At 41.3% G+C, this 144,179-nt stretch overlaps 3 protein-coding genes across 12 annotated transcripts; 2 read left to right on the forward strand and 1 right to left on the reverse strand.

Moving 5' to 3' along the window:
* Positions 1-3,650: 3,650 nt before the first annotated feature.
* PUM2 (pumilio RNA binding family member 2) lies at positions 3,651-70,460 on the reverse strand. Of its 10 annotated transcripts, none has more exons than XM_066179989.1 (21): positions 70,250-70,460; positions 48,150-48,218; positions 42,176-42,281; positions 41,713-41,900; positions 40,907-41,079; positions 37,623-37,893; positions 37,215-37,308; positions 35,189-35,296; positions 33,879-34,018; positions 32,038-32,176; positions 26,646-26,789; positions 25,331-25,612; positions 20,398-20,634; positions 13,925-14,192; positions 13,251-13,380; positions 11,541-11,675; positions 11,151-11,288; positions 9,362-9,487; positions 8,709-8,830; positions 7,302-7,494; positions 3,651-6,589 (listed from the first exon to the last, which is right to left on the reverse strand). In XM_066179989.1, exons 2-21 carry the CDS (start codon positions 48,198-48,200, stop codon positions 6,458-6,460), a joined length of 3,177 nt encoding a protein of 1,058 aa, XP_066036086.1. In that variant the 5' UTR covers positions 48,201-48,218; positions 70,250-70,460; the 3' UTR covers positions 3,651-6,457. The 10 variants fall into 10 exon arrangements, with proteins under 10 accessions (XP_066036086.1, XP_066036083.1, XP_066036080.1 ...); XM_066179986.1 differs by having other exon boundaries at positions 35,189-35,311; XM_066179983.1 differs by having other exon boundaries at positions 35,189-35,314.
* Positions 70,461-78,558: 8,098 nt separating this feature from the next.
* LOC136287868 (b(0,+)-type amino acid transporter 1-like) lies at positions 78,559-94,334 on the forward strand. Its single transcript, XM_066180564.1, has 10 exons — positions 78,559-78,760; positions 79,693-79,771; positions 81,146-81,325; positions 81,901-81,996; positions 84,698-85,497; positions 87,165-87,298; positions 90,054-90,183; positions 92,384-92,508; positions 92,936-93,023; positions 94,101-94,334. The coding sequence occupies exons 4-10, from the start codon at positions 81,969-81,971 to the stop codon at positions 94,332-94,334; spliced, it is 1,539 nt and encodes a 512-aa protein (XP_066036661.1). The 5' UTR covers positions 78,559-78,760; positions 79,693-79,771; positions 81,146-81,325; positions 81,901-81,968.
* A 27,023-nt stretch (positions 94,335-121,357) lies between these two features.
* Positions 121,358-123,725, forward strand: RHOB (ras homolog family member B). Its single transcript, XM_066179993.1, has one exon. It carries the CDS (start codon positions 121,652-121,654, stop codon positions 122,240-122,242), a length of 591 nt encoding a protein of 196 aa, XP_066036090.1. The 5' UTR covers positions 121,358-121,651; the 3' UTR covers positions 122,243-123,725.
* Positions 123,726-144,179: the final 20,454 nt, after the last annotated feature.

Below are 144,179 nucleotides of genomic sequence, written 5' to 3' on the forward strand. Positions count from 1 at the left end.
AAACCCATAGTTCTCATGAGACACATGATGTTTCACGGAAACAGGAGACATCATGTGAATTTTGGAGTACTTAAGTTGGTGAGTTTTCATACAAAAAGGCTTTTTAAGAATTAAATGGCCCACTTGAAAGAGATCAGTGTATAGCCTAGGCCTCTGACAGGGTTGAACTCTGCTCCATTCATCCCATCCCTCCATGCAAGGGGCTGGAATTGACTCTGTGATTTCCACTGTTTGCCCATCCTCAGCTCCTAAGCCCAGCTTCAGCCCTCTGATTCTTGCTTGTGGAGTGATTGCTTTGATTGTTGTACCAGCCAGTGGATCCAGTTCACAAACAGGTGTGGAGCAAGGAAGAGGCACACCCACCAAAACTGAGCCCAGGCATTGCGGCTGAATCCTTCTCCAAGATCCAGCCTGTATGAAGAGATGGCCTCCCAAAACCTCTCCTCCTGAATTGATTCTGTGTGGGAAGGAATGAAAATATTTTCTGGTGCTGCATTTTAGCTCTCTTAGAGAAAGGGAGATAAGAATTATACAGAGGAGGAAAGAGACATCTTCATTCCCACCAGGGAACCTCTGCTTTTTGATGCTCCAGGTTAGACAAGGAATGGGATGTGTATATTTGGGAGAAGAGAATATAGCTGTGAAATGCGCTGTCATCATCTCCCTGCTAGCCAGGCTGGCTAGTTCTTTCTGCCACCACCTGTGTGTGTTCCCTTGCCATAACACTTCCCTTCTTAGTTTCCATTAGCCCTGAGTAAGCAGTTGTATGTCTTTGGGGATCTTTACTTTGGGACCTGACACCTGCAACTGTTTTGCTTCCCCACGGCTGAGGAAAGCCCTTTGACAGGAGCAGACAGTGGCCTTGCAGCCTGAGAAGGCACAGCCAACATCACGTGTAAGGAGAGGGACCTCAGAAGGCTTGGCCAGTTCCTCCCCAGTCCCCCGCAGTGACATTCCTCTGTAGCAGTCAGGTACTGGGGCAGCTCTGTGGGTACAATCCACAGCCAGTACTCAGAGTGAGCGTTTGTGAAACTGAAGCGTGTGAACCTGTCCTGTGATCAGCAGACAAGCAGGCAGCCTTCCCCACAGCCTGCACCACCTGAGCACTGCTGTGCTGGGGAAGGGCTGCCTCTCTCCCCGAGGCTGGGCTGGGAAAAGATCCAGCAGCCAGGCTGAGGGAGGGCTGCGGTGCTGTGCGGCTGCCAGGAAATCTGAACCCTCCAGGCAGGTTTGAAGCTCAAACGAAGCTCATTAGGGCTCAACTCTGTAAGGGGTTTGTGCCTGTCCTATGTACACCAGCTGTGTCACCTGCAATGTGCCCTGGCTCTTGTTTGCAGATCTGGGAAGTTTAGGGTTGGGAAGGCACTGTGCAAGCAGAAGAGGAAGAGACAGAAGGCATCCTGTGCCCAGAGTACTGATGCTGGTGAGGTGAACATTTTATTCCAATATTTGTTCTTATTAATGAAAGGAAGAGGGTCTTTAGAATAGGTCTTCCTGCATTTCAGCTGCTTTTTATAAAGCCTCTGGAAAGGCCTCAGCCTCTATAAAGTCTGATAATGATGGGGGAATGCTGCTCCCAAGATATATTTTGCATTAAGTGAGTCTGGGAGAATCGAGGTGGAGACAAGGATCTCAGGTGCAGAACCTACTAACTCCCACCTGCGTGCTTTAGGAGTCAAGCTCCATCTTGTGCTCTTTGTGATGCAATGAATGGTTAAAGCTGTGCTAAAAGCCCAGCCCAAATTCAGGAGTAGAAAGTAAACCCGCCCAGCTCCTTGTGGTTAGGAAAATGCCTGTGAAGTGAGGAAGGTGGGTTCAAAACCCTGAGGCTGGTAATGGAAACTAATACAAGCATCTCGTTTGCTGGGCAAGTTTCCTAACCACAGAGTGAGCCTGCAGAGGGAGCAGGCTCCGTCCAGCAGAGCTGCTTGTGCACCACCTCACTGAGGAGCACCAGCAGCTCAGTTAAATCCCGAAGTTTGGAATTCCCTACCTCTCCCTGCTTCGATGCAGTGTGGTCACTTCCCCATCCCACAGCCTCTGCGTTGTGGCACCAAACGTGTGATGTTGGGATCTGGTTCATTCTCCTGGCTAAAGCAGTTATCTCTTTTCCTGCACCAGCTCAGGAAAGCCCAGTATTGGCAGTGCTATCAACACTGGACGGACAGACATCCTTCCATCCTTTCCATGTGTGACACTTTCTGTGACAACAGTGCTGGTTTTTAACTCCTGATGATGATGGAGCTGGGGAGGCCTGCGCTGCTCTGCGGCAGGAGAGCAAACACCGCAGGCTCACTCTGCAACATCTCTCAGATTGTCTCTTCCTGGGTGGCAGGATCTACACTTGCCAAGTTCTCCCACACCTCCCTAGCCCAACATCAGGAACCAAGCAGAGCCCCAAGAGGGATATATCCCTGACAGGAACCAAGCTTCCTCATTCCAAAGCCAAGAGGTGCTTGAATCAGCATCCTTTGGGCACAGATAGTGCCTTTGTGTCTCAAGATGTTTGGGCTGAGTAAAGCACTGCCTGTAGCTCATCACATCAGCGCTGCCCACAGACTAATGAGACTTGAGGTGGTACCGGCAGCTTGGTACGATGTGAACTGCTGTCTTAACAAACCACAGTCACTCCTGCCCCGCCGTGGGCTGCGACAGCTCAGATCACACAGCTCATGGTGTTGTTCCCCTTTCCCTCCTCAAGCAGCAGCAGAGAACTGTGTTGCCAGGAGAGCAGGATCTGCCGCTCGCAGAATTCCGCACCGGAGTGCTCCGTCCACCCTGACTGCAGGGGCAAAGTGCTGCCGAGTCTTCCCCCCAGGAGCACGACTTACATGCAATCTGCAGTTTCAATGACCAGTTGCTAGATATTAAAATGCTTTTGCTTTCTCTCAGCTTTACTTCCCCGAATGACATGGTGGGAGTTGCTGTCACCCCACTGTTAACCCACTTCCCGAGTTACTGGAATGCTGAGCATCAAACATTCTCGTGGGGCCCAACCCCACTGCTGTGCTGCTATGCTGTGGTGAGCCATAAGCATGTCTTCAAATGCATGTTCCTTGGTGAAGGGAGAACAGTGATTAAACTGGTTTCTAAATTTGCACCAGCACTTTAAAACATCTTAGCATTATGACCCTAAAACCTCAATTTTCTCCGTGCTCTGATGGAAAAGTCAGGGAAGGAGGGATGGGCATTATGACTGTTCTGTCCACAGGGACCCCTTAGGTGAGTTATTTCCCACCAGGCTCATTTCCTGTGCTGTTAGTCCACTTCACTCCACACTTTGAGCTAAAAATGGTCTTTTGAAAAACCTCCTGGGCCGTAACAGAAATGAGTGTGGATCCAGGGATGCCAGAGAGCTAACCCTCTAAAATGCTCCAGAACTCATACTGGATCCAGGGATGTAGGAAGAAACTGTCAGGAGGCTGTAAGCCTTTACTAGTTGTCAATAAAGATGTATAAAACAGGAAGGTTTAGCTGCTCAAAACTGCCCTCTGAAAATTTAATCATCTAATCCAGGGTTCTTCAATAATCGCCCAATTCCCATCAGAAGAAGTGAGCGAGCACCTTCCCAAAGCTGAACTCCACAGACACAGGTAAGTCACAGAACTGAGAATATGGCTGGTTTCCTACAGGAAAAACGCAAGACCAGATATATTTCACACAGTGTTATTCACACATTTTCATTTTGATTTTTACAGTATATACACGTGAACATTACATTATTCAATACGAGCCACCTGGAGTCAAACCTAATCAAACTGGTCCGTAAACAATCTATATCAAAAAGCAATACTTGAGCAAAAAGTCTAGTGGTTCTACCCAAACCCTAAAATAGTTGAAAGAAAATCCAGTGATTTTCATGTTCCTGGATAGAATTTGTGCACAAATGATCTCAGGAGAGCAAGTGGAAGATTATACTCAAGATGCTGAAAGCACCAAGGATGACAGTTACAGGACTGTTTAAATTCAACCATGGCATGAGTGCTGCAAGGACTAAGTACAGGGACATTATCAGTTTCTGCCTGGACATCCCCAAAAGCCTGACATACTGTCTTACATTTTGAAGGAATGTTGGCTCTGTGGATTAAAACACACGGCACAGGTACACAGGGTAAAGATAGTCACTGAGGAGAATTCACGTGTCCAAGGAAGTGGCTCAGAAGTCATCCTTTGGGTGACTATGGGAAAGCTCTGGCTCCAATGACAGGGCTGGTACCTCTGGGGAGGAATTTTGTGAACTGCCATGCAAAAACTACTTGGCAATTAGAATTGTGCTTACTCAAAATAACAAGGCCTACTACTTCACTTCATGCAGGCACTGGAAGTAGGCCAGAAGAAACTTTCCCATTTGCCTATTAAGAAGTTATCACTACCATTAGAAATGCAGCGCCTCAGATGTCTGCTTTAGTAACAGTTATATAACCCTGGTATCAACAGTAACATGACAGAATTCCTCATACGAGTTTACACCACTACTGTTTTCTTTCTCATGAACACACCCCTACCAAACAGCCTTTTATTTGATCAATGCTCAAGATGTTGTTTCCAAACTACCACGTTGATCAAAACTTTAGGTTAAGCCATCCAAATGAACATTTTACACAAAATACTTACTTCAACAACATACAAAGCACTTTCTTTATCTTTCAGAAACTGAATATACAAAGTAAGCTTTTTCCAAAATATTTCCATAGGCAAAGGATTAAAAAGGATTTTAATTATACACATATGGTCACAATTCTGCCTTAAAAAGATCATTGGGAAATGTACATAAGGCCGCTTGTATATGTACATCATCTTTATGTTACTGTTACAATGTCATATGTCCAGAGAAAAAAATCGACAGTATCATACATATTTGCTTTACGCTGCGAGAAGGCTATTCAAAAATACAGTACTCTTCTGTACAAAAAATTCATGCCACATTTATTAAGATGGAAGAAGCATTGGTTTCTGTGATAACCAAATATTTCAGTCCACTTCTTACTATGCTTATTTATCCTGATTTAAAATTTGAACAGATTGATTTCCCAAAGTGTCCATATGAACAGATTCAACAGCTATGTTACAAACAAAACATAATGTTTCTCACAATAGATAAAAAGAAAGACGGTTCATATTTTCGAAACCATATAAAGATAGAATTTTAAAAAAATCACTCTTGATTTGCTGAAATAAATTTACATTATACAACACTATATGCCAGGGGGAAAGAAGGGAATGGGGATATGAATATACACTAAAATGCAAATTTTTGTCTCAAAAAGGAGTAAAACAAATTACATTTACAGCATGAAGGTTTACAAATGTACATCTGTACAACCAAGGTAAGCATCACTACTAAATTAGCAAGGCTTTGTAATAAACATCGAAACGAGAGATTTGTTTTCAAACTGTAAACTTACACCTATTAACTACACGTATACAATGCATATATTTATAGGAAGCAAAAAGCTATCTGAATATTTAATCAATCATGCTTAAATGTTGAGCTATCAAGTTTACTTTTCAGTGGCCCCTTCTCCTTATCATTACCTATTTTTCGCATCTACAGTGAGAAAGCAGAATAAATGCTCAACACTTTCAAATCCTTACAATTCTATATGCAAAATAAAAAAATACATATCTCTACTCTTCCTGCGTTGTAAAACTGACTGTGAAGTTAATACAGGGTTCACTCCTTTTCCAACAGAGTACTTTGCTGAATGGAAGTACCACCATAATTTTAATCCCTCTACCTTGTACAACAATTAAATATATAAGTATATACAGCACTTTATTTTTAATACATCGCTAGAGAAAACCTTAGGGCATGATTTAAAAAAACCTGTATCCACAGCAAGTGCCAAAAACTAGTCTTTTAAAGTTTCCACTGTTTTGTTCTTCCCTACTTTAATTTGCTGTGCCCTGTTTGTTATTGGGATAGGATGTTGTGAACCACCAAAATACAACTTAACTTTTCAACATGTTAAATAATGTTTATGCAGCTGATCAATTTTAATCTGGTATAAAAGACTTCACACAAAAGGGAAAAATAAGGATTAATTCTATATACAACTCTATAAACCTGTTGTGCTATGATGCTGGGTAGACCTACCAGATTGCAAGCCAGTGTATTAAAAGAATACTGTACTTTTTCCCTTTAAAAACTATTTCAGTGACTTTACAAGGTAAAAATTTACAAAATATGTGACAGCTATTTTGATACAATTACATCATATACAGGCATTCTGTGCTTTGCCAGCCATCCAATCTGATAGGTCTCCGGATCAGGGCTGGAGATATTTTTTTCTTTTTTTTTTAACAATTCACTCCTCAAAAATATACACAAGAATAAAAATTTTACAAATGGATGAACAAAGTCAATAAATAGATTTAAAAAAATCAGAACATTTAGAGTTAAGTTGTAGGTTTTGATAATTCACAATTTAATTTTTCTTCCATTTCTCTTTGTCTTTTACAGCATCCCATTTGGTGGTCCACCAATTGGCCCCAGATCAGCACTGTTCTTCAGGTAATACTTTTCCAGCTTGGCCAGAATGTGTTTGCCATAGGTGTATTTACGCAGAGTTGTGATGTGGGGTCGAATCTGTAATAAGAAACATGTTTCGTTTTTTTCAACATCCACACTTCTAAGAAGAGGTGACTAGACTTTGAAAAAATTACACAAAAAGATGCCAAAAGGCTGTATTTCAAAGTGCTGGAAGTTTCTAGAAAGATGTAAAACTGGTGATTTTGACTGACAAATAACTGATGTTCCTGTTGCAGGAAAGGGAGGCAGTACTTTTGGGAGAGCCCTGTTGGTGACCAGAGGAAGAAGAGCTCCTGCAGGAATATCCTGGGCCCTGTGTTAAACAGCCTCGGGCCATTATGGGAACAGCACATTTCTCCATGTCTGGATATTCTTAAGCAGAAACGTGCTTTGTATGCTAGGAAATGTAGGAATCTCTTTTGGGGGAACTGCAGAGTGGATTTATACCCACAACCAGGAAATAAAGAGAGAAACTTGTATTTCTTCTGTTATATTAATAGTGATGACAGATACTATGTTTAACAGGAAAATAGTTTCACATAAAAGCTGGCACAAAGACAGGAGATGAAATCCAGCTACTGAAACCTTCCTTTTTTAACTCAGTGCTCAGAAACCTGAATGTTTTCTGCTTTACCCAGCTCCACTGAATGTTGTGGTTATACATCAAGTTCTAGATTACAGAAGCATTGGGTTTTACATCCGCAGGGAAAGGTGCTCTGGCAGAAAAGCCGGCACAGACACGTTTTTGACTCACTATGCCCACACGTACCTTGTGCATTATGATCTTCCTCTGGGCGGGCTCGGCCATGTCGATCATCTTCTGCACGACATAGTTGGCGTACTGGTCCTTCATCATGGTGTATAAGGCACTGTGCGGGCCGTCGTTTTGGCAGCACACCTCATCGATCAGCAGCGCCCGCTCCGCGCGCGACGCATGCGTCACGCACTTCTCTACCACGTTGCTGAAAAAAGAAGGCGAGCCGGTGATGGGACTGGAGGTGTAGCATTCTTTCAGCTAACAATTATCAATTTATCTGGAAGTCTGTCAGTTCTTCAGGGTTCTTAATGCCAGTGAAAAGCATACTGGAAACGCATCAGTTCCCCATTTCCTAATCACCAGTCTAATGACTGAGGAAGTTACAGGATTATATATCCCTATTATTTCACCCATGTGAAAAGGTTATTTTCTGGTTATTTTGTAGGAGACTTTTCCACTGAACCTACACAGGCATACTGGACGTCAGGCCACAGATGTGTTGTAGCACATGTATTTTGGTTATGAGCCCTCTGAAGACACAACAGAGAAAGCCAGATATGAGGATTCTTGCTCTTTGAATAAATGCCTTTTCCAGGAGGAGCACGTGTACATCAGAGATTCCATCAAATATTCTTTTGTAGAGCAAGTCTCTGACTTTCCATTTTATTTCAGAAGCTGGAAAGGCCATCAAAGCTTGTAACATAGCAAAATGATCCCGGTCCTAAATTTGTGCTTTAGAAATTAAGCAAGTTAGAGGGTTATGAAGAATTCTATTCAGGCAAAGAAAAATAAAATCCAAATAAACTAGTTTGCTAGCAATTTTTAGAACAAATGCCCCCGTAATGTCACAGTGCATTTCTACTACATTCTGATGATAAGTGTCACTAAATCACCTAGAATGAATTCTGAGGTGTATTTTTCCTTTGCAAAAGGCACATAATCCATATTTCAGCCAAAAGCACAAAAGGAGAGGTTTTAGGTTCCAATTTCAGAATAGTCCAGGCCTCCTACAGCAGTCTTTCAGACTTTCTAAGGCAGAAAATACTTGTCAGACTGAACTACCACTTTTTAAAGCTAGCCTTACATCACCCAAGTTCCAGCAGGGCTTTCCACCTGGCTCTGGGCATCCTCATATTAAAACTTAGAACCTGTTCCCTGCACTTGCAAAAAGTGAACAAAAGCCATCCCATTAACCCACAAAACCACTTTTGTTTAGCTACAGAACATTTTCCTCTTCCCTTCCCCAAACCTAGTATAAAAATATCACTACCATTCATCTCTATAAAAATATGAAATTTCAGGAGGCAAGATAAACAAACAAAAAAAATTATCATATCCCTTTTGTAACACAAGAAATAAATCCAATATTACAACTTTACAAGGTTAATGAATCTTTAATATATGAAAGTTGTGCAATACCTGGCAAATTTGTGCTGACTCAGAGCTAGAACTTTTCCTCTTATTTCTGAAACGATTTTGCTTTTGTCTTCAGGACGACCATGCTCCAGTACATGTTGAATAACGTAATTTCCATATTGATCCTGAAAATAAGATTACGTCAATTTTCTTTTGTGTTCATACCAAGTAATAAATACTGACAGCTTTTGTACATGAGCATAAAGTATGGAATTATTATTTGCATGGATATAAGGAAAATACAATAATGTCAACATTACAGAAGCAAAGTGATGCAAGAAATATTTCATCAAGAATTACTTAACAGACCACAAATTTTACATGAAAAATGTAAATAATCTGTAAAACCAGTGTTTTGCTAGAGTATTTTTTATCCTCTTAAAGAAGTCCTCAAATTTAAGATCATGCTTTTTTAACAGCTGTAATATTCCCCTAAACACCAAGCTACAGTCAAAAGTGTAAGAAAAACGCTTTTTATATCTTTGCCTTCCAACTTCCAAATTCATTTTCATTAAAACTATGGAAGGAAAGAAAAACAAAAAAAACAATGTCTACAAAACTAAAAAGAGGTAAGTGCATTTCAACTAGGATACAGGAGTAAATGATGATAACAAAACCCTCTAAAGTGCATTAAAAATGAGCATACATGCACTAACCTGCACTAGCTGTTCTGTGTGTTGATGCAATTCTTCTAAGATTGGCAAAGTCTGCTCAGCAGTGCAGTGCTCCAGAATACGCTGGATTACTCTACAACCATATGGATGAGTTGAAAGTACAAATACCTTGAAAACAGGATTGCAAACTGAAGTTAAACCAACTGAAGCTCACATCTTTTGCAATATTAATGCATTCAAAATGGAACTGAACATACCAACTATTATTAAAAAAACCATTTTGCCTGCCAAGACCAGAATTCCATTTCCAGCAAAAGTCAGAAAAAGATGAAAAAGCAAGTTTTCATGTGTCAAGGACTCCAGAAAACACACAACTAAGAACCCAAGTGTTCATTACAATGTTTCTAGCCTATACAGCTGCAATGAAAAGCCTGGAAGTATGACTCTTAGTTAAGTGCTGTACAACTTCCAAGCTTTCCTTTTTACTTTATTTTCAAATTTTAAGACTTTGACACTTATAAAAAGGAATTCAATAACGGTGGCTGATTTTCACCAATTTCATGTTCCAGCATACACAACAGACTCCCAGTTACAGATACATAACTTGTAAATAACTACTCAAAACATACAGTCAAATCTTGCTTATTCCTTCTGGTTTCTTCTCCAGAAGCTACATTTTTGGTTTGGGGACTAATTCCAAAAATTTCAGTGTTGGTCAGGACCGAACACAATCTTGTATGATCAGGCATCAACTGAAATGATGCAGGCAGGAGAAAACGGTAAATAATATCACGTAAGTGTCATTTCTCATTTGCCATTTTATGTTAGCTACTATTTTCTATACATAATTACTTGGTGCTTAGGATGAATGTTCAGTAAATAAAAAAACTCACACTTCAGTCAAGGGGCTCTATTTACAGTTTAAAAAATGCATCTCATGTACCTCATACACACTTTTTGGTGTAGAAAGACCAAACCCTAGAAACCTTGGCATGCAATTTAGTACTATGTACAACAATAATTCAGGTATTGCTGCTGTGTAAAATGAGAAAGATATTGTAGGTTTTATTAGGAAATACATTTGGCCATCCATTAAAGTAGAATTTAGTTATATAGCCATGTTAGTAAGATTTTTACAGTTCTTCTCACGACTATAAAAGTACACGCTTGTCTCAGAGGATTAAAATGTTATTTAGCTGCAGCACATTCACTAGCCTGCGGCACAATATCCATCTTACAGTAATAATGTTTTTTAGAAACAAAACAAAAACCCCAATCTGAAGTAAACAAATACAACACCCCTTCACCCTAGTCCATATGTAGGAAAGAGATTAGTGAATTTCATCACTGCGGTTCCTTAAGGACTGACATTCACTGGGAAACACTGAAAGACACATGTGCAACACAAGCAACAGGAGAGGAAAATGTAATTTTTAATGAAAAATATATACTAGAGAGCACAAATGTTATTATTATATCAAAAATGGTCCTGCTAAGAGTTGTGAAGGAAATGTGAAATGGTGTTATCACATAACACAAACACAAAGCAGTACCTAGTATGTATTTATATTACAGCATTTATTATTATTTATAATACATCTAAACATGTCTTTCTTAGACCCTCCTCTCCAACAAAATCATCTTTTTACAGCACGTTAACTGTCTCTCCAACATCTTTTCCATGTCATCATCCCCTTTTTCATTCTAAAAATAAGCCGAGTGCAAAGTGGCAAACACTATCTTGTACATGCAAATGATGGGCAAAGACCTGCAGATCTTTTTCTGTGTCATCCAAGCAACCAGCAAAGAGGAAATGAACCACTGACACTACCTGTCCTTTGAATGCATCAATGATGAACTGAAGCGACTGGGGCTGAACACACTCAATGCATTTTTGTACAACGTGGTTTCCATTTTGATCCTTCACACATTTCAGAACATGGCCATCCAGCTCTTTCACCATTTCATTCTGGAAAAACAAAGATTATCCTCGTCTTTATGATGGTATTCCCCACCTCCCTTAAATGGGGGAAAATTTCATTTCATCCTGACTCCAACCTTCATATTCACTGCTATTAACTGTGTACCTCAGTAGTTTAATTTTAACTGTTTTAGCCCCTAGGGCATTTCATGATAAAGGGAATAATCAACAATTTAATCAAGTAAAAAGGGGGATACAATAAAAATAAATAAAATTTTAAAAAGCTTTGCTCTAACTTACAATTACCTGCTGGTCAGGTGAGATTGACTCGAGTGCTTTCTGGATGACACGACAGCCATACATCTGGAGGGCCAATGGCAGAACATGACCACGGATGCGTGTTGCTAGGGCTAACTTTTGATCCAGGCTTCCAAACTAAAAGAAAATAAGTATGTTGTTAACAAAACGACATATTGCAGACATATGCTGGAATTTACATGTCAGATTGAGTATTTTCAAGATGTACATCACTGCAATATTTGAATCCTTTTTCACTTCGTATTTTGGTGGGGATATTTACCAGCAGCTTTTCTTTTCTAAATGCAACATTTTGTAATATTCCACATCCAGTTCACATACCTGCTATCAAATGCATGACCTTGAAAGACAACAGAAGAAATCAATATAGTTTATGTCTGTCTGTAGGAATGTTTAAGTGCAATAAATAACTTTTTCACGTAAGTTATACCAGCAAAACAATCACAGGTCACTATTAGGTATGAAACCAAATCAGATTTTCTATCTCAAAAGTCAGTGTATCTCACATCTTGTAAGGGAGGACACAGAAGTGACCACCTGGACAATCAGCTGGTGGCACAGCAATATACCTGCAGCATTGCTGAGAACTGTCAAACTCCACACCCGTAGTCAGCTCTGAAGAAAGCCTGACCAACAACTTCACCTGCCTACCTATCCAGTATAGCTGAGGTCCCCTACTGCATGTAAGGCTATGTGCATCTTTTTCTTGAGAAGTGTTCTGCAGAATTAAGATGAAAACACTTAGCTAACAATGATTAACTGTGTATTCATTCAACTTAACATTATGGAAAAAATAGAAAATGATGACCCTTAAGCAAAATCAAGATCTTGTATATCACATGTCAGTGACACTTTACAGAAGATATTTTGATTGGTAAAAAAAAAAAAAAGAAGTAAAAAAAGTGAGCACATTGTTTTATAGATTACTAAAAATTACATTCTTGTTTACAGCAAGTATCTTATTTCGTACTGGACGTCTTCCAGCATCACTTTCTCTCCACCACTCTTTGATATGACCCTTAATTTGAAGTACACTATACTAGATACCTTTCTTACATATAACTTTTCCCAGGACACAGTTATTACTTTTTTCTTCTCTCTGCAAGCCAAATCTTGTAATTCTTTGATAAAGTAATTTTTTTTTTTTACCACATAGTTTTTAAGAGAAAACAGATCTGTTTTAAATACTAGTTGTAGTAATATTGGATGTATCTTATGATAGACACCCGTTACTCAAAATTCTTCTGCCTCAATACATTTTATGGGTGTTTCCTCATACCCAGCACTGGATGAAGTTCACACAGCTATTTGAGCACAAGGGTGTTTTCCAGACCCATTCTGTACCATGATGGAGTAACCAATAAAAAGCACCTTTGAAATATTTATGTTCCCTTTCATCTGCTGAAAGTCTAAGTTCTGCTAAGAGGTTTTTGAAGCCCCAGTGTGCAGCCTGTGCATTCACTAGTATTCACCAACACATGCACCACCAGTGTAAGCAGAAACTGTGTCCATTATGGCAAAAACCCCTGATACAGAACAGAAAACACCTACACAGAGTTACACATTTGGGTTCTGTGGAAGTCATGTTGCGTTTTAAGTTCTGCTATGATGTTAAGGAAAATACCAGTTAAATTTATCAGATTTACAACACTCCATTTGCATGTCCATCCATACACTTAGTGCTACGCTTACCTCAAAGAACTTCTGTATTACATAGTTTCCAAACACATCAGTCATCAATTGATAGGCTGCTTGCAGGATCTCATTAAATACCATCTGGCGTTCAGCTGGAGTAGCTCGCTCCAGCTTTTGTTGTATAAACCTAAGTGCAAAAAAAGGTACATTATGCTTTGCATCAACAACAGGAAAACCTCTCAAACACTGTTTCAATGAGACACCTCAACACTCTAAAGAAAGCAGTCAACATTAATAAAATTTATTAAAATGAAAGTAGTTCCTTTGCATATAAAAGGATGCATTTTAGTAAAATTAAGGCTTGAAAATTTTCATTTGAAAAACATTAAAAATGAAAATAATAACAGTAACTAAGTACCCGATGATGTACTGACAAAAAGGTTTTACATTCCAGATGCCACATATTTCGTTTTCTTAATCAACGCCTTTTTGATACCTTAATACTAGAATTTACAAGTCTAGTTATGATACTACTTCTACACTGAGAACTTCTACAGGCAGCTAAATTAAAACCACTTTTACAATGAAATTTCTTGGAGAAGCTCAGCCTGAGTATGTGCTCCAATTACACATGCTTTGAATTAAGATGACAAGCACCTCATTCAAAATTCGACATTAATAAAACAATATTAAAGCACTAAAATATTATGAACTATTCTTATAATAATTACCTAGAACCATGCTGGTCTTGGGAAAATTCAACAATATGTCCAACAAGGTCCCTTAGTTGAAGATTAGGGAAACGATTGTTTCTGAAATCTTCCAGCAGTCGGCTGCGTCCGGAAGGCATGATGTCGGACCTGCTGTAGCGGAGGCGCGAAGGAGGGAAGAGCTGGCTGGTGGAGCTAAAGAGACTGGAGGTACTCGCCGCACTGCGATACTTGGCCTCGGCCCCGGGGGCTGCAGAAATATACCGACCACTACCATTTGTCAGTCCTCCTACAAGGAAGCAGCTCTGTCAGTAACAGCCGTGGGGAAAACAAGCAACAGCAAAACAGCAAGTGAAACTAAAACTATGGTTACACCCTGGAGCCAGAGAAAACAACAATGTTGTCTTGTTATTTATTGTTATCCTCATTATGGTTGGAGGAGTTAGATAGCTTTATCTTGCAATAAATAAAACCATTGTCCTCCTCATTTTTAATTTATGTGAAGGGCACCAGGAAAAGAAATGTCATAAGAAGAATATATCAAGGCAGGTAAAGTGAGCACCCACTCAGCCTTATAGAAACTTTAGAACTGGGTGGGCCTTCAGTTTAGTGGGCATATTTCCACTTCACGAGTCATACTGGCTTATACCCTTGTTAGTAGTCTTGATGTTAGCCAATTGTGACAAAATAGACCATGAAATCTGAACTACCCTTCAGTCCCTACTCAGATAACCTTTCCACCATGTTAAGGGCACTTTTGGGGAGGCACATGCGGTGCCTCTAGTCAAGCTGTACCTGTCCTGCAGGTTATTTGATGACTTCAGCACCCCAGGCTCTCAATCTGGTACCTCTTATCAGCACTAAATATGTCAAATTTCAAACCAGGTAACTAAGAATGCTCTACTTAATTACCAAACAACCACAGATATATCAAACTGAAGCTCCTTTTAGAAACATGAAGTCCTTTCCTTGCTGCACACTCATCACTCTCACTTCATGCTGCCTTACTTTCTAAGAACTGAATTACCTTCCTGTGTCTAGGTCCTAATCCTTTTTGCTAGTGATTCCACCTACAGCTCATCACTCTACAGTCCTGTGCATTTCTCCTCACACTCTGCTCTCTGATCAGTTCGTGCCACTCTGAACTCCTCCAGCAGGTCTCTACCCTCCACTTTACAACAGGCAGTAATTATCATTAAAAGCATCCAAAGCCTCGTTCCCAACTGCTGTATGATTTTTTAGAGGAATACTCTTACTATACAAGCAGAAATACTCTAAGACAATTCCCAATAGAAACCTCAATTCTACCACTAAAACCAAACTAAGGAAAGAAAAAAACCAAACACTCCCTAAAAGTATTGACTAAAAATTGGAAAAGGAAAGCATTTTTTCTCCTTGTCTAGGAAGTGATATTATAATTAAAGCCCTTTCAAAGTCAACAGAATAAATATCCACATTTGAATTTAAACCAAATTGCAGTATGTGCTGTTTGAATGGTGCTCTATTACAAACTTAATTAAAAAAAAAAAAAAAAAAAAAAAAAGAAAGAAAGAAAGAAAAAAACACCAGCTGATGGTGCCCCAGCCAAGCCTTCTTTTGGTTCCAAGTATTTAAAAGGCTAGGCAACAACAGTGTTACAGTGGACTGGCAATGTATTAATGGTAAAGTTATCTTTCTCAAAAGGTCAAATTCTAGTACCAGAATCTGAGATGTTAGTGCTCTGGAAGACACATGAAGCATCACATTTATTGCAGGGTATAGCATAATGCCCTAAAATAGAAATAATTAGTATTTATTTTATAATTAGTCTTCAGAATTCTGTGATAAATATCAATAAATACTTTATGCCCCACAATACCTTTTAAAAACCACTAGATTTTCTTTTAAATTAAAGCCTCTACAGCCAGGAAAATCAAAGTTTGGAACTATCATTTTTAGTTTCCATTGACAAACACTATGGTACTAACAAATCAAAGAAAAAAACCCCCAACATTCTGCAGGTGAAGCAGTGTGCAGACTGATGCTCTGCCATAATTTCTCCTCTAGAAATGGCGTTCTAAAGAACAAAAAAAGTTCTGCAGCTGAAATGATGGTTTCTCATCTGGACTATGTAAATACATCAGTGCAATCCTGGCGTCCCTGTACATGCTGTGGAGTAATACTATTTAATATCACGAGAGGGCACCAGAGCCCATCTGAAAGGAAATTATAGGCTACTTTCCTGTTGCAGCATCTCCATCACTCCACTGATCACATACTCAATTCTGTGCCAGAAACTAATAGGGCAGTTTAGGTCATATGCTCACAGTCAACATACACAGTCATAGAATTGCATGTGTGAATCAGGAATGGTTTCAGCTTGTTTTTTTTTTTTTTAAACTGAGCCTTCATCTCTATAAATTAAATGCAACAATTCATCCAGCAACTAAAACAGAAATTAAGAAACTTGGTAGCTTCTAACAAATATGCTATAAATGTGTGATATACATTTCCTGCTCAGAATTATTAAGCCTTTTTCCAGTCCAATTTGGGAACCACCACTTTTTTAGACTTGTAAGACAGCTATGCTGCAGCTGGGAGGCTCCTGTCTAGCTTGTTAGACTATTTCAGACAATCACATTAAGCAGGACAATAGTACAGGAAGGCTGTATTAAGAAAGCACATCCATTGTGCCTAGAAGAATCTGTAGTACTCAGAAAGCAGAATCTCGTAAAACACTGGACACAATTATAAAAATGAGTAATTTAATTAGTAATTAGCTTTTATTTTCACATAACCTTTAACTACAGCAATGTTACGGCTCAGTGGCAACTCTCTAGATCTGGAAAACAGTAAAACTCCCAAAATAAAGGCACATTGTCTTAGGTACTTATTACATGCAGATATAGTTGTGAGTACAATGGCCTTCTTTCTACCAACCTAGGAAAGTAACAGACGATGTCTTGTAAGTTATTTGGGGAACATACCCTATTGAACAAAGCACTGAAAAATTAAAATGCTTATTAGACATCAGTATAGCCAAACAATTCCAAACTCTTGGGGAATGAAGTGTGCAGTTCATTCTTCAGATAATCAATCAGCTATCACTTCTGATCTCATAAAACAAAGACCTCCAAAGCACTGAGTAATATTATGTTGTTTTACAGTTTAATTGAACCTAAACCCCCATGGATAATCCATAGGGAGGAAAAGGCAGAGAGATATAAATGGGATATGGATCATCTAAATCAGAGCCCAAGTTTCAAGGACACAAATCATGTTAAATTGTTGACTCCTTAACATATTTAATGTTAAGGAGAACATGAAAAAACGTTAAAAACTAGATCCAGGCACATTTATTTTGACAGCATTAGTCTGTTAGTATTTATCAAAGCATTTTTTCAATTATTTCTAATAAAGACAGAAAACATATCTACTGAAAAGTAACTTATTTACATGTGTCAGCAGTATTTCCTAGTAACACACAAACATGTATATAAATGCTTTAAACTTAGTTTCTATAAAGTATTTCTTCATTTTTTAGAAAGTAGCTTCATCTCATCCTAAGCCAGAAGTTTCATCTTCATATGGAAAACAGAATTACACATATTTATGTACATTTTAGGAATCAATGCATGTGTTTATTATGCCTGGTTTACTGCAGCCTTCCAGAGGAGGGACACAGCAGAGGCAATGCCAAGCTCCCCACACTGCCTTGCCATGGGGCCTTTACTCTTACCCAGAATGACCATCTCTGAAGGTGAAACATCAGTCCCTACTGCTAACAAGCTTGGCTTCCAACACACAGGAAATAATTACCTCCAAAAGCCCAGATTTTAGAAATCCTGTCCTACAACAAAACTCTACTCTTAAAAAGCTGCAATGTACCATCATTGGTAAGGACTACCAATCTAAAAGGATTTTTTTATGATAACGGAAAAACACTTCCTCTTGCAGTTCCTTGTACTTGGGAGTGAAAGGGTAGTTCAAATTCATGACCTTACTGCTCCAACTGATTACAGTAAAGAAGCAGTTACAGACAAATGACAAATCCTTTCAAATACAGGAAAACTGACACTAGCACAAAGTCATTAGCACATTCCTATTTTAGGATGTCGGATAAAAGTAGGTGAGAAGAGATAAAAACAGTAAAATATCACAAATTTCTTGTAAAAGGGAAATTGTTCTTTTAAGCTACAAATTGCAGCAGTGTCTGACAAAGGGGTTATAAAACCATGCACCCTTTCCCAGTGTTGTGCTCTAGATTCTGGTGGCTGAAACAGGAGCAACCGAGTTTGATGCCCATTTTAAAACAAGAGTTAAACTTAGCTGAACCTGTTGATACAAGCAGGCAGGACAAGTTTGGAAGGTGGAGGGAGAGCTGTATTTGACAGGCATTATCAGAATACCAAAGGAAACTGCATGCAGACATGAACTTACAGTGTTGTTCTACTCTGAAAAGTGACTACATGATAACCACATCCATCTTAAAATACACTCCTTGTTTGATTTCAGGTATAACTTCTCACTTGGTGAGAAAGCTTTGATTTTTTTATATTTTTGGTATGTGAAAACAAGACATGCTTCCAAGAGTGGTTGATGAACACACCATAATAAATATAACAAGACAGACAATTCACTGCAGAAATAGTCTCATACTCTGAGATGGTGCATTTTGAATGCAACTGTGCAAAAATATGGCACAGGGCAGAAAGGCTAAAAAAAATTACTGCATTTTCCTGCATTTTTTGTGAAAGCAAATATCCAAAATACCTCCATTTCCAAATTTCAGGCTGACTTTGTAATATAGCAAAAAGTTTATCAGTAATCAAGGTCCGCTTCACTTGGAGGATGAAGAGGACACATGGAAGCCAACAAGGTTGTGTCAATTTTCAGAGTACAACTGTATATTCTGGCAGTTACACACTGATCTAGTACATGATTTTAACAAGCTATTAGGCTTAGCTCACACTGCCAAATAGATCAGAATGGGTCAAAGTCAGTATTTAACAATTTCTGCTGATAGAGACAATCCTCTAATACTGATCACAGCCTATTTTCTCAGAACTGAAAAAAAGTCTTTTAATATTTATCAAATGTGAAACAAACAAAACTTTGAATGTTTTAAATTTTAGATAATGCCTTCCAAAATTTGGTTCAAGTATAGTTTTCAGCAATATGAAAACTATGGTGAGAGTACTTTGAAAAGAAAGAAAGAAACAGATTTCCATGATAACCCCATTGTCAGATGTTCAGAACTTTCTCAAAAGCCTCCATTTGGGCTGAAACTTTCCATGCTTGGTCTCAGCCCAAAGGTGCACTTTGTAGACCTGAAAAAGGAAAAAAGGTAAGTAAAAAAAAATAAAACGTGCTGAAACATCCCCATGCCCAGTTTTATTTTGGGTATTCAGCACTTAACCTTGAAGGGGATACTGTACTGCAAATGTAATATATTTTAATTATTTAACCTTGTAATACAAATCACTCACACATTTCTCACTTAAGATGTATTCTGGTAGGCATTTAAATTTTTTTTTTTCATGTTTTATTTGCACTACTAAGTATAGGGGATTATGCTGCTTTTTGCAAGCACAGAACTGTGCACTGAACACTTACTGGAGCAACTGGCAACTCGGTCTTGAATTAAATCCAGTTTCACTGAATGATTTTAGCATCCAAATTAAATTACTGCAAATATTTGCAGCAGAAAAGCAAAACTGTATTAGGTAACCTCAGGTTAGAGGCATTATCTTCTAAATGTACTTTATACTGTGGTGGGGTTTCTTTAGATCTTTTAGTTTAGTTTTTTTTTTTTTTAAAGAAAGGCTGAGCTCCCATGTCATCTTACTAGGCAAAAAAAAATTTGAGAAATTATTTTCAGCATTCCATAAAAAATACATTCGATAACAGAGAGCCACTACTAACAATGCCTTTGCTACTTCTTTGACAAATGCCTTTTTTTTTTTTTTTTGTCTCCTTCCATCAGCCTGGTGATTAACTACTGTCTTCCTGGCAAAGTATCTTGGCCATGAGGTTGACTGATTCAAAAACCACCTTTCAATACATTTTACATTGAGAGAGAGCACTGCTCACTTATCATGGCAAGGGGCATTAATGAAAGGCTCTTCACTGTTCAACACATCATCTAAAATGTCCTTGAAGTGGTAACACAGTGGAGGAGAACCAAAAATAATGCACCTTTGCTTGTCATACTGTGGAAACATAATAGAATAAGGACCAATAATTCTTACTGGGCTCTCTACTGGGCTTCTGCAAGGCAAGAAAAATCAGTTGTTGGCCTGATACTGCCAAAAGCTGAGTGTCCTCCACTGTCAACTCAATGAGCATCTGAACATGCTCTTCACCTTTCAGGAATGGCCCCTCTTCATTACAAAACTGATTAACAGCAAAGGTAATGTGACATCTCTTATGCAACATATATTTTACACATAGAAATACATACACACATACAAACAAAAAGTGTTTTTTTGGTTTTTTGTTTTTGTTTTTTTTACCTAAATGCAAACTGGATGAGGATCCATGTGATGAAAGTGATGGCGGTGGCGTAAGTGAATGTCCTGGCGTTTGGCTTGGCAGAGGCATGCCTATTGGACTTGGAGAGGAGGAAAATCCCAGACTATTGTAAAATGGCTGCCCTATGGGTGCTAGGCTGCTACTAGATCTTTTGTACAAGTCAGAGCTAGTAGATAGAGAATCTCTCCTTGTGGCACTACTACTTGCAGAACTGCCAACTGAAGAAGAAATAAAAAGACCCTAATTACACAGTGTCAACTGAATAAAACCTATCCCCAACTACAGCTGGGCAACAACAGATGCGATCACAATAATTACAGCAATCGTTATGACAAAGACAATTACTGTGATAACCACACATGCTTTTAAGTAAATCTAAGTGGGTATAAACATACCACTGGCAAGTAATTTCACCAACATCCATGTCTTTCAACATTTCACACTAGACTTCTCACAGTAATATTGCAGTACTCTGTTTTAAACGCCTAACTTCAGGCTTTGGAACAAATATGGAATGTTTAGGATCAGATTACACTGTCACTTTATAGGATAAATTACTCTAAAAATATTGCCGCTATATCATTTGATAATTTTTTTTCCCACCATAAATTATTAGTTATACAGTGACACTCATTTCAGGAAAAAGTCTAGAGGAAATTAGTTGTTGTTTAAGGGTTCAAAAAATAATTTATATTGCTGTTCAGCTGTTTCTGAACTTTCTTGTTTGTGAACCCCTCATCTGCAGGAAAAAAATTACTACTTTAAATTACCTAGGAGAACTATGGCTCTCAAAGAAATGTTTAGAAAAGATATTATAAAGAGGGAATGGGCCAAGAAAGAAGATGGGAAGCACAGCAGAGATAAGAAAATTAGGTGAGAAATTAAAAACGTGATTTTTCTCCTATCATTGTTTCTGAAAGTCAAATTAGACTAGGGGCTTTGGATAACTGTGTTAGTGAAGGACTGGTTATCCTGCACAGCATCATTCAGCAGGGCGATGAGCAGTCTAGGACAAATTAGGAGAACAATAAAAAGATTTTAGAAATGTTAAATTCTAGTATCTGCTGCATACTAGTGAAGTATTAAACTAGAATGCCTGTTTTAAACACTCAACATTATTATACTCATGAACCAAACCAAGATTATGGATATTTTAATAACAAATATCTTTCTTAAGCCGAATTTGGAAAATAGATTATTACTATTGACTAATTCAACTTAAAAAGGAAAGGTCAGAATTTTTACTTCCATAACCTTTAACCTTTTCAAGTACCTTCCTATGAAAGCTGGCAGCATGGCATAACATAAAGGTCACCTGAAACTTCCCATTTTAAGACACTAATTTGTTTTCTTGAAACATTAACAACTTGACTAATATTTTTCCTGGCAGGAACTTGCTTGGACAAAATATTTAACAGAACATTTCAGAAATACTGGCAAAGAAAGGTGCAAAATAATCTAGCTACCTCTCTGAGAAGCTGATGCTTTCATGTATTTAGACCAAATATGCCAGCAGCAGGAGACCTTTATTTTCACATTCTCAGATTGAACTAAAATTCTTTGCAAAATCACAGTTCATCCAAGTTCAGCACAGACCTGCTACAGAATCATGGCTGAAAACTTAAACTCGTGACCATACCCAGCACACCTGAGATGCTTGATTAAGGTTGTGCCTGCAATAGAACTTAAGTGTGCCATGTCAAAAGCAGACTTTGAAACTGCTGTCCAAGACTCCACCTTGTGTTGGAAAGGCCCATGAGACAATGCAGAGAAGAAGTTTTCTATTTCCAGTGCAGGGGAGACAAAAGCCAAACACAAGAAGTAGACCAGGGAGAGGGGAAAGAGAAAAAAGGAAATCAGGAGGAAGAGAGAAAGGTAAGACAAAGGAGCCAACAAAGAGACTGCAAGAAAAAACTGGCAAGCAGTTTCAGTGGGACTGAGGATGAGAAGAAAGCAGATCTGAAGAAAAGTTAGGCTGTAGAAGGTGTACGTGACTGTGGGGCAAAAAGACTGGAATAGTAAGCTGATGATGGGAACATCACACAGTACAAGTAGAAACAGAAACATACTTAGGAGGGGGAGGGAAGCAGGAGATAAATGTTGCCTGGAAACTTGGAAGGAAGACATACTAGAGGAGAAACCAGAAGGAAAAGATACTGGACTAACTAGGCAAGGAGATTGAGAATAAGAACCCAGAAAAGCAAATTAAGGCAACAGTTGAAAGAAATCTCGAGCTTTGAGACCAGCTCTACAGGCTCTGGCTCAGTGAACCATATAAATGTTAATATAATGCTACACAATGGATTGTTATTTTTCCATCTTTCAGGGTTTCTTACTCAGCTAAATTACTGCAGCCTAACAAGTTACCACGAACCAGCTGAGCTGCATTTTCACACACACAAGCAAAGCTCACAACACTCAGAAGATAATTTGCATTAGCTTACTCCTCCTTCCCCCCTCTCTAAACTGATCCAATTCCCTTACAGTTGTTACAGGTCAGAAGGCAGCATCTGGAAAGCTGCCACAATTGATATAATTCTTGGCTACCTGTTAAGCTGCAGTAACTTATCATCATGTACCTAAACCTTTAAAATGGAGTATGAATAACTTTATTATAAAGGAACAGAGACTGTAAGTACATACAGTCATTTATATGGTATGTTTGCCGCTTTCAGTTGTTACTTTGTTCAGCCATTCAAACTAGAACATGCTCACCTTTGCATTTTGTGCAGCTATTTTTGCCCCCTGCAAAAACTGAAAACATAAGGGCAAAATGTGTTCTGTCATTTATTATTCTGCATGGCTATATTTTAACTGAAATTCAATCTTTTCAACACACCGTCGGGAGTTACAAAGAAGCTGAAACCTTGGCACATAAAAAATTAAACTTGTTTTCAATTTGCCTCAATATGCATGAATACTACTTAAGTGTTCATTTGTGTAATTCAATTCATATATACACACAGGTCAGAACTCTAAAAAAATAAATAAATAACCAGGAAGCATTTTTAAGTGGCTATTAGGGCAAGTACAATTTATACTAGGCAGAAGGGCACTTAGAATATACTTTTATTATAATAACACTACTAAAAATATTTCACGTTTAGATAGCACCTTTCATCAGCACTTCTCAAACTGCAAAAGCATAGGGTTCCTGCTCCCCTGTGCAAACTACCATGCTAATTAAATCATCCTGGATACTGCTGCAAGATTTCAGCATGTGCTCTCTGTGCTGAGGGCTTTGGACAAAGCTCTGGAACTGACCTTTGCTACAAGAAAAAGGCTTAATCTCCTGTGCCAGAAAAAGCTATGCTGATTTTCTTGAATAGATACACAACTAAAATTTGTGTTCTATGGAGGTTCTTCAGATAATGCAGGATAAACCTGTTACGACTTAAATCTATTCTATCTAAAGGCCTTGAATAGTTGCACAGTAATACAAACATGTATTTGTTATCACTATCTACCACTGTAATGAAACTGTACCTTGAGTGAAACACAGCTGCTAAGGACTAAGGATTCACTGAAACCCTAAAATAGTTTAGGACAAGTGATATTACATAATATACACTTGGATAGCACAATTTTATAAATAAAGTTTACTTGCTGTGGCATTAAGGAAAACTAAGAAAACCCACACTACTGAGTAACTTCAATTTTTCTCTTTTTTTTAATTGAACATGGGATATTTTCAGTCTCCTCTTTAAAATCAAAGACTGGACAGGTTCAGTGTAAAAACCTGATTTTGGATTTCCTAACATTAATTTTGTTCAAGTAAATAATTTTTCTGATTATTTTATGAAAAACAACACTGAGAAAAACTCTTGTGTTGGTATGTAGTATATCTGATGTCACCAGTCACACTTAGTTACCAAATAACAACTACCATGTCTTAACAATGAAGGGTGTGCTTTTCCTTCTGTTTTTTCTCCCCCATATTTTAAGTCATTTTGTAATAATTTTTTTACAATTTCTTTAGCGCCAATTTTCCTTAATTTTGAAAAGAATACTGTTAGAATACATACAATTCCCCCAATTTCTACCCATCTGCAAGATTAAACATGCTCCCCTGATTTCATTAAAATAGTATTAGCAGTAAGAAGCAATTCAGTGCTGTAAACTTAGAGATTAATAGCAAAAGGAAATATTCTTTTAAAAAAATGTTTCTCTTGCCTTCCTAAAACTGAACCTGGAATATGAGAAAACCTACCTTGCATGTTTAAAAATAGTGTGAATATGAAATTTCTGCTTTAGAGCAGAAATGTGACAGAATGATTTTATTTTTTTTTTAAGTACAAACAGGTTGGTAACATTTAGGAGTATCTATTGAAGTAATTAAAGGCCCCAAATGCGCACAGAACTATTTAGGCTTAACTATATCTAAGATTAAACCTGCTAGAGTTAACAAGGACTATTCTTGTGTATTAAGTATTTTTGTTTTATAAATCCTTTAAAAATGTTATGGAAACAAGCACTTCAATATTAGATCAAATTTAGAAAGCCATATGCTGTTTAATTTTTTCAAAAAAATTATGTATTTTTCTGATATGAAAATTAAAACAAAATAATGCATATCTTCACTATTTTTACTTTAACCACAGAATGAAGACTTCCTTGAAAACAAAAGCAGCTTACTAAAAAACAGTAACAAACTTCTGGGGCAGAGTACAGTAATCAGTATGAAAAACTGTTTTGACCCGTGACTAATAATACTGTTCAAAAATGCATCTTGTACACAGAACCCAAGTGAATTTAAAAAACCTTTTTTATTCCACTGTAATTAGTTGTAAACTTGAATAACCTATTTTTGCATTATTTTTAGAAATGTATGTATATATATGACGCCTAATACAGATACATTTTTTTGCTTAGCACAAAGTCTCACAGAATGTCCTCACTATATTAACAACCTACCTGATGAGCCAAATCCACCAAGTGCAGAGCCGATAGCTGCTCCTAAAGAGCTGCTACTTCCAAAGCCAAGAGATGTGCTTCCTGGTTGGCCAGGACCATGTGAAAAAAGGGAACTGCTCTGGGAGTTATTGGTCAAAGAGTTACTGCCATAAAATGAATTGGATTGTAGGCTACTATTTGTTTGCTGTTGCTGTTGTTGTGGCTGGGCACCAAGTGGCCGAAATAGACCGTTCGTGGCTCCCGCGAGATTGTTTGCTGTTCCTCCAGCTGAAGCAGCTGCAGCTGTAAAACACATGTTTTCAATCATAATTACTCTCTCGAACATTTCTGACTGAAAATGGATTATTCAGAACTAAATTGTATTTTCTTGGAGCCCTCTTAAAACAAGCAGTAATTCACATATTAAAGGACTAAGAGACTTAATAGTATTACACAATCTTAATTACTCAAGGAAAAAAGGTGAATACAGCACATGTTTTAGGCTAAATCAAGGCTGCAGAATTGATTGAATTAATGTAATTGAGGGAATTTTCAGTGTAAACATATAAGACACTACTGTTTACTGAACTTTTCATATCCAAAGTTGCAGTAGCAGAGTTGCAGCTAAGAGTCATTCAAAGACATCTTCAGCTACTGTCAGAAGCAAGTTCTGCATAGAGAAAGAAGCTGATAAGATTAAGTTGAAATCTAATTTTCTGAACAGATTAAGTTAACTAATCCAGGGTTAATATTCTGGATTTTAATTTAACAAATGCAGTAAGTGAAGTAATACTAGATCTTAAAACTGGTAAAAAAGAAGGAAACTAGAGACTTTTGATACAACTAATTCTCCTCTTTTGATTTCCATTCTATACGTAGCTTTCTCCTTGCCACATTTTTCAGGAGAAAATAAGTTTCATGAGAAAAGCACAGCAAGGCTCCAGAGCAGTCCATCTTCTGCCAGGCCGAAGAAATGAAATGATACTTCCTAGAGGACACCATTTAAGGGACTGATGAGAAGTGCATGTTATAATGCATGGGGAGAGGAAGGAGAAAATGTTCCTATCTGACAAGTAACATTTGCAGAAACATGCCTGTGTATGTATGGGAAGAGGTCTGTAAATTCCAATTAAAAATGGAAAACCCCATCTGTGAGAAAGAACAGTCTCAGAGAACAGGAGGAGACAGAATAATAAAGCAAGCATGCACACTATATCCTTCACAATAGAAAACTTCACAGATGCCTAGAAAACAATGATGTCAAATACTAATCAACATTACTGTTAAGATTCAGTAGAGAAGTAGAAGAAACCTCTGTGCAGGATTAAATATTTACCTGCTTGTGCTGCTGCAGAACTGATTAGAACAGGAGTTGAGGCCACCAATCTGACCGGTGCGCCAAGCCCAGTTCTCGCTCCAGGGCCTACCACTAAGGCACCAGTCTGATCGTAATAGGCAGTGGGAGCCAGCACTTGGTAGCCTACACAACACAGGAGACAAGGATTAGTGGTACAGATAGTCTCACACAGTCAGCATTTCCTCTCTCCTTGAAATATTCTAACCACAAACTACACACCAGCATTTCCACCACACTGTCTTTGAACATCAATTCGAGGTCAAAGAAAAAGCAGTAAACATCACAGGACAGAATCAGATTTAGAAATGCTTCAAGTAATTTTTTACAACCTAAAAGCAGCTAAAATTTTTGTCTAAAGTTGAACTTATTGCCAAGGTTAAATTTTATAACACCATCGTGAGAAGGTACAGGTACAACACAACTGGCAGTATTTGGATCATTATCAAACCAATTTCTTTCAGCAGTTTAAAATACTCTACATTTCTCTTGCACTCCTTTGTACATGGAGAAGCTATTGAGACCTGCACAATTAAAGGGCTGAGATAAATGCAAGTCTGGCAATTCCACACATTACTGAGCCACACTTAAAAGTCCATCTGCAAAAACACATTAGGAAAGGAATGCTGTGTGTGCAGGAGTGCCTTGGATCAGTCAGTTTCACTGGAGTAAAAAAGACTGCAATCCAATCATAACACTTCATTCAGCTGACAGTTAAGAATTGGAATTGATGAAGGGAGGAGTTGAAAAAGGAGAAAAGCAAGTAGTAGGAAGGAATACAGGATACAATACATGAACGAATAAAAGCAAAAGAGACAAAAGAAAGACAAGCAAAAAACCCTTTTATTTAGAACAAGAGCAAAAGAATTAATTTTAAAGCTCAACACTTTATAGACACTGTATAGATTAAATGGAATAAGAATCCCTAAAAAATGGAAGACAAGCTACGATAATCTAAGAAACTGTGCTGATATTTAAAATATAATAATTTCTAATTGTTAGCTTGACTATTCTTATGAAGCAATAAAACAAAACCCAATGGAATTTCAGTACTCCTCCCATGTTCAAATATACACTAACACTATCAAGAAAAAAGACAAGATTGCAAAAGTCACATATCTATTTTTGCACATGTAAGAAAAGATTTTGCATTCTATTTTAAGTCAGTTGTTCCCATCAGTTGCCTTGTATGTTCAGAACTAGGTCTAGCAGAGTTCTTTCTGAAATACATATGGACCTGAACATAAACGGACCTCTGATTTAAGGTAAGTACCACAATCACCAGCCTTCCAAGTCATATTTTCTCCTCCTCAATTTCTAAAACATCTCTGTTCCTCTCAAAATTAACAATTATCAAAGCTCACTTCAGTGCCTTCACATTCAAGTTCACTGTGGTGTTCCCATGGAGTTAGAAAATGAAAACATACTGTTTCCTAATCAGTTCCTAATCACACCTTTTTATTTTAGAGTTCAATTCCTCTATCTACACTTACTGTCTCCATATCAGCAGGGAAAGTGAAAATAAACAATCTAGTTTATCAATATGGTGTTTTGCTGAAATGATTTCTGAATGTCTCCAGAAACCACAGACTCCGAAGAACTTTCTGATTCTTATCACACAAACCTAAAGAAAGAGAGGAAATGAAATCTGTTCTCTTGGCTGATGCACCTCATCCTTAGTATTGCATTTATCCATCCAGTAATGCAACTTCCCTCAGTGATGATATCCAAATGTATGCCAGTTTGCCAACTTCTCTCTACACAACTTAACAGATGTGACACTCCTTGCTGCCAACCCAATTATCTGCCCCTTTTAAAAATGCCATCCTCTCCCCTCCCCAACTCTCTTCCTCCAAAAACCTGAACCCCTAAAACATTTTGGTTGTTCTGACAAAGACATGCTCAGCCTTATCTCTGTACGTCCTCTCACTAATAAAATTCAGAGCTTACTATTCCGCCAGTAACCATTTATACTTTCTATGGCCACTGTAACTTTGCCTATATCTGTCTGCCGTTAGGAAATTTGACTTCTACTTCATACTACCCACTGCAATGTCAAACTTCAAACTCCTCTAGGTAATAAAACCAAAAAATGCTATGCCAATGGATAGAAATTGTTGATTTTAATGCTATATACATGGGTGTTTTTTCCAGTCCACTCACTTTAAATGTCCACCTGCAAGCCAAATGCACCATGACAGCTTTACTGTGTGAGCTCCACAAAACTAAGCTGTATCTTACCTAGGCAGTGCAGTCAATGGAGCCTCTGGTGGGATTTGGCTGACCTGCTGTTATAGACATCTATTTTAGGGTAAACTAAAATAGAGCTCTGCAGACTCTTTACAGCAACTGCACAAGGGAGATTTCCACTGAGCAGAGTGACTCCTTAGACAGCTGAAGTCTCAAGTAGACTCCTGACTTTGGATGATTACGCCAAGTTCAGAAGTTGCCTGTGATGAGGACTGGTTTTATTCATAAGCAGAATGTATGCTGATGGTCCTATGAAATTGGGAATACCCTCTGACACTCTCATTCAGACACATATATTCAGGCAGAAGGCACTCTGTCTTTTAAGAATTTTTGTTACTGAATGACTGGCTCAATTAGGATAGGAAGAATTTAAAATGGAATTGTGGAACTCCAATGCAAAATGCATTTCACATTTAGCGGTTTTAAAAAAGAACCCAAAGTTCTACCTTTTATCAGCCTTCCAGTACCCACAGGGACCTACAGGAAGGCTGGAGACCTTTTACAAGACCATGAAGTGATAGAACAACAGTAAATGGCTTCCAAGTGAAAGAGTGTAGCTTTGCATTGGATATTAGGAACAAATTCTTTACTGTGAGGGTGGTGTAGCACTGGAACAGGTTGCCCAGAGAGGCTGTTGCCACCTCACCCCTGGAAGTGTTCAAGACCAGGGTGGATGGGGCTCTGAGAAACCTGGTCTAGTGGAAGGTTCCCTGTCCATGGCAAGGGGTTAGAATGACATGATCTGTATGTAAGGCCCCTTCCAACGCAAACCATTGTATCATTCTATGATTTCCTGAAGGGAGACTGAACAGTGACATTATGTGAAAAGCAATCTGGATTTCAGGCACTCTCTCTCTGCATGTAGAATGAGATAGGTATCTTAAGCAACACAGGAATATACCTTCCTAAACAGTTAACAAAGAAACACCTGAAATACCAAATTTCAAAATAAAGCCGTCAGATAGTTGGGATAACATGAATATCATCCCACACAAAGACTGTGACAAGGAGAAAGCAGCTCCTTGAAATAAATAACTTCAGGACAGCAGCATGGACAAGCTGAAAATACTCTCACTTGCTAGCTCACAGTGAATCAAAACTAAAAATATTCTCTCTGTAAGGAGTATCTAGAACCTTGAAACTCAATTTGGACCTTCACTTTTTTGTAAAACATCTTAGTCCATTGAAACACGAATTCCACACTTCTTAATCTTGTTTATTACATTACATGTGTTGCTCACTGGTTGCTGTCTGGGATTCATTGCATTGCACTTTGGTATCTAGATACTATTTAATCATCTTGACTCAATTTTATAGTAAGGGAATAGAAAAAGGCATCTCTGGAGCCAACCTCACTTTATCCTAAATCAGGAAACTAAAATAGAGGCAGACAAACCAGGAGTGTAAGTTCCTCTTTCTTTTTAATTGCTATAAATGGAGCCCAAGCACCTCTCTCAAATACAGACACCAAACCAAGTGTAACAAGATACCCACATATAAAGGAGTGTATTCATTTCCTCACCCTATATTCTTCTTAACCTAAAAAGAGGAATCACCAGCACTACCTATGACTCACTATGAACCCATCTGATAATGAATGAAAAAATAAATGCCTTTTTTTTTTTATATTGAGCCCTATTCTCTGTAACAGTGTGGTTGGTAAGGCTGAAGTCAGTTGCACACAACTCCTATTATAGAACAGTCTGAAATATATTCACAAGAACAAAGTTCTTCTCTGGCCATCCAGGCTTGCAGCATCAGATGGGATATAAAGCAGGAACCTACAATGGAAACTGAATAAAAAGGCTCCTGCCCCCACAGAAAACCTTTCGGGGCTTGTGGAAGAGGAAAAAATATCTTCTAGTACCTTCTTCAAAGGACAGGCTCTTGCACTACTGAGGTTATGTATTTGACCACTCAGTATTACTTTCAATCATCCACCTGGAGAGGGGGTGGGGTTTATGGGTTTTAAGAGCTAGTCTTAAGACAGCTACCACTCCAGATCCAAATTCAGAACTAGTAAGTGACCATAAACAAACATACACCACAGCCCCTCTCAAAAAAAAAAGCTACAGCTAAGCCTTTGAGGTAACATCTCTCACATGCCTCATTGTTTGTAGGCCTTATCCACTGCTTTGGTGAGGTGCAGAAGTACCACCTGGCAGATGCCAGAACAGCACTTTGCTGATTCTTCATTTTAGGAGAAAGATGCTAAAAGTTGAAGATAACTACTGCAGGAGAAGAAATAGAAACTGCAGCTACAAAAGAGAACAGACAGAAAAACACAACAGCTAGTCAGCTCTGCGGCTAGAATCAATAATGTGCTCATGAGAGGCTGAGTGTACAGTGCAGCCCCAAAGCATGCAGCAAACAACTCTGACTCCAGGCTGCAGGGCATCTCACAGTGGGGTTGATCAAGGAGAAAACTTGTACAGGTCAAAGGAATGCATCAACATTAGCCAACTTAACTATGTAAAAACCTTAATTTTCATAGTGCAGAATGGCCAAGTACACTGAAATTGCTCTTGCTCAGGTAACTGTACAAACCCTTAGAAGTCATGTTGAACTTCAAGCTAACCACTTCCCAAGACATGAACCATTCCTCAAGAAGTCTGAAGCCATGCACACTAAAAAAATCTGAGGCTCCAACCTTTGGAATGCTTCCAAGCATATTGTGATCTTCAGATCTGATCAAGCAGTAATTTTCTTTTGAATTTCTTAATTTTGGATTCTGAATTTTAGATATTATTATGCCCCAAATAAGTTATTCTAGCAAAACTTAATACTTCCTGTTGCAGAGGAACCAGAGAACACGACTTTCTAAGACAGCATGTAGTTGCTTCATTATATATGAAATTATCTTGCAAAAATCTGTGATATTCCTTGTGCACGCATTTGTAACAGCAAATACAGAGAAAATACTCCAAATAACAAATGCCAGAAGAGTTTCTTGTCCTCTAAAAATACTCTGCCAGTATTTTAAACCAACTGAATAACATAAAACTATTAAACTCAATTCTAAGCAGTTTATCATAAACGTAACAGGACTTTGTTAATCTGTCACCTAATAACACCAATATTGTTACTTTCCATGAGTCTCTTAATCCACTGATAACATACATACCTGGCATGCCTGTAGCAAGACCCTGACCAAAAGCCAAAGCTGGATTTGCTGCTGCAGCTGCTGCAAGTGACTCTGCCTGCTGCCCTTGCTGCCCCTGGTTGGGAGTGAGCGGGCGCTGAGTTGCTCCAGCTCGCAGGACCTGGAAAGGGCAGACACAACACCCATTCCTCAAACGGTAAGGAAGGCAATCTATTATGTGCTAACAAAGGTCCAGAACAGTTGCTTTGAGCATTTGATGCCTCTCAGCCCTGATTTTCACTTTGGGAATATTGCACCTCGTTGGTTTCCAGAATATACACATACAAGGAATAAAAGGTAGACACCATTTTGCTGACAAATGTGACCATAAAATATCTGCCTTGCTTTGGACAGCAGAACTCAGGTATGTTCCATCAATGGTAACAAATATAAAGGAAGAAAGAAAATCTGTAAGAGCGATACATTTTATGACCTACATTATTAATTAACTGAACACCTGACCTTCCTTGATAAACACATTTGTTTACATTACTTCCAGGCAACTGAATGATGTAAATCTGAGTATTTCAGTACTTATAGTAACTTATCTAAATAATTAACACTCCACTGCCAACAGTGCTGTAAATAATGCACCCACTAAGTTTTAAACATTCACATAACACTCCATCACCATGCAATGCAGCCTTATTTTATTATGTTCTGGGAGCAAATCTCTGGGAATCTGATTGAAAAGCAATTGAAATTCTTGCAACTACTCTATTTCTCTTGGTTAAAATCAACTTTTTCAGGTATGAAATAAGGGAAAAATACAACTCATAAGACAGTCCCACAAAGAACTGTGTATGTTATTTGCATAATTTGGATACTAACTTTACAGAGAAAACAAAAAGACACTGCAGAGATGAAATACATTCAGTTATCAACGCAGGTCACTGATAAAAACAATTAGTAGAAAGAAATATCCACCTGAATATAAAACCAGTGATGAAACCCCTGGAATTACATGGTATCTCAGACTTCTTATATTACATTTCTAAGAATGGCACTGAAATTAACCATATCGCTGGTAAAAAACTTGAAATGCTTACATTTGTTCAAGTGTAAAGTTATTGGAAAATCTGGGGTTTTCCTTTGCCAAATTGCCATTCATTTACACTGAAAGCTCACACAATAGTTCAAAAATGTATCCAGACTAACAACAGAAAATTAGCATTTTTTAAAAAAGTAACTTAAAGAAATGGAATTTTCAACAACTTCTTGTAACAATTGCTCACTCTTGCTTCACCAAGGCAAAAACACCATATGGCACATGGTGATGCTGCAATACAATTAATGTCACAGAAAAATACGCTGGCCAATCCTTCCTACCTCTGGAGCAACAAAACTACTGGTAACACCTTTATTTTCCTACTTTTTCCCCTACTTTTCGAAGCGACAGAAAAATGTGTAACATTTCATCTTCCAGCTGATTTATGAACACACAGATCCATTTTTTCCCAAACTTAAAAGAAACAATTTCCTCCTAAAATTGCCTGAATTTATCTTTTTATCCCTTTATGTCAGCTTTCTAGAATTAACTTTACAGTAATTTACTACACAGGAAGAATTACCTACACACATAATAGCACAGCAACATGAAGAAAGGACCCATTTTTAATGCTTATTGGTCTTAAGAAACAAGACTGGAAAGTAACTTTAACATGGTGCTAGAGAGTGGCAATCAGTAAGAAAATGGAGAGTTTTTAACATTCATTTATTATACAATAAAATGCAACATCTGAATTATGTAAGATTTTCTAGCAGCTGACCCTTACACACTGGAATGTTAAGTAAGGCACCTCTGCTTTTGAAGCTGGACATACCGGTTGCTGTCCCTGCTGTGCCTGGGAAGCCGCTTGCTGATTTGCTGTGGTATTTGCTGCTGCAGCTTGCTGCTGGAATAAATTGGCTGGATACACCCCCCACGGAACACCATAATACTGAGGTGGAACCACAGCAGGACCTAAAACCAGAAAGCATGATTATTCCATCTAGTGCAGCTGCTTAAAATATTGTTTGTAGCATCCCTCAGTGGTCCATCTTCCCAGTGTGAGAAGAGAAATCGGTATTAAAAAGAAAGAATTCCCATATTAGATGAAATGACACATGACTACAAATGGGTTAATTTAAAAAATTCACACCAAGTCATGTCTTCTCTATGAAAAAATGAATACCCTTGTGAGACTCAGATGACAAAGGAAAAACCTTAAAGCATTCAGAGGCTGTGTACCAAAGAACATTCAAAAGCAGTTTTCATGGTTGGAAGAAATGATAATTTCAGAACATCACAGAATGAACAAAATTTATCCTCCTGATAGTGATGTACTGAGATTTTGATCATGTGTGATGCCTCCTTTCTGAATAATGCCCTTGCTTACAAACACAACTATTGCCTGTGCCTCCCCTGCATATACATGATGCTCTACAAAGTGGGCACACTTAAGTCTTCCAGTCTATTGATGAAGAACCTGTAGAAGAATAATCTCTCTGTATCACGGCATCGTACATACAAACCATTATGAATACATGCCTTTTAGTTTTTTCTACTGCCTTCCCTGTGAAACACCGTGTGGAAACAAAGGAATTTATTTTAAATGTTATGCTCAAGTCTGAGCACTACTGGGACTTGAATACTCAGCCATATTGTTTCACAGCGATATCTAGTAACTTTTTAAAGAGATTTTCCTGGGTTTCTCTGTTGTCTGGGCCTTTTAGCATGCTGGACATCATCTTTACTCTCATGCCCACTGAGAATGAGAAAAGCTGGAATTAGAAAATTAATGCACTGAGTAAAAACACAGAAGGAAAGGTTAACTGTCTCATCACTTGAAAATAATACATACTGTCAATGTTAGATGCACCTTATTAAGGATAAACACTATTTGAATAGGAAAAAAAGCCCTAAAGTTTGTATATGAAAGTCCACTGGCAAGAGAAATTTGGAATCCATATATAACAGACTGAAATCCTTTCTATTTTAGTAAAAAATTTGAAAATGGCAGTATTCATTTTCCTACAAGTCTCTCCTTCCTAGAACTACATTTGCAGGGAATAAACAGGACAGATTTCACTTTTTTTTTCTCTTTTTGTTCAGCTGAATTATCAAGACAGACACTATCCAGTGTTCAGTTACCTGCTAGGGTAGCTGCTGCAGCTAATCCAGCTGCAGTGTATGGGTCAGTCCCAGGAGGAGCAGCGCTGATAATATACGGGTTTGGCACAAAAGCAGCTGGGGCCAAGCCTGCAGAGAAGACGCCTGCTGCAGTAACAAACACAATTCCATTACAGCCAACATTCTTAGCAAGCATCATCATATTCACACCACCCAAATCACACAGCCTATCTGCTAAAATCAGAACTGCTTGTACTTTGGAAGCTCTTAAGAGCAGGTACATAATTACAGAAATCAACACTTCTATGTCTTCTCATCAGTCCTTTCTTACTAATCCCAAGGCCTAACATCTTTGTTTTGTTGGATCTACAGACTCCAACGAGATTTATCTCATATGTGTCTATCCATCCTTACACAGAAGGCATTATTCAAAGTGGAATTTATCTTGCTCAACTTTAACTATCTGAAAGTTCAACTAGTTTTGCAAGGAAATCTGTAGTAGACAATCATCTAGTGTCTGAAGTGAATCAGCCAGATGAAATGAACCACCAGCTAGAGACAAAAATCTCTCTTCACTGACAATTAAGAAAAAATTTAACCAGATACCTAAGTCTAAGTCAGATACCTAAGTCAAAGTCAGATACCTAGTTTTTAAACAGCCAGTTATGAGATGCTAATCTTACTTCCCAAGAATCCTAATGTGATATAGGAATTGTAATGGAAGGAGACAACTGCAGAAACTCCAGCATACAAAGCATCACTACCCAGAGTTTCCCATCAGTAGGGTTCCCAGACTTTATCCAACACCGAGTCAGCAACTCCTGCAGCAAGCAAGGCACATCAAACTATGTCTATCTCTCCAAATATTTCTTGATAAATTTCTGTTAATATGCACATGACAAGAGGCTGCATTTTAAAGAGAAAAATTTCAGCAGACTACTCAGTCAGCACTTCATTCGAAGTAGAGGTTTCTCCAAAGTTTAGAAGTCAAAGAAAAAAGCTGTGGATTCACACAAACATCTCAATCTACCATGCTTCCAGCTCTCAGCCTGTATTTGTCAGCTACATAACAGTGAAGAGCTGCCACTTTTCAATCCCAGCTATAGGCTGCTGATCCCTGTCTGAGCACACCTCACAACCTACTTAAACAAGCTGGTGGGAAAACTTATTTGCAGCAGAGCATGGACACAAGTCATTGGAGATGCTTCCTACTTCTGCCTGCCCTTCTGATCCTGAGAATCTTTTTTTCCCCAAAGAGGAAAGACATTTGTGCACACACCTCAACAGCTGAGTGGAACTGGAGAGGGTGGAAATCTTTAAACCCCCACTATCTCCCTTCCTTAAACAAGAAATTGCTTCCATGTGTGTTCCAACCTCCCTCCCCTAAACACCAACAGCTTCCCCAGACTGAGAGATAAAACTGTTGTCACTGAAATAAAGGCTCCTTGTTGAGTTGCAGCACACGAAGAACTTTATGCATTTAACTAACTCATTGAACTAAAGGCACTGAAAAAATGCCTGCTAAAGAATTAGCTCTTTCACAAGGGTACCTGAAAAAAGAAAGAGCGGTTTAAATGGTGCCATTAACAAGGAAAAATTAAAACTTAATCAACAGAACAGTATGATTTCAAAATTCTACTCTACAATGGTTTTTAACTGGATTATTAAAAATACTGAACTGCAATAGAATCTTAGAATTGCACAGTTGAAAAAGCTGGTGTTTCTATTATTGCTTATAGCAGTAATTATTTTTAACTTTTACTCCTATCAACATTCAACTACTATGTTACTTGCTAGAAGCAAATATAAGTTTTATTTCTTTGTATACAATTTCCCAAAGGGGAAAATTTACAACAGAAAATCTCCACTAAGGACAGACAGTACAGTCACAGGCAGTCATTCTGAGCAGTTTTCATGAGAACCACTGCAATGGGCCAAGTGATCAGTATCTATTTCAATGAGAAGACTGGATAAATTGAAAGGATTCTATCAAAGCAACACACCCACTTTTGCCAGGGACACTTGCTGTACTGTACAGAAACCTCACCTATATGTGGCTGCTGAGCTGCAGCCAGTGCATATTGCTGCTGCTGGGCTGCTGTCAACTGCTGAACAGTCAGAGCATTAGTCCTCTGGAAAAGCTATTGGAAAAAAAGAAAAAAAAAAAGAAAGATGCCTTTCAGTTTTCAAAAGTCAGGGCTATTATATACTTGGATTTGCTTATCAAAAAAAAAAAAAAAAAAAAAGAAAAAAAAGTCAAACCAAGCTTCTGTAACATCAAGTCACTAAACTAGAAAATTATGAAACAATATTCTTCTAGATTAATTACACAATTATTTGCCCTTGACTAAATCACAGACAAAATGATATTCAATGCATTGCATGTTGAAATGACTGAGTATCAAGAGGATAAACAACGACTTAAAGGATCAATTTGCCACAGTCCATTACTAACCTGTTGCTGAGAATTGTAGTCAAAAAGTCCTACAGTAGCTCCTGAAGAGTCCATTTGTACCTGATTGCCAGGATAGTCAAACTGTAGAGAATCAAGACCAACTTGTTCCATGGCATCTAGATTCTGATTTTCTGGATTTGAAAATTCTTCTACCAGAGGCTTGTGGGCTGTAGGATTGGGAAGTGGACCTAATCCTTCTGTGGTGCTTGGATTGGGGCCCAGGCGTTCAGCTACTTCTGTTGGGGAGGCTTGTCGACTTCCAGGGGTACGACTGTTCAGAAGAAATTTAAGACAGACTCTTCAGTCTTCAAAAAAGCTGTCCATGGACAGAGTACAATATTTCTACTTTCAAAGCAGCTCTGAACTCAAAAGACTTTAAAAAGGAAGTGCCAGACTCATTTTAACATTTTCAACCAGCATGCATTGATGGCTCAAGATAAAGAATGCATTAACCCTAGCGCATAATTTTATTTAGTTTTTTTAAATTTGACTACAGAGCTCTTCAAATCACTTATGAGAAAAACAAACTGATCTGTGAGGCTGTTGTGAGTCAAATGCAGTGAATTGTGGTCACCTGTGAATTTTGGGATGTCTATTGTATTTTGGTAGTGACATGAAATGTACTGAAGAGAAATTAAAAAAAGAGAAATGGCTAAGGGCATTTCAAGCCAAAGAAAAGAACGAAAGTAGAATTTCAATTGGAGAAGAAACATACGATATAGTAACCATTTTTCACATGTGAAAAGCAAGCAATTTTACCTTGAGTAAAATGAACAAAAAACCACTTCATTTAGCATGTGACTAAAACATTTAATTTCCTACGCAACTCATTTAATAGACTATACTACACTGATGATTTGTGGGGAAAAAGTGTTCCTAATATAACCCTGAATAGAATATACAATATCATAGATACAGTATTATATATAAAAGTTGAATTGCTTTCTCATCTGACTGGCAGTATTAATCACATTCCCACTGACTACAGGGGAGATAATCACATTCCCACTGACTACAGGGGAGACTTTTAGTACACCTATAAACACCTACAGGCAAACAGATGAAGTGAGATGTCAAGAGAGCAACATCCTAAAGAGATTCCCAACAGTATTTGGTAAGATTTAGGATGCCCACCTTCTGTGGGAGGCCATATTGTTTAAGCTATCAATTTTTACTGGCAAAAATCTAAGTTAACTACTAGTAAAGAGTTGTGTGAGAAAATCTATGATTCTCTAACATTATTGCATTGGCAGAACTTTATGGTTACATATTGTTTCTCAGGAAATGTAAAACTTCTAGTTAAGTTTGCTTTACTTGTGAAAACTGGGTTCAAATACCAAATGCCACTTTGCAGGAAGAACCTATGTTTATTCCAGCAGTACAGTGCCAGACCAGTCTGCTGTACTGCTAATTCTAGGTCAGACATACAGCCTCAGTACTACCTGTCCTGCTTCTTCTTCAGGGCTCCAAAGCCAAAGTATCTGTTCCTCACTGAAGCACATGACAAATGTGAAGAAATCTACTAGTCTTATGTAATGGCTGATAACAACACTTAAGTCTGTACAGCTAGAAATCAGCCTTTTATGGAGTTTATTGCAGCAACACTATGATTTATTACTCTGAACAAAATATGACAAAGGAGGAGTTTTTTGACTAGAGGTTTTTTAATGTAACAAGCAACCTCATGATGATTGTATATAACATGCTGGCTTACCATCTAAGTATCCTAGCAAGCAACCATGTCCCGCTCAAAACTTGAGTTTAAAGCCATTTATTATTCCCTATTTTTCCCAAGTGAAATACAGCATCAACAAAGTGAAGAACAAAAGGAAAAAAGGCAGTTATTTCAGTACATACTTAGTTTAAAAATGTTTCGATACAATAAAAATACAAGGAGGAGGACAGGATGAAGTTTCTTTCTTAATACTTATGGTTAGCTAATATAGGTTGCTCCTTATATTGGTGCTGTTCTATTGCTATAGTTAAAGTTGTGTCAATACTTCAATTATAAACCTCTGTCTGGAGGGCTCTATACCACCACTTTATATGGCCCATTTCATTTAGGAGGCCTTTTTTTTTTTTTTTTTTTTTTGAGAGGTTTACTGGCTTTGGATGCTTTTTTGCATTTGTGTACTTTTTAATAACTTCTCTCCTTAAATAATACAGAAGCTACTTTACAAACACCTGTTTCAAAATTGAAATAGATACTGGTAAGGAAAAGCAGGACACAAGTTATTCTGTGTTTGTGATGGGTAACAATGAAGGTAACTAGGTAACTTTGTTTATTGGGCGTATTGCAGCACGCATAGGAAAGGAGCCAACGTGAGCTCTCTCCTATGCTTGGTATTGTATTATCTTCAATGATACATCCTGAAAAACAGACTTGAAGAATCCCTCCTTAGCCTCAAGTAAATACATTTTTAAAGGGTGGGAAATACTTATGAATGGGATTCAAACATGCCTTCTAATATACTTGCTCAGTAATGAACTAAAGAAACCACAACTATCTGGTCATGTTCATCACATTAATACAAATTTATGAACAGCACTCTAGTTCTCTATCTTTTTAATTCTTCTGTATGACACTTACAAATGCACCACAGTCATTCAAGAAAGAAGGATCAGCCCTTAAAAAATACCCAATTTAAAATGCAGTTTAGTATTAGAAAAAAAAACCAGATTGGCTGTGCTGTCATATAGAGTTCACTGTCAAAAGCTTGAGCTTGGTCCAATCTACTTTTCCCTACAAAAACAAGCAAACCACACCACCATTCCTTAGGTGACATTTAATTATATGAATAGAAAAATACATTGCTCCACCTTAGTCAAAGATATGGTTTCTATAAAGACTTATGGGGAAATGATTAGTAGTGTTAAGCTGTGGTATCCACTAGCAAAATCAGAAAGAAAGTTAAAATTCTGTAGGACTTACTCTCTACAAGAACACTCAGATGCAAAAGAGCATTAAGAAGAAGCAGAGAGAGAAAGAAATTTAGTTTGACATTAAAAGGGTTAAAGTTTTCATCCCTCTTTAATTCACCACATTCAGAAGGTACCCATTAACTTTTAATAGTTACTATGTTAAGATGAATTTGTCTCATGAGAAGTGACACACACATTAATGACATCCTAAGAAACATGTGGCACAGTGGGGAAAGGGAAGACTTGAGAGGGGAAGACTCAGTCTGCAGCTGGGTAATGTTTAAAGCTGACACACAAACCAGAACTGTAAAAATGCCCTTAAGAGACATGCTCGTCTTCTCAAGAAACAGTTAAAAGCTTACTTAAAATCTTTGCAATCGGCATCCATTCCATTTGGCAAACCTCTGCCATTTATTTTAGTAACATCCTCATCATCTCCTTGTTTAAGATCTCTGTTTTTGTCCTCCTCAAATGGAGAAGCCTTGCCTTTCTGATCTCCTTTCTCAGGTCCATCTGTTTCAGCATCTCTAGTGCCCTGAGGAAAAAGAATCTGTTTGATTCTGAATATTGAACAGAACACAATAGGAGCACCACAAGGTGACCTAATTCTACACTACAGTGCACGTAAACAATACAAACAGTTTGTTGTCAATGAAATTGCATTTGGTGGGTAACTTGGTCATCAAGTTTCAACCACATGCAATTAATAACTGCCAAAATGTGAAAAGGAATGCCAAGATTTATAATGGAAGAGCTAACTCAACCTTAACTATAGCGATGCTGTTAAAGCAGTAACACTTTGATTTAGATAAAAGTTTATTTTATACAATTAAAACATCCAGTTACAAAACAAACCCGCATGAAAACACAGAACAGGAAGATCTAGAATAAAGCTCATCACACATTTTCAGTTAAGCTATTTGCAGTCTTTTCCGTTTAAATAAAGTTTTTAGGAAAGCACTTTAAGATGGCTATTTAGCTAAGAATCCCAAACCACTTCCCTCTTCTGCCCCCTCCAACCAAGGAAGACAGACAGATAACAACTACACAGTTCCTTCTAAAGAAAAAAGTTAAAAAATAAAAACAGACAAAGAGAATAGAAAATATAACCATGTAACAAAGGACCATAGCAGGTAACCAGGCAAGCTTAAGACACTGCATTACTTACAAAAGCTCCTTTCCTAAACCGGGAATCCAATTTATCAGCTGGAGAGGAACTTAACACATATTCTACCATGCTCACTCCAAGGCCACCACTCTCTGATCGTGGAGACAATACAGCATTTACTTCACTGTTTCCATGAAAACCCTGTCCAGGCTTTCTCTGTACCATAATAGGTTGGGACATAGAATGGTCTGTTAAAAACAAATAAATAAATAAAACTATAGTATTTTTTTAAAATACAACTTGTAATGTTTTTGTATTTAATTAAAACAGCAATACCAAGACAAAAAATTTAATAAAAAATTCCAAATCACAGTTTCAAAAAGTGTTATTGAAACACAATCACCATGCAGTATACATTTTCACTAAATGAAAATAAAATTTAATATATAGTTACAAAATTTGCTTTGAAAAAACATTCAGCAATCATGACTGAATGTTCAGTACATATACAACAGTCACTTACGAGGAGTTCCCCATGCAGTCTCTCTCCACTCGTCACCAAGGAATATCCCCTTTTGTCCATCTTTTGCTGAATCATCAGGTTCCCAAAATTTTTTGGCAGGTAAAAGCTGTTAAAAAGGAAGATGGTTTTATTTAAGTATGCTTATAGATGGGCAAAAATACCAATATTATTAGGAGGATAGGCAAGTAATTAGTTTTACATCATGGAATCATAAAATGGTTTGGGTTGGAAGGGATCTTAAAGATCATCTAATTACAACTTCCCTGCCATGGGCAGGACTGCCACTTACTACAGCAGCTTACTCAGGGCTCCGTCCAACCTGGTCTTGAACAGTTCTGTGGACGGGGCATCCACAGCTTCTCTGTACAACCTGTTCCAGTGTCTCATCACCCACACAGTAAAGAATTTCTTCCTTATATCTAATCAAAAATCTCTCCTAATTTAAAACCACTTTCCCTCATTCTACCACTACCTGCCCTTGTAAAAATCTGCTCCGCTTCTTTTTTTGTAAGCCCCCTTCAAGTACTGTGAGGCTGTAATGAGTTCTCCAGGTTGGACTACCCCAGCTCTCAGCCTGTCTCCATAGCAGCCGCAGAGGTGTTCCAGCCCTCTGATCACTGTGGCCTCCTCTGGACCCACTCTAACAAGTCCACATCTTTCCTGTGCTGAGGACTGATACAAAAGTCAGCTTTCACTAAAGCAATGCATGTTGCTGAGGGGATCCTAACACTTGAAATCTACTTCCCACTACTGAAGCTAATGCTGTAAAAAGAAATTGCTAAAAAAACTCCAACAGGATTGAGATTCTGCAACTATGAGGAAGAAATACAGAATATAGAAGCAGCTGTGAAAAAGGCAAATCAAATTAATCCCTGTTTAAATCAAGACAATCTTCTCAGAAGCTTTAACTAACAGTGCCTTCCTGCCAAAGACACAAAAGCTTGGCAGTTAACTAATATTGTGATAACCAGAAAGAGCAGCAGTTCATTGTGAAGTTCTCTACACTTGGAAATGCATCATGTTCCAAACTTCGGAAAGTGACTAATACAAATGGTATCAAGTCAGCTCCTTCAGACCTTAAAAATCTGTGACATTCATATGTTAAGTTCCACATACCAACACTCTTATTTAGATGAATAGTTTTTTTTCATTCCTACTTGTAAAACAGAAAGTGTCATGTTAGATCAGAATCACTTCTTGTACTCTCTTCAAGGACAGAAAGACTTAGTGTGATATGACAGAAGCACCACACAAACAAGAACTTCTCAAATACTAGCATCCTTTTCGCTTTGATTTTACTGCTTTATTCCTGTACCTTTTCCCATCAGTAACAGTACAACTGACAAACTCTCCATGTCATATTTTCTCTATCTGTAACTAAAGAACTGTATTCTCAGACAGAATTCTCAGGCACTTTACAAGGTACATCAACAGAAACTAAAGTGAAAACAACCTGCAAAATGTAGGAAAGAAGAAATACATCAGATTCTGCATAATGCAATGCTGTACTTAGAATTTTAAATTTAGTGAAATTAGAAAAAAACAAATGTAATCTGATGAAGCTGTTTGCAATAAATGAGTACATTCTGGAAATGTGCTGCTTCTGTAACTTAAGTGACTAAAAAACCCTTCTGAATTTCACACTTAGTGTGAGCCTTGATGAAACTACTAGCAGGAGTCAGTATATAATACAGATATCTCTTGGTGTGACACTGAAAGCGCTTGTGAAAACAGCCTCAGGAGGAGGTGGTAAGATTGTCATTTGCAGGCCTCACTATTAACACTGCAACAGAGGTGACAAGAGCTCCTCCGGACAAACTTAAGGATTGCTGTTTTTCTGTGCTGCCCTGGGCTCTTAGAAATGAAGGAGTTTGACTGGTTAACCTCAAATCCCTGGGTTCCTCACAGAAATTCATTAAAAGAGAAGGATTCAGGTGGGAGGATGATAAACAGCCAAAGCTCAACAAAACTACAGGAGAATGTTATGCTTGCAAGAGGTGGCGTACTGTTGTGATCTGCCCGCTCTCAAATGCACTGCAGAATCACCACCAGGTGTCAACCAAACGTTGTGAGCAGCAGGATATTAAGTTTACCCCGAATTTAAGGGATAAAGTTAGCCATCCAAAGGCAGAGAAATAGATAAATGGAATCTTACAACTGCACTTCAGCTAAAAGCAGAAGATTATAAAATCCAGATCTGCCTATGCAATCTACACATCTTCTTTAGCTTTCTATTTGTAACAGGTTTGCAATACTACTTAATTTTCATTTTGCAGGAGAGTGGTAGAACAGAAAGCAAGCATTTAATGTTATCTACAAAACCTTGGGTTTGGGAATCCCATTTTATTTTAAACACTGTCTAAGCCAATTTCAAATATGTGTCCAGCTGAGAGCTTTGAAACACCTAAGTGAAGATGTCACTACCTAACACAACCTTGTCAGAATAAAACAGATCTAATACTATCTTGGGTGCCCTAAAATGAAGTATGCTTACCCTGAAATTAGTAAACTCCACTATCAGACGTGTGTTCAGACAACTCAGTGTTAAGAACAATAAGCAAATTTAGAGCAGAACACACTGCAATACTGGTTTTGATATCCAAACTCATTCATATTACTTGTATGAAAGGGGAAACTGTCCCCTGGTAAAAAGAAGCAATAATCCTCAGCAAAAGTACAAGTTGTTTTGGAAGGGATTTTGCTGCTGTTGTTGTTTCTGAATGGTTTTTAAGGTTTGTTTTGGGTTTTTTTGAGGTTTGCATTTTTTTTAAACTACTTAGTCTCAAATTCTAAACAGATAAATTCAGCTGCTTTCAGTCTTCATGTACTTTGGTACACAAAGAATATGAAGTATTTTTAATACAAAACATAATGCATCATACGTATTGAGAGGCTAAATTTAAACTACTGAAGATTAAACAGATTTACTGAAATGATTTTCATAAAATGTGAGGGACAAAAAAGTCCCTCAAATACTTAAATAAATGTAATTTCACAAAGTTAACAATATTGCAACTCCCTGAGAGCCACTGATTTAGATTTATTATTTATTTTGACGGATGGATACGACATACACTATGCTCTTTTTAAATGAATGCATTGGTTCTAGGGCTGTCACAGAAGCAGTCCTATCAGCCGTCAATTCTTTTAACTGTGGAATTGAAATAAAAGAAGAGCTCTTCAGAAAAACAAAACATGTATTCCTCTTTGACAGACAGGAAAAACAATGTGCTTGACTAGTTCTACTGAAAAAGACTTATTCTAGAAGTTATCTCAAATCAATACAGGTAGTTAAAATCATTGTGCTTTATTCTTTGATAGCATGTGTTTTCCTCAACATTCTCTGCACTTAGTGCAATAAAGCACAAACTTTACAAAGACACACCCAATTATAAGTAAAAATAATGGGGAAGGTTGTCGTATTTCTTACTAAATCTTCTCAAAAGTACAATAAATGTGTCCTTTTCAGTATCAGCACTGATCCCTGTTAGGTGTCTGCCAAAAGAACAAAGCCCTTCACTACACACGAACAGTAATAACCAGCTATGCTAATACTGCCTCTTAACCAGCTCTCTGATATGAAACTGCACAGTGTCCATTACTGTCTCTTGAATTAAGGATTCTTAAATTTTTTTTTTTAATTTATTTTTAAGATCAGAAGTTATTCCTACAGTCCTCAATGGACACCTCAGCTGAATTTCTCTGAATGAAGTTTTGACACTAGAAATGAATACTTTGTTCCTAAAATGAACTCTGTGTGCTTCCACCAAGAGACATTATCAAAATGTAAGTTAAACCAACAGACATTATCAAAAGAAGACTTAGCCTTCTCTTCTGTTTCGCAGTAAGTTTTGTGTGGCTGTCACACTAAAGGTCCTGCAGCCCCCTCTGCTTGTCCTCATACAGCAACCAGATGCCCAGAGAGAAACAGCACCATGTGCTCGTATTTCTTCAGAACACTAAGGTGACCTTACAGGTCACCACAGATTTGAGGAGCTGGAGCCAGAAGCATCATCTGTGTCTAACCAATGTAACAATTTAACCAATCTAAAATTTTAAGAGACATTTAGAGAAAGATGTCTGCAACACAGACTTAACAGCCTCCTAATCCCAAGTATTGATACCCAGTTGTGAAGAAAAGTATCAGTGAGGATTAGAAATATGAAAAAGAAATTAATTTCAGTTCAGAGAAAAATCTTGGCAGGCAGAGAAAATGAGGAACATGATTTCCCAAGAGCTAGAAACAGTTCACTTGACAGGACCTCTCTTTCATACCTTCCAAAACGTACAGAGGATAGCATGTAGGAGCCTCTACCAAATCTAGCTTACTTTATAAGGATGTTTCCTTTAATATTCTAGAAGGTTATAACCAAAAAGAAGATTAAAACAGCCATGGAATGTATCCTAGAACTACTCTACTGTTGTGCAATACATCAAGAAACTTCCTGAGTAAGCCAACCTAGCTACGTGCACCTGTATTACTTGAAGATACCTGCAAGACACCATTGAAACAAAAGAAAAAATAACCTGGAGTGTGCAGGGTCACAATATAGTATCAATTTCTGATGCTGTAGGACTGTATCAAAACTCTCTTTGTGTGTGTTTAAAAAAAACATCTTTAGAGATCCACTGAATGCCATGCAAACAAACCAAGAGAATCCTAATCATGCAGAAATACATCCCTCCATCTGAGATAACCTAAAATGAAGATTGGTATGAACAGTCATATATATTGTAATTGAATTCCCAGGCATTTGTGCCATCCTTCACTTTCACTGCTTTCAATCTTTTTAGAGTACTTTGTGTGTGTCAAAAGACTAAATACCACCATGAACTTTACCCACCCACTTTATCACACTGCAGGTACCATCACAGATACTTCACTAACACTTTTACTTTTCAAAAGGAGTTTTAAGAGCTGGGAGGGCAGCAGTGTGGCTACTCAGGTTTCTAAAGAACAGGGCTTCATCTACAACTGTTTTTTTCAAATGGGAGATGGTTCAAAGACAACCCTGGATGAAGCAAAAATTGCTGAAAAGCCAAGTGACTGCTTGAATGCACCATTAAAATAAAAAAATCAAGTAGGAATGTCCATGTGTCAGCTCAGAAACATTCAGCAACTAGAACACAGCACTTATTTTTCATCAGTAAGTTATGGTTTCCATAAAGACTCCTACCATCATTTTAAGAAGGTTAGGCTGCAATAATGTCACTGGTTCAAGTATCACCTGAATTAGGGAAATATCCAGCAAGACAAAAAGATCCACATTTGAAATCTTAGTTCAACATGAATTCCTTCACCAGGTCCTGTCTGGGCAAATAACCCTAACACTTGTCAAGTACCTTCTAAACAGCTCAGGAAACTGCTTTTGAAGGAGCCAAGTCATCCTTCATGTTCTCAAATTCCTTCCCCCAACCTTAAAGTACACTGACTTAAAAAACCCAAACAAATCAAATCAGTCAAAAGAAATAGTCCTTCTTCCCTCCAGCTAAATTACGTAACAGCACTCTTCAGCCTAGTTAAAATCTTTTAAGGAGTAATTACCAGTGAAAAAAAAAGTAAATTACCACACATTTCTGCTGGGTATGCCAGTACACTTTTTCTGGAGCCAAACCTTTTTTTCAAATCCCAGTCTCCTTGGCTTCTCAGGAGTAGCAAGCAATTGTTCCACTAGCTTAGACACAGTGAGACTGAAAATATGCCTCCTTTCATAGAATTGTACACTTTAAAAAAAAAATTATCCTTTCACTTCCCTAGAACTATCACTCATCTAACACGAATGACAAAGACACAGCAAAAACAGTCAATAACAATCCCAACGTTCTTTTAACATACTTAGTACTTAGTTTCTCTTCAGACAGAAATAACTTGTTCTTAAGAGAAGCTCTTTGCTTCATGTTGTATTATTTAGACTTCTTAAACTGTATCAACATTTCTAAATCACCAGCTGGATTTTCAGCCCTCAATAATTACCTCTCCCATTCCCCGAGATTCTAGGGCAAGAGCTTGAAACTCATGATTCATTTCATCCACAGATCGAACCTGTAAAAAAAAAAAATCCATTAGTAAAATATCTTTTCAAAAGTAAGAGTTTTCAATACTCCAGAAGATTTCTGAATATTGAAAGTACACAAAAAATGTGCTTCCCAATTTAGTCTGAACATGAGTCTAGATTTTGTGAACAGATATAGTCAGTGACCAATTTAATGTACCCTGCTAATATAATAACATGCAAGAAATTCCACGAGACTTAAATCTCCAAATATCCGTACCAATATTGCTCACTATAGAAATGGTAGCCAATATTACATTTGCAATGAATGTGAAAAAAAAGGAGGTGAAATTAAAGATTTGGGCATATAAAATCCTTTAGAAAGGAGAGGAACTGTTGCACAGTGTGTTACTGAGTATACCTCACAGCAGACAAAGAAAAGCTCACAAGGCAGGTCACAAAACCTACTAGCAATGTGTTGCTTTTAAATTCTAGTAACTGACTGCATTGTCACAATTCCTCATGCTTTCTTCCAGGAAACAGCATTTTTCCTTCTCTGCAAGTTGTTATTTTTGTTTGTTTGTTTGTTGTAAGTATGAAAGGTATTTTGCTAAAGTAAGAGTCGCTGCTGCAACAAACCACCTCCTTTTTCCATGGCACAGACACAATGCACCGGGCTCATTCTTTTCTGAGAAAATGGTTTCCATAAGGACTTTTCAAAGCCAGGATAAGCTTAGAAAAACAAATTAAAAAAGGAAAATCAGAGTTGTTTCTTTCCCTTCCCTTCTCTCCCAGAAGTGATATGCAGCAGGTAAAGTTAAATTAAGTTTTCCTCCAGCCTCTCTTGAGGAGCTACTTTCACTAGTAAATCCATCTGTTTACACCAGCCAACTAGCCAAACTGAAGTTACTCCACATAGCTGATAACACATAACTAACACTTTTCAATAGATCCTCAAATACCAGACAAAGAAACAATCTGGTGCTTTCGACATTCTGGCACAAGCAACTCTTTCTTAGCATTGGAAAAGTGGCCAGGAGATGTTCCATTCTCGAAATTCTACTCCCAAACTATTGTTATTGCCCCAATCATTCTAAGCCATTAACTTCTGAGGCTCAGTGTGTCTGTGCTTTTGACAAAGATTTCACAGCTCAAAGAAGTATTCCCCCAAGAACAATATTTTATCTAAGATGGAGTCTGAAATCACTTCCCAACAATTTCACTGAGATACTGAAGAGCAGATTTAGTTTCAGACTGAATTATGATGTAGGGACTTCAGCACACTGGCCTTATTCCAATAATGCTGACACTTCAGTCAATTAGGTTGATTTTACTCTTTTTAAAAACTGAAAGCAGATTTTAACATATCCTTAAAAAAGCTAAAGACACTTTTTCATCAAATGAATATTTTAAACAACTAGTTCCTATTTTTTGCAAAACTTTTATTAGCTCCAAGGGATATTCAAGTGTTTGTGCATGCACATAGAAAATATAACAGTGGAAGAGCAATTACTTGAAAAGAAAAATTAGAAACCCAAACCATGAAGACTTCTGAATTCGAGTATTACAGTTTCCAAAAACCTAATTTCTTCTACAGATTGCTGAGAGAGATGATTATCTTACCCAAGCCACTGTTCATGCTGAGGTCATGCACTTTAGTTTCAATTACAAACCAATATTAATTTAGGTACTTCTGTCTCAGTATTTAGTTTTGATCTAATGATCTCTGAACAAATTTGCACGTAAAGCCTGCCAAACTATATTTACCATAAACACTACCCAAATCACTGTTAGATACCAAACAACCAAGAGGCATAATTTTTTTGGTTGTGGTGGTTTTTGGGTGAGTTGTTTGGTGTTGGTTGTTTATTTTCTTGTTGGTCTTGTTTTAACTTTCAGTGGTGGTTGTTTTACTTATTTGCCTTTCTTTGGCGTTGCAAGACCTAATAATACATGCTTATTTTTCACAATTCAGTGAATTACAAAACCATGGCTACACCTCCCTACATGTCTCGATGAAAAGACAATTCAAGAGTCAGGGTAAGAGCACAGTTAACTCCTTTTTCCTTCTAAGCAGCTCAGAGACCATTATAAGAAACTGAAGTTTTATCAAACTGTAAATACATTTTAGCACAATGAACATTAATTTTGCTCACTGGTCTCTTTCTAAAAAATTTAAGTTAACGTTATCTATTGCAATCAGCAGCAAGAGAAAAAATACAGTCCTTATTCCATCAAAAACAACAGCCCACAAGATCCTGCCCCATATGATAAACTTGTGTTTCACAGACCGTTTACAAACTGGAGAAAACACAGGCAGCACCAGCATCTCCATGCCTTTCCTCAACACTAACCCAGCCCTACCATTACAACAACAGAAGAAAACATCCAGAATGACACCTGGCTGGATCTCCTAAGTATAAAGACATTCCCTTTCCCCCAAGGAGAAACTTTGGTTGGGATTATCTGTATTACCAAGGAGTTTTATTTTCTCTAATTCAATACTAGCATTAACCTAATTCATAGGTTCCAGAAATAAACATTTAAATACTTTTTTTTAACACAAATTCAGAACATTCAAAAAACCCACCCTTTTTCTATTTTTATCTCTAACCCTGTCATACAGAATAATTCATAAGTCAGAAAGAGAGGCCTGTGGAACATAGTGCTAAACATTTACAAGTTTTTTTTCTGGTTTTGTTTGATTACATCACTGCCTCATCCCTGGAACTGCTCAAGGCCAGGCTGGAAGGGACTCTGAGCAAGCTGGTCTAATGGAAGGTGTCTCTGCAGAGGACTGGACAATGGTTTCAAACATCTAATACACAGCAGAACATTCCACAGGGCCCGCAGATTATGCACAAATAGATATTACACACTGAGCTGCCTTTAGGTAAAACAGTTACTGCTGTAAACTAGGCAGAATGTCCTAAGCATTCATGATCTCTTCCCCCTTAACACATCAACAGAAAATTCTCATCCTCTTCCCCTTCTACAAGATAGATAAAATATACCAGTATGTTTCAGTTCATTTTTCATTGCAGCATTAGGAATGAGATTTTAACACAAAATTTCTGTTAAAAAAAAAAAAAAATTATGTTTCAGTAGACTCTTTCTTCCTAAGGTTTACACTTTCTCTCTTTCCTTGAAATTTAAACTATTTTTTTATAAATCCAGAGGTCAACACAAAGCCCGTTCCTTTACTCTGCTGCGACTCTGCAGAGGACAGTCCTGTCACCCTTCACCCAACAGCTTTTACCACGCCCCTTGAATGAACTCGGTAACCACAGAGGTAATTGTCTGATTCAAAAGGTTTTCTCCTTCCTTTTCCATTTACAAAAATTTCACCAGCTCACCCAGCTGAACTGGTTAAAACACCACAGAGATGAATGCACTACTTTGGACTTGGGGAGAGTAACAAGGAGAAGCTGGTGCAGAGCTCGGTGGGACAGAAGAATCCACTGAGGGCTGGAAGCTCAGCCGGTAACATGAAACCGTGCCCTCGGGCAGAACCAGAGAGGCAGCCCTAGTAGCCAATATTGTATTTGCAATGAATGTGGGGGAAAAAAAAAAAAAAAAGGAGGTGAAATTAAAGATTTGGGCATATAAAATCCTTTAGAAAGGAGAGGCACTGTTACACACTGTGTTATGGAGTACACCTCGCAGCAAACAAAGGAAAGCTCACAAGGCAGATTCCAAAACTTACTAGTAATGTGTTGCTTTTAAAATTTAGTAACTGACTGCATGGTCACAATTGTTTGACTGGAAATCATCTAGGATTACCACAAGAAACACTGCTTACAGTAACATCCCTTTCTGAAATCCAGGCATCCAGATCTTGAGACAACTACTCTCTCAAATAACCCTGAATCTTGCCAGAAATAAGATTGTAACCTTTTTCCTGCAAAAGCAAAGAACAGCCCCTTCCTTGAAAGAAAGGCCTGTGGAAAATAGTAACAAAGACTACAGTATCAAAGAGAAAGATATGACTTTGTTATACATCAAAAGCGGTTAAACCAGATGACCAGAAAGTTGGAAATGCACTTTTTCTCCATAAAAAAATTCCAAATCCCATCTCTCCCCTCTCAGGTGAAATCCTAACCACTGTGACAAAGAAGTTGCAGTTGAAGTTGTGTCCTAGGCCAGAAAATCAACACAAAACACCTGTAATTACAGCACTGGGACTGGAAAGAAAGGGAAGCTGCTGTTTACACTGCAAGTGCTTCTGCTTTTTTCTTAATTTTACTGAATGATTTCAATGCAAAATATCCTTCCAGCAGTCTTCTACAGGGGGTGGCTCTTCCGTAGCATTTATCTTCGGTAAGATACATGTGCTTATGGCAGAGACTTAACATTACGAGCAACTTAAACTATTTTGAAAACCCAATATAATAGCAACTCTGTCAGTCCTCCATTAAGTTAAACACTGTATTGTAAAGCCACGTCAGACACTTAAGACATTTTAATAGCTCCCAAAAAGATAACCCACCCAAAAACTTTCAGGTAGGGGGCAAACTTGAAACTACTAAATCAAAATAGTATTTTTAATTCAAATATTAGACAGAAATCTAGAACAGATTCATAGCAAAGGACAGGAAAGTAAAACTATACAACCCGCCTAAACTGCATATCTCCAAACCTGTTACACCATACTGCAGTAAAGGGCTGTACATAGAGATTTCTACTCTAATATTTTTGCCAAAACTACCTAAAACATCCTAAAACATTACTCAACAAAAGCTGTTGAGTAGCTGAACAGGCAACTACTAGAGGTGCAACTGAACTGTTTTGTACACTAAACACCAACCATTTTCTGTAACATTAAAAGAAAACAAGATATTTGTTTGATTAAAGCTGCTTTTGAGTAGATGCATCTTCTCATACCTCTTTGAAACATCAGAGAACCAAAGGTTCACTTACTACCAAACTGGTTCATGAAAGCTGCTGCTCCCAAGTAATTCGAAGTCAGCAGGTGCTGTGTTTTGGTAAGAGGCAAGGTTTTCTGAGGGCCACATGGAACAGTAACACAATTGAAAGTTTCAAAGAATATTCCAAATATCCAGGCTCCTTAAGCAGTCCAAATAAAGAAGGTGTTAAGCACTTCTGACAAAAGACTTAGGCAACCAATTTTAAGTTGTAACAAATATTTCTATGGTTACAACCTCAAAAGTACATCTTCCTCCAGTAAGCACTTAACAATTTTCACTGTGTTAAAATAGTGTTCTAAAACCAACTAAAACTTTTGCAGGGAAGTGAGTAATTCCTCAATTGCAGTATTTTTTTGGCCTCTAAACTCATTCACAGACTGAGCAGTACTATACTTCTGCGCTCTATGACCCCTAGTACATCCAAATATTCTAACAAAACCAAATTTCTCAATTTAGTTGGCTTGGCTCAGCAATCACTCTGGATCTTAATGTTCTTGTACTTTATTTCCTTGTGAGCTTTGTATTGTAGTTGGAGAAGCAATCCTAGCAGCACTAAGAATGTTGACAATGACATAAAAGATCAGATTTTGAGGCGGGGTTTCTGCAGCGCATTAAAGGGGCTGGGGAATACACTCAGCAAAAGCAGAGGCCAGTCTGCTGAAAAAGTCAACTCACATTCTTTGCTTGCTTGTTTTCAACAGGAGTATCAATAACCTCAAAGCCTGCATAGAGGAGAAATGAATTCTCCAGGTTTTAATCAACAGCATGTATAAATATGTCCAAGTATGCTGAATAGTATCTCACAAGTCACCATCAAGTTTGGAAAATACTGATTTATTTGCAGAGCCTTCTGCCAACAGATGATACAGAGAAATGATTATTGTATCATTACTATCCACAAGGAAAGGCAGCGCACATCCTGCCCCATTTCAGAACTACATCATGGTTCATGGCCAAAAAGCCAGCTATGGACTTTAAGAAACTGCACTTGCTCCCCCTAAAAATGAACTCTTCCATCATGTAAGAAACTTGCCTCTCCATTGCACAGGCTTTCACGATTCTCTTTCCCATCCAACCAGTTCAGGCTTTGCCCTAAGACTGGCAGAACTGTTTGCACAAGTTTTCCTAAACTACTGTCAAATGTCCTCAACCTCAGGATTTTAAGCCTTACAGCCGAACAATGGCAGAGCTACCAGGCTCACATACATTAATGTGTTTGTACTGAAGCCAGATTTCATAACTATTTGTAACAGTTACACTGTTTGCACCACTTGAAAAGCTGCAGTGATATTTTCCTACATAAATAGGGCATATTGTTTAGACTAAATAACCTTAGCAGGTTTCTCAGTTTTTTAATTGTGTAAGAAGTTTCCATTCAAAAGAGTTTCTAAGAAATGTACAGCACAGCAGGGAGGGTAACAGAGTTTGCAAAACAAAAATCTAAGATTTGACAAAAAGCATATAATTTTACAAAATGGAAACTTGTCCAGTGAGAGCTTCTGTAAACAGGAAACTATTTTAAAAATATAATTAGTACAATTGATTAAAATATTTCACATACTTTTTTTAGCTTATTATTTAAATGAGCTACAAGAAAAAGTAATTCTTAAAAAAAAGAGGGCGACTGGTCCTTCACTGCACAGAAATCAAACTGAAGAACTATTTTTCATAGAAGAAAATTTTTTCATACAGATTTAATCTTCAATATGAGACAGTTTACGTATAAATCCCACAGTTTGGTGAAACTCTTCCTCTGCTGCACATATCATTCTGCAATTCTCACTCCAATGTTCCTTCACAAATATATCAGAACAAAAAAGGAAGACACTAAATATATTCACAAGTTCAAAAACAAAGCTGTGAAATGAAATATGAGTTGCAGTTTCTGTCTACACATGCTTAATTTAATTGGTGATTACTTACATGCATATGGCTAAACTCTTTTTTTCCTAATTTTAAATATCTACACTTCTTGTTAAGCTGGTTAGTCAGCATCACCTTTCTGATAGCAGTAGCAAGTGCTACAAATGGTGCAATAAAAATTTAGAGGAGTTTAAGAGCCAAATTTCTAACCATGATTATCCTGTTCTACACAGAAAGGCTCTGTCAGTCAGTAATAACTGTGCAGCTACTTCTATACAGAAGTGTAACATTAATTTGATGTGCTGCTGTTTTCAGCCTTCATGATTTCATGGTTTGCTCTCATTCAAAAACTTTATTTAGTAAATTAAAAAACTTTAAAAAAATCATCGACTGCTTTCTAGGCAATATACTATTAAAAAAAGGCTTAAAACTGCCTTTTCTGAAGATGAAAACTCTGTATAAACTCTAAAGATATCTACACAGAAGCAGGAACTAGGGACAATTTATCTCAATGTATTTTGTAATGATTAATGAAACATAACTTTCATTCTAATGGAGTCAACAAGCTTTTCTTAAATGTATTAACAAGAATTGGAACACTGGAATCCACAGGCCTTGAATCAAGTAAAATTTTCCGTAAATTCATTTTCCACATTGTAATCAATATTCTTTTGCTGATATGTTTAGAAATCTCAACTATCCTCACTTTTCTGTCTACTACCAAAGAATCTGAAACAGAACATCTCCTCTACACAAATGTCTGAAAAGTTCTTTAAAAAAAAAAAAAAAAAAGACCCAGACCTTAAATTTCTGTTTGACAAATTATGGGGTTTTAACACCATCTTAAAAATTCTAAGGAATTCCATGGAATATAACTCATTTCTAAATAATACCATTTATATGAAGAAAATTATTTCATATGCATGTACACACACATGGATCTCACCCCTATGAAAAGTGGGGCTGAGGAAATTCCGGAAGTTACTCTAACAGAATTTCCAGGAAACAGTTTTATTTTGTTTTATTGTAGAGCTGGTATCACAAACACTCCTCCCACTCCCAGCAACTGATATGTAACAATCCCCTTCTTCAGAGCATTTACTTTCATTTTGTTTACTCCTGAATATGGCAGATGCATTTACCACATAAAATATTGATTTCTCAAGGATATAGTTTTTAGTAACACTACATGGAAAAACTAAAGTTCTCCCACTAATTGTCCTGCTCAGAAGTTTCTAGCATCATGAATTCTCCCTCATGATCCAGAACCATTTGAACAAGCTGTTGGCCTTCCAGTTTTGCTTTTTTTTTTCTCCCTTCCTGAGCAGACAAGAAGAAACTGGGGAATATCAACACAGTCTGATTTTCTCCAAGTGGATGCTACAACCAGAGATCAAACTACCTACTTCTTATGCAATGAACTGAACAGTTGATAGTATGAAAAAAAAAACCCAAACAAACAAATTGGAATTTTTAGACTTCTCACTCCACTACAAATAACTAGCTTTTGCAAAGAAAGGTGCTGACAAACACACAGCTCCTCTGTACCCCCAGCATAAAATAACAGTGATAAACCTCAAGGTTTCAAGTGTATGTTAGTCTGCCTCAAAATCCACCTTGAAATTTTTTTTAGTATTTAAACTCTACATAACCTCAAGGAGAGCCAGAGAATGGTAAAACATATTTCTTCTAGTGTATTTTTTTAGTTCCTCCTTTGCTACAGGGAAGCATATGTGTTCTCTACTTATCTGCCTACAGCAGGTGAACGGACATTTAAAGAAATTGCTGTTATCGATTATTTCAGCTGTTTGCTAAGGATGTTCTCTTTGGACAACATGTATTTAAACAACCCATAGGTTTCTACAATTGCAGAAAAGGCGATAAACCAGCCAACTAGAAACTACTTCTAACTCAATAAGCCTCACTTCTAATTCTCTAAGAGTTGCAGCCTAGCTTTGGACATTAATATCTCATTAAATGCTGGCTAGCATAGTCCTTCAAAGGAAGTAAAAATCTAAAATAACATCAAAGACTTTATACCAATGACAGTAAATAAAAGAAAACAAATAAAATTAAGTAGGCTATTTAGAATTCTAATTGAAGTGACAAAAGCTTTTTAATAAAAATTAGTTCAAAGATTGATATTGATACATTTGTGCTTCAATGGATTTAAAGCCAAATACTTCAACTTTTTCATTTAAGAAGCCAGAAATTTAAGAGCAGTTATATGTAAAAGCCACTATCAGTACAGGAACAGGCACAGCATGTAGGGCAGGCAAAAGCAGTAATTGTGGATAAAAACAAGCCACATTTGAATTATCATCTAAAAAAATATCAGATGGTGATTTTATAAGCAAAATCTCTGGTTAGATGTCTAAATTCCAGGTTAATCATCCTCACACAAAATAAAGTATTCCCTGAAATAATTTACACAGCTACATGTTTCCCTTCACTATTCATCCACTTTGCTTTTCTCTTCATCTTCACACTGAAGAGAAAAAAGCTTTCACACAAATCTTCATAAAGGCACACAAGGGCCTTCTTCACCCTGTGACTTTAATGTCATTGGCACCAAATCAAGGTAGTTCAGAAAGCTAAATGCAGCTCCTCCATGCAATACAGCAGTGTCATATTTTCAAAATCACCAATTTTAAATCACATTAAAGAAAGACAAACAGCACTCTAAACCCACAGATAAGAACTCAGATTAAGCAAAAGTTACACTAACCCGTATTTTTATTTTCTTGACACCATGAATAACATAACCAAATGAATAAGAACATATCAAGAAATTTGCTGCAAATGAAAAACGCTTGAATGCCTATATACAGTTATTTTTAGCCAAGTTTATAGTCTCCCACCACCTGGATGTCATGCAAAACTCTCCTAGAAGGCCTAAAACAATTTTTCACTTTAGGACAAAACTCCACAACCACACAATAGCCATGTTTAAAACACAGCCCCACTCACAGTCTCACCTAGAACCTGGAGCACATGGGAATGAATGGAAAAAAAGCCGGCTCCGAACACCACCAGCTCAGGTCTCTGCTTCCTACTCTGGGGCTCCAAGGCTGCTACCACCACACATTTCCCCTGGAAGGAGCACTGCTTCAGGTTTGTGCTGCTGTCAGGAATTCCTCAGACCTGAACAGATTCTGTGCAGAGCCACTGCTGCACAAGCCCACACCACAGTTTATCTGTATGCAAACCCAAGATAATGCACAGCTGACCACATGCTATTTGTTTGCTGTAGTATCAAACCAGGCTCACCCTATGCTAATTACTGAATAAGCACCAAAGTATGAAGGACTCTGCTTCAAAGAACTCTTAAGTGTAAGATATATTACAAAGACTGATACAAAAAGAAACCAAACTGGTAAAGTGAGAATGGAGCAGTCATTCACATGAAGGCATTCGACAATGCTTGCCAAGTGTTTGGGGACATCAAGGCAGGTGGAAATATAAAGGAGCACGTTGGACAGCACAAGGACACTGTGAAGATATTTAATGAAGACACAACTAACACCAAGTCCACGTGCAGGAGGCAACAGTTCACCACTTGACACCACAGGAGACAATCTGCAGTGGGGGGGAACTGGTCAAGCCGAAACCATCACCTGCAGCTCGAAATGCTGGTGAAAAGGTCAGAAACTGCAGACACACAGGAACAGCAAATGTGGTCGGAAGGAGTGATTAAGAAAAGGAGACTCTAAAGAACAGAAGTCACACAGAACAAACTTGCTTGCGCAGTCAGGTGACTGCAATTATTCTCCTTTTCCCTGCCCTGATGACAGATCACACTAAGCTGCCTATTCCATGCACTACATGCTGGAAAACACTAAAAATACAGACTGAGTATCTTCAAAATTCAATGCTGTAATTTTCTTCTACCTAGGGAAGTGCTGTAAAGCAAATCACTGAAAATTTCTCGATGTTTTTCCTTCAGTCCAATTACATGAAACCATGTTGCAATACATCACAAAATACTCCTTCCTCAGCTACTTCAAATCAAAGAGAGGGGAAAGACAGACACATTTCCTCTTTCCAGTTATGTCTGCTATCAGAACTGAGAGTCACAAGCAGGCAATAAAGTGGTATCTCACTAAGCAATTTGCAAGACATTTAGGGGTTTTTTTAACAGAAATAAAGGTCCAACCTTAAAATTCACTCGAAAAACTCACAGTATTTGCCCCATCTCATGCAACACTACTATGACAGAAAAATCTCATCAGGAAGTTATTGAACAAGATGTTTTAACAGGGAACAGATTTTCCAAAACAGAAATCAAATGCCCTCTCCCTCAGCTCTCCTCTAGGCACAATGGAAAATCCTGCCAGTCTAAGATTTCTTTTCCCAGTTTGTGAGGCTTGAAAAGTTTCAGTTATTTGCAAGTTTGAGAAGTTGCTTAAATCATATATTCAACAATCACAATCTGGGTTTCTAGTTTGGTGGAGCTAAATGCTACTGGAACTAATTGATGACAACAGCAAACTCAAAATTAAACCACAGCAAACCCAAGCACAGAAAGATAATATTTCAAACTTGTTAGAAAACTTGTTGCTTGCAGAAACAGAAGTAAGAACAGCTTCAGAGGGATGTTAACTTCACAGGGAGAACAACCCCATCAATCAGCTGAGATAAAACTTAAGCTATTACAATGAAAAACTAACGAAGTGTTTGTGTGTTGTATAGGTGATTAACGCTTGAAAAAGTCTTAAAAAATCTGCTTATGAAAATTATTTTGAAATCACTTTAAAATAGTTATATTTAACAACTACACTTTTTAGCTGAAGTAAAAGTTGCAAACAAAGAGAGGAAATTTAAAAAATGGACTGCAAGCCTATTTCTAGGGACAATTTTAAGTAAAATCTATAAAAAAACAGAACTAATGATTGAGGAAACGCAATTCTCACTGTAAGGTCAGGAAACAGATTATGTTGCTCTCAATCTGAATGAGGAGATTATGTTCATTGTTTCAAGGGATAGCTGCATGACTGTGAGGTCTCATCTGGGAAAATGATTTCCCAATTTCTATTGCACAAACATATTAGTCTATTTTATTTGAACAGCAAACAAAATAATCTTATTAAAACCAAGGCATAATTTTTGCAAGGAGTTGTCCGATTCATCCCATTAAGTATTTGCACATTTTGCTAGTTTAACAGCATCTATACATTTTCTCAAGGCTACATTAGCTCTAACAGACCCCCGCGGAAGTCAGGATGGATACTTGCAAAGAGTGAAACATACAGCTTCTCCTCCAGACCACAGAAGTGCCAAAAAGCTCTTGAACTCAGTAAGACACTTCCCTTTGTTCTCTCCTCTTCCCCTCCAAGAAAGGGCTTTTCTTTGTTACAGAAGCTGCTCACAAAACTTTGAGATATTTGTCAATTCCAACACAATTGAGTTGCAGCAACTGCAGCTCAACTGAAACTCTGTGTAAAGACACAATTTATGTTCTTTTGTTTATGGCACCACTACCCTTTGGATTTTTGGAAAAGGCTGGTGCAGTCAAAGCTTTTCTGTCAGTCTTGCTTATCAACTCTTGCTTCTTCAAAAGCAAGAAGCAAAGACACCCAGGTCATGTTAAAATCCACAGCCCAAAATATTTAGATTAAACTAAGGAAGTGTTAAACTACCTCTGCCATGAGGGAGGGAAGTAGATGGAGCTGAACTAGGAAAAGACAGGACAAGTAGCCTGGGCAGTATCACACTACAGTAGCTGTTTGCTTCAGCATGTGGGAAGAACATCTGCAAGTAGTCAGACATGCTAGAAAATATAACCTGATTTAAAAAAAAAAACTTCTTTGTAACTCCAAATATTACATACTGATTGATGATCATCACTAAGCCTTTCTGTCCTAGACAGTTCTTCATTTCTGAAATAACGTGCGTTAATGACAAACAGATCACTAACCTATCTGCAGCCCCACGGGGATGTGAACAAAAGGATGATGCCACAGCACACAGCAGTCTTCCTCAAATGCTCTGCTACCAGAGACTGAAATGCATTTTTGGTCTTGAGGGAAAGAAAAAAATGTCCAAACCTCAACTGAAATAGTTTTTATACTTAGTTCATTATCCCTTATAACTCTTTTCACTATTAAATATTTTAAAGAAAGATTAATGAGAGTCAGGGATGACTATCTCTAGATTAAGGAGTTTATACTTAACATTGTCAGTGACTGGATGGTCACTACTGTTTTAACATGGAAGGTGACAATGGTGTCCTGACTCAAATTAACAGTGCTGGCTTTGATATCTTGTACTGAGGAGCTGTGCATGCACTACTGTTCAGCTGAGTGCCCAAAGATTTCTGGCTATCACCTCACATGTAAAGCATGCTCCTCTAGCCTCTGCCCTCTTCTATGCTGCAAATTATTCTTTTGAGCCTCCCCCTCTGCCTCAAAGTAGTTCAAGTCTCTGAAGTGTTGACCATTAGTAACTCTTGTCCACCACTTCAATTTTTATTTGCTACAGCTGAAGCAGATATGGAAGAACACAAGAGACTGAGAATATTAACAATTTGCATGTTTCTGTGCTTCTTATGCTGAAACGCTCTGTAAGATGATTTTAGTTCTGAGCCAGTGGTTAGTTCATTTGGACACCAATGTGTCAAATTTGGATACCAATGTGTACACTTAGCAAAACGAATTTTTCATTTCAACCAAGTGTCGAATCCAATTCCACGTGGGGTGTTGTATTTCCTGCTCTTCTCTTAAATGTGTGTGCCACCTGGAGTTTTTCCATTAGTCTTGATGATTTCCAAATTAGGGTACACTAGGCCTCAATACTACCATGGATCTCCAGGATAACCCATTTCATGTTTCCCTGGGCTATCAAAGGCCTCCAATGCTACTGTGAATTAACATATAATAGAATATTTCTGGAAGGAAATATATAGAGTAATATATAAATATAGAATATTTATGGAAGGAATCATCCAATCCAACTACTTGATCACTTAAGGGCTGACCCAAAGTTAAAGCATCTTATTCATGGCATGAACTGCCTTCCAACTACTGATACTTCAGTGTAATTCCCACAGTTCATCCCTCAATAACCTCTTATCAGGGACACTTACAAGCAATTCCTCAGTCTTTAACCACAGTAAAAATTAAATATCCTACTAGACAATTAATTATCTTTACTAAAGACATCATCTTGCCTTATGTTCAGTTCTTTTAAGGATATTTCAGATGGCTTTCGGAAGAACAAGATAATGTTTCACTAGTCTTCCCAGGAATTAATTTCTTGCAATTAATGAAGTATATTTATCAACTTCTTATTCTCTAACTGAGATTCTTTAGCACTTCAACTAATTTGAAGACTCTTCACAATCCATTAGTAACTCCAGCCAAGCTGATCTGTTTTGTCTTATAGCTCCCAACAACAACTCTGAACTCCCTTCTATGTGTCAGTCAAAAAGTATCAGGTATTTTTGGGTATGAAAGTGGATACAAGGTGTTTCCACACTCTGGATTTACTCGAAATCATCACTGAAGGCCTCAGGATCATGGGCCTTACTTGACAGAAGACTATCCCTGGAAAACTGGATGGAGAGCAATGCTGGGGAGAAATTCTTGGGGGTTTGGAGGAGACCTGGGGTTGTCCAGCCTGGAGAAGAGAAGGCTCTGAGGAGACCTCAGTGCACCTTCCAGTACCCAGAGGGGTCACAGGAAAGCTGGACCAAGGCATGGATGGACAGGGCAAGGGTAAATGGCTTTACAGGGAGAGAGGGCTTACAGCAGGTATTTGGAAGAAATTCTTCGCTGTGAGGATGGTGAGGCACTGGCATCAGCTGCCCAGAGAAGCTGTGGCTGCCCCATCCCTGGAAGTGTTCAAGGCCAGGCTGGATGGGGCTTTGAGCAACCTGACCTAGTAGAAGATGTCCCTGCCCATGTAGGGGTGGGGGCTTGAAACTGGATATCTTTAAGGTCCCTTCCAACCCAAACCATTCAGTGATTCTTTCAACATCAGACATTACAGGATGTTTATCTACTATATCTGCTACTATTAGTTTTCTTTCCATTTTTTCTTTGAATGCATAAAAGAAATTTATTTTAATATATTAACCTACACAGTCTGTGTATAGACACAGACCATAATCCCAGCTAAACTCCGTCCACTGTTTGCATAAATATAGACTTCAGAAAACCCATTTCTTTAGTGCAATTAATTTAGTTTTCTGTTCTGAAAACAAAACAAAAACCCCCAAAACAACAGCAAAAACTAACAAACCCCCCCCCCCAACCACCCCAACCCCCCACCAACCCAAAACATCTCCAACAAAACAGTAACCTCCATCTTAACTAAATCCCAAGGAACACTGGTACACAGAACTCAAATCAAAGAATTGAAATGGAGAAGTCCCCTGACCCATCCTTGATTTCTGCTGGATTATGCTGCTATGGAAGAATGAGAGCAAATGTGTCAAAAAATGGTGCAATAGTAAGATAATGATTACAGTATGCTGAAAACTACTATTCCCACATGGATAATGCACAGCAGAGGGCAGCTTCCCCTTCACCAAATCTTCATAAAGCAAAGAATCACTGAAGCACTTCAAAAATTAAGCACAGTTCCTCTGCCTCCCCCACTCCAGTTACCAGAAGACACAAATGAGGTTCATGACATTCACCTCCAAGAGGAATCCACAAGTATTTGGATGGACCCAACTGAACTAAACAAAGCTGCTGATAAAGGCACAGCTCTGATCACTGGGGATGGAAAGCAGGTGGCAGAAGGGAGACACACAACTGTTATTCAACATTTACTTAGCTGTGAATAATTTTACCTACACAACAGATCAGCCTTGAGAAATGCTAGTGAAAATCAGCACCACTACCTGTGCAACTTCCACTAGAGAGGAAGAACTCATCATTTTCATCCTCAGGAAGTGTATCCAAATGGACAAATAAAATATTGTAGAATTTCAGATTTACAAAACTGGTTCATGGCTTCTGTACAAGTAATAAAGAACATGATGCAGCATGAAGCAGGATATCAGGTAAAAGGTTTTCTATTTTGCTATGTAGGTCAATACAAGAGGAAGAAAACAGTAAAATGGAAAGCCAGGAAAAAAATGCCAAAAGAAATTAAAGAATGAGGAAGAACAGGTGAAGAAAAAGATGAAGACATAACAGATATTTGTAAGCTCAGCAAATTTTGTTTATTGACATTTGCTCCTATACTTACTACAGTTTTTGAGTACAGTCCCTACGTCCTTGGGGTTGGGAAGGTGCAAAAAGTTCCTTGTGGACCTAAAATGTGGCACACTACCAGAATCCTGGGGGAGAAAGTAATTCCTTCCCTCAAATCCAAACAGAAGTTTTTAAAAGATACTTGGGAAGCTGTATCAAGAATATGAGGGCAAAAGGCTTAAAACTGGGGTTTTTTTCTCTTCTAGATTAGCATATGCAAAAGGAGAGTTACATTTTAATCTACACTTCATTCTACTTCTATTTCACCTGAATAAAACATTCTTATCTCTAAGTGTAGCAACTAAGACTCAGTACTAAATGCATATTACTTCTCATAAAGCCTACCAGGAGTGAGTGCCTTTTCAAATTGAACCAACTGCTTTCCATAAATTCAAAACTAATTATTTTATCATACTCTGATAAAAAACAGGCACTCAGAGAAATATGATATGCTTATGCAAGTTAAACAAATGGTTCCAACTGAACACTTCAAAATTACTTTATGCAGTTTTGTGTGTAACTGCTTTAATAAAATTAGTAGCAAGGTTTAGGTTGCATTATTACAGCCTTGAAAAATCAGCTGAATTCACACATACTGTTCTAAAAGATGTGGATTTGACACAAAACACAGCAACTATTCCAATGAAAAACAAATCAACTGTATGACATACATGAACACCATCTCCTGTGGGCCATCAGTGTTTGCCCTCCAGCCTGCTGGCTGGAACAAACTCCAGCTGTGGCATGGAGAACATGCACTGAGGGGTGCCTGGACACCGGAAGCACCTGACAGCACAGTGACAGGGATGGTGCGAGGAGGGCTCCCCCTGAACTGGGCCCTGATGTTACTGCTCCAGCTGGGGCAACCCCTGCTCCAACCCCACTGCCTGCCAGACCAATGTTCACATGCATCTCCACCCAGGACACCTCATTCATGCCTAGGAAGACACGAGAAATGCTCACTCCACATAGAAAGCTAAGAAGAAAAATGCTTGATAACACTAAAGGCTGTCCTACACGTCTTTAAATATATAGCTCTTATGATTAGGACTGGAAAAAAAAAAGTCCAAGCAGTACAAGAACAATATTTATTGGGAAATAAGTTTACCAATTTAAACCTTAAATCTTAAATGCCACTACCAAATTAGGACTCCAAAAGAAAAAAAGGCACCACAATGTATTAAAATGGTAGAGCTCCATATATTATAAATGCTTGCCCACATATTTCCTTGCTAAAATGATCAAAATACAATTTTCAATCACAAAGGCAGCAGTTTCTCTTACATTATTACTCAGCATGATAAGTAAAACCACTAATTCTGTTATACTGCTATGTCTGATTCTATAATTAGTAGACTATGTAACAAAGTAGCACAGAAAACTAACTTCTCTATCTAAACTACATCTCACTCTTATACCCCAGCCTCAGTAGTTCTTTCAAATGTGTTATGCCACATAACATTCTAACACAGTAATTGACATTAAATGTCTCTAACACACACAACAGGACATGTGGGGGTCTTCACAAAATAAAGATTTCAGACTCAGATTAAAATTAAATTCATCGGCTCACTTGTGGAACATTTAAGACTTGGCTTAAAACAATTATAACTGACAACAGAAAACCACGCTGGTATTGACAAAACCCCCTCAGGAAAAAACACCTGTCTCTGCCTGAACACCCACACTTAATGATCTCCACACATTCTTCATCTACCATAACTGAAGGATTATCAGCCTTTTAGTATGTGAATGGACATAAATAAAACCCAAAACACCACCTACAATCTAAAATAAGTAGTTTCTAAGGGAGAAAAAAATACTCAAGTTCCAAGAAATGTCTTATTTTTCATGTTAAAGGAAAGTGGTAAGTTACAATTAAAATCTAACATATGTGGACAGTTATTTAATCAAACTACAACACTTAGATCTCAAATACAGACAAAATAAACCAGTCCCTTAATCCCTCCACACAATACTACCTTATTCACTGAGTCTTAAAGACTACCAAATGTCACATCTTTAAGGAAAACTATATTATATAGACAGTTATACAGTAGGAGTATTTTTTTATTATCTTGAACAATCTTGGTTTTTTGAGTAATGCAACATCTAAAGCTACTTTGGCTCATCAGTACTGTTGCAGTAGATATTTGCTTATTGTCAAAATACTGTAGTAACATGAGTTCTGCAACTTGTTCAAACTGTGATTAACTCATCACTGTACTGCACCAGAACTAAAATTTAAGCAATATGCATCATAGAGGAGATAAATAGAAGATAGTTGAAAAATATGAGTCAATCCAGACTCCTTATTTTTAGATCAACTAATTGTACACAGTCATTTCCAGCAAGTCTAGCTTTGTTTTTAATCAATACACACAGGTGAAGAGTTACAGAACTTAATGCAGCTTTTAAAAACTCACTTCCCTTTGAAGAGATTTATGTTCTAATTCCACAAGAAATTTTGTATCAGCCATGCAAAATGACTGTAAGACTAGTTCAACCCAACACCCAAAATTCTTCCTAAAAAAAATGGATGAAATCTAAGACCAGAGTTATGAACAAAGGCCTGACACAACTCCACTTTTTTCCACCAGGATTTACACACTGGGAGCATTATATGGAAAGACACACAACCAGACCTATTACCTGTAACTGAGACTTCTGCCAATACCTTAATGAAGCAAGAGGTAACCTATCCTGGAGTCGTACGAAAAAATAAATTTAAAATAACCACAACTACAAAACATACACCAGATCACTTAGTCCAAGGTACACAAATATTTGTTGTCAAGAAATAAGCCTGCCTAGAAAAGCTGCAGATGAGTTTTTAGCATAGCCTGCAGAGGACAGCAGATCACATCACCACTCAAGTTTAGTGCACATAGATGCATATACAGAGAACTGGCAAAAAAGTCAAATGTGGATTATTACTGAGATGCTTATGCTATGGAGTTTTGCATTTCCTTCTTAACTCCTAAGATGGTTGTCATAACCTCCTCAGATGTGTTTCTTTTACATACCTACAACTGCTCTTAAATAACCACATTTAGAAAAAGTACCTGTTAAGCAGTAATGAAAAAAAATCTTTAGAGATAAGTGGTCTTTATTTGTAAGCTAAACATTCCACATATCAGCTCTTGCCTGCTATTCTAAAAGCCACAGCAGGTACTCTGAGAGAAAACTAAATCTTGCTGAGAAGTTTCAGCACGCAAGCCATTGTATAAATTTTATACAACTTGTTTGAAATGACACTGAAGTACCCAGAACTAAATCCTTTACATGTTTAGATGGAATTTAAAATGTTTTTCCACTATATGACTGTGAAGTGCCTCCAATTTCATTACTAGCAACACTACACAATTGGTATTATTTGTAACAGGAGCTTTTAAAGGAAAGATTTCTTGCCTCATTCCCAAGACAAGGCCTGGGCACTGGCTTATACAGAATAAGCAAGACAACAGCAATGTTAAGGGTGGGGAAATCCCAGCCAGATGAGGCAAACATTTTCACCTAAATTACCTGAAGAGAAAGAAGACTGATAACTCTCCTACATACCTACACTTTTGATACACACAATGAGAAGCATTTATAGATCATGTCTACTATCTTATGTTGTTTCCTCTGTAGAGTTTCTATCAAACTTTAAAAAAAAACCAACAACAAGGTATTAATGCTATTTTACAGGAGATTCTCAACACAGAATTTAACATTCAAGAGAATTTAGGTTTCTTTTTAGTGTACTAGACAGTTAACTTTCATGTAATTCCACATTCAAAAAAAAAAAAAGCAGGAAGACATACAGGCAGGAATTCAAACCCTCTACTGGCTTACTTGGCTCTGTGTATAAAATCTTGGTCTAATAATTTTGAGGTTTTGGAAAGCATTGTACAAAGAGAAAGATGAAATTATCAAGGACAATGCTTCTACACATGCTCATTATTCAGTGCACACTGAAATATCACTGAATCAAGGAGAGGGGACAATATCTAAAAGTGAACTAGAAAGTGCTGTTTAAAAATCAGATCTAGTTCACAGTATTCAGCAAGCTGATGTTCTGTTAACACACTTGCCCTAAACATCTGCAACACCTGGCCCACTGAGAATATTGCAGAGAAACACCCAAGGAAAACAGCTCCATAAAGCCTTCAGTGTACTCCACAATCCAGTGTAAGATTTAATATAAACTGTCATAACAAGAGGCATCTTCTCATAAAAAGACAGGCAAGCCCAGCTCTTTGAGCCAAGTGCTTGCACTATTAGCTCAATCACGATACCAGATAAAATTACAATAGCCTCAGTGCTGTGCCAACATCCCAACACAGAAGGAAAATATTCAGTACTACAGAGCAATACTACAGAAAAAAAATAAACCAAAACATTATTAAAACATTATTGCTAATGCAGAAAAAATAGGATTTCAATAACATGGACTTTCCTATGTGCAACATGCACATAATAAACTGCAGAATGTGCATTATTAAGCAGTTTCTCACATGCATTTGCCTACTAACCATTCTGCTGGGCCAAATTCCAAATTTTCAACTCTGAACACTTCAGAAAACTGTCAGGTGATTTGGTGTCATTTCCACATATATAACCCAAACCACACTACCACTAAATTAGCATTTCCCTTTTTATTCGAGTTTCCTTCTCCCACTTCCCCAGCATATTTATATTCACATTGACACAGAGTTGTTGAGCAAAGTAGGCAACATTTCCCTCAGTCTCCCAACAAAACTGCGACTGTTGTTAACATCTGGTTTTAAACCTAGACGTGACTAAATATAACAGAAAAACTATGCTTTATGTGTAAAAACGGTAACATGGCATAGGAATTACATTTCGAATGCATTCGAATATGTATATATCCCACATACCTGAAGACCTACACCATCAGCTCATTGAAACTATGAAGGCGTGATCTCTCAGTGGAGATGCAACGAAGAGAAAGTAAAATAAACTACAAAGTATTTTGTTAACATGCAGCATATAAGTGAATATTAGGGGAATTAAGAATTTACCGATTCTCACTGCTCATACACATCTAGTTGCTCAGAAAAAAGGATCCCAAAACCAGGTGATAAGAACCTCTTTATCACATCTCAAATACGCTGCACATTTTGGTATTAAGCCATCTTGCTACAAACTGTAAATCAGAAGAATATAAACCGTCCCAAAAATATTAATTTTCTCTCAAGGAAACAGGAGTCTGACCTTAGGAAACTCACAAAAGAAAACAATGACAAAACAAAACCCGAAAATCTTTGCACAGTAACTGCCACGGAGATTAACCCCGAACTGTTCGTTGTACGCACGATCCACTCAGGACAGGAAGAATTTTCCTCAACTTTTTGTTATTGTGGGCTGCACAGGCAGGTTTGAAGCAGAAACGAACCCTTAGCTTCATTGTGTACTACCAACTACCAAAGACATTTGGCCTTCTCGCTGCACTCTCAGGAAGTGAGGATATTATCTTTAAAAATACCAAAAAAATAACACAAGTTTTTCGTACGTTCGAACAAAGCCCGTGTGATTCCAGCCACGCAATGGCCCGTGGGGTCCCAGCGCCGCCCCCGTCCCCGCTCCCCCCCGAGTCGGAGCCCATTGTAGCCCCAGCGCTGCGTCCGCGTCCGCCCCCGCCCGCCCCGGGCCCCCGGCGCTCTCCTGGGCACCGACCCGGTCCCGCACACCCCGCCGGGCCGGGGTCGGCTCCGCCCGGGCCCCTCCGAGCGCACAATGCCGCCCCTCCCTCGCTCGCTCCCCCGGCGCCGCCGCCCCTCACGGCGCCCGCTCCGTCCCCACCTCGGCGCCGCTCCCGGGCGGACACAAAGGCGGCGAGGCCGCCGCGCAGGCCCCGCGCCGCCCGGTGACCTGCCACAACATGGCCCCCTCCCGCCCCCTCCCTCCTCCTCCTCCTCCTCCTCCTCCTCCTCCTCCTCCTCCTCCTCCCCTCCCTCTCCCCTCCCTCGGCGCGCAGCCGAGCCCGCAGACAAAAGGGGGCTGGAGAAAGGGGGGCCCGCCCGCCCGCTCCGCCCGCCCGCGGCCTTCCCAGCGCGGCGCCGGCCTCCCCGGGGTACTCACGGGCTGGCTGGCGGCGATGGAGCCGGAGCGGCCGCTGGGACACGCCTGCCCGCCCGCCGGCCCCTTCCTCCTCCTGCCGCTCCCGCTGGGCGCCGCTCCTTCCTGCCTCCCCTCCCGCCCGCCCGGGGCTCACAACAACATGGCGCGGAGGGACAGGGACAGCGAGAGCGCGGCTGAACCTCCCCGGCCGCTCCCCCCGGCCGCCGCCGCTCGGCCCCGCCGCCCCTGCCCGCCCCGGCCCCGCCGCGCCTGCGCGCCCCGGCCCGGCCCGCGGGGAGGCGGAGGGAGGAGGCGGCGGCCCCCGGCCCCTTCCGCCGCGCATGCGCCGCCTGCCGCCCCTCAGTGCGGGCACCGCGGGAGGGGGATGTCCCTGTCCCTGTCCTTCCCGCCACACGGCAGGGTTGGTGTTTGGTTGTTTGTGCTCACTTGCATCTACCGTGTCCAGATCTGGGCTCCTCAGTACAAGAAAGACAGAGAGCTACAGGAGAGGGTCCAGAGGAGGCCACAAAAATGGGGGGCCGAGAGCATCTCCCGTGTTAGAAGACACTGTGGGAACTGGGCCTGTTCAGTCAAGACAAAACAGAGAGGGGATCTCATTAATGCATATAAGTATGTCAAAGGCAGGTGCGAAGAGGATCACAGAACTTGTTGAGTTGGAAGGGACCCATCAGGATCAAGAATTCCAACTCCTGACCCTGTACAGGAGATCCCGAGTGTCACACCATGTGCCTTAAAATATTGTCCGAGCGCTTCTTGAACTGTCTTGGGCTTGGTGCTGTGACCACTGTCCTGAGGAGGCTGTTGCAGTGTCCAACCGATCTCTGGGTGAAAAACCTTTTCCTAATATGTAACCTAAACATCCCCTGACACAGCTTCAAACCACTTATTTGGGTCCTGTCACTGATCACCAGAGAGAAGTCATTGCTACTTCCCCCTCCACTTCCTCTCATGAGGATGTTGATGACTGAAATGAGGTCTCCCCTCAGTCTCCTCCAGCCTGAAGCACTGGGCTGGTGCCTGACTTTTAAGGGGTGCCCAGTGACAGGAGCAGTGGCAGTGAACTAAAACACAAGAAGTTCCCCCTCAACATGAGGAAGAACTTTATATTGAGCATGGCAGAGCACTGGAAAAGGCTGCCCAGGGAGGTCATGGAATCTCCGAGGCACTCGAAACCCACCTGGACACATTCCTGTGACCCTGCCTTGGGAGGGGCTGGACTGGATGATCTCCAGAGGTCCCTTCCAACCCTAACAATTCAGTGATTCTGTGATTTTAGGCCTTTCAGGAAGTGTGGTGGTGGGAGGTGGGGCCCACCTGAGGGCCTGGGAGACAAAGGGGCGGCAAGGCCTGTTTGAGGGGTCCCCCCACCCAGCGCCACCCATGGGATGTACATTTGCATGTGTGTGTCATACCAAACAAAAACGTGTCTCAGCAGTTACTAATTTATGAGTTAACTGCTGCGCTAATAGTTATTGTGTGGCGATTTTGGGCAAAGAGCCAATTATTCCCTTCCCCTGAGAGAGTAAAGGATGGGATCACTGGTACAGAGGGATTTTGCTCTTGGTAAATACAGTTCCAGGGCTGGTAGGCATTGCCAATGCTGCGTCTTGATAGCCTCACTCATTGTGAGCATAAATTCTGCATACTCAGCAGCCCCTAAAAATTAGAGGGATCTCTGCATGTCAGTGACATTTTAAAACAGGCATTTCACAAGAAAATCCCCTATTTTGCCTTTTTACCCATTTTTTCAAGAGCCTGGTTAGAGAGTGCTCCATTGCAGGAAACAGTGACAGATGCCATGCACAGGTCAAACCTTCAGACAAAACCTGGCTCTCTGTCCTGTGGGCACTGCACAGTTGCTGCTGCCGACCCATTGGTGTGCAGGCAGGGAGGAGTCAGGCCCTGCCTGTCGCAGTGACTCCAGGCGAGCTGGGCTGCAGGAATAGCACCTGTACTGGTGCTACTGCTGGCGCAGCAGTTGTGTGGATGAGATGTCTGTGACTACCAACTGTGTTCTTAAAAATAGACATGTCTCAAAGGAGAAAATCCTGACTGTTTTCAGTATTTATAGACATGGCTAAGAGCATAAAAGTTCCCAGCTCATGATAAAGATAGAAACATTTCTGCAAGAAATGAAAATGATTTCTTGAGCCTAATACTAGTCAGCTAAATACTTAGATGTCTACAGCCTGCTGCCACTTGGCTAATCCCTGTGATCCCCAGTGTCCCATCCCACTGCCACCTGGGGCTATCTCCAGGGGGGTTGTGGGGCTGAAAAGCCAATTCCCCTGCTTACTGGGGAGGGAAGACCTCTAAGGCACAACCTCCAAGCCAGCCCTTCCCTTCATGCAGACCAGCTGGGGCTGAAGGAAACCCTGTTATGCTCTTGGCACCCTGAACACTTACAGCAGCTGGTCTACATTACACCAGCTCTCCAGCTCTGACCCTGCTGGAGACCCTGTTTGTCTTCAATAATTCTAATCAGTGTTTGTATAAAGAATCAAATCTTCACAAGGAACTCAACATGCATTTGATAAGCATAAACTTGAATGAAGTCCAGATCAGTGTGCTTCTTCTCAGAAAAACCCAACCTGACCATGAAACAGAAAAATGTTTAAGTGCAATCAGTTTGGGATCTCATCTGATAAATACAATTATTTGATTATTTTCTAAAATATTTTTCTAAAAAAAAGAATAAAGCAGTTCCATCATCACACATCTTACAATTCAATAATGGCACTAAAGTTTTTGACTCATGCTAACATAGTTCAAGAAATGCCTTTCTCTCTTACCTTTGTTCTGAGTGGAAGCTTTAAAAATACTTAATGCTTTAGATAATTTTACTTGATATCTGTGCATTACAAAATGTTTTTCCTAGCTATTCCTCTATTTAAGGATGTGTTAACAGCTGACTGGGCTCTGCTTACACTCCAGACATTTCAGATAAACTCCTTTAACACAATTATGCTTTGTTTTTTTCTGTGAATAAGTATCCTCAATGAAAAATACTAAACAAATACACAGTCTACATTTTACAACAGTAAACTAAAGATATGAAAAGGATATGAAAAGCCTGGATGCCTTCACCTTCCTCCACAGTCTCCCCCTGACACCTTGGGTAAGGCACTTGACTGAGGAGTACTCACAGAAACTGAGAGCTGCAGCCCCAACCACCCCTGCTCAGCTAGTGCCTAATCATGAAGGGGTCTACATTCTCTAAGGCCACAAACTTCAGGACCTAACACTCTGGACATAAATAGAATTTATCCTGCTGTGCCATGACATTCACGTCCCCCAGCAGTTTTGACAAACTGCTGTTGGATCTACCAGGGTAACAAATAATTAACCTGTATTAATTAAAATGAAGGTATTCCTCCATGAAAATGAAACAACTAGATGTGGTAGACACTCTCATAAAATGAAGGCCCCTGCAAAAGCTTGCACTCTTTTAAAACGAAGTGTGTGACAGCCTTAACTCCCAGGAAGGGGGAGCACCCAGATTTGATTCCTTTCCTCAAGATTTACAGGCATGACTTCCTTGGAGAGAGTCCCCAAAATCAGCAGCCTACTTTGGCTGCCCTCTGCTGCAGCTGGGCTGCTCTGCAGGGAAGAAGTCAGTATCTCCATCTCAGATCTTCTGCTTAACGGCCTTGCAGTCAGAGAAGCAGAGAGCTGTTTGGGTTGGAAAGGATTTAATGATCCTCTAGTCCAAACCCCAAGTCAAATTATCCCTGGTCTAATTCCCTGTCTAGCTGCCACCCTATAGCTTAAGAGGGGCAGTCAGGGATGTGTGAACCTCTGAGTTCTCTGAAACAACAGTTGCAGTTAACAACCTAAAACCTTCACTGAGGGTCAACCTTGCAGCTTGGGAGCCATTGGAGCTATCTGTCCAAGTTCCAGAGAAGGGCCTTGGAATGATGGTTTATATCCGTAGCATGTCTCTTGTGAGCTACATCTTGGTAAAATATGCTGATCTGGATGTATGTTTCATGCATTTGCAGGAGCAGATCCCATCCTGAAGTTAACTTTCCCACATCACGACTGCGTGCCAAATCTAGGCACCCAATGCATTGGATTCTGCATTTCATTTTGTCAAAAGACTTAAAATTAGTTAATATAATCAATGAGTCTGAAATGCTATGGTCACTAGACATGCTGCCAGATGCATTGCTGTAGGAATTCGTTTGTATTTCATGTTTTAGGCCAGCAATGACCATAATACCTTAGGAGGGTTTGCTGCCGTAAGAACTCTGTCCCAGTGAGCCAAGCCTCTCCCTTGGCTAATCTGTTCCCAGAACCTCAGAGAAGCAGCCTTAGGAGCTGCAGACTCTTTTCACAGCGGGACTTTCCTATTCATGCATCATTTTGCCCCATCATTGCTTCACAAGCACAGCCTTTGCCTGCCACAGCCATTCATGTGCTAAGTCAGGGCTGATCTTCTATTCGATTGCTTTCGACCACTAACCTGTTCATTAACTCAGCCTCAGGAGCTTCTCCTTATACTGATACTGTTGTCTGAATTCCCTCAATCTTCACAGCCTGTCTCAATCCCTTCTCTTCTGATATGGAAACATTTGACCCACATTATGCAACTGCATCCATAAAACTGCGTCCAGTTTTAATGTTTACATGTTTTAAGCTTTCTATCCCAGGTGTGGGAAGATCTCTTCTGAGTTACTTACCCTTCAAATTTCCCATTTAATACAAAAACTGGTACAAAAAGGCCTTTCCCTAGTATTATTCCCATAAACCCATTTGACAACAGCCAGCCTCTCAGTATGCTGAAAAGGCCAGTCTGCTCTCTTCTTCAAAATTGTGGTATTCCCATTTTTTTTCCCCCTAGCTGTATGTGCACTTGTAAATTTCTTCAAGGAAGGCCACGTATTCTGGGTTTTTTACTGACTAGATACTAACTGGGATAACATACTGAGCTAGTGCACATGAGTTTAGCACCAACAGAAAATTCACAATTGTATTATAGTAGATTTTGTCTCTAATCCCATTTTTGAATGACTCATTACTACACTACTGTTCTAAAACGCTGACTTCCCATTCAATTGCACACATGGTCATTGCTCCTGTAGACACTATCAACAAGATAATAATTCTGCAAAACAAGAACAAAATGTTTAAAGGAAATGCATGAGAGGAGGTGTCAGTGAGTGGAGTGCACAAGCCTGCAGCACAGATCATCATGAACTTGTCCCAAGAAAGAAATGTTTCTCCTGGAAATGCTTTGCTAAGTAAGTCTATGCTATAATGGTGGAAGAGGTGTCAGCTGAAGACTCATTTCTCTTGCAGGATGGCTTTGGTCCCCGAGTCATTCATTCCCTCATAATTGGCTGAGGCCTGAACAAACTTCATAAACGTACCTCAGAGTCACAGCCAGCAGAGACTGCCATTGTAACACAAGAGTCACTAATGGCATCACCTCACGTACATGAATGGATGTGAATAGCTGTGAAGAGCAAAGCCAGACATAATGCCAGCTGGTTTTTATATTTGCATTCACTTCATTCACAACAGAGTGGCATCAATGCTTATCTTTAAAAAAAAAACAACCTGCTGTCTCAATAGAAGTATATTTTTCTTTCCAGTGGAGAATTATGTTCCGGGAACTCTCCATGATAGAGGTAGGCTGTGGCTCTTACAGCTGAAGATTGTGTATGATACTTGGTACAAAGAAGGAAACCTCACAGTTGGGCTGATAATATAATTTCATACATTCATATATTAATCAGCAATGAGTAAATATTCTAATTTCTAAAAGGGGGGAAAAAGTTCAAAGAAATATCCAAAGCAATGGAAACAAGCACAAGAACCCTGAATAGTAGGGAATATTTTTTTTGCACACTTAGGATGACATAATTCAGCCATATCAGAACAAAGAAGAGCAGCAAGAATGCTTCTTTTTTTTCCCCTCTCCTAGGGAAATACATTATAAGAACCCCAAGAGCATATCCAGAAGTCTTGATTTTTTTGCATAAAGTTTCGCCAACTTAACTTGCATGTACTAGAACTTCTCTGTATCTTCAAAAATGAGAAGCTGTAGTGCAAAGGATAAACTAGAAGAAAGATCTGCAACAGTACTTTTACTTACATAGTTTCATGTCTTAGGTTCATCAACACCCTTCTACCTCTTGTTGTATCAAATACTGATCCTCCCAATTGCCAAAGGTTCTTCTGACAGGGCTCTGAACCAGCAGCCTTGACACCAAGTGGACTTTGCTTAAGGTAACATTTGGACATCTGCAGTCATCTCTGCTCTTTTGCTGTAACCACTAGGCTGTAATTTTTTCTTCTATCTTAACTGCACCTGAAGCTCATCAGAATTTCCTGTTCTTATACAGTGTCAAGGGGGCCCAACCACAAGCAACAAGATGACTGGACACATCATTTAAATGCCAAAATGGAGCACAGCTGTATTAGCTCAGAGCTAGTTCAGACCTCTGTTCTGACTGATCATTATAGCATGAAGGCATATCCACTAGCCCCCATTTCTACACAGAGAACCCAAACCTCCTTCTGTGCCAAACAGGCCTTCAGAGCAACAAGGCACAGCACAGTGAGTATAGAATGCCAGACACAGACTGAGGAAGGGAAATTCCATCTTGCTTCCTGAGCATAAACAAAGTGGTTGAGCACTGTAAAACTGGAAAGTAGGTGCCAATGTTATGCACATATTACGTAAATAATAACAGTGTATTCATACCTCTGTGGGCTTAGCTTTAATTATATCTGCAGGTTTTACAGACTTCTGAAGTACTTCTCTTGTTTCTGATGCATCCTTCTTCCAAGGCAGTTAGTCAAACACAAAAACCCCCCACAAATTTATTGAGCTGAAAAGCGTTTTTAAACATTGCAAAATTCAAGTTCTTTTTGTGAGTCAGCTCTCCCTCTCTTGCAGTACAGGACCCTTGTCTTCAGCTAATCTATTATCAGGGCCCAACAGCCGTTTGTGCATCTGCACCCCCAGTGCTGGGGTGGGGACCCAAGGATGAGCCCCATCTTGGAGGAGAAAATGGAAGAAGCAGGGCAAAAGGAAAGAGAACTGCTTTGTTTTCCTGTGGGAGCTGCTGGGGGAGGAACCCACCACCCAGCCAGCTATACCTTTGCTGTCTCTGTGACACTGGGAGCAAAGAGCTTTTCAAGTGGGAAGGAGAGATTAGGTCTTCAAATGGGAATAATCAATTCCCATTTCTCTGGCACAGGGAAAGTAGGCTTGAGACCACACTCTGCAGCCTGTGGCTTGCTTTGCCTACTGGCTTGAGCTGGCTCCAGACGGAAATCCAGTCTGGCTGGAAAACTTCTTCCCTTGTAATACATCCTGTTAGTGGATTGCAAATCAGGAAGTTTGTATGTGTAAATAAGAGTGCCTTTCCACTCATTTTGGCTAAGGACTAAGAATTAGAGGACATCATCTGTATATGCATCCAATTTTCATTCAAGAGAACAATACTACTTAAGAGTGATTCCTGTACATCCATGTTACATCATGCTGGCTGCATCACTGACAAGAGCGATTAAGGAGCTATGATCTCTAGACCAGGAAGAGTCCTCCAAACCTTTCAGCAGTTTTTTCCTTCATACAATCTCAAGGGGAAATTTACCAAATGGAATGAAAACCTGGTTCCCATCTCCCACACTTACTTCCTCTGTAAGGCCAAGAAAAGATGCTTAATCCATTTTTTTCATCCTTCTTTTTTTTTTTTAATCTATTTTTAGATTTAACTAAAGCATACAGATGGGAGGAATTAGTGTCAACACATCTCTATCTTCCCAAGATCATTAGTTTTTCTGTAAAATCCACAAGATGAAGCAGTAGTTGGAAAACACGTGTTTGTTGCAACTTCATGAAGCACCAGCCAGAGATGTTAAAGTGTCATAACTTGCATGACTTTTCCAGGCAAACATTTTTTTTCCTTTTTATTTGAAAGAATCTAAGTGATGTTAAACAGCATTAAAATTACCCCCTTGTTCTAGCTCTTTGAGAAGCTAGGCAGTAACTGGTATGGAGACTGGCTGAGCCCCCTTGACCCTTGCTAAGCTTATCCCAGGAGATCAACTTCACAGGACTGGAAGCATGGATGGCCCAGAGCCCATTGTACAGCTTATAACCACTCCACAAAGGAAATGTTTTGGGCATGTAGGGGCAAACCCTGCCTTCATGCTGGCCCTGACTGTGAGCTGAAGGACATCCCACCCCTGCGTGGGGGGAGAGCAGTGGGAGGGTGATCTGCCTCACACGTGTTGGCAGCAGCAGTGCTAGGCAGGGATAAGCCGCCCAGCCCCACCCTGCGCTCCTGACTGTGGCCCAGGGAAAGCAAACAGGCGGAGGCAACTCACAAAACTTTCACCAGCTGCTCCAAGCAACCTTACCCTGTTTTCCTACTTGGCTGTTGTTCTCCATGTGCTTTTCCTAGTCCCCTAGTAGTAAGGCAGGTCCTCTGCTGTGCCACACTACCAAAGCCGGTGCTTCCCGCACTCTTGTTATTAAGAAGAAGAAAAGAGGCAAGTGGGCAAACAGCCTTTCAGTCCTTGGGGTTTTTGGGAAAATGTTGAGGCAGCAGTGGGGCAGGCTGGGGAAGGGAGCTGCTTTCTGTGGGCCCTAAATGTCACTTCTGGTGCAGGGTATCATTCAAAAATAGGGATCAGTTTTTGTGAAGTTTTTAAGGGAATCAGTTTAGTACCTGCAGTTACTATGTCCCTTTTTCACCTGAGGAAAACTGGCATTATTTGGGTCAATGCTATTATGATGTTGCTGACAGGAATTGTACAGAGGAAACTATTTTATTATAGAATGCTACCTAACAGAGTGTGTAGAGATTTACAGGCTAAACTCTAAGCATGTGTTGTAAAAGTTTGTTTTAAAAATAATAAAACTATCTTGTGTTAGTAGGGGTATTATTGTGCGTCTACTCAGAAATGTAGGAATGCATTTCAGCGATTAAATAGAATTTTGGCATGTTTAAGTTCTATTTTTAATCTTGTTTGGTGGAAAGTTTTCATGAAAATGTTTATTTGTATTCTAGTAATGACAGCATTCATTTGATAATGATTCTGCAAAACAGACTTTGTATAGGACAAGATAATATAATCATTAATTAAAATATATAAATAAATGAAAACTTATTTCCAACATTTAAAAGGAGTTCTTAAGAGTACAAACAAATGCAAAAATTATTAAGGCTAATTTAAGGTATTGCTAGGAAAAGAAAACAGGACAGATTGTGTATATATATATGTGTACATTATATACATATGTACCTATAAGACCAGGAAATAGAGACTGAAGGAAGAAATATAGGAAAATATAAGACATTTGTATAATTTTCCTCGGTTGCTGAAAGAAAAAGTACCAATAGTACTTGATAGATTAACTCGACCTGTGCAAGCAACAGTGGGATAAGTACTTTTCCCAAGTTGTAATTGTTTCTTTTCAGGTGTGGTTCTCATTTCATCAGTGTTTCATCTTACTCCATCAATATCTTCTAGAGCAACTGGTATCATAGAATCATTAAGGTTGGGCCTCCAAGACCACCAAGTCCAACCTTTGACCAAATACCACCATGCCAACTAAACCCTAGCACTGAGGGTTAGTGGCTGTGGCCAGTCAGCCAGTCGTTTCTTGAACACCATGAGGGATGGTGACTCTACCACTTCCCTCTGCAACCCATTCTAATGCTTAACCACCTTTTCAAAAAAAAGGGTGAAAAAATTTTTCCTGATAGCCGGCATGAACCTTTTGTGGTGCAGCTTGAGACCATATCCTCTCATCCTCAACACTCTTTATTGTCTTTCACAGTGGTAGCTAGATTGAGTTCTAGCTGAGCTTTCATCTTTCTAATTTTCTCTGTACATGACCCAGTGACATCCTTGTACTCTTCCTGTGTTGCCTGCCCTTTCTTTCAAAGGTCATAAACTCTCTCTTTTTTTTTTTTTTTTTTTTTTTTTTTTTTTTTTTTTTTTTTTTTTTCTTTTTTTTCCCCGAGTTTCATCAAAACCTCCCTATTCAGTCAGGCTGGTTTTTTTCCCACTGACTCATCTTTTGGCACATAGAGTCAGTCTGCTCCTGAGCCTTTGAGATTTCCTTCTACCTGGATCTCATTGTTTTTAAGAGGTGCAGTATGGCACTAGCAGCTTCCTCTTGAACACAGTAAGATAACTAAACAAAATATTCAGTGTCTAATTGGAAACATGGGATACTAAATACATTTTAATAAAGAATATCTATAAAACAAAAGCAAGTCTTTCAAAGTTCAATAGTTGCAGAACCAGAATACACTGAGCCCTTGCTGAGCAGGAACAGGGAAGCTCAAGCTCAGCTGCAGGCTGTCTGCAGTCCCAGACAGGGAGCACTAACTCAGCTCATGGTAAATTATTGGGTTTAAGATTCACTCTTCACCCCCCCAACTTCACATCCATGATTTGTAACATGACAGGGAAAGGCAGTTGCTCTAAATATAAACAAGCTCAGTTTTAGTGATAATTCTTGTTTTGAAGCCTAGGGCTGTCCTGCATCCTCAGAAATGTCATTTCCACCCCACCATCCTGCTCTCAGTAGCCCAAGCTGTGGTTTTTTTTGCTAGCTGCAGCTCACATTGGCATTTTTAAAATCCCAGCCAGAGCTCTGCTGCACAAAGAGCCCTGTTTTTCACTGTTGCCTTGAGGGCAGCCACACACTGCTGGCCCCTGGACACATCACAAAAGAAGCTGGTGGGTCCAGGTCATCTCCAGTGGGGTGGAGGCCCAAAGCTGCACTCTTCCAAGGCTCAGATGTGAGAAGAGCCAGGATGCACTGCGGATGTAGAGCCTTAGAGTCAAACACATGGGACACCCGTTCCCCAGGTGGATACCTCTCAATGAGTCCTCTTTTCTTTGTCTGTTTTCACACAGGACATCTGGAGTGTGTTGACTCTCTGCCCCAATTTTTCTTCTGGGCTCAGGATGTATTTCAGAGCTCCACTTTCCCGCCCCTCATTTCCTCTCTGGTCTCAGTCAGGCATCTCTACTTATATGGCAAGCACAGGCATCAAGATCTGCGTGCAACTGCAATTCAAATATTGCATTTTGGAGGTGAGAGTATTCAAGCTGAATTTGTGGGTTTCCATGTTCTTAAATAGGGAAGGCCATCAAACCCACATCTTATGTCCTGGATGAATTCTCTAACCTTTAGTACTTCTCATCCAACTTGATGTTTGTTGTTTGGGGTTTTCTCAATTAAAAAAAAAAAAAAAAAATCTTGATCCCTACACAAATTTATAAGTACAGTGTTGGTGTCTACCTCCAAAGGAAGTTCTGGGCAATGGTTTTGGCCACTCTGCCCTCAGATTACAGGTTATTTTTAATCCCATCCAGAGATTTGTAACTCTTTTCCAAGCGTGGGACAGGGAAACCAAGCCCATAACTGTGTTCTAAATATCACTCCTGGGTCCTAAAATTAAATATTGCAAAATATTTGCCCACATGTTTTGCCTAGTTTTTACCACTGACATTTACCTTTAAATTAGTCTTCTCTAGTCCTCGTAGTTACTCCTGAGATAAAAGAGCCATAAGGACGTTAAGGAGAGTTTTCACTCAACTCGAATATAGTCTGTTTGTGCTATGTTAATGTTGAAGAAGTAATACTTACAGTAAGCTTTTCTTTTCAGCCAGGAATGCAAAATACCAAACCCAAATGCAGACTGAGGCATGTCGCATTATTTCTCGGGACCAGTAGATGGCAACCATTCATTGCAGTGTCAAAGGTAGAGTGAGAATTGTTCAGGTAGGGGATTTATTAGGTGACGGCTTGAGTAGCAAAGCTCTGCCACTCCACTCGAGGAGAAAGCAGAACTTGTATTTTTTACTCCTTCTTATACCTCTCCCTTTTGGAAGGGAGCAGTGAGTTGCCCTTTTACATACTCAGTTTTGACAAATTATAATTGTGACAAATCATTTGACTAAAATATATTACGGCTGCTCCTTACTGCTAATATCAGTCAAAAAAAGACCAAGACAATGGGAAAAAAAAAAAATCCAAAGCAATCAGACTGCAATATCTTCCACAGGAATAGCCTCAAGTTCTTATCATTATTAATTAGATTCCTTATTACTCTAGGTGGAAGCAGTTAGAACTGAGTAACAATGAATCTGGGATCAAAAATAGACTTCCCTCTAGAAATTGACTGAGGCTATTGACATACCAGTTTACTAGTTCTAGTTATGTGAGGGGCCTTACAGAAATTTTTTTGACATTATCAAGTTTGAAGAAATTCCATTTTTTTCCCCCTACAACATTAGATTAAAAGTTATTCATTTCTAGGAGCAAGAGCAGTAAAGGTTTGAAAAAATCCCCTCCAAGAACCTTGCATTTACACTTCAGACCAGAACTTCCTTCATTAAAACAGAAGACTTAGAGAAATATATCTATAGCCTTACTAGAAGGATATTTAACAACCGGTAGTCATATGAAATTTTCTTCTAGCTTTGATTTAACCATATTTTGAGCCTTTGTTTTCAATAAGGATTGGTATACATAATACATGCATTGGTGCACACAGGAGTGTCAGTAGTAAAGGAAAAAACCCAGACCTTTGGACTGCTGAAGGATTCCAGTATCGTCTTACAGTGTCATTTGCAATTTAAAGAAGAATACTCTACAACTAAACCAGAAAAGAAGAGCACTGTCACTTAGCAAAAGCAAACCAAAATACTCTGCAATACTGGGATGCCTTCCTCCAAGTTCTCCACCGCTTTGCAAACCATTAACTTGAAATGTGTTAATTTCCACCCTTGCAGTACAAGGTGTATGTTTATTCGCAGAACTCACACCTTTGCTGAGAAAACTTAAAAAACCTACTTGATAGATAAAGTATAAGCTTTCACTTTTGTTACACCTACCCCTTGATCAGCTGTGAACTTCTATAAGGGACTTTGAAATTAGGAGAAAAACAGCCGGCATTCATTTCCTAGCAAATACTAGAGAGATGATAGGAATACCTTCTGAAATCCTTTACAAAACTCATCAAACTTTTCTCATTTCCTTAATGTAATAATAACATTTATACTCTAAGCCCCCCTACTTTTTAAAGAGATTTGAGAGCTTTTTTCTTCTTTGAGTTCTTCTTAAGAGAACTTAAAGTCCTTCAACCTGATGATAAAATTCGAACAACTTTATTTGCCATAGCATGAGAAATTATGCGACTTGTATATGTCGCTTGTTTTTCTTGTGGGCCCATGAGTTTTGTTAAGGGTCCAAGGTTACCTTGGACTCTTCTTGCAGAGAACTGCAAAGCTATTTAGATTTTTTTTTAATGAAAAAAAAAAAAGAGAAGTCTAAATGATTTAGAAGGAATTTTTTGAGAAATAATAGAAATACTGTTCTGTTTATAGTCATGCCTTTTTTAGCTCAAATGCTTGAAAAGGACAGATAGTTTTAAAGATTCAAGGTCTGTGGTGGCTATGAAGGGCAGAGAAAGGTCTCACTTCTGGTACTTATCTCAACAGAGGTTTGCAAGAGACCTCCAAGGACAGTATCTCTCCAGTAAGGTTTAGTTCATGGTCAAAGGAATGTGTGGAAGTTCCCTTCCACTCAATACTTCATACACATCACAGATCACAAAATACACCCTCATGCACTGCAATAGTCATATTTATAGCAGACCCTACCTCAAGGTCTGGAATTTTATGTGTTAGATATCTAAGGAAGGGTCAGGGGTATCTTCAAAAGCTTGTGCCATGTTTCTGCCACATGTGCATTGAAATGTGTGTATGATGAGCTGTGACAAAGTGCTCTGAAGATTGTGGTGTGGTAGGAGTGAGCACACCTTATGTACCTGGAAAAATGTAATTGTAGCCTTTTTATGCTTCTCCTCCTGCACTTCCTAAAATTGGAAAAAGCCCATATTGCCACCTACTACTGTGCAGAAAAAGTGTCTCTGGACTGTTTTTAGCAAAACATTTCTGTTTCTTTGATCACGACACTGGAAATGTTCTTTGTTGAGCAAAGCCTTAGCACATTGGCTGGCAGACTTGTTTGTTTGATCATGCTACAGTGAAGTATGAAAATATGATTGAGTGTTAAAGCTAGTGCTTGAACATTGACTTTTAAGCAAAGAATAAAGTACAGATTTGCATGGGGACTTTGCTTACCTGATCTTTATTTCAGATACTGTTTGAAGCATGATTTAAAGTAGAGATAACCAGGATCACAGTCCAGTAATGTGCTGAGTGATTTTGAGGTCGCGCTGGGTATTGTCCATTACCATTGCTTGCCATGACATTCAGGGATAATCAAACTCTGTGTAATAAATTACCAAGATGAGATGGGTAATGAAAGAATGTGAAATGCAGAAGATAAGTTTGTGTTTTTCAAAGCGTTCAGTGTGACTTTTGTAATTATTAACTAAACCTTAGAGCCTGAGGTAGTCCTTATTTCCTTATTCATATGCCTTAATCCTTTTTCAGATTCTCTCCTTACAACAACATCTCCTCACATTTCCACAATGAGGGAAAGGAAGACAACAGATCCACTTAATTTGGCAGATCCACTTCATTTGTCTGCAGATGTGAGTGAAGGAAAGGAGAAGTTAAGACTGAAACAAGAGGTCGGCCTGATTAGCGGCGTGTCATTAATTGCTGGCACCATGATAGGCTCGGGGATCTTTATGTCCCCTGAGTGGGTACTACATCACATGGGGAACCCTGCCAGCAGCCTGCTGATCTGGGCAGCATGTGGTCTCCTGGCCATGTTTGGAGCCTTGTCGTACGCTGAGCTTGGAACGATAATTAAAGAGTCTGGAGGAGAATATATTTACATTTTGAGGATTTTTGGTTCTTTTCCTGCTTTCCTTTTCGCCTACACTTCTGTCATCCTGGTGAGACCAGCTGGTTTGGCAGCTGTTTGTCTGAGCTTTGCTGAGTATGCCATTGCGCCGTTCTACCCAGGATGCTCCTCTCCACAGGTTGCCGTCAAATGTACAGCTGCTGCCTGCATCCTGATTTTAACTATCATCAACTGTCTCAATGTGAGGCTGGCGACATCTATTATGAACATTTTTACAGCTGCCAAACTCTTGGCTTTGTTGGTGATTGTGGTGGGTGGGTTGGTGCTGCTAGCCAATGGACAAACTCAGAGTTTTCAGAATGGTTTTCAAGGCACGACTGCAGGTATTGGGGCAGTTGGAGTGGCATTTTACCAGGGACTCTGGTCCTATGATGGATGGAACAACCTAAATTATGTAACTGAGGAACTGAAGAAGCCTGAGGTGAGTGAGTGAGTGAGTGAGTGAGTGAGTGAGTGAGTGAGTGAGTGACTGAGTGAGCGAGTGAGTGAGTGAGCAAGCAAGCTGGGTTTTACTTACTTCTTCCTGCTGTTAATATGTTTGATTCTATCTGTGATAGTGTTAAGAGTGGTAATCAAGGGATTTACAGTGAGGGTGGTGAGGTACTGGCACGAGAAACGTTGTGGATACCCTATCCCCAGGAGTGTTCAAAATCGGCTTGTGTGGGGCTTTGAACAACCTGGTGTAATGGAAGGAACCCTTGCTCTTTGCATGGGGGTTAGAACTAGATAATCCTTAAGGTCTGTTCCAATCCAAACCATCGTGTGGTCCTATGAAAGTCCTAAAATAAACCATTGACTGGAAAGAAATTATTAGGCAACACTTGGATACTTTGGGGATGAAGTTTTGTCTTAATGTTTAGAAGATCTCACTGTAGGCACCTAGATTTATTCATTAAAGCACTCACTACTATAATCCATATAGGATTCTTAACACGATGTATTTCCTTAAAGACTTGATCTGTAAGCTGTGCTTTAGAAAACTACTTTATCTCTTCCTGTTGTATCAAGGGGCAACTTCAGAGCAAGCCAAGCCTCATTGGAAAGGCAATATAGCTCTGTGAATGATCCCTGTCTTTAAACATCCCTATTTTAGCATTGTGCAGTCCATGCTACAGGCACTGAAGTAGCTCATCTGCATCTCACATCAGCCTTCTCTGTGCCATATTACCCATTTTCACAGATGAAATGCTGCAGCAGTGAACAACTCTTATTTTGCAGGAGTTGTGTGAGTGCAGAGTTTATAGAGTGTGCTTTCTACCAACACAGCACACAAGATCCTACAGATTAAATGAAAATACGGAGTTAAATATTAACCTAAATGACAGCAAGATCCCAGGGGCACTCTCTCCCACAGGATCATGCACACTGATACTCAGGCCCTTCCAGAGTGGAGACACCACTGTCAGGAATTGCTGTATCTTGTCCTGTGTTGAGAATGGGGAATGCAAAGATTGATATTTCAGGTTCTTAGATGCATATAGTTGCCATTTCCTGGTATTTTCAGTTGCATAAGACACTGTTGATTTTATTGAGTCTTAAAATGATTCTGCAATGTTCTAAGACACTATTCTGCCACTAAGAAAAAAGAAATATTTCCTTTCTAGAGCAAATCCCCTTTGAGATTTTGAGATCAGCCCCCTGTTTTGATTGAAACTGTAGAGCAGTTAAACATGATACAACACAAACTGGAACTCTGTCCATAGGAGTGAGGTGTTTATGGGAATATGCAGCACACTAGGAGACATAACACATTAATAACAAATAAATCAATTTTAAAATAATCGAGAAGTATACAAAAGGCATCTTGGGCAGCTACAAACCAAAATCTATTTAATAAGATTTGGTGTGTTCTTTTTGTTTGATTTGTTTGGTTGGTTGTGGGGTTTTTTAGACCAACTTTGGAACTGTACAGGACTGGTGTGAAAACTGCCATGTGAATCTGGATCTATGTCTTGTTCTGAGGAAAAGCTTAGGGAGTGGAGGAATTTGAATGAGAGACGTGGGTGGTGGCAAAACCAAAACAAACAAAAAAAGCACAGTACAGGCATAAATGTGCTGCACCTAACACTGCTGTCATCTCTTTTCCAGGTGACCCTTCCCAGAGCTCTGATGATTGCCATTCCTCTGGTTACATGCCTGTATTTGCTGGTAAACGTGAGCTACTTGGCAGCCATGACTCCCTCTGAGCTGCTGTCCTCAGAAGCTGTGGCCGTCACCTGGGGGTGAGCTCTGTCGGGGCAACACAGGCAATGCAGCCCTCAGAAACACTGCTTCTCTCCTGAGTTTCAGGAGATTCGAATGTTATTCCCAGAGGGAATGGCAGCACTGCATTGGTGAGGCCAGGAGGACCTGTCAGGCCATGTTACAGAGAAGAAGAGGGTGACAAAGATGCTCAGAGGGCTGAAGCACACTGTTTTCTGAGAGAGCTGGGACTGTTCAGCCTGGAGGAGAGAAAGCTTCAGGGAGACCTTATAGACCTTATAGTTCCAGTGCCTAAAGGGGCTACACGAGAGGCAGAAAGGAAGTTTTTACAAGGGCATTATAAGTAGGACAAGCAGGAATGTCTTCAGATTGAAAGAGTGTAGGTTTATCTTAGACATAAGAAAGAAATTCTTTACTGTGTGGTGAGGCACTGGCACAGGTTGCCCAGAGAAGCTATGGATGCTCCATCCCTGGAAACATTCAAGGTCCAGTTGGAGGGGGCTTTGAGTAACCCGGTGTAGTGGAAGGTGTCCCTGCCTGTGGCAGGGTCTTAGAAGAGGATGATCTTCAAGGTCTGCTCCAAATTGTTCTATGATTCTATAATTCTGTGGTTCTATGAGGCCAAGGCTGACCAACTCCATCTAGCAATGATCTCCAAGGTGTGTCTACACTGCCAAGATGGCACATTCCTTACTCCCCATTCCCTTTGTTTACACTGGGAACCTGTAGCTCCTCCCAACTCATGTTTTACCTCATGGAAAGTGTCCATAAAGGAGAAGTGAAGGTCACACCAGGAGCATTTCCCCACAGGCACTGGGAATGCAGCGTGGGTACATATCCAGTCTTGGGGACTGAGAAATGGACCCACATTTGAGATCTCTCCAGGGAAATGGAGATAGCAATGTGCTGCCCTGCTAATGCAGAAACAGTGGTTTGGGAGTGAGACAAGAGTCAACTGAGTGAATCCTGTCCACTTGGCACCTGGAATTTAGAGCAGACCAGTGTCTTTTGTCTCAGTTTCTCTGTCTGTGTGGAAATGGAAAATGGCATTGATCTCAACACCACCTTTGAGAGGTGTTATACACAGGTTGGGTAGCCTTTGGTAAGTGTAACTTCAGTTGGCTTGGATTTTTCCAGAGCTGCAAGGAAATAATTTCTACCTTTCATCAACCTGAATTATTTGGTGATATTAAACAGTTTCTGTACAAGACAAGGAATTTAGGAAGAGAAGGAAGGGATCATCATGAGAGGTATAGACACTCTCAATGGTCTTCCACTAGAACATCCAGTCTTAGTCTAAATATTTCCAAAGACACAGAATCCCTGATAGCCCTAAATGAATTGTCTGGCAGAAATGATGATACAGTGTATCCACAGATTAAGTACTGCTCATCCTCTTCCTAAAAAGTCAGCAGCAGCTTTGCATCTGTGTACATTTCACAAGATCTCCCATTTTAAGATCTGACTGAGCTCTTGCTGCATGTGTTCTCCAATAGCCTTTCACATCATTATGAGTAGGAGCTTTTAGGGGTCTAGTGCTTTGTTTGAGCATGTCTCAAAGCCTCACTAAGCTGCAGTGTCATGAACTTTCCCTGCACTTCCTTTCCCATCATTCCTAATTAACAAGTTATTTGTGAGCTTCCTCCTTTGTAATACATCTCCTTTTCCTGCCTGATTAACCTTTTCACCCAAGAGTGCAATTCAGGAAGAAATATTGAACTTTAGACAGGAAAGCTGGGCACTCAAAGGCTGGGGAACAGGTAGGGAGCCAGTCTGAGGAGGGGGTGAAAGCTATGGCTCACAAGCAAGAGATGCAGCTATTCAGGCCATTAAGAAAGAATGGAAGGAGTAAAAGAAAGCCAAAGGAGGACATGTCACATTTAAATGCATTTATTCCCTATATAAGAGGAAAACTGCCAGAAAGAAGCATTGTTCAGTACTGAGAGGTGCAGCCACAGAAGGAGTTCAGGAAACTCTTCCCAGCGTTTCTTTGATGACAGTGATTTAACAGCAACCACAGGTTTCAGTTTGCTTGTAAATAAAGATTTTGGCAATTAAACAGAGTATTTGCATATGCGATAATTACCCCAAACACCATCATTTATTATTCAATTAATACGCTTAATGCTCTTTCATTCCAGAAGACAACCTTCACTTTTAGGTGAGAAAATTATAATTCCTTCCAAATGTTTACCTTGAACTCTGTAACTCTTCTATTTCTTCTGTTAAGGAGGAAGAAAACCAGAAATTCCTGAACATGTAGAACCAAACATCTGGAATTCAAACCATTGCTTTGGCTTAAGTCTGATTCACAGAAGAGCAGTAATAGGTGCATGTGGGATTAAAGAGTTAAAATTCTATGCGTATTCAGGAAGAAGTTATAATGCAGAATATTTCTTCCAGTGTGGTGGAAACAGTTTTTCTGTGATTTCCAAGCTAATATTATTGGTTATGATAGCAGTATCTTCAGGCATTTTGCCACAGCATCAGTACACAAAAAAGGTGGTTTTGCCTGTTGTGATTGCTTTGTACACCATTGCAGTGTGGACAGAATATATATATATAGCAGGAAGAAAAGCTGTCAGACAAGACAAACTTACTCGTCACTAAATATTATGGAAATTGCAAGAAGACTTTAAATCATTAGAAAGACTTTGGAAAAAAAATCCAGTATAATACAGAAATAATGGAGGGATGAAACTTGTCTGGTTCTACAGTGGGTATTTAATACATCTATGAACTGCATCTTATGCTGTGAACTCTTTCCCACCTCAGGGACAAAGTCCTGGGCCGCTGGGCATGGCTCATCTCCCTGTCGGTGGCCCTGTCTACGTTTGGTTCATCAAACGGCACGTTCTTCAGCGGAGGCCGTGTATGCTACATTGCTGCCAGGGAGGGCCATATGGTAAGCACAAACAAAGGGGTCTGCCTTGCTTTGAGCAGCTTCACCTTCTTGTGACACTAAAGCAGAGAGGAAAACACTGTGTATGTTCAACTGGCAGAGTGATAGCTGTTCAAGCGGTTTGTTCCTTGCACAAAGACTTTAATCCCCATCTCTTTCAAATGTGAGGTTTATGTTGTCTCTGGGCTTTCTTCTTCAGTCAGCTGCATTTAAAAAGATACATATTCACATCTAGCCTGAATTTTAAGAACAGCTTTGGAATGAACTGCTCAAATATTGCTGCGTTGGAGTACCAGCCACAGGCTGTGGGGTGACCTAGTCAACATACCTGCCAGGGAAGGGGAACCTGGCCATGCTCATCTGTTGTAAGACACCTTTGCTCACACTGGGAAGGTAGCCCAGCACCAGCCAGCTGCCTTTCCATGTTACACTGACTACACAGGTTGGTCTCAGGGGCTATCCAGCTTTCTCATGGGTAGTCCAGTTTAGATGCAGCATAGGATACCTCTGCTCTTCAAGCTTCATAAGCAATTACAAGGTGACACCAAGCCTTACATCTCTCCTACCTTGGGTGTAGCATTGGTTTTGTTAGGTGGGCCAAATCTGGTAACCCAGTGGAGGTCAGGCTGCTGCAGCTCCCTCCTGCCTGGTCCAACCAGTAAGTCCAGCATGTATTCCCAGTAGCCACACACATGCAAACACAGGTTTGAAATATATTTATGTACACACATACGTACATGTATGGCTGTATATATACATACAGAGACAGCAGGAAACACAGAGCTGCACATACAGACATACCTGGGGCTCACACAAATACCAGCACTGACAACACCAATGGCCTTTGATTCTCTCTCTGGCTGACCAGGGGTCTATTAGTGAGAAATATATATAGAAACATATGTACAGTGTGGGTCCCTCCAGCAGCTGGGCTCAGATACTCAGCCCCTGGATCCCAGTCTCCCCAGTTGCTCATACCTGGGCATACAAGCTCCCCAGGTTGCTGCCACATCCCAGCTGCTGATACAGACTCACAGGTACACCTTCACACACAACCACACTGCTCCACAAAGAGGAGAAAAAAGGCTGAGCTGCCTTTGTCCTCTGTTTTGACCAGGCCTCTTATGTTCCTCCTGAATCTCTCTGCTTTTTTTGGTCCTTCCCACTCACAGCATCTGGCTTTTCTGTCCTCAGGTATGAAGGCACTGAAATAGGTTGCACAGAGAGGTTGTGGATGCCCAATCCCTGGAAATTTGAGGCCAGGCTTGATGGGTCTCTGAGCAGCCTGGTCTAGTGAAAGGTGGTCTACCTGCAACAGGGATGTTGGAACTAGATGATCTTTAAGGTTCCTTCCAACCCAAATCATTCTATGAATCTATGATTCCACACCAGCTCTGCTTCTGGTTCATAGCAGGGAATCTTTTATGGATATGAATGACCAGATTGGTGGAGGTGACTGGACTGGTGGTTGCTGGTTTTGGTGTTTACTGATTCCTCAGCTTCTCTAAGGACAGTGCCTGCTCTGTCACAGCAAGCTCTGCGCTGACACGTGCACAGATGGTCTGAATCTGACCATACCAGACTATGAGCTGAATTTGTCAGACATTCATCTCTAGCAAAAGTCCTTGCATGATATTTTGGTTGGGAATTAAAAATAAAATAAAATGGTATTAAAGTATATTTAAAAAGCAGCCTTTCTCATTAAACTTTCCCAATGAAACAAGCAATAAAGAGGCTACTAATCCTGAAATAAATCCTGGTTTAATTTGTTTTTACATAAATGTTTCAGGAGTAATCCATGACTTGTAGTCCAAATGAGTTGGCTCATTTTCCAGTCATCCCAAGAGATGTCAAGTCCCAGAGAGACATGACAGAGGCAGAAGATGTCAAAAGGTCCTGATGGTGGTCAGGAGAGCTCTAGACAAGAAATCTGACTCATTCTGTCACATCAGTAGTTTATAAACCTCATTTTGCCTGCTTAAACTGAGCATATTTGATATGAAACCAGTGAGACACAATAAAAATATCTTTGAAGGAGTTTTTGGTACTTACACTCCTCGGAGCTGATCTGGTTTTTTGTGATGCTTATTTGCTGATTACGAGTGGCTGTGGCTGCAGGCAAAGCTCCCACCCGCAGCTGAGGGGAGTGAGTAAGGACCTCTGAGTCCATGATATCATGACACTGTTTTGCTTTGTTTTTCAGCCAGACATTCTGTCAATGGCTCACGTGCGATGCCTCACACCCTCCCCTGCTCTACTGTTTACGTCTGCCATGTCTTTAATAATGATAATATCAGGAAACTTCACCAGTATTGTGAACTTTTTCAGGTATGTGTGTATAGGATTTCTGTTTGCATCCCTGGTGCTCATAGGTTCTACATTGTTTCTAAGTATTTTCTTGCATTGTCTTTTTGAGCCTGGGCTATTGCTTTCTAACCAATACTGGCGAGAGGAGGAGGGAAGAAAGAAAATAAAGAGATTGAGAACCAGCACCTTTGCAATGCATGAATGCTCCTGTCACTAGAGACTTAACTGAATGTGACTTATCCCCATTGAATCAGTAATGTTCAGATAATTTTAAAGTTCTCATTGTTTGTGCTAGAAAGGAAATTAATGGAAGAACTACTAAATTTAAATCAATATTCACCTTTTTAATTTGAGGTATGAACATCTGGGATCTGCAAGGCAGGACTGACATTCCTGGATGATCTCACCCCAAGTTTATTGCTGTCTAATTTTCTTTCTTTTCTTCAAGTTTCATGGCATGGCTTTTCTATGGAATGACTATTTCTGGGCTCCTCTATTTAAAAATCAAGAAACCAGAACTGCCAAGATCTTACAAGGTACAGTAATAACACAAACGTCTCAAATATTTTCCTAAATTCTTCAAATAACTAAGAGAACATTTGGAGAAAAGAGTGAGCACTGGTGGCTTACGGGTTAAATGTGGTTGTCCTTCCTTTTTTAATATCAAGTTCTGTGTCAGTAAAGCCAACAAGGGGAGAGATAGTGTGAACATACAGGCATAAGTCAATGTTGAATTCTCTGTCTTGAAAAGCTAATGAAATGCCCTGCTTCCTCACTATGAAAATATATCTACCATATCTTCTTTTTGCTAAAATATTTAAGTGGTAAATGAAGGATGATTCTGATCAACATCAATCACCTGTTTATGCTTGGAGACTTTGGGCAAACTCCTTGGAGGGTAGCCCAGGTGTAAGAACCTTGCAGAGGAAAAAAAAAAAAAACTTAGGTGGAGTACCCCAAGTTCTTTGAGATGACATGGGGACAGGTTTGGTCCCCACAAAACAGATAAAAGGAAGGAAATCAGGAGTCATGTGTTCTTCATCTGATGCCATGAGTGAGCTGATCTGCAGTGTTTCCTCAGTGACTGTGGACTATTAATGAATGCACAAGCCACTCTCCTTTGAGGAGGGGTGGCTTCAAATTGAAGTTTAAATGCTTTCTGACCAGGCTTACAGAAATTGCCTCTGACACTGCCTGTCCACCTGTCTGTCAACACATGGATAAAACTTTTTGTACAAGGGTGCTAAGGTACAGTTGATTTGAATACAATTCCTCTGTGTTTTGTCTACAGCTTGGCTTTTATATGCAAAGTAATAGGGAGAGCAAGAACAGACTGAACCCAGTAGTTTGCATCTTCAGGTTTAGGAAAGCAGGAAAGACCAGGGGTTAAGGTGTGATATGGTGGTGTAGCTCTTGCAGAGATGTTCAGCCTTGGAGTGGGGGTAGGCTGGGAAACAGGATGTCTGGATTGATATTGATTGGTATTTCTAGATAATACCTCAGGTTGCAGAAAGGTTTCATCTAAAAAGCCTTCTGCAGAAGTTCCAGGGTTGTCCAGACACACAGAGACTCAGAATTACATGATTCCTTATGCTGATGTTTTGCTTTCACAGGTCCCAATTATCATCCCCATAATTGTGCTGATGGCAGCTGTGTACCTGGTGTTAGCTCCCATCATTGATCAACCCCAAACAGAGATCCTCTACATCGTTCTGTTCATTTTCAGTGGCATCATCTTTTATTTCCCACTGGTTCACTTTAAATACCACCCTCGCTTCTTACAGAGGGTCACTTTACACCTCCAGTTGTTGCTGGAAGTTGCTCCAACTACCAGGGATGCAAACTGAGATAACATCCTCCCTTCATGTGGCTGCCTGCACCTCATGGTTTATCCCAGAACCTTCATTTTCAAGGCTCAGAAAATATTCTTCTGTTCTATTCTTCAAAAGAGCAATGAGTAGAATGTGACACTTAGTGTCCAGGTGAGATGGACTACAGCTATGGCTCCTCATGTTTCCCTAGAATTCTGGGGACATGTTTTTTCTCTTTTTCAGCTCTGCCTTGGCATTACATTTATATTCCAGAGGAATATGTGCTTTTGTATTTTTCATCCCAGAAAGGGCTCTTTCTCAGGATCTTCTCTCATATTTCAAGATAAAAGGCAGCAAAAGATGGACAATGAAATATTTTTCCTATAGCAGGCTGGGTTCCCATAGCCATTCCTGGCAATGCCTTTAATTATTTACACCTAGTTCTGCCCACTGTGACTGCAGAGCTTCTCAAATCAAAAAAGCAAGGGCTCACCATGCCCACAAGAAATAAACCCCTTTTCATTCAGGTATTCACTCTGGGAAGATTATATTTCTTCCAGTTCTAAGTGCACAGTCACAAGTCCTTTCTCTGTCTCAGAAATGATCCCACATCTCCCACAGAAAACCCTCTGACATGAGACAAGAAGTGTTTTAAAGCTGTGCCAGTTTACTCTGTTGAGAATGCACTTGTCATCTGGGATCCATCCATTTATGATGAGGACATAAGCAGCATCACTCAAGTACCAACATTCACCCATGTGCTTCCTGTGATTCCCCTGAAGACAAATAACTTACTTTGTGACAAAGTGAGGAAAAAAAAAAAACAACAAAAAAAACCTTAGAGCATATGTGCCAGCAAGATACTCTGACTAGGAATTAAAGAAACCACATACAGTAGGAGAAGTGTAACCACATACTGTGAGAATTGTGGCCAGCAGAGCAAAGAAACAGTCTGTCTCTTTGGACTCAACACCTGAAATCATGCATCCAGTGCTGGGCCCTGCTGTTCAAGGTGGAGTTGTGAAGACCACCTGGGAGTGGTGAAGACCACCTGCCTTCTTTGTAATGGCAATTCAGAGCAACAGTCACAAGCTATGGCTTGAGGTGTTCAGGCTGGACTTAGAGGAAATGTGCCCCATGAGGGCAGTGCAGCCTTGGAGCAGTGTGCAGAAGAGTGGTGAGGTCTCAGTTGTCTTACATTTCCTACCACAGCCATTTCCACCAATTTCTATGATTCTAAAGGCACAGCACAAAAGTTACGGGCTGTGCTCTCACCCACACCTAACACACTGTTGTTTCCCATCATCCTGAGGTGCAACTGTTTTTTTCCCGCTCTAGGGGATGGAGAGGTATTATAAGCTGTTTTCTTCACATTTTTCCAGATGGTTTCAGGACCTGTGTCATAGGTCCTGGAACCATCTGGAACTATCTATGTCCTGTCATAGACAGGTCAGGTCTATGAATAGGTCTAGGACTTAGTCCCTAAAACACCTTGTTAAAGTACTGAAAATTAACTTTCTGTCAGCATTCTTCTACAGAACCTGCTACAATCCTGCTACCTTTTATCTAACCTGCTAAGATCCTAGAACACAGGTCACTTGATCCCCCAGGCCTCTTCCAGCCCATCTCAGAGCTTCGAATCTGATTACAATCTCATTATGCAGTGTCACCCATTCTGTTCCTCTGAGTGGTGATACCAGCAACTACAGGGATGCACCAACAGTCTATTTTTCCAAGTGTTAGGTATGAAAATGGATAGGCCAGATGCCACTCATCCAAATCCCTAGCTTAAACAGTGTTTAGGAGGATTTCCTTCCACTGTTTTTTACTGGAGTTGCCAGGAAAGGTCAATGAGGGAACAGTTTTCCCTCCTGAATCCTTTGACAACATAAAATTCTTGGGATGCATCTCTTAAAGGAGAGGATGTTCTTAAAAGGACTGATAAGGTTAGGAGCTCTAGTTAACCTTCCTCCCACTGCCCCAGGCTCTTCATCTGATTTCAGGGAAACTCCTTAAAGGAGCTGCATCTCAGTTACTTACCTAAAAATTAGAATAATACAATTTCTCTGATTATATTTTTTTGGAAACAATCTTTTTCCTACCTATTTATGAAGCCTATCACATGGGGCTGTGCTCTAATGAAGAACATGAAAATACTTAGCACTTTGAATAAATAGCCTTTATATGTTATTGGTTTGTGTATGGATATAAGGGAACTGGAAACCTGCAATTACCATACTTTTTACCAATCTCATTTTCTATAGATATTATTGTAACAAGATGTTCCTTTTTATTTATGTTGCCTAAGATTTGCAGGTGTGCATGATACCAAAACAAGTTGCTGAAAGCTCAGAGAATAGCAAGATAATTACAATAAAATGGGCATTACAATGAAGTGAGTTAATGTGTCTGTTTCTGTTTTTCATCCAAGAAAAACAATTCCATAGAAATTTTGCTGCATGATCATAAACAATCAGCATCAGGCTTATCTCTCCTTGGTCAGAAGGTTTAACAACATGCATGGGTGTTTATATGTGCATATACTCGTTTTTCAAAATGATTGCTTATCTATTCAACCCCAGGATATGTAAATAGGAATCCCTTTTTCTTTCATGAGGCATTTACAATAGAAGTGCCAAGAAGAGGCAACACTCCCTTACCATTCACTCCTGGGGCACAGTGACAATGTGACAGTGGATAGAGCGCTGTACCTGCAGCTTGGACAGACTATACAATGAGATCTTATTGGTCCTATTGGTTTCCTAAGCTCCAGATCCCTGTGAGCTGTACTTAGGCCCTTTCTTCACAGGCTCAGAGGAAAAATGGGCTATCAGCACAGACCGCAAGATAATTGTAAGATCTCTACTTCACCTGAAGACCCTGACTATAATTGAGTCTCATCCTTCAGCTGGCAGCCTGCAACAACTGGTTAGGAGTTTTACCCCTGTATTCTGGGCTTTTTCTCGACTTCCCCAGAAGCATCATCTATGGACTACACCTGGGGACAGTAAAGGACAGTCCAGTGTGTGAGAGATCACAGAAAATCCTCCTTTGGTGACTTTCTGGTCAGGCATGCTCGTATGTCCAAGTTCAAGTGATTACTATAATTTGTGGTTGAAGACAAATTTCCAATTGGGTGGGACAGAGCAGAATTTATGATGACTTTAATTTTCCTCTGTTCAAGAAACGCAGTTCAGCCACTTAGACTGACTGGGTTTATCTGGACAGTTCTCAGCCAGTGCAGAGGGTTTGGTGTTTAGTCTCTCCTGCTCTTTGCTGGGACATAGGCAATTAAAAAGACCTCACTGGACTCTCTCAGCAGTGTTAACTTGGTCTTCAGCTCATCACACTTAGGGGATCTTCTCTCTTCAGAGATTAAATAAATACAGTCAGCTCTGGGAATCACAGACCATTCCAGTGTGGGTTGGAACTGACCTCAGGAGGTCTGTTGTCCAGCTTCCTTCTTGAAGCAGGACTATTACCATGTTAAGTGGGTTACCTGTGCCTATGTCTCTTAATGTTTTGGAAAACACTGAGGATGGAGAGCCCACTGTCTCTCTGCATCGCCCTCTGGATAAAGAAATTTTGCTGAAGTTCAATCTGAATATCTCAAGCTGCAGCTTGTGTCTGATGCTCTTCCCTGTATCATCTTCTACTGTCAAAGTGGTTCGTTCCATCATTTTTGTAACTCTCTTTCATGGACCTGTAGGTTGCTGCTTTGTTTCCTCCTTTCCTTTTTGCCAGACTCAACAAGCCCAACTCAAGAAGCTTCTTCATGTAGGCTAAGTGCTTTTGAATTCTGTCTTGGGAGCTCTTAGATGAACTCTCCCCAGTTCCTCTGCTTTCCTTTTCAACTGGGAAGGGGTCAGAAAATTGAATGCAACATTCCAAGTGTGCTCTCACAGGTGTCAAGTCTACAGAGACACTCACATCCCTTGGGCTGCTTAAGTACCTTTCCTAATTCAGGCCACTGTGTGTAACCCTTTCAGTCACTTCTGAGAGCTTCAGCTGACTTCATTGAAGGCAATGGAAAACCCTTACTTTGTACAGTTGGTGCTTTTTTTAGAAACTTTGTCTAGGCTGTGATAAATCCAGCATCAGGATGACTCAGTCTAGCAGTGCAGGGAGATCTGCTTCTTGCACTTTACCATTTATTGATTAGTTAGTTGGATACTGTCAGGGTCTTTGTGTCACTCATTCCTCATGAAGGAAGTGCTTTTGCTAAAAAAGGATGCACACCCACGGTCATACAATAAATGGGTGGTCTTAAGTTTGTGAACTAGCACTGAGATTAATGGCTAGTGAAATAGCCCATCTGTTTTTAGAATCAAGCTACCATGTCTTGTTTGTCCTCAGAGACAGTGCACCCTGTGGCTTGAGTGTCTGGCAGATAAATGATCATCTTTTCCTTCTAAAGTTTGGTCATCAGTTGTTATTGTTTAATTTCATGGACTGTGCCCTGGTTTCCACACAATGACATGAAAGGTAACAGGGGAGATGAGAACAGGGAAAATGAAAAGTAGCTTGAAAGAGAATTACTGTACATACAAGTCTTGGCTTGTCTGTCTGAATTACCTACGTAAAATCCAGTCATGGACAACACCCAAACAGCAAAGACGTGTGCCCAGAATTTTTAAAATGACAGATTTTTTTTTTTTTTTTTTTTTTTTTTTTGGCTAAGCAGGAATTGATTTCCTTTCTGTTTGTACATTCTGGGCCTGTTCTTCAGTTCACAATCTGTTTTTCCCACAGCATAACTGTGTCATTAACAAAGTAGAGCAACAATTCAGCCTTTTTTCACTGCTCAGTCTGTGGTTGCCAAACACTATCAACAGGTCATGATTCCTTTGAAGAGATGGCGCCAGAATGCACACAGATTTCCAGCAGAAGGTACAGGCCCTGGAACAAGGAACACCACCAGTTCCTGAATTAGGAATCCAGAGCTGTCCCCAGGACACTCTCAGGGTATTGGATCTGCTGTCCTCCTCCCTTTGCTGTGGCCTTACTCCAGGGCTCTGAGTGCTCAGTTTTCTGCTCACATCCCTGTTTAAAACTGGGTTAATGAGACTTCAGCCTGTCTGAGCTGTTGTGAATCTTAGTTCATTCATGTTTGTAAATAAAAGGAAATAATCTCATCTTACTGAAGAGGAAGCAGGAGGATCAAATGATGCCAATAATCTTCTTTCTTCCTAGGCCAAGCAATCCTTCTTACCTGTACTTTCCCAATCGATATTAAGTGTGCAGAGGCTGCAGAAAGTATGGAGGGTTTCATTCTGGCTGAAGGGCCACTCTGGCTGAGCCACCCTCTTGGTGTCCCTGGATGGCTCCCAGTCCACTGGGGCCATGTGGGCACTCTGCAGCAGGAGTCATGCCTCATGCACAGCAAGAAAGTACAGAGGAGTGTGGATGTATTTGAGCACACCCAGGTGATGCTGCAAACTATCCCAAGTATCAGGAACCCTGGGATCCCCAAAACCTGCAGAGAGCTGCGCCCCTTGGAGCAAGACAAAAACCTTGGACCAGATCCTGCTGCAGGTTCCTACCAGGATTCCCATGTACCAGGCACAAGCATGACCATGGGTAAAGAAGCATATGGTGACTTTTCATCCCCTTGGAGCTGCCTGGACTCCAGGTCACTGTCAAGCAGAAATGGTCCTTAAAAATGCCCCGCAGTCTTTGTCAGCTTCCCAAAGGGTCATCTCACCCCATGCCCCCTAGGATCACCTTTTCTGCTCCTCCTACCCTGAGGGCTCTGCTGCCAAGCTGCCCAGCAAACTCCTGCCTGTTTTGCCACTCTCATTTAGCTTACTTTGTGCTGAAAGTAGTATTCCTCAGATTTACAATGCAAAATACCCCACAGACAGCACTAAAATATTTTACTTAGAAGTCCTGAATATGGGCAAACAACAGGGATTGGGGGATTTGGAATGGGCATTGGCACAGCTGTGGGCTGAAACATCAAATTAAAGTTGGCTGGCTTCCTTAAAATCACAGAATCATTTAGGTAGGAAAAGACCTCTTAAATCATCAAGGATCAAGTCCAACCATTAACACAGCATGGCCAAGCCACCACTAAACTATGTCCCTAAGCAGCACATCTACATCTCTAAAAACTCCCTCCAGGGATGGTGACACCATCACATCCCTGGGCAAACTGTTTCAATGGTTGATTGTTTAAAAGGAATGGTTGAAAGGAAAATCTTTCTTTTAGAAAAGGAAATCTGGAAGTCAGAAAACAAAATCTAACAAACATTCTGGAAAGGAGATATGATCAAAACCAGTGCAATTCAAAAATCTGAGAGAATTTGGAACTGGAGTCATTACAACCAAACAGCCTGAGACAGAATGAGGGGTAGTGAAAAGGACAAAAACTTGCCGAGATGACTACAATTCAAATGCTGAAATCAGGGATTAAAAAAAAAAAAAAAAAAAAAAAAAAAAAAAAAAAAAAAAAAAGTAGAAGATTTTGAAGAAATGAAATGTGAAACACAAGAAAGGAAAAATTCTGAAACCAACTGAAAAATTTTGAAACAAAAAGTGAATGGGAAGACGAGAAATGCAGGAAAATGGACTGAAGCTTGCTGAATTAATCCTCACTGAAATTACAAGATTTCGTTCCCTTTCCCAAAAGGAAATTCCTCCTTTTGGGAAAGGGAACGAAATCTTGAAATCAGAGAACAAAGTCTAACCAAGGCTCTGGAAAGGAGATATGATGAAAAAGAGTGCAACTGAAAAAATCAAGAAAATTTGGAACTGGAGTCATTACAGCCTGAGATGAAGTGAGGGGCAGCGAAAAGGACCAAAACTTGCCAAAATGGCTGCAATTTAAATGCTGAAATAAGGCAAGAAATGCAAATAAAGAGAGAGGAGAAGAATTTGAAGAAACAGATTGTGAAAAAAAAAAAAGGGAAAAATTCCCAAACCAAGTGAAAACACAAAAAGGGAATGTGATGACAAGAAGTGCAGGGAAAGCGACCAAAGCTTGCCCAATTTATCTTCATTGAAATCACAAGATTTCATTCCCTTTCCCGAAAGGGAAAGTCTTCCTTTCGGGAAAGGGAATGAAATCTTGAAATCAGAGAACCAAGTCTAACCAAGGCTCTGGAAAGGAGATACAATGAAAAAGATTGATTGAAAAGAGATATGATTGAAAAAACCTAGAGAATTTGGAACTGGAGCAATTGCAACCAAATGGACTGAGATGAAATGAGGGGCAGTGAAAAGGACCAAGACTTGCCAAAAGCACTTCAATTTAAATGCTGAAATCAGGCAAGATATTCAAATAAATGGAGAGGAGAAGAGCTTCAAGAAATGAAATGTAAAATACAAGAAAGTAAAAATTCTGAAACCAAGTGAAAACTGTAAAAGTGAATGGGATGATGATAAGTGCAGGGAAAGGGACCGAAGGTTGCCCAATTAATCCTCCTTGAAATCACAAGTTTTCATTGTTTTTCCCAAAAGGAAATTTTTCCTTTCACCTTTCCAGTTAAGAAAAATTTCCTAATATCTGATCAAAACCTTCGCTGGAGCAAGTTGAGACCATTTCCTTTCATCCTGTCGTTTTCTACTTGAAAGAAGGTACTCACACTTCATTACAACTCCTCTCAGGTAATTGTGGAGAGCATTAAGGTTACCCCTAAGCTCATAGAAGTTGCCATGTGTGCTGTGCCCAAGGTAGGTGAGAAGGTCCTTGGAGCTGAGGAGCGGGGAGGTGACATCACAGAGGCCTGCGGGGCCGGCAGGTGGCAGTGGAAGTCAGGTGATGATGAGCTCGGCAGCATCAGCCTCTCCACCCCCTGCGCTGGGGGGGACAAAGAGCTGCTACCCAGGAATGGGGTCGGTCGCTCCCAGTTGTTCCACTGTGCTGCACTGGACAGCTGCATGCAGCCCCTGCCCACCCAGAGCCGGTTTCCTCCACTGACAACAGAAAAGCTCCTTATGGGGCAGGAGAGTGAGATCAAACACTTCTGGTCATAGTCAGACAGATGCCAACTCTGGAGCAAGAGAGAGGGCAGTTCTGGGTCTGGAAATGAAATTAGAAAAGGGAACAAGTCCTGCCCCCTTCAGCAGGGGCCTCCTGGTTCCTGTGTCCATTTATCCCTGTGTCTGTACCCCAGGATCCACAATACAGCACCCACCACAGCCACATGCTGAACAGCACTGGGGACACTTCTCTTGGACTGCAGCAACTGCCCTGGGACAGGGAATTCTCCCAAGGGCCAAGTCTTTCTTTCTTGAAGCAGCAGTGGTTAGAATGGAATGCAGCTTTTAGGCTGAAATCAGGATGAGTCCTTGTGAAGTCGGCAAATACATGAAAAATGAATTATTCATCACTGTATTCAAAACATATCCATCACCCTGCCATTTTGGAAATTCAGATGAAATGCTTTTGTGCTGGAGTTGGATACCCCCAGAGGTACTTTTGTAGTGCATTTTAAAAACCTGGCTCTTTGTCTTGTCTTGAGATCAAAGCTGGTTGGGAAGTAGGAGCCACCTCCCGGAGGAGGCGGGACCTTGCCCTGCTGAGCTCAGGGCTTGCTGGGAACCCAGAGAGTAAGACTGAGGGCTCAAGTTGTGTAACTGAGCACAAAGTGAATCTGACTTTTTCGTTAGCCAAGGTGAGTGCAAACAGATAAACACAGGGGATAATGGAGAAGGATAAATTACATATATTTTTTCTTCAGATGGAGTTTGGGTGGAAGAATGTTATTATTTATTTGTGTTGGTTCTTAACACAAAAAAAAAAATCCCTGTAGCTGTGAGTTAGGACCTGCATTTTGCTGTACATATGCAGAAGCCCCCTCAAAAATTAAACCATTTTGCCAGAGACTATCTTAGCATAACTCTGCTATACAATGCCTGAGCTGTGCAGAAGAAACACATTTGTTTTTTCAGTAGATGCAGTTTATTCCCTGGAACCCCAATTACTGTGCAGTTCAATGGGCTTTGCAAAGTGTGACCCATGGAAATGCTTTGTGGGATAGTGCTCCCACCAGGAGTGTTTCCTCAGAAGAGGTGGAACTGGCAAACAAACTCAGTTTTCCTTTTCCACCATTTCCTCAGGTAGGACAGCAGGGGAGCACATTCCTCCTGGGGCAGAAGAAAAACAGAGCTATCAGCGTGCCAGCTGGGCTTGTCCCCAAGGATGTATCTCCTTCCCCTGCATCCTATGTAGGGAATACCTGGATGCATGCTCATGATGTGTCAGCAGCCACAGAGATGTTTTCTAAGGCGTTAAGCAGAAATGGAGATATCTAGCCCATGTAATAAACCTTGCAAAGGAAAGAATACATGTAAAGCAGTATACCTGCTCTAGCTCGTAAGAGATTATAGAAAATAAAGTTCAGAAGGTCAAAAACTTTGGCTGATGGCTCTGACAATGTCCCAGGCAGATGTAGTCAGTCACAAATGGCATCAGCAATAGTTAATTCCTAAGAGGATTTTGGATATTAGTAGGTCGCTTCAACAATTGTCTCTTTGTTACTAATCAGAGAAGCAATTTCTCCAGGGTTATTTTAAGTTTCAGTATCTGGCTTCTCTCAAGCCAATGTCCTGGGACCCATGATGCCCCTGAGATACTGACCATCCTTTCTGAAGGAGGATCCACACTGTCCAGAGCACTATCTTAGCATTTTGTGGGGGTGGCTTTGGCTTACACTGGCTTGAGGGGTGTAAGGGAGAAACAGGCACAGCCACCAGTAAAGCAAGAAAATCAACCTGGTATAAAACCTGCATCATTAAGCACAAAGCCTTAAAATCACCCCCACCCCCCACTGTTGCAGAAGTGCCACACTGGGGGCAGACGTGGCCAAACTGCCCCTCGTTTCCTGCTGAGGTTGTCCCAAAGCCCAGTGCAAGACACACAGGTCTCTCTGAACTCCTTCCCCCAAGTGAATTTCACCCCATGTCACGTCCCCAACTTTAGTCTATGAAAACACAGCCAGATCCAGTTCTTGTCTCTCGCAGGCTGGGTGGGTCACAGGGATCTTTCAAACACTCTGATGCATCTCCAGAGATAACGGACAACAAATGTGATCCAGATGTGTCCTCCAGCACAAGGCCTTGCTTTTGGAAGGAATTTCCCCATGTCTTTCCCCAGATTTTCCTCTTAGGGTTTCTTTCATGTAATATGCAGCCACCTGGCTTCCCTCCAGCTGCCTGTCCTCAGCATTGGCTTTACAGGGGTGAAGGCATGATGAAAAATTTGCCTGCTCCTTTCCATTGCTGTGGTCTGCTGCCTGCCCACCCCCTACACCCAGGGAGTGGAGCACCCTGTCCTGAACACCCTACACCACTTCAGAAAGCCAACCACATCCTGGGATGCATCCAAAGCTGGGTGGACAGCAGGCCCAGGGAGGGGATTCTGCCCTTTTGCTCTGCTCTGGAGAGACCTCACCCACACACCTGCATCCAACTCTGGGTCTCCAGCACAGGAAGGCCATCAACCTGTTGGAGTGAGGCCAGAAGAGGCCACAAAAATAATCAGAAGGCTCAAACATCTCTCCAGGTAAGAGAGTTGGGATTGTTCAGCCTGGAGAAGAAATGTTCCAGGGCGACCTTATAGCAATCTCCAGTACCAGGGTACTGAAAGATGAGGACAACATTTTTAGTAGGGGCTTGTTGCAATGGGACAAGGGACAATGGTTTTAAACTGAAAGAGGATCAATTCAGCTATGAGGAAGAAAGATTTTACAATAAGGTGTTGAGAACCACTGGCACAGGTTGCCCAGAGAGGTGGTGGGTGCCCTATCCCTGGAAATATTCAAGGTCAAGCTGAACAGCAACAGTTGCTCTGAGCCCCTGCTCATGGCAGGTGGCTTGGACTAGATGGCTTTTAAAAGTTCCCTCCAGTCCAAACTGCTCTGATTCTGATTCTGATTCTTCCTTGGGAGACAACAACACACAGCCTGCATTTTTGTGAAGAAAACAGGACACCAAGCCCTGATGTATTGACATGAAACAAAGCTTAAAGCTCACAGAGAGCAGACAGTGGAGGGAAGAATGGAGTCTGGGCTCCTTAAAGCCTCCCTGCACCAGAAATGATGATGAAACATTTGATTGCAATGAAGCATTGCTGCACTGAGAGAGCTAAGACAGGAGTCCATATGGCTTAGTGTTTCAAATACTTTGCCTCAATATTTTTCCAACTACCAAAATGTACGTATTTTTTCTTGCAGGCAGACATTTGGCAGCAGAGTTAAGTGACCTCTAAGGGCTGTTATAACTTAGACCCATCTTTGGGAGCCCAGTGATGCATGAGAAAGAGCTCTGTCTTTACAAACTTCTAAAAGCACATATGACTGCTGCATACTGCTTTGCCATTGAGACTTACAGGCAACTTCCAGCAGGATCATGGGTTAGGTTGTGGGCAGCCTAACATCAGTGCTGTGTCATCTTCTCTGTTTATTTGGTGAATTCTGATTTTCATAATTAATGCAGTAGAGAAATTCAACAGAGAATTCACTTGGAGGAAGGAAATATGTCTGGGACTCTGAGGTTGAGGAATTTAAAGCAAACTCTATTTCAATAAAAGCAACCCATTAAGACCCTCTTGATTATCTATTTGAATATTTCAATTTAAAATGCTAGTTAAAAAAAGTAAATAAAATATGCTTCAGTTCTGCAAATTAAATTTATCCTCAGTTAAAAGTCCATTGAGAGATACCCTCAGGGTGAATTTTCCCTACATCTCATTTCTGCCCTGGGGTGTTTTCATAGCAGTCTGAGTCATCCAAAGCTCCCAGGCTGAATTAATTTCTGAATCTCATAGTTGATATCCCACAGCCAAACCATGTCTGTGATTCAGAAAAGCGCTGATTAATGTGGAGCGGGAGGAAGTCGGGCACTGCTGTTTGCCCCTGCTCGCTTCCCCAGCCTGCTGGACCCAGCCTGGCTTTCTGCAGGTCCCACACAACTCTGGCACTGGGGGAATGCAGAGAGTTGGCAGACTGGATGGGAAGCTACAGTAGTGCTGTGAGGGTCCTGCCCCATCCCTTCCCGATCCCAGCAGCTGGGCAGCAGCTGCACTTTGAGCACATCTCCAGAGCCAGCAGCCAGGACTTCTGCTGCAGCAATGCCCCTGTGAGCCTGGCCAGCACTCCTTTGCTCATGCTACAGATTGTCATTAGCTTCATCCTTTCCTAGAGTTCGGCTCCAGCCTCTCCAGCCTGTCCTGGCCCTGCACACAAGGTTCTCCCATAGCTTGTTGCTCCTGTCTGCAGGAGCAGCACTGAGCTGGGTTAAGAGGACGAGAAGGAGGCACCCTTCCTCACAGGCAGGTGGAGCACTCACACCAGAGCGTGGTATGGTGACAAGTGACAGTCCATAGCCAGCGAGCTCTGCCATGGGATTTCTCCATCCTCTGCATGTTGATGAGGCACTGAGGAGCTGCACACACCAGCAGTGATTCCTCAGGCATCTGGAATTTTCAGCATTTTTGACTCCTCTATTCTTCTGTGAACATTCAGGCAGTTTTGGGCATCAGGCAGAGGTACTGTCCTCAGATATGGAACAGAAATACTGAGGAGACATGACAAAGCCCTCCATGAACTCTGCACTCCCAGTCCCCAGATCCTCCTATACCTTCAGCTGGGCTTGTTTCAAATGCAGTGAGAGATGCAAACCCAGCTGTGCCAGGGCTCTGGAGCCACTGAGAGGGTCTGTGGCTGGGCCCTCAGACAGGCAGGGTGGTTCTCCTGCTGCAGTTTGGTAGATGGGCAGATGATGCCATCAGGATGATTAACAGCACTGAAGCCAGTTTGCCAAGAGCCTATTGATTTTCCGGAAGGGGAACAAATCTTCTCCTTATGTACCAACACTGAGACTGAAGTAATCTCCTTACAGCAAGAGGGAAGTCAGCTTTCAGCATGATTTAAGGATGGCTGGGGTGCATCCAGACACACACCAATATCATCTTTCCTGAGTGCTGTTACACATTGCCTTAATAATTAATTAGAGAGAAATAACATTTATGTTTAACACTAATTTGTAGCTGAGATAGGGCAGCAGACTAAGTGCCAAGACCAGACCCTGCACTGGGTGGATGGCTTCCCAATGAGACAAAGTGAGTAAAGATTGTCCCGGGGCCCTTTCTTCCCCCAGGGTGGATGACCACATAGGGAAGCCACTGTGGTAATGGCAATGTATTAATGTCTTTTCTTGACAGACTGAGAATCTGGGGACATCTCTGGTAAACAGAGTTTATCAGATGTGATGATTTGCCATGGTCTTAAAGCAACTGGGTTGTGGCCAGACATAAGAAAGGGACATCACGAAACACTGTCACCATCAGGAGCACCTCCCTCTCCTCCAGGTTGGTACAGCCCCTCGTGTTGAGCACTGTATGAACACGCTACAAAAAGGCAGTGCTGAGTTTGCAATCTCATCTCTTGATCTGTATGGCAATCATCACAGAGGTGTGTCAAAAAAGACTGATAGGTGTTATCATGAGGCTTTTCCGTATCTGTCTAATTATAATGGGAATCCAGCTGTCTGGGTTGTAGTGGAAGAAAATAACAAGCTTGTTTTTGTGATGTTGGATCCTGCTCATTCCCTATCCCTCACCCTTTTCTCTGTGGTCCCTGTGTGAGGCTGAAGTGTTGGTTTAGTGAGGGGGAACATAGTGGTGCTCTGACAACCATGGCAGAGGCTGACCAAGTTGATATCCAGTTGCTGGGAAAGAAGCCAGTGTGCTCTTTCCAATGAGACTGGGATGAAGAGAAGAAAAAGTCTGAGCTGCGTCCCTCATATTTTCAGAATATCATCATCTGTTGGCAATTTACTACTGATGCAGCGTGTACCAGGTTTACAGCAGGTCATTGGAAATGTACTCAGGCCCATTCATCGTTTTTAAAAGCAAAGCAATGCTTAAGTGCAACATTAATTTAAATTTACCTTCCCGCAGAAAACTGGTGGACAGGGAGCCTTCCAAAAGATGTATTTTTATTATCTCTCTCTTCTACCTTTGGCCATTGATAAATATTTATTTAGGCTTTAACCTGCCAAAGGCTTTAAGCACAGCTACATTTCACTTCTCTCCAGGGTAAGTGTTGGCAGGCAGCTGTCCATGATGGGCAGAGCCCGTAGCACATCCAAAAGTGTCTTCCCATGGTGGCTGGGGAGTGTGACTACAGCCTGGCCACAGGAACATGTGGGTCAGAGGCAGTGGGGGGAACCCCAGAAACCTCCAGTAGGGGACAGGAGCCCCAATGCAGCCTCTCTCAGGACTGTTGTGGGGAGTCTCAGCCTAGGACACACCTGAGCTAAAGGGAAAGGTTGTATGGACTGAGAGAGGTAAGGGGTACAGGACACAGTATGGGACACAGAGGAGGAGCATCTTGTAATTGCATAAGACTTACTATGGGGTCTTTAGAGGAGGAAGAATTCAGGGGGAAAGGGAGGGATCTTGGTGTTTTGGAAAGGCATAAGGGTGGAAAAACACAACAATAAGGAGATGAAAAGGGTGAGTGGCATGTCAAGGGTTGGCTGATTGTTTTGTCTGGCTGGCCATGCCCTGCACCTGGTCAGAAGGGCTTGTCTTCTCACTGAACTCCACTTCAGAGGCTTTTCATGGGTGAGAGACTCTCTGCTCTGTGTGCACATGTGTGATGGGTGTCTAGGTGAATCACTGGTAAATGTCAAGCTGGAGTAATAGGTGAGTAGGATAAAAAGCTTTAGGAGACAGATATCAAAGTGATCATAAGCCTGCTCTGGATGCTGGAGGCACCAGAGATCTGTGTATTGGCTACTGGAGGGACCAGGGGGTTCTGGCCAGCTACTGGGGGTATTGTGGGTTCTGGAGGTCAGCTGAGAGACCTGATTGTGTGTGTCTGTGCAAGAGCCAACTGGAGACGAGAGGATTCAGGGAACAGCTATGGTGAAGACTTGAGTATTTCAGGATAGTGGCTGAGATCCACATTGTGTAGATGTCCATATAAATAAATGAATAAATCTCTGTATATGTGTGAGTATATATATAGTATATTAAAAATATGTGTATATGTATATGTGTGTATATATATTCTATTAATGGGCTTTCATCCTGATCTGTCAGACAGCAGAACAGCATGAGGCGCTTGGAGCTGGTTGTGTTCGTGTGCGTGTTGAGAGTTTCTATGGAACTGATCCTGTGTGTACCCAGATATGTGTTGAGTGTGTTTGTGCTCATGTGCCTACTGGGAACACACACTGAGCCCCACTGCCAGCTGGCCCTGGGGCCAGGGACCTGCAGTAGCCTTGCCTCTACTGGGCCACTGGATTTGTCAGCCTGTGATAGTGACCTGTTCACTTGGGCCTGCAGTCGGTTGGGAGCCAAGGATAGTCTCTGCCAAGACTATCCTACTGCCTGAACAAAAGGGTTGAAAGAGAGAAAATGCTCCTTTTAATGTATTTAAGCTTACAAACTCCCTCTCAGTCAAGGCTGCATGATGACAGACAGCTAAATACCCCATTCCCAGCACCCAGGCATATCTACCTCACAACACTGCTTGGCTCAGCCACACCTGGGCTGGCAAAGTTGCTCCCAATGGCATCAAACTGCTCAGAAACCAGTCATGGGTGTGATTCATGAACTGAATGTTTGTCTATCAATCTGTCCCATCACCAGGCACAGCCTGAGGGATGTGCTGAGAGATGTCCCCTCCAAAAGCTGTATCACCCTAACACAGGAGGCAGTTGGCATAAAGCATGTGTTGGGCAACTGAACAGATTGAAACGTGAACACATGAACAGTGCAGAGGTAGTTTCAGTGATGGAAAAGTCCACTAGCAGAGGTGAAGCTTTCAAGGCCTTAGGGACACAAAGAATTTAGTTTTGGCAAAAACTTGTGGTCTTCCATCATTTTCATATGCTATTCTTAGTTGCTGTGGAAGAATACCATGACCCAGCCCTGTATCTCCATCAAAATATAATAGCAAATTACAGGCTCTTGTGTCCCTTTGACATTCTCTGAGTGATTGCACAGATACAAGATGATGAATTATTTAAAACAGATGCAGTACATTTCACAAAATGAATTTGATTAAGTGGCAAGACATTATGAAGAAAACTGAGACCAAAGACTAAGAGAATCTATTTTCATAAAATAGAACATGCTTCCTATCTGAAGATAATTTTGAGTAAACAAATGAATTAGTAGGTAGACTGATAGACTGTCCACTAGTAAGACCTATTTACATAAGAAACTAATACAAAATGGAGCATGGTCTTCCTAAGCAAGACATATTACCCTCTCTCCACTGCATCTGCAAAACAGGCAATGGAAAGGAAAGAACACATGGGGCTTTTTTAGTTCCAAATTGCTCCTCTTTCCAAAGCCCTGTACTGGGTGCTGTGCAGGGAGGTTTTTGCTAAAGCTCTGCTGATATATCACTTTGTAGATGTCTCTGAAGCCTACAGGTTCTTCCTATATCTCTGTACAAAACGCATCCTAGATTTTCATGGCTTTTGTGGCTTATCATGGTCTGTAGAGCTCTGTGGGGGGAAGTCAGGTCCTTTATCAAATGGGATCTGGAGGAGATGTTTGAAGACATGAATGTCCAAGAGCTTGTCTGTTTTTTCCCGACAAAGTCAGCTTGTCTACAAATCTTGCCTTGATGACATTCTTAAGCATGCAGGCTACTACAACACTGTTTCATGGAATGCATAAACTATCTTTGCAATGAAAATGGAAAATTGCTCTCACATACTGCTTTTTTATTGTTATGTACTGATTTTATTTATTTATTTATTCTTATTTCTACTGAATACATCAATATCATTTATTTGCATATTTTTTTCTGAAAACCCCAAATTGTACTGTATAACATCATATTCACCTAATACAGTATGAATTCCCCTGCTGTTTCAATTGGACAACTGTTGTGATGGGGAGCAAATAGTGTATTTCATCTTAGAAATGGCCCTGTTGCATGATATATGAACTTCATTTAATTTCCATCTTCTGTTCCTTTCCTTTGTTTTTTATTTTCCTTAATAAATACTCATGTTTAATATTTAAATACACGAAAGTTAAAAAAAAGTAAAAAGCTATAAAGCAATTTCCTCTCCCTTTCTTTCTTCTCCTTTCCCCTCCAACACTGGCAGCATGACTTACATTAGAGGAGAGCACTTTGGCTCAAGCTTAGCCTGGGTATTGACCACTGGCAGCTTGCTTCTGTATGGATTCATCACTATTAATTTTTGTTCCAAGCTTAAGACATGGGCATGTATCACTTTCCAAGTATTGGTCTCCTACAGACTTTCTAGCTCTTCAATGGCCAATATCTGAGTTCTTCCGGAGCAAATGTCTGAGCTCTTCATGAGTGAGTACAACAGCCATGCCTGTGGGTAGGAGCCCAATATCACCTGGCAGGTGCACCTGCACTGCAGTCTGCAGAGGATCCTGGGGACACTTTCCTAAGTGGGAAAGGTGAACTAGCACCTCTCAAGCTCTGTGCTGCCATGGGGTATTGCTTCTTTCCAGCTACTTGGCAGTGCAGACGTGCACCAGCTCTTCTGCAGAGCCACACAGACATAGCCTGAGGTGGAACAGTGTCTTGGGTTTTGTAACCGAAAAAATGTTATTCTATTCCATCTATTGGAACCGAGTGGGTCAGTGTTACTTATCAGATGGTGCAGTGTCGCTTATCTCTCTTCATTTTTCCACTACCCCCATGGGGATAACTTCTGCTAATGAACTATTAAAGCTCACCAATGACGTGACACATTACATCATACCATTGTAAGATGCTCTACCCAGGGAGAAGGAGCCAAACCATCTTCACCTAGAGAAAAAGGAGGCACAAGTGTCACCAGTCATCCAGCTTTCCATTGGATCCCTGTAGGAAGACCGGACCCATCTCACCATTACTAGACCCTTTTTTTTTCGACAGGACCATCTCTACTCCAACAGAACCACATCTGCCACTCCAGGAGGGCTTACTTTGGACTGCTTCCAACACCCTGACCAAAAGGGCATCAGGCTGTATTTCTGACTCTGTCAGGGTTTTCTAGGATTACTTGTTTGTTTGTTTGCTTGCTCATTCTTCTGTACTACATCTGTATTTTTATATCCCTAGTAAAGAACTGCTATACCTATTCCCAAAATCTTTGCCTGACAGCCTTTTAATTGCAAATTTATAATAATTTGGAAAAGGGGGGGAGGGGCTTACATTCCAAGGGAGACTTCAATCTTCCCTAGCAGACACCTGTCTATCTAAACCAAGACAAACAGAGACGCAACCCCAGATACAGGTGCCTTAGGATAATACACTGACTGCTGGGATATATCCCCTTCTTTCTGGATCACAGAACAATACTAAAATACAGAACAGGTAACTATCAAGCCTGTATTTCTCTTGGGAGACAGATGCCCTAAAATATGGACTCCAGCTAAATCAATTTCTTAGCCACATTGTAAACATCTTTTGAAAAAGTGCTCTGAAACAGATACAGAGGGAGATCATTGATTTTTTGATAGAAGTGACAAAAAAGTGAATTTATACAGGTTAAGAAAATATTATGAAACCCGCCCCCCCCCCCCCCCCCCCCCCCAGTTTCTCTTTTCCAGTTGCAGAGGAGTATACTGTGGAAACAAACTGTCAACTTTCTATTTCCCATTAAAAAAAAAAAAAACAAACAACAACAACAGCAAAACAACCCGGAAAAACAACAACAACAAAAAACCCAATAAAAAGGTTAATGTTAACAGAAACTAAGGTCAGTGTAACAACAGTTTAATTGAAGATATGTACAGTGAATAGTGGGAGTGAAACCAGTTATGCTTATCTTGTACAAAACACCCTTCTGGAGGAAAGCACTTATTTATTTAGACTGAAAACAGACACCAGCCAATATGCTGCCCAGTGTCCTACTAAGCATCAGGTAGTGAGAGCTCTGATTCTCTCAAGTGGTCTGAATTTTCCAAGAAGGGGGAGCAGTAAGTGCTTAGAATCTTTGCAAAACTGCCTCTCCAGTTCAGTGTTCCACATCAGAGGCACCTGAGACACCTGGGCTCCTTAACTTATCTGCAGACTAATCCTCCTCACCCACATATGCACATAGAGGATGGAAATAAAAATTTAAACCTATCTACATAAATACAGCTCTTTGAAAGGCTCTATTGATGCTACTACCTGAATCAGGAGAGCACTTATGCACAGCACACACACCCCCAAGTTGCATGGCAGAAAGAGCTTTAAAATTTGGGTACAATATCAGGTTGCATCGAGGGGATTATTATAGACAGAGGGGAGAGGAAATTTAGTTTAAGAATGGCCCAGGAGACAAAAGAGAAAGAGCATGGAAAACAAGAAAAAGAAAGCTCGAAGAAGTAGATGATTCACAGTTACTTTAAGCAGCAGTTTAAGTTTCTCAGTCTGAAGATGGAAACAACACCTACTTCTCACCAGGAGATGGGCTGGTAATTCATGCTGAAAAGCACTCAGAGATTCTTGGAAGAAAGGTACTTTTGGAAATGTCATCGTTGAAGCATTTGTTGTTAAGGCACAGTGTGATTGTGGACTTCAAACTGCTACCAAAAAGTGACTTAGAGGGAAAGCAGCAATCCATCCAATACTGAATACTTACCAGCCCCAACATTTCTACCCATTATATCATCAATAGACAAAAAATGGTGGGAAGAATGGGGAAGAAAAAAAATCTTAAATGTGTATTTTGAGAGGTCTCTCACCTGGAAAAGCTCATTTGCAAAGTGTACAGCTCCAGGTATATCAGTTTAGAAATTTGTCTTTGTCCTCATTTTCATTCCATCTGGGAAACTTTAACCAGGATTCCAGAGTGATGGCACCAGCATTGATGAAGTCAGCAAAAAAAAGTGACAGACTTCCATGTTCTCCTAGTTCATGACAGTTACGCTCAATTAGCGCTTTACCTTTACTTCAGGATCAGAAGGGGTTTACCTTAGAATATTTCTCTGTCCATTTCTGTGTTTCAGCATGTGTCTTCAAACCCTGCAGTCACATTACTTGCCTGCTTTTAGCCTTGTGCTTTTAATCTCAGTTCATAACTCAGTTCTTTGGGCTGCCAGGACTCAGTGCCTCTCAGAAGGGAGAACTGCGGAGTTGCACCCAAAATCTTTCCATTTTAGTCCCTCTCTGTGCCTCTCTGAGATGTTCTGCTTAGGGTGACAATGTGTCTCAGTCTTCTTCCAAATTGTTAATGACTTGCAAAGCCGACGGCATGGTTGCTGGCATTTTCTCTTCTTTATGTCCTCTGCCTGCTATGGAAAGAAAAAAAAATACATCCAGATTATAAGAACAAAGAGGTGTACCAATTTAAATCTAGTCTTCTTTTCTACTCTTAAGGTAGGAATTCAATCATGAACTGGACTATCCTACCCCAGATCCAGGCTGGTTTACCCCAGTTTATTCACCTGAGCCTGAAGAGGAGGTGGAGATAGCACTGCCTCCATTGTACTCTATGCTATACATTGCATTCTTGATGCATATATGGAACCAAGCCTGGGACAGATCTACAAATGAATCCTAGAGAAAGTCAGACCTGCTCTGCCAGTCAGAAACCCTCTGCTATTAGCACAGCAGACTACTGGATGCTTGTGCGGTGACACCCTTCCCTAAGGACACCCTCCAAGGAAGTGTATGGAAGGAAACTTTGTCAGCACAGCGGTTTGCCACTGAGTCTTACTACCAGGAACCTGGGATTAGATTCACTAAAACATATGTTCTTGTGCTTGTCCCAGTAGTGCTGATTTATGTTTCTGTCCTAGTCTCTGCGTAACTCCCTTCACCAAAAAACCTCCACAGAGAATGGTAGCTTGGTCATTTCCACTTCTCAAGACTGTTTCCACATCTCAAACCTAGAATTGTTCTCTTCAGCCTGTATTGGAGATGGAGAAAGAAATAAATGCAGCTTTTAACTGTGATGCTCTGCAGATAAAAGATATTTTCGTCCTATAACATATAGGCAGCCTTTATAGCACAAACACAACAGCAACCAAGATATCTGCTTATCTTTCCAAATGATGAAATCCAATCACAAAATAATGTTCACTTCTCACAAAATTTGGCAGTGCCTGTAGTGTTTTTTTCTCCTCCTTTCCTCATGTAATGCACTTGGTTAATGAGCTGCAGGCCTCTATCATCACCTTCTTTTTTCTTGGCAGAACAGCCCAGGTAAGCATACGCCCCAATGCTGGCAGCCTCAGCTTTTCCTTCTGTAATGTTAATTGTCTCACTGCCTGGAGCAGTTTCTTCTTAATACTTTAGTTCTATCTTGGCAGCCACTGGAATAATAGGTTCTGTGAGGCAGAACACTTGGCTTTCTGGAACCCAAAAATCAACGATGTTTTTCAGTAAGCCAGTCCTGTCCATGAAGAAGCACGTTAAAATAACATCCATAGATGTCTACATTCTTGTGGAACACTGAGCAGAGATCTCAGCAACCGACTTTGTCCTTCCCTGACACCTCCAGGAGAATGAGTTTCATTTCTTCCCCATCTATCTCTGTGTCAGTAGTGTCAGCATTGGCTCACAGGACTTGGGAAGGTGTTCATGGCACAGAGCAAAGATGAAGCATATTTTACCACAGCTGCAGCTAACTTTCTCCTAAAAGCATCCATTCCATTAAAATAAAGATGAAGTACAAAATGACACATTCCCAGGATGTGTTTTGTTTTTCTTTTTAAGCTTTTGTGAAGGGTAGAATAAGGAGAGGAGAGAAATTCCATTAGTTTGGAAATTCCCTTATCTCCTTTTTTCTCTCCATACTCCTGTCTTACCTTTCCTCCCTATTTTCCCTCCCTTTTAATTTCTCTGATATCAGAATCTTCTGAAAGTGTGACTACCTTGTTCTTGCCTAATATTATAAATCAAAAAATTAAGGTATAAGCCAAATCTGGATGTAACCAAGACTCCTGCAGTACCCTGTATTTCTGTTTTATCATCTCAGATATTGTTTATGGTCAGTGTTCAGTCCATACCAGATTTAATTTTTTTTAGATTGAACGACTTAATTTTGTGAGTGAGATGGAATGTAAAACACAGTAGCAAGCAACTTTCCAATTCAGTTTTATTGACATTTTTCCTGCCATGATCTGTTAGTGGAATTATACAATGGCAGTAGCTCTTCTGTGTGCACCCATGCTGCTTTTGCTCACAGATCAGTTATCACATTGGAATTAAGAAAGTGTTCTCAGTCATCATAGAGTCATGGTTAATTTATATGAAATAGAAGTTTGTTAGACTTACAGGATAGTAACTTCCACCATCAATGCCCTTCTCTTAGATAAGTTTCTTTTAATACTGTTGTTGCCTCAGCTTCCTCAGGTCACAGGTTCCCCTGCAGAGTGAACTGACCACCACACTTCAAAGACCACCATGAAGACCATAGTAATTAAAGGAATAGGTTAAGGTGTCTTAATATAACAAATCGGTCTACACGGAGAACCATATGACATCATTTTTTAAAACAAAATCTACTTTACTGGCAATAAAGTGGAAATTACACCGATCATCAACAAATCACAATGTGTTTACTTCACAAGTTTCCTTGTTCCTATTGCGAAAGATTCATCCTGTGTGAGCACTTCAGAACTGAGTGTGCCAAATGCCCTGGTGGAACATGGGCTGACAGTGCTGCAGTGTGAAACAGGAGTAGACCTGCCAGAGAGACCCTCCAAACATCACTTTTCAGATCTGCTGAGGGATCACAAATAAATGAATTGCAGAGCGAAAGAATGGATGAGGTGAGGAGGGGTTATCTACTCCACCCTGCTCTGCTTAGAGTGGGATCAACTACAGCAGGTTACTGGACTCTGTCCAGCAAGGTTTTGAATATACCCAAGGATGGAGACTCCACAGCCTCTGTGGGCAGCTTTTTCCAATGTCTGCCCATCCTCAAAGTAGTGGAATGAAGTACATCCACTGGAGAGTCTAAAGATAAAGAACTGCGGAAGATATTATCTTGAACTCCAGATGGAGAGACTGAATTCACTGCTATCTTGTTGCCATTGGGCAAGCAATTTTTACTCTGTCTCAGTTTTCCTGGTAGACAAAGACTGCAAGGTGTCTGCAGTCAGTAAAAACTGAGAACAAAGGGAACCAGAGGGTGATAAGTTTGGTCTCTCTGCAGATAGAACTGTTTCCAAAGGCAATATTGCTGATGCAGATATGTAACATTATTAGTGTCTGTAATAGTTATGTGGTCAGTTCATTTATTTCATACAGCTACAGAAGGGTTCCTCAACTGAGATGAGGGGTTGTAGGTCTAACAGTTCTAGCCTAAGGATGTGGAACTTGTTTTTTATTTAATTTGAACTCAGTTGGAGACAAAACGCCACATTAATTTACCGTAGTGGTATAATTTTACTCTGCCAACCCATATTTCCTGAGTCCTATTAAAGTATGAATTTTATAGTCTTGCTATAAGAACTAGAAAAAATTTAAACCAACAGCTTCTGACTGATTTCTCTTACTTCCTGGAAGAGCAATGCCAGTGCATCCCATACAGCTCTTTAGTCATGAAAGCATTTCTTTTTTGGGATGGTGTTCTTTCATGTGCACTGTACTTAGCATAAATGTCTGTATGAAAATACACAGGTGATTTCACCTTCTCCTGCTGTGCCTTGGCATTCCAGTTTCTAGATAGATCAGTCTGGCTTGTCTGCAGAGGGCACTGATCCCAAGGGGCTCTGAGAGTTAAACTCTGCTTTTCTCCAGACACGCTGGAAAGCAATGGACCTGCACTGACACACAGCAAGTGGTCTTGTTCCTAAATGTGCCAGAAATTCTTACCTTAGACAGATACTCACCATTTCTGCCCATTGTTTCACATCTACTCAGAGCTTTTCCACACTAGCCTGTGACCTGCTCATGTTTCTCTGCCTCTTGCCTTCCTCACTTTGCTGAGAAGCTTTGCCTGCATGAGGACTGCAGGATGCCCAATGCCAGTGTTATAAGCCAGCATGCAGGACTCTGTGCCACTAGAGGACACATGGCTCCCTCAGCATGTTATGCCACAGCAGGCAATGTACTCACTTGCCCACTTATTGACAAAAAGGAGAAAGATTGCTTTCCCCACTGATTTTATATGCTTTTGGTACAGATTTACACTTGAACATGAATTATCTGAGTTACAGACACGCCCTTTAGAAAATCTGCTTAGCAAGAAGAGTGGGGGGAAAATATAATCTGGAAACAATCTCCAGTAATTGACAGAAATTGTCTTCTCAACAAAATATGCCACTTGGATTAAATAAAAAAAAAAACCAAACCCAAACCTGGGTTTTAATCTCAAAACCATCAGCACAAGCAATAAAAGCAAACAAGTGGTGTCTTCTTTCTCCTACTTCATGCTTTCTTCATCAGTCATACAGATGTATGTGGTGCAGCAGAACTAATGCTGTCTTTAGAGGGTGCACATTTTGGGACAACTAGAAGTGAAGATTCAGCTTGCCTAAAGAACTGTAGTTCAGCATATCATGCAGATTAATGGAGAAAATATAAAAGGTACAACATAAGTTAAAATTCGTCCCTAAAATACATGAGCTAGATACATTAGCTAAGTACAGATGTGTAATAACCACAGTGACTTAGATGTTCCCTATAGAGGCTGTGGCTGGAGTGTACCCCAGAACAGAGAAATGAGTGTGATCTCAGCCTGAGTTGGTCACAGGGCTGAGTCTCATGATATAAAGCTTCTGGAAAAAAAAGACTTATAAAGCATTTGAAACCCTTGGTCAAGGAGTTACATAGCCTTCGCTGAAGTCTGTCTTGCAAGGTGAGAGATGAAACATTACGTGCTTTGTCTTCAGTGCAACAGTCTGGAACACTAGAGATGTGAGACTTCACTTGAAAATGAAGCAGTTAGAGTTCAGACCGTAACTGGGTGCGGCAAATATATATCTACTGTTCAGTTACAAGAAAAATTCATGCTATGGATTCAACTTAGGTTAGCAGGACATTTGTGGAGTAATTCCTTTCCACAGTTTGGAAGTTGGAGCCAGTGGACAGTTTGGATGAGGCCACCCTGCTTTGAAGCTTTTAAAGAGTTAAGCAGTATGTACGCGGGACACTCGAGGCACACTGGTAATTGCCAGCAGCACTCTGGGCAACTGCAGAGCCGTGTGCTTTGAAATGAATAACCTGCTTATTTACCTGCCTTCCGTGGCACAGCACAGATGAGTCAATCGATGTACCTGCTCATTCGCATTATTCCATTTTCTATTTAACGAAACGTTTTGCTCCTGAAAAGACAAAACCAACACCCAGACACGATTCAAAAGCCAAATACAAGCGGAATCAGAAGTATATTTAAGCAGCACCTCTCACGCCGGATGAAGCACTCTCAGCTTCTCCTGCGGGCGCCGCAGAGGTGGATTTTTCCAGCTGTGGGTTTTTCCAGCTGCGGAGCCGCAAGGAGCAGGCGCAGGGCGGTGCAGTGCGCAGAGCCGCCGCGAGAGGGCGCCGGGGCCCCGCCGTCAGCACGGCGCGGCCGGGGGCCGCGGGGGGAGCGGCGGGTTCTGGGCTTTACATCGTGCGGGGGAAATACGCCGCAAATTCGCCCCGTCTGTCTCTCCGAACGGCCTTAGCGTGCTTGGGACTGGGCAGAAAATAACTACAAGCTGCCAGTGAGCCATCGCCAGGAGGGCATGGCAGCATGGGGATGATTTCCACGCAGTTTTATGAAGAATTTAGGCCTGTGAGCAGTGACAGCAAATTTAAAGGCACGATGCGAGCCAGAAATTTGGCCTGCTTGAAGGCCACAGGTACTGAAGAATATCCATGTCTATGTCTACAGTTTATTGCTGGATTCTTTAAAAAATCCGTTTGAATTCATTATGTTTGCATAAAATATGCTGTACAAACCCCTGTAAGATCAAGGCATAAATTCGTCCGTCAGCATCCGGGGACATGCTCTTTTGACTGGGAGAAATGGATATTACAAAAATCTCGCAGAAAATAAAATTTATTTCAATGTCTAGGATTAAGCGAAGCTTTTGCCCTATTGACACACACCCCTCTGTAACAGCGCTGCAAATAACTTGTCAGGCAATTTGATGTACTCAGTGATGCGTTCTCTCTCCAAGTGGGTATTTTAAAATACAGTTTTTTAATAAACAACAGTATTGTACAAACCACTCATTTTTGTTCTATTCACTAATGCCAGTGCTGGCTAAGAAAACGGGACACTTCGAATCCAACCCCTAGAAGCAGTAGCCACAGGACATCGCCTGTGTGGAAAAGCTCGCAGGGAAGAAGCTTGGGACACCACCCGGCTGAGAAGCGATAGCTGCAACAGGGACCGAGCGCGTCGCTGCCGGCGGTGTCCGTGTGCCCCCGGGCACTGCGCTGCCCAGCCCGGCCAGCTGCTCCTATGGAGGGACCCGCACCCTGCCCTGCCAGCAACCTCGCACTACAGCGCTTTGCGCCCCTTTATTTACCACGTTCATGTTTTCATTGCTGTGACTTCCGATCTCCCTGTAAATTGAGACCCAAAGGCCAGTTCAGTTCCAGCCTGCTGCTCCTCCCGATTTAAAATTCCTCCGCTCCCTTTTGGCCAAGAGCTGGCGAGAGTCGAACATGATGAATTTTTTAAGGAAGGGAGTCGAGCGCTTTTCCAGTAGCACCCAGCGGACGCTTTTATTTCATTCAACCGCCTGCAATACTCTCTGTTCACTTTGCCCGGGCTTTAAAAGCAGCACCTGGGACGCAGCGGCGCTCCCCGTTCTTCTCGGCTGCCCGCCCAGATTCTTCGCACCGGCCATCCCGAGGGGCGAGACTGCGGCGGGGACCGGCGCTGCCCTGCCCTGGCCCCAGCCGGGATCCGGCAGGGCCGGGAGGGCTCAGACCAGAGACAGGGAGCGCCCCCGCCGCCCCCAGCGCGCCTCCCCCCGCCGCGACCCCGGGCCTGCTGCCGCGGCCTGCCCCGGCCGCTCCCCCGCCCGCCTCGGCCCCGCCTCCCGTCCGCGGCCGCCCGCCAATCGCAGCGCTCTCCGCCGGGGATGACCTCACTCATTGTCTTCCCATTGGCCAGCTATATTAAGAAAGTCGCGAGCGCCTTTAAATAGCGGCGCCGGGCCGCAGCTTGCGGCAGTGGCTGTGCTGGGTCGGTTGCGTTGTGGTGGTTGCCGTGAGGGGAGAGAGACGGCGGCACCGCTTCCACCGCAGAACTCCGGTGCCGGCGTCGCTGCCCTGCGGCCGTAGCGCTCCCCCGAGGCAGGGTACGGAGGCGCGGTGCCGGTACGCAAAGACAGCAGGGCGCGCCCGCCTGCCTGCGCGGGCCGGCTCGCCACGGTGCCCTGTGAGAAGCGAGAGGGAGCGGGAGGCGGCGGCCGCGGGGAGGAGGGCGCTGCCATCGTCCTGCTGCACGGCAAGGCCAGCTTGGCGAGCCTGGCCATGGCCGCCATCCGCAAGAAGCTGGTGGTGGTGGGGGACGGTGCTTGTGGCAAGACTTGCCTCCTCATCGTCTTCAGCAAGGACGAGTTCCCCGAGGTCTACGTGCCCACCGTCTTCGAGAACTACGTGGCTGACATCGAGGTGGACGGCAAGCAGGTGGAGCTGGCCCTGTGGGACACGGCTGGCCAGGAGGACTATGACCGCCTTCGTCCCCTTTCCTACCCGGACACCGATGTCATCCTCATGTGCTTCTCTGTGGATAGCCCGGACTCGCTGGAGAACATCCCGGAGAAGTGGGTGCCCGAAGTCAAGCACTTCTGCCCCAACGTCCCCATCATCCTGGTGGCCAACAAGAAGGACCTGCGGAATGACGAGCACGTGCGGAACGAGCTGGCCCGCATGAAGCAGGAGCCGGTGCGCACCGAGGACGGCCGGGCCATGGCCATCCGCATCCAGGCCTACGACTACCTGGAGTGCTCGGCCAAGACCAAGGAGGGTGTCCGGGAGGTCTTCGAGACTGCCACCCGGGCAGCCCTGCAGAAGCGCTACGGCACCCAGAACGGCTGCATCAACTGCTGCAAAGTCCTATAGGGCGTGTCTGGAGCGCGGCGCTGGGCACAGCGCCTGGGTCACCTGTTGGCAGGTGGAGAGGAGCTGGGTTATACACGCACACAGCATCTGCCTGTCCCCTCCGCTAGGGACTGGCCGTGGATGGGGTGGGGGCTGAGGGAGGGAGCATGCTCCTTGAGCCTTGGCCGAAAAGGGTTGTGCTTGCTCAGCCGTGGGGACAGAGGGAGGGGGGGATTGCATGCCCTGAGTCTTGGGAATAAAGTGGAGAGAAGCCTTCTCCTACCACCGAGCCCTGCGAGTTAGTCGCGGACTCAACAACAAAAAGCTGCTGAGACTGGACTGAGCAAACGTTGCACCCGGTTCTGCCCCTTTGCCAACACCTGCTGCTTCCTGCTCCCAGGCAGCCTCCTCTCTTCTGCAAGAGTAGGGCGGTGGAGCTGAGATGCTCGAAGGGACTTCTGCCTCCTGCCTGCATGTGCCTCCACCCAGGCGAGCTGGGGAAAGGGGCTGCCTCTCCCAGGCTGCCTGCAGCATCCTCGCTTCTCCCTCACGTGTTTCAGCCTGAGCCTGACCTGCTGTGGAAATTAGTGCCCTGAAGACGGAGACTGGGAGGGGGAGGGTCATCCCAAGCGAAGCCTGTATATATGTTACCTTTTCTGTCTTGTGCAAACTGGGGTGGTGCAGGGGGTGCTTATTTGAAGTGAGGTGGGGAGGGGGTGCCCAGGTGGGGCTTGTGTTGTGCAAAGGAACTTGTCCTGAGTGACTGATGCCTGCTGATAACAAGAGCCTTGAACTGACTCGAGCTGCAGAAGCCACCAGGCCAGAAAGTAAAGCCGAATTGTCCTGCTTGCTGGATATCCACCTCCTGACAGATGAGGCAGGATGAGCAAGGGGATGATATTGCCATATTATGATCTTGGTGCCTGCTCCTTACTTTTAATGTTGTCTCCTGCAAGTGTGTCGATTTGGGTTTATTTAAAAGTTTATTTTCAAAAGAAGTTACTTTGCACAACTTGGTGGATTTTTTTTTTTAATGTTTAAACACTCAATGCACTCATCATCTGCATACAACACTGTAGCATTGGAAACATTCTTACTCAGTAACCTCATCTGGGTCTTGTTTAAAACTGATTTCAACACAAGACAAAATAAAACCACTGTATATTTTTGCCTTGGAAAAAAAAAAAAGGGTGAAAGCACTGTTACTTATGCAGTGAGTACATCAGACTTTAATACTAAAGGGCAGTTTAAAGAATCAAGGTTTATTTAAAACTTATTTTCACAAGGCGGCCGGCCTGGGTGAAAATAATTTTCTGTTTCTCTGGTTCAGAGAACAAATGTATCATTTATGTTTGTTTACTTCCCTCCCTATTTCCTCAACAGTGGTACTGAGACTGTTTTTAATAAACTGACATGGCAAAAACTGAGATGTATATGATGTTTACATAAAACTATAGTGTATGCAGTTTTTTATGTAAAGTATTAAAAGATTCTATGCTGACAATTGTGAGAGTGGTGGTGTGATTCATGGAGACTGTCCTCAGGTTGCAGCAGTACACCTGGATGGTGTTACAGTAGACCAGAGTTTGCCCCTTGCTTGCACATGCTTTTATTTGGGGCTTTTTTTCCACTGAGTGAAATACCTGTCTGGCAGCTTTTAGAGGATGGTGATTTTATTTCCCTCTGGGGGAGCTGCTTCCTTAGTTTTGCTGTGCATGGCCTGTGGAAGTGTACTCAAAAGTCAAGGTGGTGACTAATCCATCCTTGTTGCTGTTTAGCACAGGAAGCCTCTGTGGCTTGGGCTTGGGCTCCCCAGTGAGCTGGTGTAGCAGCAAAACAGGCACAAAACTGAAAAGCAGCACAGACTGTAAGGGTTATTTTTCATGAAAGTGTTTAGACAAAAGCAGTTTTTATTAGTGATCTCCCTTTTGCTTGAAGTGCATGGCCCTCCTTGCTGTAGCAGGGCATGGGGGCAGACACTGCTCTCTCTTGAAGCAGAAGTCTCCAAAGCTGCCTCGGTGGATATCCCAATTGCTGGCCTCATTTATTCCCGTGGCAAGGTGAGAAGTCTGGGCCTCTCCATGTGAGGGATCCCCAGTAGGGCATTGTGACTGTCCCTTCCCTCTCCATGCTTGGGCAGGTGCACGTGGCCCTGTGCTGCAGCCTGTGCTGGCAGCTCCTGGCAGGAGGAGGTGGCCTCGAGCAAAATGTGATTGTTGCTGGACAATAAGGCCTATCCCCAAACTGCTGATGTCTTTTTTTTTTTTTTTCCTGGAAAAACTTCCTCGGACACCTTCAAGGGAAGTTTTAGGAGATGTGAGAAGAGAGTCAAGCTTTTTCTGGTTTTGACCTATGAATATCTGCTAGGGTACAGATAGTTCAGAAATGTTAACAAATACCAAGGCAAGCAACACACATGTAGTGGCTTTTGCTCATTTGCTCAGTGTGCTGAAAGTGATGGGGCTCTTCAGACAGACTGACAGTAGAAATAACAGGTTCCTTGTTCAACACCTGGAAAGTCAATCAGCCATAAATTGAAAATACTAGAGTACATGCTCAGTCCATGCTGTGAGTTTATTACACTGTTTCCTATGATCCTAAACAAAAGACAGAGGCATTTTTACGTAGCCAATTTAATCAGGATTTCTTGAAAGGTACTTAAGTCCTAGGTTTTGGGTATCCTTCTCAATTCTCCTGATACTCAAATTTCAATTTAAATTCTCTGGATAGTCAATGTGTGAGTTTCTTATCTTCAATCTGAGAACATCAAACATCCTTTGAAAGAGATCTCAATTTCGGATGCTTAAAGGGCCGTGGCCAAAGGGGTTCTCATTCTTGCAGGGGCACTCAAACCCCCAGCTTTATGCTTTTGTACAGAGTAACACTCTTACACGTGATGCCAGCCAGTGATGTTAAACCTGCACTGGAAACCTTCTAATTAAAATTATTCCAATAGCTGAAAACCTTATCAATTCAGTTAGACTGCAGCAATAACTAATCTTCTCAAAACCCCAAAGGAGAAAGCATTAATATTTGTATTTTAAACACTGGGAAATGGGTTAGCATTGCATCACTGTATAATTAACTATACCAATATTTTCCACTGAGGTGCTTACAAGGTAATTACATTCATTATTTCCAATTGGATCTTTGCCCAAGTCAGGGATACAGCCTCTGGCTCAAGGGGGAAAAGCTGAAAGAAAGCACATGTCAGTTTTAACTGAGCATGACCTTTCTCTGCTACTTGTGAAGCTGAGTAAGCTGTCAGGGTGAGGTCACTGTGGGAGTCCACCCGTTGGGGTCACATGGTGGGATCAGAGCTCTAACATAACTCCTTTACTTTGTGTCACATTGCTGGGCTTGCTTTGGTGGAGGAGAAAAATAAGGTGTGGCACATCCACCCTTCCTGACTCACACTCGGACAGGGCCAGGCTGACGCCCCACAGTGTGAGAAGTGTCACACAGACCAACCCCACCCCACAGCTGCATCTGCCCAAGTGTACCCAGAGGGTCTTGCACCTTTGGGGCCAGGCAGGCACCTGAGCTCAGGGCAGGTGCCTGACAACCTACACCCTGTATTCATACAGAGGATTGTTTTCATCTGGACCTCTCCTTGCTTATCTTCATCTGGTCCCCTAATTCATGTTCATCCGATACAAGTCTGTCTGCTGTAACCTTTTGGCAGGAGAAGCAGTGACACTGAGCAAGTCAGAGCATCAAAGGAAGGTCAACCACCGACTCACCTCACAGTCCCTGGGCACACTGCTGGGCACAGAGGCTTTTGCCAGCTGTGTCCATACACTACACAAATATCCCCAGCTGGGGAAAATCGTACCTTCCCTTATTCTGTTCAAGATGAGTTCAGCTTCTGCTAAAGGTGTTTCTTTTTGTGCGAGCCAGAGCTCTGTGATGGTGCTGTCACATCCTTAGCAGCAAACTCTGGAAACAAGGAGGAACTTTGCTGAAAGGCCCACTCATCATCTCCATCGTTCTCCATTCAAGTGAGGAGATCACTTGTGCAGTCCCGCAATGTTCCCAGCTTCTAGCACTGTGAGGGTGTCTTGTCAGGGCAGACTGAAAAGGAAGCCACCCAGGGAAGGTCAGAACTACCTTATGCTCGTCTTTTCCCTTTTTACCCACAGCAGCTGTAAGTAGCCCCTGCATAATCAAACAGAGAATCTCTGTTTGGAAAGCACACTCCATAGGGTATGTCAAACACAGAATAAGTCATCTTTGGTGGGAGAAAAAAAGTAATTAAATCTCCTTGGTACTTTTGGCAGAATGTTTGTTGAAGCACTTGTTATGCATTGGAATTAGGCTCTTTATGCTTGCTAGTTTTTTTAACCCTTATGTAACTCAACACACTCCAGGGAGTGTGTTGAACAAGTGCAATTGCAGACTTTAAAGCAATGTCCTCCTAATGGCCTTTTGGGTTTGCAACAATAGATTAGTTTATCTTCATTTGCCTTACACTATATTGGACGGGTTACAAACCTTTTTTAGCAACTCAGTATGATGCCTTAAGTTTTAGCTTTCATATTTTCCAGATTCTGTACTGCCTTTTTTAAAAGTTTATTTTTTATGTTATAATTTTTTATTATTTTATAAAATATAAAACATATAAAATTAAATATATAAAATAGTATATATAATTACATTTTATATGTAAAAAGTATATATATATACTGTATAGATACTGTATATAACTCTGAACTTCATATAAAGTTCATTAGCAAGTTCTCCTCACAAGATAGTTAGACAAAACAAGGCTTTTCCAGCCTGAGAACCAAGGACACCTTTACAGCTTCAGGCCCAAAAAGTATAAACAACAGAGGATTGAGGAGAGCAATCTGGGAGGATGGGACTTTATAACCTGAAGATGTAATTGGATAGTTAACGCCAATATGTAAACGGACCAAAACTTACAGAAGTGTGAAATCGTGTGACCCGTCATCCATCTTGGGTGTAGCCTCAGCCAGGCTCTTCTACTGCCCAAGGTGTATGCTTTGAAGGCCTTTTAAATAAATACCTACTTTATTCATTTAACAGTGTCTAGTCTCTGTTCTAGGTAACGTCTCATGGCATCAAGTAAAGAATTGACACAAACTCCTGCGGTAAGAGAAATAAAAAAAATTACTCTGAGGGACTCAACAAGTGTTTTACTGAAATCAGTGTCACTAACAGTAATTCACTCAGATTTTATTCCTTGGCTGCAGAACTAGATATTTTAGGACTTTTCCAACACAAGCTACCCTATGTTTCCATGATTCTGTGTTTTTAAGGGCTTGATTTGAGTAGCTGATGTAATGGATGGACATTTTCTTCAATGCTACTAGAGGAATGAGTTGCACTTCCCTCTTGCACCCTATTCCCTTGAATTTGTCCAGTTTTTTATTGAGAGCAATTTTTCTTCAGGCTTTCTCCCAGTGGCAGTGGTAAGCCGGAGTCTGTGAAAAGTAGGAGACAAGTAAGTTCAGTTTTGTAGCCATGCACATCTTGCACAGGACAGACCTCTCTCCAGTTCTGTCATAGGGGCCATGAAGTGAGAGGCTTTGAAAGTCACCTGTGAGAGGTGTGTGTGTCAGCAGTGTATTATCCGTCCATAACTCAGAAGTTTATACCATTTGGTGTAATAACAACTACGGGCATATCTGCATTCTTACATGATTATCAAACTGGTGCTAAAAGGTGGGATCGTTAGAGGGGGGTTAAAGCCGGAGGCACTGATGTGATACCTTACACTGAGCTGTAGCTGCAGAGTAAGAACATTAGACCGGTGCCTACAGCACGAAATAACTCCGTGTGTACATTTCCCTCCTCACTTGCCAGTCTGTGTGGGTTTTGTCTGTGTTGCTAAATCTTGCTTTCCAGTAAAGGGGACCAGTGGGTGGGATTTCATGCTAAATGCTTAGTTCCGTTGCTTTTAGGTCATTCATCTTCTTCTGCATTCAAAGCTTGCTGTGGCAGGGCTTGAGATAGGAATTTGGAAACAAAGTGGGTTTCCTGGTGGGAAATCACCCTCATTTGCATGCCAATGTCCCCTTCCCTCCCGGCTGCAGGGAGGGGAGGCTGGTGGCAGTGGGGAGCCCCCAGGGCTTGGGGAGTCCCCAGGGCATGGGGAGTTGGAAGGAAGGATCTGCCAGGTGTCTGCCCTGGAAGAGCCTTTTCTTTGCTCCTAAGTTTTTGTGCAGTGGTGTTTTTATAGAACGAAGTTTGACCCTACAGCCCTTGCTCTGTGGGGCTCTCCCCTCTGAGTGCAGCAGCACAAGTCGGGACTGCAGGATCCAGTCCCACTTCGCTGGATTCTCTAGGGTCTGATGGCAGCAACCTGACCCTTCCTGCTGGCAGGCAACTTTCCTGTCCTGTGAAAAGAGAGTAAGTTTTAGACCAGGGGTTTTTCATAAGGTGTGTGCAAAGCTAGATGTAGTCACACTACCTGTGTAAAAGTATAAAAAGATGAAAATCCAGGCTTTTGCGTTCAAGGTTCTTACAAGAGTATTTGGGCACTTTGTATTTTTGACAAATGATCAGCTTGGAAAATTTTGAGGAAAATCACTACCTGGTGTGCAAGTGTAAGAACATCAGAAAGACAAAGATATTTATATATTTTAGGGGGGGATGGGTTTAAACCAACCAACCATGACTGTCTGAAAGAATCTCCAAGTTTCTAAATACTGCTTTCTAAAAGTACTCACAATTAATTTCCATTTTCTCTGACTGTCATCTTGAAGGGGTAGTAAAACGTTGGTATCTAGAGGCACGAGGAAACTGGATGGGAGAGAGCTCATGGCGAGACAGCGTGTACCAACATGCCTTCCCATGGTGAGGTGATGGGGCAGGAAGATATGTGTCGCTCCCATGTTCGCTCTTTATGGAAGTGTCCCCAAACAAGGTGCGCTTCAGCTAGGGAGCTCATTCCTTCTTGATAGTGAAAGAACACTTTGCATTGGCAGTGATTGCTGCATTTCACTCAAAACACTCCCAGTGATTAACTGAAGTGAGAGGCTCTAAGAAGACACACACATATACTAGTAAAGTGGTGACAAGGAAAGCAAATTGTAGTAATTACCTTGCAGCCAGGAATTTAGCAAAGGTGTGCCTAATGCCTGAGCTCTTTGCTAACAGCCCGCCTGGCTCCCACACACCGGTGGCCTCTCCTCTTGGGTGGGCTCAGATTTAACACCATCGTGTGAAATTTGTGAAATTTAGAGCAACTGTTATCAGCCTGTATTCATCCGGGAAGATTTCAGACTGGAAGAAGGGCTTTGATGCTTGAGGGATTCTCTGTCTTTCCCAGCAGTACCTCTGGGTTTAATAAAAAGCCACTCTTCTGCACATTTTTCATCTAAAAATGCTCTTAATCCTTCATCATTCCAGGGAAGCAGCTAAGTAAAGATGGCAGGGTGTTTCACTTGCACTCTTAGACGGTCGCAGTTGTAATATGTACTCTAAGACATTGGTTCCAGTCACTTTTTACTCTTCTTAGCCTAAGCATGTATTTGAAACATAACCTTCTGTGATTTTACTCCCACAAACTAGGCAAAGGAATAAGCCAGACATATTTCTTCCATCTGATCACAAGAAACGGATGACCAAAGCCATTTAAAGGAGTCTGTGCTGGGCCTCTGAACTGGGTGCAGGTACCTGGCAGGTTTAGGGACCCCTATTTCTCTACACACCCTGCAGAAATGCCCACAGAAGGAGGGTTTCTTCCCTATGTGAAAAACAAGGTTTACTTTCTATGTAAATTTTAAGAAATAGATTTAATAAAATAATAAGACAACAAGGAGATAAAAAGCAAAGTATGGCCGGCTGGGTGACTTGGCATTCAGCCAAGCTGACACACTGCTATATCAGAGTCATACTTTAAATACTCTTTCTACTGCATTAGTCTGTTGAATATTCATATTTTTCCATAAACTAGTTTCTATATTTCAGGAACTGTTTTGCATGGCCCCTCCCTGGGTCTGCCTTTTTAGAGCATGTGTGTTTCTTGCTCGTGTCTTCGTTATTACCACCAATTTGGGCGTTGGTCCATGCTTTCTTCAGATGGTAGATGCTTGACAGTTGGTATATCAATAGCAGACTCCCTTTTTGCATGTTCACTGGATTGTTATCTTGACCAAACAGACAGTTTAAGCAAATAGCAGAGTCTTCTTTACATGTTCACTGGATATTATTTTGGCCAAATAGACAGTTTAAGCATACTATATCAACTACTACCACTATGCTTAGTTTTCTTTACTAATAGAAGAAATAAAAAAACCCCTTATATCCTTACCACAACGTTATTACTCATATAACACACATTTTGCGGAAAGCCAATCCTATGATATACATTTATAACACCTAGATGACTGCTACCAACACCATGCTGAAGGTGTGCAAATGCTGTGGAGGGCCCAGAGAAGCTGCCCTCAGGCAGCTGAGGGTCGGTGCGTTTGGTGCCAGCCCCCTCCTGCCAGGGGACACACTGCCACTAAGGGCTGGGGGGCTGGTGCACAGTAACCTTGCAGGGAGACAGTCTCCCTAATACCATATAGCAGACTGTACTAGTTTGAAATCAAACCAGTGGGAGATCGTAAATCAGAATTATAATTTTATAGGGAAAAAATTTAAAAGAGATAAATAAATGCAGTAGTACAAGAACACCGACAAAGACAGAATACAACCTGACACCCTATGGTGGTAGCAGTCCAAGCAGAGTGGTTCTGTTGAAGCGGTGATCCTGTGGAAATAATGGGTCTGAAGCTCCAGCAGTAGCTCTTGTCCTCTGGGAGTCCAGTAGGTAAGCGCTGCTCTGGTGTTCAGAATCTCAGCTTATATCCAGGCTGGAATGCTTGGTTCCTCCCTCTGGGTGGAGCATCTCACAATGGGATGGTGAGTCATGTGATAAGGCCTGATGGGCCCATTAACAGGAGATAGTCCAGGAGGGGGTTATCTGTGAGTCCTGTGGCAAAGGTGCTGATGTGCCCATTAACAGAAAATAATCCAGAGTGAGGGAGGCAGGGAGCACTGCCTCACCTGGTTTCAACAGTTCATGAAGATTGTGATAGAATATACTTCAACCCAGGACACAGACAAATTGTAAATAATGCATTGATTCACTCTGCTGGTGGTGTTAATCTCCTGAACCCTTTGTTAAATTTTGGGATTATACTTGTTTGTCTCAGAAGGTCAGTTTATCTGCAGAGTCATTCCATGTCAGCATAATTTTTCTTGCACTGTTAAAACTTCTCATGTGATTAGGGGCAAGATTTCCCTTTTGCAGGTTATTTTTCTCCAAACAGGACTGTGCTGTGGCAAACTCTGCTGGCAGGATGAGGACAGGAGGCTGGAAACACCAGCACACTCCACAGGCAGCAGCCACTGGCCAGGAGTGACGACTGAACTGGAGACACAGCTCAAGCTACCGTGGCTGAAATTTCACTGCAAAAGTTTCTTGTTTCTCCTTTTGCTCCTTAGATCCATTGAAAGATCGAGTTTCAGGGGAAAATCAGCCAGGACAAGCCGCAGAGGGCTAGAATTACAGCATGTGAAGCAGCAGGGCAGACTTCACCAGAGATTGCTTTCAGGCTGCAGCTGGTCCTTACTCAACTAAAGCCAGAGCCCAGGACTGATGGAGGGCCATGTCAGCTGCTCTTATTGTTACAGATACAGATGCTTAAAATTAAAAACAATTGTTTATTAGGCATTCCCAAATGACTATTTCATAAAGCAGTCACTTTAGGAGACACTGGTCTCAGAACTTGCAGCTCTTCCACTAACAGACAGTGTTAAGTCTATGCATGAATGGTTTAAAAAATCCTAAGAAAAAATATACATTCTTACATGTTAATTTTGCAAGCCAACCCAGTGGCTGTGTTTTAAAAGTTGACAAAGGAAGAAAAACAACCCAGAAGATGCTCACATGCCAAAATTTGTTGCATTATTGGATGAAATGAACAGGGGAGGCCAGTGGGCTCTTCCAGCCCTGGTTGGTGGGCTGGCTGTGACTCACCTCTTGGCATCATTGCTGGGTGCCACTGAGCATCACTGCGTGCTCTGTGAGTGAACTGAGGCCATATCCAGCCTTCGGGCACCAGCTTCTCAAACCTACTGCCCTCACACTGGAGCAGCTTCAGGAAAAGGTTGAGTGTAGATTGCTTCCCTGTCCAGTAATATTTGTTGAACAGTGTATTACTTTGAGTCTTTCTGTGTGAAGGAACTGTTGCAGATAGGGTTATCAGGGTATCTCAGCAACATTGTGGATAGCACAGATGGGGGATATTTTTGTGGACAAAAGGTAGGTCTGCAAAACCGTATGCACATAGCTATGTTCATGGGATTTCATCCATAATACTGGCAGGATTTAAATTTTCCAGAATTTATGCCTTTGATAACTGTTCTGCAGAATTTCCTGATGTCTCTCATGAAGCTCTTCAGCCTTTTTTAACTAAACAACTCCGATTAGACAATTCCTGTTGTCCTTGAAAATAATGCTATAAAAATAACTAATAGCCCTCAAGCAAGAAAAAACCCCAACAAAACAGTCAACCAAAAAAACCCAAACCCCAAAACCAGGATTAGAAGTTCTCTCACAGTGTGACAGGCATCATGCCAGCATTCAGTCACACTGTCTGGGCTACTGTAGCGCTCTGGGACCCATTCCCAGCAAGCTGAGTCCCTTGGCTAAAGGTTGTAGATCCTAGAAAGTAGCAGTCCAGGTTTTTCTAATGGTGCTTCATTTGCTCGGGGGTTTGTTAACCCCTTCTTTTCCTTGTGAACCAAAGCTCTTTCACCCAGAAGTGGAGTTGTGTCCGAGGGGGGCAGGGCATTGAATGGCAAAGCTCAGTGCATGGTGAGAGCCAGGATTGCTGTTTGTTTTTTTCTTTGCTGGGTGTGTTATTTGTCACCAAGGAGAGGTTTGATCAAACAGAAGCTGCCTGTGAATTCAGAAGAAATTCATGTCCTAATTTACCTGGACTAATGTCAATGTTAGCCCAGCACTAACCAGGGGACCTCCTGAGGTCCTTCCAATCTAAATTACACTAGTTCTGTACATCAAAGCTTAGCTGTCACTCATTCAAAGTTGGGAGGAGGTCAAACTCACGTTTCACGTGTTATTTCCTGAGCAGACCTATGTTTAGTGGTCTCCCTTTTTTGAGGGTCAGGTTGGATGTCTCAGTGACTGTCCTAACCACTACGCTGCAGCTTACATGAGTAGTCACCAAGCCTACATGATCAAAACTGACCTCTTTCCATTCTACTGAACTCTGAGGGCATTATTTAAATTGAGGGATGATGAGTGAGTTTCACAGGTCTGACAAGGACCAGAGTAGCCTGTCCTCACCCACATGGGGCAGGCGACAAGTGAGCCAAGGTGCTAGTGCAGAGGAGAGGACCTTCTCCAAGCTTGCTCCATCCAGTGACAGGGCTTTTCCTGCTCTGTGGCTGTGCCCTGCACTGGGAGGGTCCTCACTGACCTTTAGGGTTTGAGACTCCATGGCTTGTGATCTTGCACCTATTTCTGTGCAGCTTTGTGCAGCTCAAAAACTGAGGTGTGCTCACAATGCTTTTGTCTCCCAGATGGCAGCCAAACACCCAGTGGAACTTCACTTGATTTCTGCCTTGCCACATAATTCTGTTTTCCTTGTGTGAAAGTGCAGTGCTGGCAGCATCCCAATTGTCACCTGTGTCTGGACAGAGATCCGTGTGCTCCAGCTGTGGCTCCTGCTCCAGCACTTCCCCCTTTGGCAGGACAGGATCAGATGGGATATCAGCCACGCAGCAGACACAGAGGTCAGGACTCTCCCCAGCCCACCCACCAAGCCACTGGGCTGCATCAGCCTGTTAGCTCCTCCCCAGCCACAGCAGGCCCTGCTGCCCCAGGCATGGCCCCTTTGCATGGGCATTTGCAGCTGCACTGAGAGCCCTGCTCCTTGCTGCGGACTCCACTGGACAGAAATAGAGGTGCCTGTGTGCTCTCTCTACCCAGGGGATGCTAATTCCCTGTATTTGTCCCTTATTATCAAAATGTCTCTGGAAGTCCATCAGATTTTGGTTTTTTTCCTCTATTTCTGTCATCAGAAAACTGCTCTGAGCATCACCTCCTTGCACTTGAAATCTGATCTCTGTCCTATTTGTTGCTAATAGTTGCTCATTTATTAATATGCCTTGACTAATGGACCTTTTCCCTGGTATAGGAAAACCATATTGCTACATTAGTGAATACAGGTCTTTCCTGTCTGTACAAACTGTGAGGAGCTGTTGGATCAAATCAGTTCCTAAATGGGAAGTATTTAAGTCTCTGTGATGAGAAGGTTGTGTTTGTTCCTAGGATTCACATCTTGCTTGTGCACTTACCAGTCATTCCTGTCTGCCCATGACTGTTTTTCCTCATTCCACTCTTCATAAATGAGTTTGATACTTTTAGAAAAAGGTAAATGCCCTCTTTCCGGGCAAGCACCAGAGTTTTGGTCCTTTCCTAAATGTTTTTGGAAGAACTGGAGTCTGGTGAATGCTCCCACCTTTACAGATGGAAAATTTTCATCTGAACTTCTCCTATAAAGAGGTTTCAGTCCCTGTTTTTCTGCTGAGCATTGCTAGGAGAGATTCATGGTACCTGTGATGCAGCAGCATGTGTGCAACACTTCCCTGTGTATGCATGAGCAAGAGCTATTAATTTTGAGTATTACCTGCAGTCTTCCTTTTGGCTTCACGTGGAGCCCTCCTGCTTGAGCTTGATGAGTCTTTTGTCATGGGGAACAGTGCAGACAGAAATATAGCACACTGCACTCCCCCACCGCCCTCTGTTCAGACTTGGTTTTAGGGGACAGCTGAGGGAGCCACAGGCTGTCCCCCTGGCACACAGGGACACGTGCATGGCAGGACACAGCACTGGGGAACACATCTCCAGGGCTCCTGTGAGCAGCTCTGTGTCCATCTCAGGGTGCACCACAATCCTGAGCCCCCTGCACTGCCTGCCCCTCGCTGTACGCCTCTCGCCAGCAATGACACCAAACCCGCAGTGGGGAAAGTGACAGGGAGCTGAGTCACTGACGATTCTCACGCTTGGCCCGTTTTTGTGGCCAGAACTACCGACTTTATTTTTCACAACTGTCAGTCACGGAAAGCATTTTTTTTTTTTTTTTTTCTGTTTTCAGTGAGGAAGGAAAAACAGGAGTGAGAGCCTGCAACCAAGTATTACTGATTCGAACTGACGGAGCTGGGCTGCTCCTGCAGAACATTTATTCCTCCTACACCCTCAGTAACTCAGCTTCATGCTTTGAGATCAACAAATTACTCCTACAAAACTGCACTGTCAAGGCCGAGGTGTGTCCTCTCCCTGCTCAGGCTGTAGTCACTGGCCTAACAAAGGGATGCCTCCTAGGTGAGCTCATGGATTAAATGTGTGTAGGGCACTGTTTGCTTTTGAAGCTTGCTCTACAGTTTAATCAGCTCTGGTGGCAGTTTGTACAAGCTTTTTTATTTTTTGTTTTTAGCTCTATGTATTTTTTTAGCAGAGGAAAATAATCTGCCCCTCCAAAGGCAGCAGTATTTCTCCCAGGCTGGACAGATTATCGGCTAGAAGTGAGCAACCAGTGTAGAGGGGATGTGGGGAGTCCCCTCCTTTAATATCAAACACATGGCATGGCTGTCAAACTCCCAGACTGCTTGATAACTGGATAAGAAATGTCACCTTTATCTGACTCTCTGCACAACTCTTCTCTGCACCATGCTTGCCCTTCACCCATGTCATTTCTGGACAGCTGAGGAAACTCTCAGCTCTCCTTGCTTATGTTTTCACCCTTGTAGATAAGAAGTAAATGAGGCCATGTAGGTCCCAGGGACATCTGACTCTTCTCCCTCTCCTCATGCTCCTTTATAGCTGACTCACAAAATTTTTTTTCCCTCTCTCAGTGTTTCTTCTTCTCCTTTTGAAGGCCAACTGCCTGCTGTTTACAGGAGCCAGAAAACCCAGAAAAGGAGATACCACCATTTTCATCGAATGACCAGCCTGAAAGGTCTTGAACTTGTGACTGTCCATCTTACACTTACATGTATTTTTGTCCAAACTGCTTTTGCTCCTTACAGGCTCTTTAAATCCTGCCCTCAGTGTTCCTTACCAACAGAGCCACCTCTCTCCATAGTAACTCCAGCTGGCAGCTAACTATTTAACAGTCTGAGAACACTTTTTTTTCAGTCACAGCGCTTGTATTTCTTGGGATTACCCAAACCTGGTGTTTCTATACAGTTCGTTTAATCCAGCAACTGATTTCAAAGTCTCTGGGATTGTCACTGAGTCACAGGCTCTGCCACTGCAGCACATGCTGAGATGTTGGTGGGAGGGTTTGATACTTCTGAAAGGGTTTGCTGGTGAAAACATTTTTCTCAGGCGAAATAAGTGGGGTGTGAAATTCCCCCTCAGTCTTTTCACATCTCAAGGATGTAGGGCTAATGTTCCTTATAAAAGTCTCTCGTTATTGGCTTGGTTGTGTCTGATAGCCTCAGCCACCCTGAACATCTGCTCTGATCTGCATCCCCCTTGGCAGGCCTGGCTCATGGATACTTCTGGGATTAGTTTCATGTGAAAAGTGTTTGAAGCAAGGAGGTGATTTAGAAATCCCCTGAAATAGCAGTCAGTGTGTCTCAGAGTGTGGAGGTGCCATGCAGCAGCTAGCTGGTCTCTCTGCCCGGTGGGACAAGCTACAATCACATATATGCCTGCATCACTGCTTCTACAGTGCTTATATTGCTTAATTATTTTAATAAGCTCCTTTAAGGCAAGAAAAATGTGATCTATTATTGCACTGCTGCATAGTGTCAGGAGCCCTCTGCTGTGCTCCTGGGCTTGCTGCTGATTCCCTGGGCCCCCTTCAGGCCCCCTCTCCTCTTACATGATTCTGAATGTTTCTATCAGCTCAACTGGTTCTTAAGAAAAATGGTCTTTTATTTTTTGAAGGGCCCAATGTAAGGCACGGTTAAAATACTAAGGCAATGCCCTTTTCACAACCAAGCCCTCCTCCTGTATGAGCTGATTTATTAAAGTGCATAGAATCATTAAGCTTGGAAAGGACCCTTCAGTTAACCATTAACCTAACACTTCCACGTCCACCCCTAAACCATTCCCCTAACCAGAACATCCACATGTCTTTTGAACACTTCCAGGGATGATGACTCCACCACTTTTCTGGGCAGCTTGTTCCAATGTTTGACCACCTTTTCAGGGAAGAAAATTTTCCTAATGTACACCTTAAACATTTCCTGGTGCAACTTGAGGCCATTTCCTCTTGTCCTGTCACTTGTTCCTTGGGAGAAGAAACAGAGCCCCACTTTGCTACAACCTCCTTCCCGGGAATTCTAGAGAGTGAGAAGGTTCCCTCTGAGCCTCCTTTTCTCCAGGCTGAACCCCCACGCAGCTCCCTCATCAGACTTGTTCTCCAGACTCTTCCCCAGCTCTGTGTTCCTTCTCTGGACGTGCTCCAACACCTCAATGTCTTTCTTGTCATGAGGGGCCCAAAAGTGAACCCAAGACTTCTGGTGTGGCCTCACCAGTGCTGATTAAGTCTGAGGAGATTTTCCTAACTTTTGTCTGCTGGTGTCCAGACCACCATGGCTACAGCAATGCTACTGCTCCTGCCCATGTCTCCATTCCTGCTCTGCAGCCACAGCAGCACAAGGACATCAATAAAGGCATTGCAGAACTCAGCCAGGCTTGTCACTTCTGGACAAGGAGCTGCACCCTTCTGTGAGAAACATTAGGACTTAGAAAACTTGCATGGAGATATTTATAGCATGGCTCCTTCCTGGGATGAAGAGAAACTTATTTTTGAATACCAGAGAGCAGAAATAGGCCAGCTCTGAAGGTGAAAAGGTATGAACTTCTATTTGGGGAACACTGCATGATCGGAGTCGCATGCAAAGGAATCTAGCAGGGGGTAGAGTCAGTTCAGTTCTGCTGCCTTGGCTTGCAGTACTTTTGAGACCCCCAAGGCCAGATTCTGCACCTCTATTCAGTGCTGAAATCAGACCTGAATGTAAGAAAGGCAGAATCTGGACATTCATTTTGTATTTCTCCCCATTTTTTGCACTCTTAACCAGGTCTGTGCCAGGCCCCAAATGTTCCTTGGAAGGGAATCTGAGAGGTAATAGGTGCTGATGTGAAGTGTCAGATCTGCAACTTGTGATCAGAATGAATATCCAGGATTGTGGTGGAGTTTATCCCTGCATTTTTTAGAGAGGATGAAATTATGTATTGAATACACACTGCCTTTCCATTACCTATGCTATTATTGACTTGGATCAAATTAGCCCTTTAAGCAAGGCCTGTTTGCCATTTTCACAATTCTGGCTTTTAATCATCACCAGCTTATAAATTCCCTCTTCATGGGCTAAGCCTGCTGGAAGGATTTCCATGGAGCTGACACGAGTGCTTTATAGAAGCGGCCGCTCTTTTGTCCTGGGGAATTACAACCCTATAAGTCTTCATTTTACTTGACATTCCAATTTGCAGCTTGGATGCCACAAGAAATGCCTTTGGTTTTGGTTTAGTGATGAAACTTGTGATATTGCAAGTGTAACAGAAAAATGAAGATCTGTAAAGGCCCAGTTAAGCTTTCCTTTGCTAATGTACACAGCCAGCCTGACAGGAAGAAAAACCTCTCTTCAGCTGTGATATGCATATATATGCTTAATGTCAAACATGAAAGCCATGGAGATGAGATGCTGGGTTGGTTTTATCATGACGGAGGTTGGCTCAGCTGGTCAGAACATGGTTCTGATAACACCAAGCCTGTGGGTTTCATCCTTCTATGGGCCATTCATTTCAGAGTTGGACCCATGATCCTTGTGGGTCCCTTCCAATTCACAGTATTCTATGATTCTGTGAGAACAGAGGGGAAAAGAAAAGTGTGGAAAGCCTTCTCTACCCTCAGAAAGGGTCTGCTTTGCTGCTCTGTTTTATATTCTCTGTGTATGGGGAGGAGTGCCAGTTTACCAGCTGGAAGAGCTGGGGTTTTCTGGGCTGTAGTAGGAGATGACAAAGTCTTACACTCATAGAATCATAGAGTTATTTAGGTTGGAATTATTTAGGTTGGAAAAGGTATCTAAGATCACTGAGTCCAACCATTAACCTAACACTGCTAAGAACTGCTTAGAGCACTTCTTGCTTTTTATCTAGAAAACCTTCCTCACATCCAAGTGAGTGCCAAGAAAGTTGCTGTCACACAACCATGGTTGAAAATGAACTAATGCCTTCCTCCCTGGCCTAAGGGATTAATTCTATTTTCATCTTCCTTTCTCTTCAGTCCTCTGAAATTTGTAGAGGGGAATGACACCTAAACTAAAAAGGGCATAAGTTTAATTGTGTGGGAAAATGAGCTCCTACAGGCAAAATTTTCCCAAGAAGCCAAAGAGTTGGACATCTGGAGGCTTTCCTCTCCATCACTCAGAATAAGAATGGTTTATAGCCTTGAGTAAGAAGCAGGATTTGATTTGATCCATTTGATTTTGACCCCTCAATTCCTCTGCAATAGCCCTGGTCAGCCATAAGCCAGCTGGGTGGCCGGGACATCCTACTGTGCCTCAATTATTTTCTTCTCAACCAATGGCAAAGCAGAGTCCATAGGGATGATTTTCTAGTAAAAGAGGGGATGCCATTATGGAGGTGGTCGTGCCATTATGGAGATTTATTTGTCACCTTTTGCTCATGTAACAGGGAGAAATTGATGCATAGAAATAACAATTTTTCTCTCTCCTGAATAACTTATTTCAAACCTGCAGAAGGCTTTTTGGGGATTCCCTGCTCTCGGCAGTGGGTCTTTGGGATTGTGCACAGGCAGAACAATTTTCTCTTGGGACTGGATTTGCACTTTGTTTCAAGGCTATCCAACACGGGAACAACACCAAAGCAGTTGGCCCTTGTAAAAAGTATTCCTTTTAGTGGAGCTACTTTTCCTTGCAGGCAAAGGGATCTGTAAGGCTACTCTAGCTGATGAGTTCTGGGTGGGATGAGGGAAAGTGTTGTAATGCTATAGTTTCCCCCAACTCTGCCATCCCCATTCACATCTACCAAGGTTTTAAGTGTCAGAGATATCTGGTAGCTATATCACAGAGATATCTGTGACCTTCATTTCTGCAGACCACCCTTATTTTCTGCAGTGCAGAGGACACAACAGGAGTAACCTCAGCAATTAAATGCCAGATAAGCCAAAAGCAGGCTGTCATTAAGATGCATGCACTGGGGACCTTGTCCTGAAGGTGCACCTTGCATTTTCCATTCTCTTTACCTTCAGTCTGAGGCTTCCCCCAAGGATGGCTTGAAGGAAAAGATCATTAAAACTGGGATAACACTTTGGTTTTCTTTCCTCTCTGCTTCCATAGGCTGTGTTGTAAGGTGGAGTCCTGGGGCTGAAGCTGGTAGCCAAGAATTAAGTCTATGCCTGTACCAGCTGTTGCTTTCTATGCTTCTCTTTCCAAAGGCTGGTGCTGCCTTTGCTGTGCACCAAGGAGAAGGCAAGGTGCTTTTTAAAACTCCTCATACTCTTTAACAGGGCTGATGATTTATGTGCGTGTGCTCAGGTGCTAAATGAACTTCCTGCAGCATTTGAAGTTTGGTGAATGAATAACCACCTCTCACCTGGGCACAGCAGCACTGACTTTGTGCTGAGAGCAACTGTAAAACCCAGTCAGGCTTCTCCGGCACTAAGTTGACGTGAAGGCAGCCTTTCCCCCTCTGACAGCAACCCTAAAACATTACATGTCCTTCATGCCTGCTTCTGAAAAGTCATGGAACTGATTTTCAGTGCTTTTGCTCCCTGCTGAGCCATCAGACCTGGTGCAGTCTCAGTTCTGGCATTTCTAGGCTGGAGGTGAAGCCATACAGGTTTCCCAGCTCAATTCTCCATAAGCCTTCAAGGAGGAGAGCTCATTTGGGACAGAGCTGAGTCTCTTAGCTAAAAATGAGAGGAAGGTGCCCTCTGACATGACAATGCTGTCAGCCATGGCAAAGCTCACATCTTCCCTGAGAAGTGGGTAGATTGTTGCTTTATTTTCAAGGCAACATCTAGGTTTATGCATTCAGGGCTGAATCCTCATCTTTGGGTGGCCACAGAGCCTTCGAGTCCAATGCTAGCTGTCTACACTGTAAGGGATGAGTTTGCCTGCTGCTGTGGTGGGCCTGGCATGCAGATAGGCCTTGTCTTTCCAGGGAAAGGCAGCAGTCCCGTGGTCACAATTACATCAGATTGTCCCCATCTCTAGGTTCCCTGCAGACTCTCAAGGAGTGTTGGCTGCCCTAGCTCGCTGACTCTCCACTGTCTGTCTGGAGCAGCCTTTTCCCAGCCAGATCACTGCTCTGCTGTCGTGTGCCACTTGAGTAGAGCAGCAGACACCTTACCCACCCTGGGAGCCCCTGGATTTATGCTGCTGTTTGTGCTTGTGAGCCCTGTCTGTGAGCACAGGTAACAAGTGTGGAGGGCTTTGCCAAGAGCTTGGCCTGAAGGTGAAGACTGCTTGGTGCAGCAGTGAGGGAGGGCACCCGCCTTCCCAAAGCAGGTTACTGCCAGCTGCAGGTGTCTGTGCTGCCTGCTTTAGAGACCGGGCTGTTGCCACTGAATTAGTGCCACTGACAGCCCAGCTGAGCACTCAGAGGCTCTTGAGTGGATGTGCCTGTGAGAGGAACAGGTCATCCAGACAGGTTGTGGATACCCCATCCTTGGAAGTGTTCATGGCCAGGTTGGATGGAGCCCTGAGCAATCTGATCTACTGGAAAGTGTCCCTGCCCATGGTGGGGGGGTTGGAATGGGATGATCTTTAAGATTCCTTCCAATCCAATCGATTCTGTGATTCTACAATTCTATAATTATGTGATTCCATGATTCTATGACAAATGTTGCACATGTTCTCATGCCCAAGATCAGTTGCCTTTCTCTCACCACAGGCTCAAAAAACTGCATAGTCTTTCTGCAAACAGAAATTGCCAGTCTCAAATATAGGCAAAGCACACCCCTTTGTGACTTTGCATTAATACAGAAAAGTCTGAGTTCAGACAAAATTGGCTTTCCTGCTTCTGTGGGTCAGATGGCTGTGTGTGTATTAGATCAGTCCCCTTTTGCCGTGGGAATGCTGTAAAAGAGATTTTCCCCATGGAAGATGGGAAATGCCAGCTTCTGACATGGCAAAAGCCAGTTGCTTGCTCTTAGGAGCCCTGTACCATCGCAAAGCCTCTCAGAATTTAGGATTGCAAAATCTCTACCTGCCTTAATTAACAAGTTGCATAATGCTTCATTGGGCAGAGTGCCTGAATTGTGAGTTTGCGCAGAATAAAAGCAAGTGGGTGGGTTAAAAAAAATGATACTTCTATAATTAGTTTCAATATCTGCATCAGGTTATAGTTTGACATGGCAATTTGAACACATGTGACTAATTTCACTGTGCTTTTTTCAGTATCTCGCACTCTGTGATGTTTAAGATTAAATACTGGGCAGGTCCAGGTTGCACAGATGTTGTGGAAGTGCCTGTGAGGGAATGCCTGTGTGTCAGAGAGCTGCATGACAGACATCATATGTGCCATGGGCTGCTTGGAGTACTTTTGATGCCAGGCTGATGTTGGGAAAGGAGCCCTGGAGTTCAGTTCATACCCACAATTCCTACCTGTTCAGTCCTCGTCAGGGGTCACCTTTGACTGTCTTCCTCCTGATCCACACAACTGTGCCCTTCTCCTCATTCTGGGTGTATTTGACAGGAAATCCAGTCTGAAAAAAAAAGAAAAACAAACCACAGGAAGCTTCTTTGCTCAGCCCTTCCAAGTGCTGCTATTTTTTAACATATATCTATATACCAACATAACAGCTTGATCTTAAATGCTTTTGAAGTTTAGAAGTGGTCAGATAACATTTGCCTTTTGGTTTTGTTTGCTTTCCTGGCTAAGACTGCATGAAGAGCCACCCTGTTCACACAGGAGAGGTTTCACTTGTGGCATGTCTAGCCAGGAACACACACAGCAGTGCCAGGGGACTCAACAGGAAAACCCAGTTGTGTGAGGCTTCCAGCCTGCATTTGCAGAGACTGTTCAGAGGGTTCAGATGGATCTCTAGATCTCTTATGCTTTTCCAGACCATAATTCTAAATATTCTGACAATTATCCATGACTAGACAAATACTCTTGCAGGCACAGTAAGCCAGTGAAGTTAGCCTATTCTGTGAATAATCATCAATTTCATGTGTGTTTAGGATATCTGAATTCTCACCTCTCTTTGAAGTACTCTGAAACTCATACAGACATATCCCTTTTGTGTCAGGGATGAAAATTGTGATTATTTGCCACTGAAGTTGATCAAATCTCCTACTTCAAACATGATCTCTCCTTTGAATGGTAGATTGCTTTTAGGCCTTATCACTAACTCTTTCCAGCCTTTAAAAAGTCTCAAAAATCAACATCTGCTTGTGGAGCTATCTATCAGCTGTCAGCTCTCTGCCTCCTCTGTCCAGAGCACATTCCCAGTTGACAGTTGCCAACCAGAGACCTTCCCACTATCCCTGTCCCCATGTCAGGGGTACAAAGGTGATCAACAGCACCATCACCACCTTCCCAGGGACTTTGGTCTTGGGGCTTCTCTGTGGCTGAGATGGTGCCAGGAAATTAATGCAGAGCACAGGCAGTGAAGAGACCTCTAGAACAGAGACAGAGGATGAAACCTCCTGAGCAAGCTCAGCTAAGGGAGAAGGAAGGAGATCTGTGGAAGGGACAGCAGAAGGCACCAGCAGCTCCCACAGCCAGCAGCTGCTGCTTTGCCTGCTGCCCATCCCTGCAGGCTCCTTGTTTGCAGTCACACCTTAGCTGGGAAGAGGAAATGTGGGCTGTGTTTGTGTGTGTGTTGCTGGGGCAAAGGGGGAAAACTCTCTAGACCTTCTGTAAGATCTTTGGGACCCCCAGTCAGTGGCAGGGAAAGGTCTCTGTGCTGGCTGCAGTCCTCCA

Source organism: Chamaea fasciata, unplaced genomic scaffold (genome assembly GCF_029207755.1).
Source record: "Chamaea fasciata isolate MVZ Bird 193981 ecotype frontalis unplaced genomic scaffold, bChaFas1.0.hap1 SCAF_3, whole genome shotgun sequence".
In the NCBI taxonomy this organism is placed as follows: Eukaryota; Metazoa; Chordata; class Aves; order Passeriformes; family Sylviidae; genus Chamaea; species Chamaea fasciata.

Coding starts and splice junctions, on each gene's coding strand:
- PUM2 (XM_066179982.1), bottom strand. CDS start 48,239: ATGGATTTTTTTTTTTTACAGGTTCGATCTGTGGATGAAATGAATCAT. Junction 32,177..33,878: donor CACAGCAGGGACAGCAACCG/GTATGTCCAGCT, acceptor TGCCCTTTCCAG/GTCCTGCGAGCTGGAGCAAC. Junction 11,289..11,540: donor CACCTGACCAGCAGGTAATT/GTAAGTTAGAGC, acceptor TTGTTTTTCCAG/AATGAAATGGTGAAAGAGCT.
- LOC136287868 (XM_066180564.1), top strand. CDS start 81,969: ATGGCAACCATTCATTGCAGTGTCAAAG. Junction 81,997..84,697: donor CATTCATTGCAGTGTCAAAG/GTAGAGTGAGAA, acceptor ATCCTTTTTCAG/ATTCTCTCCTTACAACAACA. Junction 93,024..94,100: donor AACTGCCAAGATCTTACAAG/GTACAGTAATAA, acceptor TTGCTTTCACAG/GTCCCAATTATCATCCCCAT.
- RHOB (XM_066179993.1), top strand. CDS start 121,652: ATGGCCGCCATCCGCAAGAAGCTGGTGGTGGTGGGGGACGGTGCTTGT.